The sequence below is a fragment of the Pelophylax lessonae genome (genome assembly GCF_965119305.1).
Source record: "Pelophylax lessonae genome assembly, chromosome: 6".
In the NCBI taxonomy this organism is placed as follows: domain Eukaryota; kingdom Metazoa; phylum Chordata; class Amphibia; order Anura; family Ranidae; genus Pelophylax; species Pelophylax lessonae.
This window is the reverse complement of record NC_138773.1, coordinates 619,621-734,327: the sequence shown is the minus strand read 5'-3', so window position 1 is coordinate 734,327 and position 114,707 is coordinate 619,621. Positions and strand designations below refer to the sequence as shown.

General features: G+C 46.7%; 2 protein-coding genes across 2 annotated transcripts in view; one reads left to right on the top strand and one right to left on the bottom strand.

Moving 5' to 3' along the window:
* Positions 1–1,786, top strand: part of RNF25 (ring finger protein 25) — a 31,515-nt gene extending 29,729 nt beyond the window's left edge. Inside the window, exons 9-10 of the mRNA XM_082262443.1 lie at positions 897–1,031; positions 1,235–1,786. Coding sequence (XP_082118569.1) covers positions 897–1,031; positions 1,235–1,633 — 534 coding nt within the window. The 3' untranslated portion in view covers positions 1,634–1,786. The remainder of the gene's footprint in view (positions 1–896; positions 1,032–1,234) is intronic.
* Positions 1,787–29,688: 27,902 nt separating this feature from the next.
* Positions 29,689–81,636, bottom strand: LOC309557754 (carbonic anhydrase 4-like; the record flags this gene model as incomplete). The annotated part of the gene is made up of 7 exons (XM_082260521.1): positions 29,689–29,928; positions 31,788–31,951; positions 50,814–50,883; positions 52,247–52,336; positions 64,862–65,004; positions 78,423–78,587; positions 81,579–81,636. 7 exons carry the CDS (start codon positions 81,634–81,636, stop codon positions 29,689–29,691), a joined length of 930 nt encoding a protein of 309 aa, XP_082116647.1.
* Positions 81,637–114,707: the final 33,071 nt, after the last annotated feature.

Here is a 114,707-nt window from a genome sequence, read left to right as displayed (position 1 = left end):
TACATCCCAGGACACAATGACCTATTAATAGGGGTAGGTACCCCCCATATAACGTACCATCTGGTATTGTCTCCACCCCCCCCCCCCCCAGGAGCGGTACGTCCTGAACACATGACATATTAGTAGGGGTAGGTACCCCCCATATAACTTACTATCCGGTGTTGTCCCCCCCCCCCCCAGGAGTGGTACGTTCTGGACACATGACATAGTAGGGGTAGGTACCCCCCATATAACGTACCATCTGGTATTGTCTCCACCCCCCCCCCCCAGGAGCGGTACGTCCCGGGACACATGACATATTAGTAGGGGTAGGTGCCCCCCATATAACATACTATCCGGTATTGTCCCCCCCCCCCCCCCAGGAGTGGTACGTTTTGGACACATGACATATTAGTAGGGGTAGGTACCCCCCATATAACGTACTATCCGGTGTTGTCTCCCCCCCCCCCCCCCCCCCCAGGAGTGGTACGTCCCAGACACATGACATAGTAGAGGTAGGTACCCCCCATATAACGTACTATCCTCCGGTGTTGTCTCCCCCACAGGAATGGTACGTCCCGGACACATGACATATTAGTAGGGGTAGGTGCCCCCCATATAACATACTATCCGGTATTGTCCCCCCCCCCCAGGAGTGGTATGTTTTGGACACATGACATATTAGTAGGGGTAGGTACCCCCCATATAACGTACTATCCGGTGTTGTCCCCCCCAGGAGTGGTACGTCCCAGACACATGACATAGTAGAGGTAGGTACCCCCCATATAACGTACTATCCTCCGGTGTTGTCTCCCCCACAGGAATGGTACGTCCCGGACACATGACATATTAGTAGGGGTAGGTACCCTCCATATAACGTACTATCTGGTGTTGTCTCCCCCCCCCCCCCCCCCCAGGAGCGGTACATCCCGGACACATGCACCGTGCAGCGGGAGAAGGATCTGCGGCGGATCTACAATCGGCAGTTGGCGAATGGGGGAATCATTGACGTGGAGGCGGAGAGGAATCGTTTCTTCATCAGTATTCAGGAGGTGAGAGGCCGTTTCACTCAGACAAACTGTGACATCTGCTGGGGGAGGAGCCTCTCAGTGGTGGGTGTATAATAAAGGCATTTGATTGGCTGACTAGAGGTTTGGGGTGCATGATACCAATGGGGGGGTCTCTAGGAAGCGGGTCTGTGGTGGGGGCGTCTGCAGGAAGTGTGGTCTCTTTTTACCAGTCTGTGTCTTTCCAGGCTCCTCCCTCTGATGGCGCCATCACTGTGCCGGATGAAACGCAAGACTCCGCCCAGCAGGCTGGCCCCACCTCATGCCAAGAACAGGCCCCACCCCCGGTTACTTCCAAGCAGCAAGTTGTCGCCGGTGCTCACAGGGGGGTGGGACTCCAAGCCAAAGCCCAGCCAATGCAGAGGGAGCACCGAGAGGGCCAGCACTGGAGGGGGGGTGGGAGAGGCTGGACTGGCCGACCACGTTTGGATAACCGAAGAGTATGGAGGTACGAGGAGGGACACAGAGACTTTCAACCACAGACTAGGGGGCGGGGCAAGACCCGAGGTTTCCATAGCAACAGGACAGAGCGGCCACCTCCGCGGGGAGCCAGTGACAGTGCGCTGGAAGAGAAAGGCGCCCTCTAGTGGCTGCAAGCAAGAGGACAGCGGCTTTACACTCAAATGTTTACATGTGACTGTGTGTGGAGGGATCACATGACATGGGACGGTGTCTCCTGATTGGACAGACTTCTGATCCATGTCTGTAGAGGAGTCCATAATAAAATTATTATACTTGTGTGAGTGAGTGAGTGAGTGGAATTCTGGGTAGAAAAATGAGGAGCTGTCACAGTGCAGAAATGAACCGTCCAATCATTTCTTCAAATGAAATCACAAATCCTCATGGTCTCAAAGGAGGAATCGGACTGGATATCAGCTGTAGTCCAGTCATCACTACAACTCCCAGCAAGCATTGCTCCACTGAGATAGAAGATAAACTCTGGATTTCTTCCATCAGGCACCCGATTTCCCGTCTCTGGGTGGTCTCCCCATCCCCCATCTGTACCCCCCAGGGCTGCCTATCTTCTGTGCAATGCCATTTCCTATCCGACACCCCAACTCCCGTCTCTGGGTGGTCTCCCCCCCCCCCCCCCCATCTGTCCCCCCCAGGGCTGCGTATCTTCTGTGCATTGCTATTTCCCATCCGACACCCCAACTCCCATCTCTGGGTGGTCTCCCCATCCCCCTTCTGTCTCCCCCCGGCTGCGTATCTTATATTACAAATGATTTATTAAAAATACAAACATAGAAGGCCGGAGCTGATCTTTGTCATGATAATGTAGAAGTTCTGAGGATATCCCTGGACCAGCCGTTCTATGATAGAAATATAATTCTTCTTATATAGATATCCCGTATTGGGATCAGATTAGTTGTCATGATAACAATGTATCACTATTATATAGATATCCCGTATTGGGATCAGATTAGTTGTGTCATGATAACAATGTATCACTATTATAGAAGTCCTGAAGTGAGTCCTGATCGGATTAGTTATCCTGTGATCATAGATCGTGACCATTTTTATTAATACTTGTATAATATATTCTATTTATATATATATTCTGAATTCTTAGAAGTTCTGAAGTGATCCTGTGTCATGATTAGACCAGTGTTATCAGGATAGTCCTGGATTGAATCAGTCCTATCATGATAGAGACAGCCTAAAGCTATCCTGTGTCATGATCAGATGAGCCGTCCTGTAATTGAAATGTGATGATTAGGGATGAGCTTTGAGTGCGACTCATCCATCCGCATGCAGTACATTATGTGATTGGCCGAAGCATGCACCCTGACCTCCATGCTTTGGCCAATGGAATCATCTCTGCCATGACTGGACAAATGCAGTCTGCCTTTAGCCAATCATGGCTCAGGGGATAAGTACACGCCCCACACTATAAATAAGGCTGCTCTCACAGCAGCGGCGTGTAAAGTGTGAGGGTGAGATAGGAAGTGATTGAGGCAGGGAAAGGAAAGTGATTGAGGCAGGGAGAGGAACGGGATTGAGGCAGGGAAAGGAAAGTGATTGAGGCAGGGAAAGGAACGTGATTGAGGCAGGGAAAGGAAAGTGATTGAGGCAGGGAGAGGAACGTGATTGAGGCAGGGAGAGGAACGTGATTGAGGCAGGGAGAGGAAAGTGATTGAGGCAGGGAGAGGAAAGTGATTGAGGCAGTGAGAGGAACGTGATTGAGGCAGGGAGAGGAAAGTGATTGAGGCAGGGAGAGGAACGTGATTGAGGCAGGGAAAGGAAAGTGATTGAGGCAGGGAGAGGAACGGGATTGAGGCAGGGAAAGGAACGTGATTGAGGCAGGGAAAGGAAAGTGATTGAGGCAGGGAAAGGAACGTGATTGAGGCAGGGAGAGGAACGGGATTGAGGCAGGGAGAGGAACGGGATTGAGGCAGGGAGAGGAACGGGATTGAGGCAGGGAGAGGAAAGTGATTGAGGCAGGGAGAGGAAAGTGATTGAGGCAGGGAGAGGAAAGTGATTGAGGCAGTGAGAGGAACATGATTGAGGCAGGGAGAGGAAAGTGATTGAGGCAGGGAGAGGAACGTGATTGAGGCAGGGAGAGGAAAGTGATTGAGGCAGTGAGAGGAACGGGATTGAGGCAGGGAGAGGAACGGGATTGAGGCAGGGAAAGGAACGTGATTGAGGCAGGGAGAGGAAAGTGATTGAGGCAGGGAGAGGAAAGTGATTGAGGCAGGGAGAGGGAAGTGATTGAGGCAGGGAGAGGGAAGTGATTGAGGCAGGGAGAAGAACGTGATTTCCAGGTATCAGACAGTGCAGTGTAGCCTAGGTAAGACATTTCTAGCAGTTAGGCAGGGAGAGAGATTTGTACTTTTTACAATTTAAGAGATCAGATAGTGAAGTGTATCCAGCAGTGCAGTATATACCACAACATACTATATACAGTATCTCACAAAAGTCAGTACACCCCTCACATTTTTGTAAATATTTTATTCTATCTTTTCATGTGACAACACTGAAGAAATGACACTTTGTTACAATGTAAAGTAGTGAGTGTACAGCTTGTATAACTATAGCTTTAGAGGGGACTACACACTCACAGAAGGCCCGTCTCTTCATGGAAACCTTACAGGATAATTACATGTCTCAATTGGTGGATTCTCCTACTAGAGAAAATGCAGTCCTGGATCTATTGATCACTAATGACCCAGACCTAATCTCGGAGGTAGGAGTCCAGGACAACCTGGGCTCTAGCGATCACAGGATGATCACATTTAGTGTAAATAACAATATAACAAGGCAAGTGGGGAACATAAGAACCCTAAACTTCCACAGGGCAAACTTTCCAAAATTGTACTCATTGATGGAAAGGGTAAACTGGGACCAAACCCTGGGAACACTGACCACGGAGGAAAAATGGGAATGCTTTAGGAACATATTAAACAAATGCATCTTGCAGTGCATTCCTATGGGAAATAAATTTAGAAGAGACAAAGCCAAACCTGGCTGGCTAAACCGTAATGTTAAAAAAGGGGAAAAAATGGCCTTCAAGAAATATAAATCAGAGGGCACAGTATCGGCTTTCCAGCAGTACAAGGAGGCAAATAATAAAAGTAAACACAAAATCAAAATGGCTAAAATCAACTTTAAGAGACAAATAGCGGAGGATAGTAAAAAGAACCCAAAGAAATTTTTTTATATATATCAACAGCAAAAAAACTAGGGCAGAGCATATTGCACACATAATTAACGATGAGGGGAGGATGGTTACAGAGGACAATGAAAAGGCAACTGTGCTGAATGCTTTGTTCTCCTCAGTCTTTACACAGGAAAAGGAGGGGTACACTGACCATGACTGTATGGGGTACACTGACCATGACTGTATGGGGTACACTCACCATGACTGTATGGTTAGTAGTAATACACTGGACTTGCCACTATGGCTAACAGAGGGTGAAATCAGGGAAAGGCTGGATAAAACTAACACAAACAAATCACCAGGCCCGGATGGCGTACATCCGAGAGTACTCAAATAACTCAGTAAGGTTATATCTAAACCACTGTTCCTGATCTTTGCTGACAGTGTTATGACAGGAAATGTACCGGGGGATTGGAGGAAAGCTAACGTGATACCGATATTCAAAAAAGGGCAGAGGCATGTCCCGGGAAATTATAGGCCAGTCAGTCTGACATCTATAGTATGTAAACTGCTGGAGGGGATGATAAGGGACTATATCGTAGAGTTTGCTAAAGACAACAACATCATCAGCAGTAATCAGCACGGGTTTACAAATGGGTGTTCTTGTCAAACCAATCTCTTAACATTCTACGAGGAGGTGAGCTGTGAACTAGATAGGGGCAGACCAGTGGATGTGGTGTACATGGATTTCGGAAGGCGTTTGATACAGTTCCCCACAAGCGCTTAATTTATAAAATGAGGTCTGCCGGCATCGACCGCAAGGTTTTTTGGATACGGAACTCGCTAAAAGGGCGTGTCCAAAGGGTGGTAATAAATAGCGCATACTCAGACTGGTCTGAGGTGGTAAGTGGGGTCCCCCAAGGCTCAGTCCTGGGACCAACCTTGTTAAAATTATTCATAAACAGCATTGAGGACGGGATCAGTAGTTCTATATCAGTTTTTGCAGATGACACAAAATTGGGCAGTGCAATAACTGCACAGCATGAAGCAGATATCCTACAGAGTGTAAGGTTTTGCACTTGGGGATTAAAAACATAAAAGCACAATACACTTTAGGGGGGGAACCTTTGGGGGAATCAAAAATGGAGAAAGATCTGGGAGTCTTGGTAGAGGATAGACTAAGCAATAGCATGCAATGTCAAGCAGCAGCTGCCAAAGCCGGCAGAATATTAGCATGCATAAAGAAAGGGAGTCTCCATCTGGAGTATTCTGTCCAGTTCTGGTCACCAGTCCTTAGGAGGGATGTGTTGGAGCTGGAGAGAGTCCAGAGAAGGGCAACTAAACTAATTAGGGGATTGGAGGACCATAATTATGAAGAGAGTCTGCAATCGCTTGATTTATTTTCCCTGGAGAAGAGACGCCTGAGAGGGGACATGATAGCAATTTATAAATACCTCAATGGTGATCTCAGCATAGCAAAAAAGATATTAAGTCAAAAGGATTGCATGAGGACTCGAGGGCATACAATGCGATTAGAGGAGAAGCGTTTTAACCTCAGGCAACGTGGGGGGTTCTTTACTGTTAGGGCTACAAGATTGTGGAATTCTCTACCACAAGAGGTGGTTTCTGTGGGAAGTATGGTGGCTTTCAAAAGACTTTAAGAGGGTGACACCAAGCCAGCCACCCACCACAGTGTTCCTGCAAGCCAGCCACCCATAACAGGGTGACACCAAGCCAGCCACCCACCACAGTGTTCCTGCAAGCCAGCCACCCATAACAGGGTGACACCAAACCATTCAACCAGCCACCACAGACTGTTCCTGCAAACCAGCCACCAATAACAAGGTGACACCAGTCACCAAGCCAGCCAGCCACCCATAACAGGGTGACACCAAGCCAGCCAGCCACCACAGTGTTCCTGCAAGCCAGCCACCCAGAACAGGGTGACACCAAGCCAGCCAGCCAGTGCCAACACAGTGTTCCTGCAAGCCAGCCACCCAAAACAGGGTGACCACAGCCAGCCACCACAGTGTTCCGGCAAGCAAGCCACCCACAACAGGGTGACACCAAGCCAGCCACACTGCCAGGCGTCAGCCACCAACCCACAACAGAGTGCCAGTGCCAGCATCAGCAGCAACTTCAGCTTCAGCAAGCCATTTCTTTAATCTATTTTGTGTCTTTCAAGTTTAAATGGAGATGAATGAGGAGAGAAAGAGTAAAAGCGTGGTCTGGGACTATTTCTAGTCTCAATCATTTACAGGAAAAGCAGCAGTGTGCAACACATGTACAAACAACATAAGCATGGGATCAGTAACTGCAAAAAAACAAAAATACCTCAAAACTTTGAGCCCATCTAAGAGTTCATCATATTGAATTGTATCATGCAGCACAGAAAAAACAAATATCAATGTGATTTTGATTCAATACCTCCTCCACTATCCCAGGCAACAATAACAGATATGTTTGTGAAAAAAAACAGATGTCACTGTCTAGATTCAGATGGAAGATCCCAACTCCTGGACAGAGTAATCACAGAGATGATTGTCACTGATAACCAGCCATTTACAATGGTGTCTGCTACACACTGAAGAGTGAGAAGTATTATCGAACCAAAATGCTGGCAAAGCTACACCAAAAGGTAGTTGACAAAGTAAAGGCTATGCTGCAACCAGAGAATGCTGGGAACTCACTCTCATTCATGACGGACTGCTGGTCACAAACAGAGTCGGAGTCACTACTCATTCTTACATGCCACTTCATTGACAGCGGATGGACAAAAAGGCAATTGGTGTTGAATACAAAAGTGATGCAAGGATCCCACACTGAGTACAGTAGAGAAATGTTTCTAGGCATGCTTGAAGAATGGGGAATCAACAAAGACAGAGTGATGCTTGCGCAACTTAGAGACAGTGGAGCAAACATGCGGAAAGTAATGAGGCTTGATGATATGTTATACCTCTGTGTCATGGCACACAACACCCTCCAACTTTCAAATGATGGTCTGTCAAGCCAAAGAGCTTTGATTGATATATGTTTTGAGAAGCATGAAGAGATTAAAAATGTTGTGCTTGCAAGTCTTTTGAATCCTCGATACAAGAACCATGTGTAGCGGAGTAGCAGTATGATCCACGATATCTCCACTGGTAGTCAGGCACAGCATACAATAACCCTGGTAGCGTATAATATTCCCAACCCTCCAATAACCAGACGATACATGGCTTGAACATCAACTAACTCTTTTATTCACAGGACTTGTATTTAAAACAAGATACTTATACGGGGTCTCCACAGAGGGGCAGCAGGGGTTTCCAATACACATTCATGAGCCAGCAGCTAACAAAAGCAAGATACTTATACAGGGTCTCCACAGAGGGGCAGCAGGGGTTTCCAATACACATTCATGAGCCAGCAGCTAACACAATACAAAATCCTACAGGTACTGCACGGGTTACGTTTACACATACAATACACACATAATACAGTTGGACAATCATTCCTGACAGAATACTCTGAAGTGGCGGTGCTTGCCACAATGCTCCCCCAGAACCAAGCCGGCATACACAGTCTGATCCCAACGGATCGGCTTGGGGATGTCCGGAGGAGCGCTCACAGGTCACTTTTCAAGGTCCATTTGTCGGGATAACCCGTCAGCGTTGCCATTCCGTTTCCCAGGGCGGTTGTGGATAGTAAAGTCAAACGGCTGCAGCGCCAAACTCCAGCGCAACAGCCGGGCATTGTCTCCAGACACCCTGTTTAGCCAAACCAACAGGTTGTGATCTGTGAGCAAGGAAAATGATTGTCCATATAAATACGGCTGCAACTTTTTGAGGGCCCACACCACGGCTAGGCACTCCTTTTCAATGGCGGCGTAGCTCACCTCCCGGGGTAAAAGTTTTCTGCTTAGGTAAGCTACTGGGTGCTCGCCACCATCCGCTCCCATTTGGCTCAATACTGCTCCCAATCCAAACATAGAAGCGTCTGTATGGACGAGAAAGCGTTTAGTGGGATCAGGAGCAGATAATACAGGTGCATTGACAAGAGCGGTTTTCAGTTGCTGGAATGCCTGTTCACACTCTGGGGCCCATACCACTAGCTTAGGGAGGTTCTTGCGGGTCAGATCCGTGAGAGGTTTGGCCAGGGTGCTATAGTCTGGTACAAACTTTCGATAATACCCTGCAGTACCTAAAAACGCTAAAACCTGGGTTTTAGTACGGGGAGTGGGCCATTTGGCTACGGCCTCTATCTTGGCCGGTTCTGGTTTCTGTTGTCCACTTCCTACCCGATGTCCTAGATATTGGACTTCTGCCATTCCGATATGGCACTTACTGGGTTTTAAGGTTAAGCCTGCCTCTCGGATACGGTCTAGTACAGCCTCTATGTGGACCAGGTGTTCAGCCCAGGAGGAGCTAAAGATGGCTATATCATCCAGATAAGCGCACGCATACTCCTGGAATCCATCTAACAGCAGGTCCACCATTCGCTGAAATGTAGCCGGAGCGTTTTTCATCCCGAAGGGCATGACCTTGTGATGGAACAAGCCAAACGGGGTGACAAACGCCGACTTCAGGATGGCGTCTTCGGCTAGAGGGATTTGCCAGTACCCTTTGCACAAATCTATAGTGGTAAGGTACTGGCCCGGGCCATTTTGTCTAGAAGCTCATCTATCCGGGGCATAGGATAAGCATCTGAGATGGTTTTGATGGTTCAGTCTCCTATAATCTACGCTGAACCGGGTGGTTCCGTCCTTCTTGGTTACTAGAACTACTGGGGAGGCCCAAGGGCTGTCTGAGCGCTCTATTACGTCTAGTTGCAACATCTCTCCAATCTCCTTACGCATATTTTCTTTAACCGACTCGGGAATACAGTAAGGAGTTTGGCGGAGAGGTGCTTTCCCTGGGGTTTCTACCCGATGGGTAGCCAACCGGGTATAACCGGGTCGGTTAGAAAATGTGGCTCCCTTTTTCCTGATTAATTGTCGCGCCTGAGTCCTCTCTTGGGAGCTCAGACGCTCTCCTAACTGTACTGCCTCTAACTCTTCACCCTGGCCCTCCCGTTCTAAGAGATCTGGGAGGGGTAGATCATCCACATCCTCTGCGGCAGACGCGCATATGGCAGTCACCTCTTCAATACGTTGGTGGTATGGTTTTAGCATGTTCACATGGAGCATGCGGCTGCCCCCTGCTCCGGTGCATGGGCCGATTATATAAGTGGTATCACAGATTTGTTCTATCACTTTGAATGGGCCCTGCCAAGAGGCCTGCAGCTTGTCACCGTGTACAGGTCGAAGGATAAGCACCTTCTGCCCGACGTGAAAGCTGCGGTCCCTGGCTCCCTTCTCATACCACCTGCGCTGTCTTTCCTGAGCGGCTTGGAGGTTCGTGCGCATGGCCTGGGTTAACGTCTCCAACCGATCCCTGAATTCCAGCACATATGGTACAACAGGGGTACCGTCAGTAGTCACTTCTCCCTCCCAATGTTCTCTAATCAAATCAAGGGGCCCCCTCACCCTCCTTCCGAATAATAATTCGAAAGGAGAGAACCCAGTGGACTCTTGGGGAACTTCCCTGTAGGCAAACATTAAATGGGGTAAAAATCTCTCCCAGTCCTTCTTTTTATCTATGAATGTCCTAATCATCTGCTTCAGCGTCCCATTGAAACGTTCACAGAGTCCATTGGACTGGGGGTGATATGGGGAGTTAAGGATAGTTTTTACCCCACACAGTTTCCAGAGTTGGTGAGTGACTTCGGCCGTGAATTGGGTGCCCCTATCAGAGATAATCTCTTGTGGGAATCCCATGCGAGAGAATATTCCCATTAGGGCATTGGCTACAGTCTCAGCCTCAATATTCGAGAGGGCTATGGCCTCGGGATATCGGGTGGCGTAGTCTACTACCGTCAAGATATATTTCTTGCCGGAGGGACTAGGCTTTGCAAGCGGCCAAATAATGTCGACTGCAACCCTACTAAAGGGTTCTTCAATGATGGGCAGGGGGTGGAGCTTATCTTTGTAACGATCCCCCCTTTTTCCTATACGCTGACAGGTATCACATGTATTACAATACTGTTTAATGTCTCGTGAGATACCCGGCCAGAAGAAGTTTTGGGTCAAGCGATTATTAGTGCGGCTAATGCCTAAGTGTCCTGATAACGGTATGTCATGCGCTATGCGTAATAATTCTGACCGGTATTTCCGAGGCACAATTAACTGTCTAACGGGAATAGGTATAGATCCCTTCACTACTTTCTCGGCATGCCGGTACAACAATCCTTTTTCCCATATATACCGCTCCCCCTCTATACCTGCCTGGTTTTTAGTTAGCCGGTCTTTGTACACCTGCAGGGAGGGATCCAGGGCTACTTCACTACTAAATTCTACTGGGGCATCCCAGTGGAGAACAGGGGGACCAAGGGCTTCTCTGCTTACCGGAGCCTCAGAGTGTGTGGCTGATGCCGTGGTGCGAGCCTGTTGCCTTGCGATGACTGGATACGCTTCTTGAGTAGTGGGTTGGGGAGCAAAAGCAGAAGTGAGCTCCCCCAAGTCGTTCCCCAAAATCACATCTGCAGGCAAATCTTGCATCATGCCCACCTCCACGTTCCCTGACCCAGCTCCCCAATTCAGGTGTACTTTCGCAGTGGGAACTTTGAAAATGGCTCCCCCCGCTACTCGCACAGCTACAGAATCCCCAGTGAGTTGTCTGGATGCAATAAGGTGATTCCGGACCAACGTGATGGTAGCCCCAGAGTCACGTAACCCTTCTAGTTGTCTCCCCTCCATGTGCACAGCTTGTCGGTGGTTTTGTCAATTGTCTGATGCCGCTTGGATGGGGTTAACCTCGTGTAGGGTGCCCAGGGGTTCCTCCATTTGGATTGCTGTGGAGGGTTGTAATGCAGGGGCTGCTTGGTAACAGTGTACAGCGGCTCGAGGTGCTGGTGTGTAGCCCTGATTCGACCAGGGCTGACGAGGCAGATTTCAGGGACAGTCTTTCTGTATGTGCCCCATTTGGTTGCAGAGATGGCACCGGGTATGGGCTCGTGGTTGGTACCTGGGGTACTGACTGTTACCTCCTCCTGAACGTGGGTGTGCTGGTTCGGTGACTGCTGGTCGGTGATAGGGTTGCTGGGCAACTACCCTAGGCGGTGGTCGTTGTTCCCGTCTAGTGTCTTGGTGCTCATCTGCTAATTTAGCAGCCTCTGGAAGGGTGCGAGGTTTCCGGTCCCTTACCCAGAGCTGCATTTCTTGAGGTAGTCTCCGGAAAAACTGCTCCAACATTAATAATTGCAAAACATCCTCTCATGAAGTGGCTTGTGCTGCATCTAACCATCCGGTGGCCGCCCTGTGCAAACGATGGGCAAACTCAGTGTGGGAATCTTGGTCCTGCTTTTTAAGATCCCGGAATTGGAGTCGGTATGCCTCGGAGGTGATGGCATACCTGGTTAAAATCGCCTGCTTAACTTTCTGGTAGTCTCGGATGTCGGCATTAGGGACTGCCCGATACGCATCGGCCGCCTGGCCAGACAATTTCCCAGCCAATATCTGTACCTGATCCTCTGGGTCAATTTTATGTAACTGGCACAGCCTCTCGAAGTCTTGCAAATACCCATCTATTTCTCCCTCCATGTCCGTGAAGTTTTTAAATGCCTGGTACGGTATTTTGGGTTTACCTTGCGGCATGCTGAGTGGAGTTGGGTGTACTTGGAGAGGTTGTGGCCCCCTTTTGGCCATGATGTATTCATTTACGTCTGCTGCGACCCATTCACGGGTTTCCATTGATGGGGTACTTGGATACAACGCTATCCTGCTGCGAAATTCCAGTTCAAATGCTCGGTCTGTTTCTGGCCTTGCATCCATTGCTGCTCTGTCTTCTTCCATGAGTTCTTCGATCAGTGTCGCCTTGTTTTTGTTGTTGGCTATCTTGCCTCCAGCAATGCTTTCAATGTCTGCCGCTTTAGCCGTGTATAATCCGTTCCCATTCACCAGCCTTTCGTGTAGTTTTACGTACTGCCGAACTCCGGTTTCATCTGAATGGTTTGGATCATACGTTGCTGTTTCTTTTCTCTTTGTTCGTGTGAATACTGCCGAACGCTGCTTTGCTGTGTGGATAATGATCCCATCGCTTGCCACCAATTGTAGCGGAGTAGCAGTATGATCCACGATATCTCCCCTGGTAGTCAGGCACAGCATACAATAACCCTGGTAGCGTATAATATTCCCAACCCTCCAATAACCAGACGACACATGGCTTGAAGGTCAACTAACTCTTTTATTCACAGGACTTAAATTTAAAACAAGATACTTATACGGGGTCTCCACAGAGGGACAGCAGGGGTTTCCAATACACATTCATGAGCCAGCAGCTAACAAAAGCAAGATACTTATACGGGGTCTCCACAGAGGGGCAGCAGGGGTTTCCAATACACATTCACGAGCCAGCAGCTAACACAAGCAAGATACTTATACGGGGTCTCCACAGAGGGGCAGCAGGGGTTTCCAATACACATTCATGAGCCAGCAACTAACACAATACAAAATCCTACAGGTACTGCACGGGTTACGTTTACACATACAATACACACATAATACAGTTGGACAATCATTCCTGACAGAATACTCTGAAGTGGCGATGCTTGCCACACCATGCTTTCTCTTCTGATGATGTATTGGCTAAGGCGAAACAATGGCTGACAGAACATATTCAACAGGAGGTGCAGGAGGTTCCTGCCGAATAGAAAATTCCAGAACACTACCATTATGAAGAGCAGCATGCTGAAAAACCAGACAAATGTCCAAAATACGAACAGAAGAGAATCTGCTTCATCATCGTCAAATTGATCAGGACATTTTCAGTGTTTTATTGGGGCCTCATGCAGAGGATTCAATTTCTTCTGAATCTGCAACGATGAGCCTGGATGATGAACTTCATCTCTATTTGAAAGAAGCCGTAATTGACAGAAGTCATCCTCTTCAGTGGTGGAGAGAAAATGAGGCATGCTACAAAATACTTGTTTTCCATGCGAGAAGATACCTCTCTCTCTGCTCCTCTGTCCTCCTCTCCTCCTGAGCATGTTTATGAAGTGGCAGCATTGTATGAGCAAAACAGAAGACCTTTAACAGGTGACCATGGACATGCTGAAATGTTCCGCTTTCTGCATTATAATATTGTTCTACTAACTGGCAGCATTGAAAAGAGAAGTGTCCACTCCACTCCACTCCAATCCACTGTCTAGCTGTTGCCTAGCTTTTTTTCCTAGCAGTTTTGCACTGACTGCTGTAGTTGCAGTGAGTGCCCTACTGCTAATGCCCCATACACACGTGCAGATTATCTGCAGACTTTTGTCTGCAGACTTACCAAAACCATATAATATGAGGTCAAACCTAAACATTTTCAATTTGTATGCAATCCGGCAGGCCCTTGCACTACATAGAAAAGGTAAGTCTGCAGACAAAAGTCTGCAGATAATCTGCACGTGTGTATGGGGCATAAGAGTCCAATCCAATCCACTGTCTAGCTGTTGTCTAGCTTTTTTTCTAGCAGTTTTGCACTGACTGAACTGCATTAGTTGCAGTCAGTGCCTTACTGCAGAGGTAGTCCTCTTCCACTGACTCCAGTCCATCCAATCCACTGTATGTGTATTTTGTGTAGCTGTTGTTGTTGCCTAGTTTTTTTTCTAGCTGTTTTGCACTGACTGCACTGCAGTAACATATCGAAGTGTGTGAGTTCTTTTTATCATAAAAGTGCTGCAGTAGTGAACTCACACACTGCAATATGCTACTACAGTACAGTCAGTTTTATGCATAAATGCACAATCAGGATGTGAAATGCAAAGCAAATGTCCCTGGAATTGAAGTTTTCCTATTAGTTTTCATGCAGTTAAGGTGTGAAGAACGAGCCCTTAATGTTAAAAATGTTAATAAATAAAGATTAACATGTTTATTAAGAGATTTCTGTTGATTTTTGTGGTTTTTTTGGGTAATTTTTACATGTGTTAAAATATCGTCCGATACCGATATGCGATCGGCAAAATGTCGGTATCGGTATCGGCAACGAAAAAACGATATTGGTCGATCACCAATATATATATATATATATATATATATATATATATATATATATATATACACACAGGGTACTTGAGTATATATTAGGCCATTCAGTATCTATCGGTCGTTTTTAGTATAGACCATATATTGATATCTACATATATATAGGCCACTTCAGTATATATTAGGCCATTCAGTATATATCAATCAGTTCAGTATAGACCATACATTGATATCTCTAAAGATATATAGGCCACTTCAGTATATATCAGGCCATTCAGTATCTATTGGTCAGTTTATTACATATCAGCAGTGTAGTATATATATATATATATATATTTATCAACAAGTACTAAAAACCTCCCAAAATCCAAATCATGTCCGAAAGGCCGACAAGGAGAGGCAGACGCTCACAGGCCATGAAAAGAGGGCAAGCAGCCTCTGTGTCCACAGTGAAAAGTGGTGGTCACAGACATGGTGCATCCTCTGCAGGCGGGGCATGCCCGTCTTTTTTCCGGTGCTGGCCGTGTTATTCAGCCACAACATGCAGAAGAGTTGGTGGAGTGGATAACTAAGCCATCCTCGTCCTCTGTCGCCCATGCTCATGCTAGTTTGCCTTCTACCACAGCTGTCAAAGCGCCTGTTCCACAGGCTCCTTCTCCACAGCTACTCCTTCTGTCGCTCCACCAGCATGCCATCATGCATGGAGGAGTCACCTGAACTATTCAATCATAGTGTCAGTTAAATGCTGCTAGAGGATGCACAGCAATTTGAATGCTGTGATGTTGGTTCCCAGGTTGATGAAGGGAATAACGTGAGCCTAGAGAGAGGGGGTGACAATGACGAACAAGAAACTAGCGGTCATGTTGCCACAGGTGCAGCATACTGCCAAGTTTACTCCAATAATGAGGAGGGAGGGGGTGATGAGGTCACTGACTGTACTTGGGTGCCTGAGAGAATAGAGGAGGAAAGTGAGGGGCAGGATGTGCTCCAGGGGCCGCCATAGGAGTAGCCAACCTATTGCATCACACCATATAGCTCCACAGGTGCAGGGTGCTGCAAACTCCCCGCGGACTTCCATAAGTTCATCAGTGTGGGCTTTTTTCAACACGTGCAGTAGATGGCAGCATTGCTGTTTGCAATATCTGTCTGAAGCGGATCAAGCGGGGCCAGAACACCAGCCGCTTGGGCACCAAATGCTCGATAAGACATATGATGACCTGCCATGTAGTCCATTGGCAACAGCACCTGAAAGAGCCACAAGATAAAAAACAAGCATACTTCACCTTGCTCCTCATATGGGATCTCTAACCCTACTATACCTCATCTCTTCTCAAAAACCTGCATTGAGAGGGATGATGGTATAGCAATGAGTGCCACAGATACTTGCACCCAATCTGCTAGCAGTACACCACCACTTGATTTCACCAGCAGGCAAAGTTCACTACCCCAGTTGCTGACCGTAGAAAAAAATACTGTCCCAGCCATCCACATGCTCAGCGTCTTAATGCTAGCTTGGCCAAATTGCTAGCATTACAATTGCTGCCTTTTCATCTGGTAGACTCTGCTCCCTTTCGTGAATTTGTGGAATGTGCTGTACCACAGTGGCAGGTCCCAAAAAGACATTTATTTTCGCGTAAGGCCATTCCGGCTCTCAACCATCATGTGGAAGGTAGGGTTTTGACCTCATTGGGCAGAGCAGTCAGCAGGAAGGTTCACATTACTGCTGACTCTTGGTCCAGCAGGCATAGACAAGGACGTTACATTTCATTCACGGCGCACTGGGTAAATCTGCTGGCAGCTGGGAAGGATGCAGGACAGGGTTCAGTAGTGGAGCTTGTTTTGCCACCACGTCTCCAAAAAGCTGTTGCTGATTCTGCCACATCTGGCTACTCCTCCTCTTCTTCTTTCTCTATGTCCTCTTCTGCTGAATTGTCCTCTGAAGCAGCAGTGCTCCCTAAGCGTTCAAGGGGCTACGCAAGCAGTCAGGCTAAAAGATGCCGTGCTTCAGTTGGTCTGTCTAGGGGATAGGAGTCACACCGGGGCAGAGATTCTGTCAGCTTTGCAGGGGCAGGCTCAGAGACGGTTGACGCCACAACAGCTTGAGTCAGGAATGGTTGTATGCGACAATGGCACCAACCTTCTCTCTGACAGGGACACTTGACCCATGTTCCATGCTTGGCACATGTCCTGAATTTGGTGGTGCAGCGTTTCTTGAACAGATATCCAGGCTTACAAAATCTCCTGAGGCAGGCCACCAACCGCCTCATTTGTGACATGCCTACCAGGTGTAACTCAACATTGGCAATGCTGCAGCGGCTGCACACGCAGCAGAGGGCCATCAATGGGTACCTGTGTGAGTATGGCACAAGGACAGGGTCAGGGGCGCTTGGCTTTTTTTCGCAAAGCCAGTGGCTTTTGATAAAGGATGCATGCACCGTCCTGTCACAATTTGAGGAGGCCACAAGGATGGTGAGCCGGGACGATGCATGCATCAGTGACACTATCCCTCTAGCCTACCTGCTGGAGCACACACTTCATGGAATCATGGACAGGGCACTTGAGGCAGAACAGCGGGAGGAAGAGGAGGACTTCCTTTCCTCACAAGGTAAAAGACACACATATAATGTTGGCGCTTTAAGGTGTATATACAAGATATGAAATAGCCAAGAAATGCAATTAAGGACATAAGTGATGGTCATGTATAAAAATAAATAAACAAGAGGGCAATGTTAATGTCCATCAGCGTTAAAAGGGGGGCATAAATGGGGGAAAAAGGTAAAGGACTGTGTCAAATAGTCCATATATATGGTCCATAAGCTTCCCAGGGGGATGATCTGCTGCAAAGGGCAAGCTCTCCAGGAGAGTGAAGCCAACTCTGTATAATAGATAAAAGAGGAGAGGAGAGCGCCTCTGAGCAGGGCCATCTTACCAAATGGGCACGCTGGGCAGTTGCCCGTGGGCCCCACTTGCCCAGGGGGCCCTACCTGCCCAGTGACCCTGCCCTAGCCAAGCATTAGTCCCGATTCCTGTGTGCATCCCGCCGCCGAACTTAGCAGGTGGCAAGCGCCTGTCAGCCTTGCGCTGCTGTCAGGCCACTTGGGTCATGGAGGGGGAGCCCACAACAGCATGAATGCCTGTTCGCCTCCACAGGAACAGGCACACACAGCACAGTCGAGTCTGTCTCCCGTCTGTGTGTGTGTTCACCGGACCCAGCCGCCAAACTCAGAAGCTGTCATTAGCCTGGCACTGCTGTACCAATAAATATCGCCCTATCGATAATTTGTATTTTTATTCTCGTGGGTGATTGTGTAGGCGGGGCCCCAGTGCACTGCATTGCCCGGGGCCCTATAATGCTCTTAAGATGGCACTGCCTCTGAGTGCAATGATATTTAATAGGAACAGATAAAAACAGTAGTAACTCACATTAAAGTAAGGAACAAGGCATGTCTAATGACGCCTAATGTGGCGGTGTACATCCACGCCGAGACCGCGGAGCCCAGGATGGTCACAGCAGACAGTGATGGATCCGGCATTCAGCAGTCTAACGGGCTGGCTGGCGGCGGAGGCCGCGAGGTGATCTTGAAAAAGGAGTGCGCACACCCGCTGTGGCCGTCGCGCATGCTCCGAAACTCGTGTGTATCCCTCCGCCCCTCTCCTGACGTCACACGCCATCACCTCACGGCCTCCGCCGTCTGCCAGCCCGCCCGGAAGACTGCTGAATGCCAGATCCATCACTGTCTGCTGTGACCATCCTGGGCTCTGCGTTCTCAGTGTGGATGTACATCGCCACATTGGACGTCATTACACATGCCTTGTTCCTTACTTTAATGTGAGTTACTACTGTTTTTATCTGTTCCTACTAAATATCATTGCACTCAGAGGTGCTCTCCTCTCCTCTTTTATCCTTCCCTCACAAGGCACCCTTTATGCAGATATCATTCCTGCAGGGACACAAAACACACAAGAGGTGGAGGATTGTGGCAGCATGGATGTAGAGGAAGAGGATAGCATACAGCAGTCTTCAAGGGATGGTTTTGATTCCTCAGAAACCCCAGGAGTTGTACGTGGTTGGGGAGAGGTTGCTCCTGACAATGTTATCCTTAGTGACTCATAGGACTCAAAAGCTCATGCGTCCTCAAACTTACGTTGCATGGGCTCCTTGATTCTGCAAAGCCTGTGAAGGGACCCGAGGATTTGTGCTATCAAGGAGAGGGATAATTACTGGTTGGCAACCCTTCTTGATCCACATTACAAGGGTAACGTTGCAGAGCTCATCCTGCCTTCGCAGAGGGAGCAGAGGATGAAACATCTTGAGGACGCCGTAAAGAAAAAATTGTGTAACACCTTTCCAGACACTGGGAAGTTAACATTCTCTGGACGTGTTTCTGAGGCATCGTTCAGCCAAAGGAGTAGTGGTGGAGAAGGTGGCTGGCTGACCGATGCCTTTAAACAGTTCTTTAGTCCTCAGCACCCAGGGCTGTTAGGTTTAAGCAACCATTGACAGCGTCTCCATCATATGGTGCAGGATTATCTAGGGGCAAGAGCAGACTTGGAGACCTTTCCAACTGAGCATCTACTGGGTTACTGGGTCTTAAGGATGAACCACTGGCCAGAACTTGCTCAATATGCAATGGAGCTACTGGCCTGTCCTGTTTCCAGCGTACTTTCCGAACAGACATTCAGTGCTGCTGGAGGTTTTGTGACAGACAAAAGAATGCGCCTGTCCACAGACTCAGTTGACCAGCTGACTTTTCTCAAAATGAATCAGTCCTGGATCAACAGCAGCTATCAAGCCCCTGATGCTGATGTAACAGATTGAATTTGCTAGGGGTCTGCCATCTCTTGAAGACTCAATATGCTGCCTATCCTATTCCTCTACCTTGATTCTGCTAGCTTCCAACAATGTTTTTGGTTTAGGTCACTACCAACCCCCAAGGCCTATTTTTTCTGCACTTGTATGACAGGTGCATACAATTTAAATGTTGTATGTCATTTTTAACAGCAGGCCCTGCACCCAGCAAGAGTAACTGTGAGGGGTAATGGTGTTCAGGCACCACCAACAACCTAGGCCCAATTTGTCTGCACCTGCATGACAAGTACATGCAATTTCAAATTTGTATGGAATTCTTAACAGCGGGTCCTGTTCCTATGCAGAGCAAGAGTAACTGCGAGGGGTTAGTGTTCAGGCACCATCAACACCAAAGGCCCAATTTTTCTGCACCTCTATGACAAGAATATGCGATTTCAAATTTGTATGGAATTTTTACCAGCAGGGCCCGTTCCTGCGCCTGGCAAGAGTAACTGCAAGGGGTTGTGGTGTTCAGGCACCACCAACAACCAAGGCCCAATTTTTCTGCACCTGTATGTCAAGTTCATGCGATTTCAATTTCATATCTATTTTTTAACGGCAGGGCCTGTCCCTGTGCCCAGCAAGAGTAAATGTAAGAGGTTACGGTGTTCAGGCATCACCAACACCAAAGGCCCAATTTTTCTGCACCTGTTTTTTTTGTTTTTTTTTTTAATTCACGTGGGTGCAAAAACTACAACAAAAAAACCCATAAGTGAACAAAAAAAAGTGCATGTAAACACACACTAAACTGTGCACTTAAGGGTATGCTTTTAGTCCACACCCCGAAGGGGTAGGACTTCCACCCTGATCCCCCGGGGGCGCAAGGCACCTGACAGGGAGAAAGGGTTTACATGGTCCACCTAGACAGAAGGCCTGGTGGACCCCGTTCTTCTGGGCAGCCAAAGCCGCCACCGAATACTTGGTCGAGGGGCTCTCTCGAAGAGAGACCCCCCCAGGGGCAAAGGAGGAAGGAACAAGAAGGCCACACATCCTCCCCCTAGACATCAGGGCAACCCTGAGGACTCACACCTTTCATTCGTGAGAAAAACACACAAAAAAGTGAAAGGTGACAAATGTGGGAGAAAATTAAATTAACCACTTGCCGACCGCCCGCTGTAATATTACAGCAGCAGGGCGGCTCGGCTGCGCTCAGTCACATAGTACTACGTGATTTAGTCCCACAGTGTATATCTCTGTGCCTGTGTTTGAATAAACAGTTTTATTCTGGCTAACTCCAAAACTTGTACTGTCGAGTTATTGGGGTAACTATAGCCAGATTCACGGATCTCGTGTTCCAGAGCTTAGAAAACAGGTTCTTGGCGGAGATACCCAGTCGGGGTGTCCAGATTCCGTCACACCTGGGACCTCTGGTGAAATGTTGTGATGTCCTGTGACCTCTAGTGAGGTATTGTGATGTCCTGTGACCTCTGGTGAGGTGTTTTGATGCCCTGTGATCTCTGGTGAGGTGTTGTGATGTTCTGTGACCTCTGGTGCAGTGTGCCAATGTCCTGTGACCCCTGGTGAGATGTTGTGATATCCTGTGGCCTCTGGTGAAATGTTTTGATGTCCTGTGACCTCTGGTGAGAGGTTGTGATATCCTGTGGCCTCTGGTGAGATGTTTTGATATCCTGTGGCCTCTGGTGAGATGTTTTGATGTCCTGTAACCCAGGGCTCGAAAAACCCCTGGCGCCAGCTCGCATTGGCGACTAGAATTAGCGGCCTGGTGCCTGGGTTACACTGTGGCAGGTGTCTTGTTGCCAGACATCCCAAGCCTCCTGTGAGATGCGGGCTGCGGCTGCCTGACATCCGCAAGTGCTACGCCCTCATGCGGGAGACTCCTGCACCTCGCAGGAGACTTTGGATGCCTGGCGACAGAACGGTGTCTGTCACCTGTGACAGAACAAAGCCAATGCTTCCTGTATAGTTCCGGCTTTATCCTGTCACAGGCCAGGCAATGTGATATCAAATGCACTCCACCTGTGAGAGGAGAGAAACAGGAAGCATCGGCTCTGTGTGCTTCCTCCAGTGCCGCTCCTCACACTCTCTCCCAGCATTTCCCACCAGCAGTACCCACAGCAGTACCTGCCAGCAGGGCCGCTGATAGAAATCATGGGGCCCCGTACAGCCTACCTGATGGGGCCCCTTAAGCCCCACCCCTGGCCCCTCCCCAGATCCCGCCCCTGGCCCCTCCCTAGACCCCGCCTGGAAACAAAGTGCAGTTTTGTCTTTAAGTGATATTTATCTTCCTCCAGCCAGTTATAGGTTTGATTATCCAAAAGGCATACTGATTTCAGAGGGGAACAGACCTCTTTTATCTCAGGATAGCTCTATGAAATAAATACCGCATATTTCAATGGAATAACGCAGGCCATAGTTTACAAGCATTTTTTGCTGAATGGCAAAACATTTTTAGAAAAATGCTATGAGCTTTTTTAACACTGCTCTTAAAGCGGTAGATAGGTTTCAGGGATGGAGCCCAGTGTCTTAAGATACTATCAGCTCAAAAACACTCATGGTTGCTCAAAAATAAAAATCATAGATATCCACTGCTTACTGGCCCTATAATCTATTTTTTCCTGAAATAGTGGTTTTCTGCCTCCTTGTAATGTCCTCTGTGAGCTCCAGAAGCTCTCCTTTCCACTTTCCCTGTATCAGGAAGACGGAGCACTGCAGAAGAAAGTTCGAGATTTGGAGTAGGCTGAGTGCAATAGAAGGGACTTTAAAGTGATTGTAAAGTCTTGTTCCCCATTCACACCTGAGACCTTGTAACGAGTCACATGACACCAGGGAGGGAAAATGGCTAATTGGGCCCAATTTGGGCATTTTCACTTAGGGGTGTACTCACTGTTGTTGCCAGCGGTTTAGACATTAATGGCTGTTTGTTGAGTTATTTTGAGGGGACAGCAAATTTACACTGTTATACAAGCTGTACACTCACTACTTTACATTGTAGCAAAGTGTCATTTCTTCAGTGTTGTCACATGAAAAGATAGAATAAAATATTTACAAAAATGTGAGGGGTGTACTCACTTCTGTGAGATACTGTATATTTAAAGCAGTCCTAAACCCAAAAGCAGACATTTAGTATATTGCATTGCATTAGTTTTCTTTTTTAGGCTCTCTTTCCTTAATTTTTATATGGTGATCTAGCTAGTAAGTCTTTTGTCTTTCAAAAGAACAAGCTCTCCTGGAGATGTATCAGTTTACAGAGATGAGAGAAACCATTTACCACTGAGAGGGGGCTTACAATGATCAGCTTCTTATGAGCTTTTAGTTATTCATGTAAAATCTTCACAGATCCCAGGAGGCTACGGAAGCTGGGAGTGACACACAGTGGTCTGCTACAGGCACTCCTATGGAATGCTGTGTATCACAGGAAAACATTTTTCCAGCTTCTGGGTTTAGTGTTAAGTGCCGGTTCACATAAATGCAATGCGGGAACCGTGTGAATCCACTGCAGGTTCCCGCATCGCTTTCAAATCACAAGCAGTTCACACTGCCATATGCGAATCGTTGGGGGTGTCAATACAGGGTTAACAACACCTCCAGATCAGTTTGCATATCGCAGTGCGAACTGTCAGTTCGAACATGAATCCCATAGGTGTGAACCACCATGCGATCCAATTCTGCTGCGGACCAAAAAAGAAGGGTCCTGTGCGAGTTGTGTCCGAATGCGATGCAAATTCAGCCATACAATCTGTATGGCTGAATTTGCATCGCACAGACATCGCATGTGATTTGCAGAGCAGTGCGCTCCAAATCATATGCGATGTCTGATATCGTACTAATGTGAACCAGGACTAAATCCTGGCTTTCACAGACAGTCGGTGATTCTAGTACTAAATTCAAAGGGGGGCACACAGAAAATGCTGGGGCTAAGCTAACTGTTTTAAAAAAGAACTGTGGTGGCTCTGAAATAAATTTCCGCCACTGCTATCCCTACCCCGGTGGTGATGGGAACTCAGGCCCTTATATACATGGAGGCTAAAAATAAGCTGGGCATAAAATTTCTGCACCTGAGGAGCTGCAGGTGCCATCGTATACAGCCTTCTATACAAGTTCCTGTTCTCTTGATAAAAGCTGATGCTTCAAATACTGTATATAGATCTTCCAGTTCATCTCACTGCTCCTCTCTGCACTCTCTTCTGTTCTCTGTCTCTCTCTTCCCTCCCTCAGTCGTTCACTCTGTTCCTTTCTTTTTTTTTGGTATCTCATCCTTTCCTCTCTCTCCATATATCTTTCTGCTCTCTCTTTTTCCCTCTCTGCCCATTTCTCTTTCTGTATCTATGATATATATTCATTCTATCTCTCTCTCTGCTGTATCTCTATCATTTCAGTCTCTCTCCCTCTCTATCTATCTTTATTTTGTGATATATAATCTTTAACTCTCTGTCTCTTTCTCTCTTCTTCTCTTTCTTTCTCTCTCTCTCTCTCTCTTTATTTCTCACTCTCTCCGCCCCTCTCCCTTTCTGCTTACCTCTCTGCTTCTTTCTCCATTTCTCTTTTTCTCTCTCCCTCTATCTCTCTCCATCTTTATCTTATATTATATAATATTTATCAATCTGCCTCTTTCTGTCTGCCCCTCCATCTGTAATTCTCTCTATATCTCGTTTTCTCTATCTCTCTCTTTCAGTCTCTTTCCCCTTTCATCTCTCTCTCTCTTTATCCCTCTCTTTCTCTATTGCTCTCTCCATCTCCCTCTCTTTCTCCATCTCTCTCTCTCTCTGTCCACCGCTCTCTCTATAATATTTATCTGTCTCTTTCTCTCGGTCTCTCTCTTTCTGTCTGCCCCTCCATCTCTAATTCTCTCTATATCTTGTTTTCTCCATCTCTTTCCCCTTTCATCTCTCTTTTTCTCTCCCTCTCTTTCTCTTTCTGTCTCTCTCTCCATCTCTTTTCTCCTCTCAGTCTCTCTCTCTCCCATCTATATATCTCTCTTTTCGCCTCTCAGTCTCTCTCTCTCCCATCTATATATCTTTCTCTTCTCCTCTCAGTCTCTCTCTCTCCCATCTATATATCTCTCTTTTCGCCTCTCAGTCTCTCTCTCTCCCATCTATATATCTTTCTCTTCTCCTCTCAGTCTCTCTCTCTCTCCCATCTATATATCTTTCTTTTCTCCTCTCAGTCTCTCTCTCTCTCATCTATATATCTCTCTCTTCTCCTCTCAGTCTCTCTCTCTCTCTCATCTATATATCTTTCTCTTCTCCTCTCAGTCTCTCTCTCTCTCCCATCTATATATCTCTCTCTTCTCCTCTCAGTCTCTCTCTCTCTCCCATCTATATATCTCTCTCTCTTCTCCTCTCAGTCTCTCTCTCTCTCCCATCTATATATCTCTCTCTTCTCCTCTCAGTCTCTCTCTCTCTCCCATCTATATATCTCTCTCTCTTCTCCTCTCAGTCTCTCTCTCTCTCCCATCTATATATCTCTCTCTTCTCCTCTCAGTCTCTCTCTCTCTCCCATCTATATATCTCTCTCTCTTCTCCTCTCAGTCTCTCTCTCTCTCCCATCTATATATCTCTCTCTTCTCCTCTCAGTCTCTCTCTCTCTCCCATCTATATATCTCTCTCTTCTCCTCTCAGTCTCTCTCTCTCTCCCATCTATATATCTCTCTTTTCTCCTCTCAGTCTCTCTCTCTCTCCCATCTATATATCTCTCTCTTCTCCTCTCAGTCTCTCTCTCTCCCATCTATATATCTCTCTTTTCTCCTCTCAGTCTCTCTCTCTCCCATCTATATATCTCTCTTTTCTCCTCTCAGTCTCTCTCTCTCCCATCTATATATCTCTCTTTTCTCCTATCAGTCTCTCTCTCTCTCCCATCTATATATCTCTCTTTTCTCCTCTCAGTCTCTCTCTCTCCCATCTATATATCTCTCTTTTCTCCTCTCAGTCTCTCTCTCTCCCATCTATATATCTCTCTTTTCTCCTCTCAGTCTCTCTCTCTCCCATCTATATATCTCTCTTTTCTCCTCTCAGTCTCTCTCTCTCATCTATATATCTCTCTCTCTTCTCCTCTCAGTCTCTCTCTCTCCCATCTATATATCTGTCTCTTCTCCTCTCAGTCTCTCTCTCTCTCTCCCATCTATATATCTCTCTCTTCTCCTCTCAGTCTCTCTCTCTCCCATCTATATATCTGTCTCTTCTCCTCTCAGTCTCTCTCTCTCCCATCTATATATCTGTCTCTTCTCCTCTCAGTCTCTCTCTCTCTCCCATCTATATATCTGTCTCTTCTCCTCCTAGTCTCTCTCTCTCCCATCTATATCTCTCTCTCTTCTCCTCTCAGTCTCTCTCTCCCATCTATATATCTCTCTCTTCTCCTCTCAGTCTCTCTCTCCCATCTATATATCTCTCTCTTCTCCTCTCAGTCTGTCTCTCCCCATCTCTCTGTATGGGATTAGAGTTTTTAGATAAAGTGAAAGCAGAGATTTGTAGGGCAGAGTCACAATACTTCCCACCTCTGGCAGAGAGAATCCTCTGTTCATTACATAGTGAACTCCTGTAACTTTCCCTTGTGACAGAAGTGACAGGATGCCTTCAATGACACACACTGCTATGGTTATTGATCATTTTATTTCCAACCTGAAAAAAAAAGCTTTTCTGTTCTCAGATAGTTTGATTAAAAAGCACAAATTTGAAAGCATAACTTTTTTTTCTACTATAGAAGTCTTTAGGCTGACTTGGGAAATAATACCAGTGAGGCAAGCACATTTAGCTACATCAATCCTGTAAACGTTTACAAAGTCAAATACATAAAGAAACAATGTGGATTTTCTGGGCTTTCCTTCAATCTTTAGCCCTGCCTGACTTTGTGTGAAATAAAATGTGTCTCCAGTGTTCAGACACACCTGAATGTTCTGCTGTGTTAGGCACTGCACTGTGACAGTCTGGCAGCCTCACGATCATGAATCTCTTCTTCTCCTCACTAACTTACCTCTTCTTCTCCTCAGTTCCTTCCTGCAGTGCTGTTACCTGCTTTCTGGGGAGAAATGTCGGCTGCCTGTGGCTGAGATGTTTCCTCTCTGCCTCCTCACAGACAGACACAGCTTCCTGGCCGAGTGGGGAGCAGAGCTGAGCACCATAAGCAGGGGAAGAGAGATCACTCCGCCAGGGCAGGGGAAGGCATTACACAGGCTGCAGGCAGGAATCCTATGCAGAGCGGGCACTGAATAGACATGCGCCCGAAACAGAAGAAGTAGTCCCTCCCACACATACCAGCACATTATTACAGAGGGGCCCAGAAAAAGGAAAAACACCAGTTTAGTAAGTAGGAGAGGGGATTCTGTGAATTCAAAAAGGCTTTTTTTTTTTTTATTATTCTGCACTGTGTTTTAGATTTTAGATTGCCCGGGCCCCCCTGCAGAGCGGAGGACTCCGGGCCCGGTACAACAGGGCCAGTTGTACTGGCCTATCAGCGGCCCTGCCTGCCAGCAGTACCAGTCAGCAGTACCCACAGCAGTACACACCAACAGTACCCAGAGCAGTACCAGCCAGCAGTTCCCACCAGCAGTACCCACCAGCAGTACCAGCTAGCAGTACTCGCCTGCAGTACCCACAGCAGTAACCACCAGCAGTACCCGCCAACAGTACCCACAGCAGTACCGCCAACAGTACCCACAGCAGTACCCGCCAACAGTACCCACAGCAGTACCGCCAACAGTACCCACAGCAGTACCAGCCAGCAGTACCCACCAGAAGTACCCGCCAGCAGTAAGTCACATGTGCTAGGGGTACAACTAGCCCCCAGCACATAATTGTAAATATTCCAGCATGTGCAGTGTTTGTGACTCCTGCCACCATGACCATTTCAAATCACTGAAGTGGTTATGGTGGTTGGTGTGTTTCTTTAACTACATGACGCCTTTGCTATAGCCGAAAGGCGGCCACAGCGCAGACCTAAATTTCCTGGGAGGGCGTACATTGACATCCTTCCATGCACTAGCAGTCTGCTCGTTCCCTGCAGAGCGGCCCGGCTCACTCTGTGATCAGCGAGTCCATGAGACTTGTCTGATCACAGATCAGAGTAAGGGGGCGGTCCTGCCCCCTTACCACTTGATCAGCTGTCAGCCAATGACAGCTGATCATGTGAAGTAAACAGCATCCGGCGATCAGCGTTTTTTTTCTCCTCACACTGTGATGGGCACCTATTAGTGCCCATTAGTGCCCATGAGTGGTGCCTATTAGTGCCCTTTCACGTCACCTACCAGTGCCCTTTAGTGCCGCCCATCAGTGCCACCTATCAGTGCCGCCTTATGAGTGCCACCTTATCAGTGCCCATCAGTGCCGCCTTATCAGTGCCCAACAGTGCTGCCTATCAGCGCCCATAAGTGCAGCCTATAAGTGCCTATTAGGGCCCATCAGTGCCGCCTCATCAGCGCACATCAATGAAGGGGAAAAATTACCTGTTTGCAAAATTTTATAACACACTATAAAAACTGGCGGCCATTGGGCCCGTGTGTATGGCAGCTGGTCTGACAGAAACCGGACATTCGACATGTGCGCAAAAAAAACCTGGCTCCTAACTTTTTATGATGGCTCCTAGATTTCAAGCAAATTTGTTAAGCCCTGCTGTAACCTCCGGTGAGGTGCTGTAATGTTCTGTGACCTCTAGCGAGGTGTTGTGATGACCTGTGACCTTTGGTGAGGTGTTGTGATGACCTGTGACCTCTGGGGAGATGTTATGATTCCCTGTGGCCTCAAGTGAGGCATAATGATGCCCTGTGACCTCTGATAAGATGTGATATCCTGTGACCTCTGATAAGATGTGATATCCTGTGACCTCTGGTAGGTGTTATGATGTTGTGTGATCTCTGGTGTGGTATTGTGACGTGATCTATGATGGCAGATTGTTTATGCTGCAGTGGTACCCCCAAATCTCACACAATTGCTCATAATGTGTTGATTGCCAGATTTAAATAATTTATTAAAAGCTTAAATAACTGTATTTGGCTCCCAAATACAAAGGACATGACACCATCATACATTGTGTTAAATTTGTCTTCAGCCATGGGACAATATTGAAGGGGTCAACATTCATTAACACATATCTGTTCCATTAAAGGGCAGATCTAACAAAACATTATAATATAATATAATATAATATAATATAATATAGTTCTAGGTGGAAACTGGGATTGAGTTATTTTTTTCCTTCTTTTAATGTCTGCGGATTTTAGTGATCTTCACCCCAAGGAATCTCATGTCTCTGCTCCACAACAGCAGCTGCCACAGTAAAACCTTCTGATCCGGATTTGACAGGTGGGGGAAGTTTTACATCCCAGGATTTAGGAGCTGTCCTCCCATAGATGAAATACCCCAACTTCCTGGGCAGAATCTTGGAGCTGCCCACCCATAGCTGAAGCACTAAAGACCCCTGGGCAGACATTAGAGGTGCCCACCCATAGCTGAAGCACTAAAGACCCCTGGGCAGACATTAGAGGTGCCCACCCATAGCTGAAGCACTAAAGACCCCTGGGCAGACATTAGAGGTGCCCACCCATAGCTGAAGCACTAAAGACCCCTGGGCAGACATTAGAGGTGTCCACCCATAGCTGAAGCACTAAAGACCCCTGGGCAGACATTAGAGGTGCCCACCCATAGCTGAAGCACAAGAGCCCCCTGTGCAGAATTTAGGAGGTGCCCACCCATATTTGAAGCACTAGAGCCCCCTGGGCAGACATTAGAGGTGTCCACCCATAGCTGAAGCACTAGAGCCCCCTGTGCAGAATTTAGGAGGTGTCCACCCATATTTGAAGCACTAGAGCCCCCTGGGCAGACATTAGAGGTGCCCACCCATAGCTAAAGCACTAGAGCCCCCTGGGCAGACATTAGAGGTGTCCACCCATAGATGAAGCCCTAGAGCCCCCTGGGCAGACATTAGAGGTGCCCACCCATAACTGAAGCACTAGAGCCCCCTGGGCAGACATTAGAGGTGTCCACCCATAACTGAAGCACTAGAGCCCCCTGGGCAGACATTAGAGGTGCCCACCCATAGCTGAAGCACTAGAGCCCCCTGGGCAGACATTAGAGGTGCCCACCCATAACCGAAGCACTAAAGTCCCCTGGGCAGATATTAGAGGATTAGAGGTGTCCATTCCTATTTGAAGTACCAGTTTTAGACATGCAGACCTTTCCTAATACAACTATGTTAGAAGATCTCAGCAGATGACATTGTTAGCCATCCCCTGGTAGAGGAGCAGCAGTGACACACATAGGATGCTGCTGGACTGGACGGTGCTCCCGGCACTGGGAGTCGCTGTGCTGTTGGCGGATGATGACATGTTGAAAGATGTTTGGACCTGCCGGCCATTGAGAGGCTGAAGTGGACGGAAATTGTTCACCATTGGCTCCAGGTTACCGGACTCATTGTAGTTGAGAGAAGTTGTGAAAGCTTGTACCTGCGGAGGAACAACAAGCAATCTCGTCATTTCTTACATAAAAGGGGAATGATGCTCAGGGCCAGGACAAGGGGTGGGCAGGAGGATAAGTTTCCCTGGGCACTAATTGTTTCGGCATCGACCCTGGGCACTAATTGTTTCGGCATCGATGGTGCTGCTCTGGCTATGCCTAGAAAAATGAATAATTACCGCTTACCTGGTCCTTGTCATGGGGCCCTTATACCGAATAATCCTCCACAAATATCATTTCTACATCAATTACACAGAGAAGGATTCTCACTTCTAAATAAACTGACCATGAAAAAGGATTAAAGGGCTCCAAAACCTCCAGTCTGACCCCAGACTGACCCCAGTCTGACCCCAGTCTGACCCCAGTCTGACCCCATTTGATCGAGAAGAAAGTGACCGCACTCTGAGATGAAAATCAAACAGGAGTGTATTTATTCCACATCAAAAATAGGCTTTAAACTTCAAACTGTGAGACATAGGACAATAGGTAGACGCGTTTCACGACTACTTGGTAATGAGTATGCGACATTCTTAGTCGTGAAACGCGTCTACCTATTGTCCTATGTCTCACAGTTTGAAGTTTGATGCCTATTTTTGATGTGGAATAAATACACTCCTGTTTGATTTTCATCTCGGAGTGTGGTCACTTTCTTCTCGATCAAATAGTTCTTGGATTACGGATCCGACCAGCACCTGATACCATCTCACCTGGAGCGGTCTCTTTTCAGTTTGGATTCAATATACCAGTCTGACCCCAGTCTGACCAAACTGTGGCTTTCATAGATGAGGACAATGTAGGAGGAATCTCTACAAGGAGAGAGCAGAAATTGGATTGTACAGGAGAGACAGAACGCCTGTCATCAGCACAGATCACCATACAGCGACCTCTGACCCCCTGCGGGAAACCTGAGATCTAAAATGTGAACTCTTCTAAGGTGACACCAGAAAATGGAAACGTTTGGACATTAGGCCTGGTTCACACCTATGCGTTTTTCCTGCTTTCTGCAGAAACGCACTATAGTCCATTTAACATGGTTTTCTATGGGACACATTTACATAAATGCTTTTTTCAGCCACTGCATTTTTGCCATGTTTTTGCAGTTTTTAATCTGCTCAACAACAAATTGGCCAAATAAAGCATAAAAAACCCCAAAATGCACCAAAAACGCAAACCACAACATAAAAAGCACAGCAGAAACGGGTGAAAAGCAAACGGTATAGGTGTGAACCCGGCCTTGGAACTGGTCGGCTCTAGAGCGCTCAGTGTCTCATGGGCTGAGGAAAGAAGTATCAGTCAGCATGAGGAAAGGGAAAGCCATAAGGAGGAACCTGGGGAATAGGACCTGTGATATCAGAAGTCATCGGAATTCCCAGAGCATCAATGAGATTCATAAAGAAAAGAGAGATTACCAATCAGAGGGGACCATGCTGGTCCTACGTCCAGGGAAGAATCCCTCTAGAGGGGCTGCCATCTTATCCATTAAACAAGGTGATGTTCCTCACAGCTCGGGCCCCTCTCCTTTATTCTTTTTTAAACATTATTTAGTTGAGGGTTTCATCAGAACAAGAAAAAGCAGTTCAGGACCCAAAAAAATACCCCAAATTTCCAAACAAGTTATGAAAATGCAGAAGGCAGCCGCCCTCCCATGCTGTAATCCAGGCGTGGACAAGGCAGTGACAGAGAATACAGGAAGGAGTGGCTGTATATTGGGGAGTGCAGAGTTCAGTGACACCACTCTGGGAAAAGCCAAAGGAATACAGAGTCTGGCAATGGAGGAAGCGGGTGGGGGAGCCATGAGTTGACATGTCACTAATGGAGGAGGAAGAGTCAGAGGAAGAAGACGACTTACCACAATGCGAGGAACATAAATGGGATTTTTGAAGACGGTCCACACTACGGCCTCATCACATGTTGGAGTGGTCAGAGAGCCCATATAGCGATAGTACGCAGAGCGATTAACATTGGCCAACAATCCGTCCAGAGAGAGAGTGGAATTCAGAGACAGCTTTGTTCCTGGCACCATGGAAGGACAGAGAAGGGGAAACGGATGATCAGGAGTCATTGTATCTTCATATCACCTATCACCCCAAATATCTGTACCCCAACTATCAGCACTCCAACTACCAGCACCCCAACTATCAGCACTCCAACTACCTGCACACTAACAGCACCCCAACTATCAAGAACCTATCAGCACTCCAACTATCATCAACCTATCAGCACCCCAACTATCAGCACCGTGACTATCAACACTCCAACTATTAGCACCCCAACTACCATCACCCCCAACTATCAGCACCCCAACTATCCTCAACCTAACTATTAGCAACGCAACTACCATCCCCCCAACTATCAGCACTCCATCTATCAGCACCCAACTATTATCACCCCAACTATCAGCACCGTGACTATCAACACTCCAACTATTAGCACCCCAACTACCATCACCCCCAACTATCAGCACCCCAACTATCCTCAACCTAACTATTAGCAACGCAACTACCATCCCCCCAACTATCAGCACTCCCTACTATCATCACCCCAACTATTAGCACTCCCAACTATCATCACTCCCAACGATCATTACCCCAACTATAAGCACTCCCAACTATAATCACCCCAACTATCAGCATCCCAAATATCATCACCCTAGCTATCATCACCCCAACTATCAGAAGTCCCAACTATCAGCACTCCCAACCATCAGCACCTCAACTATTAGCACTCCCAACTACCAACACCCCAACTATCAGCCCCCCAACTATCAGCACTCCCAACTATCATCACCCCAACTATCAGCACTCCCAACTACCAACACCAGAACTATCATCCCCCCAACTATCAGCACTCCAACTATCAGCACCCCAACTATCCTCAACCTAACTATTAGCAACGCAACTACCATCCCCCCAACTATCAGCACTCCCTACTATCATCACCCCAACTATTAGCACTCTCAACTATAAGCACTCCCAACTATAATCACCCCAACTATCAGCATCCCAAATATCATCACCCTAGCTATCATCACCCCAACTATCAGAAGTCCCAACTATCAGCACTCCCAACCATCAGCACCTCAACTATCATCACTCCAACTATCAGCACTCCCAACTACCAACACCCCAACTATCAGCCCCCCAACTATCAGCACTCCCAACTATCATCACCCCAACTATCAGCACTCCCAACTACAAACACCAGAACTATCATCCCCCCAACTATCAGCACTCCAACTATCAGCACTCCCAACTACCAACACCCCAACTATCAGCCCCCAACTATCAGCACTCCCAACTATCAGTACCCCAACTATCAGCACTCCCAACTACCAATACCCCAACTATCATCACCCCCAACTATCAGCACTCCAACTATCATCACTCCCAACTACCAGTACCCCAACTATCATCACCCCAACTATCAGTACCCCAACTATCAGCACTCCCAACTACCAATACCCCAACTATCATCACCCCCAACTATCAGCACTCCAACTATCATCACTCCCAACTATCATCACTCCAACTACCAGTACCCCAACTATCATCACTCCAACTATCATCACTCCAACTATCAGTACCCCAACTATCATCACCCCAACTATCAGTACCCCAACTATCATCACTCCAACTATCAGCACTCCCAACTACCAACACCCCAACTATCAGCCCCCAAACTATCAGCACTCCCAACTATCAGCACCCCAACTATCAGCCCCCAAACTATCATCACCCCATCTATCATCACCCCAACTGTCATAACCTCAAGAATCAGCACTCCCAACTATCAGCACCTCAACTGTTAGCAACACTCCCAACTATCATTATCCCAACAATTAGCACTCCAACTGTTCTGTTCTCACTACATGTATGCCCCAGGCGTGTATGCAGCTCAACATACAGCTAAACCTTCAATCCTATAATAACCAGTCTTTTTGTAACTTTAGGCTTTATTCCGGTGAAAGAATGGTGTTCACATGAAACAGGATACATATGCGAATAGATAGGATTGATCAGATAGGATTGAGAATATGTAGGATTGTATAAGGTCAAACTGGAAATGAACAGATAAAAACATACAATCAGTATATAAACATAAACAAGATATGCACTGAGTATACAGTCAACAGTTCTGAGGCATACCAGCGATGCTTCCTAGAAGGATTCAAGAATCTTCCACAAGAACATGAGGGACAGTCTCACTCCTCTAAGATGGAGATTGCAAAAGGAAGTTTTCTCAGTAAGAGGTGGAGTTAATACCCAGTGATAGAGAGCAAGAAATACCATTGAGTACTGTCCATCAATAGTCTTTGTCACAGTGGCATCTTGTGGACAATGTCGGTATTGCAAGTTTTAATAATATTAATTCTTTTCTTAGGCTGGAGGCATGACACCAACTATCCCCACCCTATCAGCACTCCAATTGTCAGCACCCCAACTCTCATCGCCTCAACTATCATCCCCCCAACTATCAGCACTCCCAACTATCATCCCCCCAACTATCAGCACTCCCAACTATCATCACCCCAACTATCAGCACTCTCAACTATTGGCACTCCGAAATATCATCACCCCAACTATCAGCACTCCCAACTATCAGCACTCTCAACTATCAGCACTCCCAACTATCATCACCCCAACTATCAGCACTCTCAACTATCATCCCCCCAACTATCAGCACTCCCAACTATCAGCACTCTCAACTATCAGCACTCCCAACTATCAGCACTCCCAACTATCAGCACTCCCAACTATCATCCCCCCAACTATCAGCACTCCCAACTATCATCACCCCAACTATCAGCACCCCAAATATCAGTGCTCTCAACTATCGGCACTCTCAACTATCATCACCCCAACTACCAGCACTCCCAACTATCATCCCCCCAACCAGGGCCGGTGCTTCCACTAGGCAAACTAGGCAGCTGCCTAGGGCGCATTGCCACCTAGGGGCGCAGCCAGGAGTCGGCACTCTCTCTCCATCATGAATGATTATTGTGAGCTAAGGGGAGAGGTGGCGGTAGGGGAGGAAGAAGGGACAGAGAAAGATGCCAGGTGTCTTGGGCAGTGGCGGAACTATCAGGCCCTGGCTTTCCACCACTGTTGGAGGGGCCCCAAGAGGCAGGAATGGAGTGCTGCCTGCATGATGATCCTCTTCAGCTGGAGCTGAACGGCTTTAACCCTAGGCAGGAAGTGACTCTCTGCACTGAGCTGGTGGGCAGCCATTCATTTCCCTGGGTTAGTATTAAGCAGGGAGCGGAGGAGAGCTGAACCTGAGCTGGAGCTCGGCACTGGAGGGTGGAACCTTTACTGGGGCAGAAGCGACGAGGCACCGGAATGGTCTGAGGAGGTTGGGGATGAAGGACATGCGGAGCTCTGACTGCTGCTTTTCCCTCCACCAGGAGCCGGTTGGAGCTGTGGTGAGCACTGTGGTCCAGGAGAGGAGCATCCTGGGAGAAGGAATCAGCAGGATCACTGTGAAGGAGGGCAGAGTGGGGGCCACTCTCTTCATACTGCCCAGTTAGTGTCCCCAGAACAGGGGATCGGGGTCCCTGAGTGTTACATGGAGCATCACTGGTATGAAAGGGAATCGGGGTCACCAGGTGTGACATGGAGGATAGGGTTCACCGGGTGTAACAGGAGTTCGGGGTCACCAGGTGTGCCATGAGGAATTGGGGTCCCTGGGTGTGCCATGGGGGATTGGGGTCCCCAAGTGTGACACGGATGAACATCAGGTTCCCCAGGTGTGACATGGAGGAACATCAGGGTCCCCAACTGTGACATGGAAAAACATCAGGGTCTGACATAGAGGAACATTGGGGTCGCTGAGTATGACAGCATGACATGGAGGAACACGGGGGTCCCTGGGTGTGACATGGAGGAACATCAGGGTCAGTGGGTATGACAGCATGACATGGAGGAATATTGGGGTCCAAGGGTGTGCAATGGAAAAACATCAAAGTCCCTGGGTGTGACACGGAGGGACATTAGGGTCCCCGAGTGTGACATGGAGGAATATGGGGGGTCACTGGGTATGAAAGCATAACATGGAGGAACCATCGGATCAGGGTCACTGGGTATGACAGAGGAGTTTTTAACCCCTTCCCTCTTTTTTTTGGGGGGGGGGCGCAAGTAGCTGGTCTGGCCAAGGGCATAAAATAGTCTAGCACTGGCCCTGCCCCCAACTATCAGCACTCCCAACTATCATCCCCCCAACTATCAGCACTCCCAACTATCATCACCCCAACTATCAGCACTCCCAACTATCATCACCCCAACTATCAGCACTCTCAACTATCAGCACTCTCAACTATCAGCACCCCAACTATCAGCACTCCCAACTATCAGCACCCCAACTATCAGCACTCCCAACTATCATCACCCCAACTATCAGCACTCCCAACTATCATCACCCCAACTATCAGCACTCTCAACTATCAGCACTCTCAACTATCAGCACCCCAACTATCAGCACTCCCAACTATCAGCACTCCCAACTATCATCACCCCAACTATCAGCACTCTCAACTATCAGCACTCTCAACTATCAGCACCCCAACTATCATCACTTCAACTATTAGCAGGACAACTATCATCACCCCAACTATCATCACTCCCAACTGTCACCACCCCAACTATCATCACCTCAACTATCAGCAACCCAACTATCAGCACTTCCTACCATCAGCAGCTCAACTATCAGCACTTTCAACTATCATCATCCCTACTATCATCACTCCAACTCTCAGCACCCCAACTATCATCACCCCAACTATCAGCACTCCCAACTACCATCACCCCAACTATCAGCACTCCCAACTACCATCACCCCAACTATCAGCACTCCCAACTACCATCACCCAAACTCTTATCGCTCCAACTATCATTATCCCAACTACAGCACTCCAACTATAATCACCCCAACTATCATCATCCCAACTATCAGCACTCCAACTATCACCCCAACAATCAGCACCCCAACTATCTTCACCACAACTATTATCACCCCATCTACCATCACTCCAACTATCACCACCCAAACTATCAGCACCCCAACTATCATCACCACAACTATTATCACCCCAACGATCATCATTCAAACTATCAGCACCTCAACTATCAGCACCCCAACTCTCATCGCCCCAACTATCATCATAGTTACATAGTAGGTGAGGTTGAATAAAGACAATAGTCCATCCAGTTCTCCCTGTGTAGGCGCACGTGGCCGTAATCATCTCTCATACCCCTTAATGTTCTGATCCTTGAGATGTGCGTCTAAGAGTCTTTTTAAAGCCCCCATACTTCCTGCAGAAACCACCTCTTGTGGTAGAGAATTCCACAATCTTGTAGCCCTAACAGTAAAGAACCCCCTGCGTTGCCTGAGGTTAAAACGCTTCTCCTCCAATCGCATTGTATGCCCTCGCGTCCTCATGCAATCCCTTCGACTGAACAGCTTTTTTCTATGCTGAGATCACCATTGAGATATTTATAAATTGCTATCATGTCCCCTCTCAGGTGTCTCTTCTCCAGGGAGAATAAATCAAGCAATTGCAGACGCTCTTCATAATTAAGGTCCTCCAATCCCCTAAATAGTTTAGTTGCCCTTCTCTGGACTCTCTCCAGCTCCAACACATCCCTCCTGAGGACTGGTGACCAGAACTGGACAGAATACTCCAGATGCAGTCGGACCAGAGTTTTATAAAGTGGAAGGATTATAGTCTTATCTCTGGAATACATCCCTTTCTTTATGCATGCTAATATTCTGCTGGCTTTGGCAGCTGCCGCTTGACATTGCATACTGTTGCCTAATCTATCATCAACCAGGACTCCCAGATCCTTCTCCATTTTTGATTCCCCCAAAGGTTCCCCCCCCTAAAGTGTATTGTGATTTTATGTTTTTAGTCCCCAAATGCAAAACCTTACACTTCTCCACATTAAACCTCATTTGCCATGTCGTTGCCCACACCGTTATTTTGTCCAGGTCATTCTGTAGGATATCTGCTTCATGCTGTGCAGTTATTGCCCTGCCCAATTTTTTGTCATCTGCAAAAACTGATATCGAACTCCTGATCCCGTCCTCAATGCTGTTTATGAATAAATTGAACAAGGTTGGCCCCAGGACTGAGCCTTGGGGGACCCCGCTTACCACCTCAGACCAGTCTGAGTATGCGCTGTTTATTACCACCCTTTGGACACGCCCTTTTAGCCAGTTCCGTATCCAAGAGCAAACCTTGTGGTCAATGCCTGCAGACCTTATTTTATAATTAAACGCTTGTGGGGAACTGTATCAAACGCCATAGCAAAATCCAAGTACACCACATCCACTGGTCTGCCCCTATCTAGGTACACCACATCCACTGGTCTGCCCCTATCTAGGCACACCACATCCACTGGTCTGCCCCTATCTAGCTCACAGCTCACCTCCTCGTAGAATGTTAAGAGATTGGTTTGACAAGAACGCCCATTTGTAAACCCGTGCTGATTACTGCTGATGATGCTGTTGTCTTTAGCAAACTCTACGATATAGTTCCTTATCATCCCCTCCAGAAGTTTACATACTATCGATGTCAGACTGACTGGCCTATAATTTCCCGGGACATGCCTCTGACCTTTTTTGAATATCGGTATCAGGTTAGCTTTCCTCCAATCCCCTGGTACATTTCCTGTCATAATAATGTCAGCAAAGATCAGGAACAGTGGTCTAGATATAGTCTTACTAAGTTCTTTGAGTACTCTCGGATGTACGCCATCCGGGCCTGGTGATTTATTTGTGTTCATTTTTAATTTTATTCACTCCAACTATAATCATCCCAACTATCATTAACCCAACTATCATCACTCCAACTATCATCAGCCCAACTCTCAGCACCCCAACTATCATCACCCCAATTATCAGCACCCCAAATACCAGCACTCCAACTATCATCACCCCAACTACCAGCACTCCCAACTTTCATCACCCCAACTAATATCTCCCCAACTATTAGCACTCCCAACTATCATCACCACAACTATCAGCATTCCCAACTATCATCACCCCAGCTATCATCATCCCAACTATCACCACTCTCAACTATCATCACCCCAACTATCATCCCCCCAACTATCACCACTCCCAACTATCCCCACTCCCAACTATTATCACCCCAACTATTATCAGCTCCACTATCAACACCCTAACTATTATCACCCCAACTATCACCACTCCCAACTATCCCCACTCCCAACTATTATCACCCCAACTATTATCAGCTCCATTATCAACACCCTAACTATTATCACCCCAACTATCAGCACTCTCAACTATCAGCACTTCCAACTATCAGCACCCCAACTATCAGCACCCTAACTATCAGCACTTCCAAATATCATCACCCCACCCAACTATTATCAGCAAGACTATCATTACCCCAGCTATCATCACCCCAATTATCAGCACCCCAACTATCAACATTCCAACTATCATCACTCCCAACTATCAGCAATCCAACTATCATCACTCTATTTATCAGCACCCCAACTATCAACACCCCAACTATCAGCACTCCAACTATCATCACCCAAACTATCAGCCCTCCCAGCTATCATCACCCCAACTGTCATCACCCCAACTATAAGCACCCCAACTATCAGCACTCCCATTAATGATCCATCCATCTATCAGCCCCTCAACTACCATCACCCCAACTATGAGCACTGCCAACTATCAGCACCCCTACTATCAGCACCCCAACTATCATCAACCCAAGTGGCTGCCCTGCATTGTGGACACAGGAGGTTGGCCGCTGGGCATGGGACCTGGAAGCCATGGGAGATTGCTGTAGTAAGAGTGTGGTAGCAGTGTCTATATCACTATTTCCAGCTTCTAGAGGGATCCCACTGGTATGATACACTGCTTAAAAAAACGAAAGGAACACTTTTTAATCAGAGTATCAAGTCAAGTAAACTCCTGGGATATTGATCTTGTCAGGTAAGTAGCAGAGGGGGGAGAGGTGTACACAGAGCGGGTGTACACAGAGGGGGTTTGTAACGGAACCGCAGACCCACACTCTGGGCTTCCGTCAGTATACGGCTTCCCCCAGTCTGGACATATATAGAGATTTCAGCCGCCCCACATACAAAAACTAGCCTGAACTTAGCTTGTATGTGTCTGAAAGCAACTAACTCTTTATTGAAACACAGGCACAAAGAAATATACAGTGTGGGACAAATCCCCCCTCCCCCTTAGCAGCCAATCCACATACACATATACATCCCATAATAAGTTGATCTTTAAGGCAGACGTAACAACAATAGAACAAAGGAAGCTGGACAAGGAGTTTCCCAACCTCTCCAAAGTAATCTGGTTTCCATGAGCCCCCCAACCAAAGTGACTCCCGTCACAGGGTTGTTAACCACTTAAGCCCCGGAAGATTTTACCCCCTTCCTGACCAGGGGGTTTTTTGCGATTTTTTACTGCGTGACTTTAACGGACAATTCCGCGGTCGTGCGACGCTGTACCTAAAATAATTTCATGTCCTTTTTTCCCCACAAACAGAGCTTTCTTTTGGTGGTATTTGATCTCCTGTGCGATTTTTTGATCATGCACTATAAACAAAAAAAGAGTGACAATTTTTGCAAAAATAACAATATTTTTCACATTTTTTTATATGAAATTCCCCCCCAAAAAAAAATGTAAAAATCAAATTTTTTTAACATTTTCGGCCAATTTGTTTTATGCTACCTATGTTTGGTAAAAAAAAATCGCAAAAAGCGTATTTTGATTGGTTTGCGCAAAAGTTATCGCAGCTACTAACAAAGGGAAAGATTTCTGTCATTTTTGGTGTTTTTTTTTTAACGAGTAATGGCGGCGATCTGCAATTTTTTTTGCGGTACTGCGACATTGCGGGGGACAGATCGGACCCTTGACTGACATTTTTGACACTTTTGGGGGTACCAGTGACATTACTGCAGTAATCAGTGTATATATGCACTGTTACTGCAAAATGTCACTGGCAGGGAAGGGGTTAACTGTATTGGACAGGGAGGGGTTAAGTGTGTCCTAGGGGCGTGATTCTAACTGTGATGGGACATGGCTATTGGTGTAAAAACAAAGATCAACTGTTCTACATAGTAGAACCGTCTGATCTCCATTTTTACACAGGGAGAACTGACAGGCGGCTTGTTTACATAAGCCGCTCCGCCTTTCTCCTGCTGTACCCACGATCGCAGTGTGACCGGCGGACATCGGGTCCACCGGTCACACGCCAGCACTCCTCTGTGAACGAGCCGAGGTGGGCGCGCGATTGCCCGCTATTGGCTCCAATCCCAGTGACAGGCGAGCGACGTAGATCTACGTCACTCTGCCTGGCCGGGGCTGACTGCCGCAGTAAATATACTGTGCGCAGTCGGCAAGCGGTTAATCAGTTTCTGCTGCTTTGGTGTTAATGAAATTAATAACAGGGGCACTAAATGGGCAAAAATGAGGCGACCTCCAAAACAGAAATGGTTTTACAGGTGGAGGCCACTGACTTTTTTTCCCCCACTCATCTCTTCTGACTGTTTGTCACTAGTTTTGCATTTGGCTAGGGTCAGTGTCACTACTGGTAGCATGAGGCCGTACCTGGACCCTATAGAGGGGGTCAGTGTCACTACTGGTAGTATGAGGAGATACCAGGACCCTATAGAGGGGGTCAGTGTCACTACTGGTAGCATGAGGCCGTACCTGGACCCTATAGAGGGGGTCAGTGTCACTACTGGTAGTATGAGGCGATACCTGGACCCTATAGAGGGGGTTAGTGTCACTACTGGTAGTATGAGGCCATACCTGGACCCTATAGAGGGGGTTAGTGTCACTACTGGTAGTATGAGGAGATACCAGGACCCTATAGAGGGGGTCAGTGTCACTACTGGTAGTATGAGGCCATACCTGGACCCTATAGAGGGAGTCAGTGTCACTACTGGTAGTATGAGGAGATACCAGGACCCTATAGAGGGGGTCAGTGTCACTACTGGTAGTATGAGGAGATACCTGGACCCTATAGAGGGGTTCAGTGTCACTACTGGTAGTATGAGGAGATACCTGGACCCTATAGAGGGGTTCAGTGTCACTACTGGTAGTATGAGGCCATACCTGGACCCTATAGAGGGGGTTAGTGTCACTACTGGTAGTATGAGGCCATACCTGGACCCTATAGAGGGGGTCAGTGTCACTACTGGTAGTATGAGGCCATACCTGGGCCCTATAGAGGGGGTCAGTGTCACTACTGGTAGTATGAGGAGATACCTGGACCCTATAGAGGGGGTCAGTGTCACTACTGGTAGTATGAGGCCATACCTGGACCCTATAGAGGGGGTCAGTGTCACTACTGGTAGTATGAGGCCATACCTGGGCCCTATAGAGGGAGTCAGTGCCACTACTGGTAGTATGAGGCCATACCTGGACCCTATAGAGGGGATCAGTGTCACTACTGGTAGTATGAGGCCATACCTGGACCCTATAGAGGGGGTCAGTGTCACTACTGGTAGTATGAGGATATACCTGGACCCTATAGAGGGGGTCAGTGTCACTACTGGTAGTATGAGGCCATACCTGGACCCTATAGAGGGAGTCAGTGTCACTACTGGTAGTATGAGGCCATACCTGGACCCTATAGAGGGAGTCAGTGTCACTACTGGTAGTATGAGGAGATACCTGGACCCTATAGAGGGGGGTTAGTGTCACTACTGGTAGTATGAGGATATACCTGGACCCTATAGAGGAGGTCAGTGTCACTGCTGGTAGTATGAGGAGATACCTGGATCCTATAGAGGGGGTCAGTGTCACTACTGGTAGTATGAGGCCATACCTGGACCCTATAGAAGGGGTTAGTGTCACTACTCGTAGTATGAGGCCATACCTGGACCATATAGAGGGGGTTAGTGTCACTACTGGTAGTATGAGGAGATACCTGGACCCTATAGAGGGGGTCAGTGTCACTACTGGTAGTATGAGGCCATACCTGGACCCTATAGAGGGGGTCAGTGTCACTACTGGTAGTATGAGGATATACCTGGACCCTATAGAGGGGGGTCAGTGTCACTACTGGTAGTATGAGGAGATACCTGGACCCTATAGAGGGGGGTCAGTGTCACTAATGGTAGTATGAGGATATACCTGGACCCTATAGAGGGGGTCAGTGTCACTACTGGTAGTATGAGGCCATACCTGGACCCTATAGAGGAGGTCAGTGTCACTACTGGTTGTATGAGGAGATACCTGGACCCTATAGAGGGGGTCAGTGTCACTACTGGTAGCATGAGGTCATACCTGGACCCTATAGAGGGGGGTCAGTGTCACTACTGGTAGTATGAGGCCATACCTGGATCCTATAGAGGGAGTCAGTGTCACTACTGGTAGTATGAGGCCATACCTGGACCCTATAGAGGGGGTCAGTGTCACTACTGGTAGTATGAGGCCATACCTGGACCCTATAGAGGGGGTCAGTGTCACTACTGGTAGTATGAGGTCATACCTGGACCCTATAGAGGGGGGTCAGTGTCACTACTGGTAGTATGAGGCCATACCTGGACCCTATAGAGGGAGTCAGTGTCACTACTGGTAGTATGAGGCCATACCTGGACCCTATAGAGGGGGTCAGTGTCACTACTGGTAGTATGAGGTCATACCTGGACCCTATAGAGGGGGGTCAGTGTCACTACTGGTAGCATGAGGCCATACCTGGACCCTATAGAGGGGGGTTAGTGTCACTACTGGTAGTATGAGGCCATACCTGGACCCTATAGAGGGGGTCAGTGTCACTACTGGTAGTATGAGGCCATACCTGGACCCTATAGAGGGGGTCAGTGTCACTACTGGTAGTATGAGGCCATACCCGGACCCCATAGAGGGGGTTAGTGTCACTACTCGTAGTATGAGGCCATACCTGGACCCTATAGAGGGGGTTCAGTGTCACTACTGGTAGTATGAGGTCATATCTGGACCCTATAGAGGGGGTCAGTGTCACTACTGGTAGTATGAGGATATACCTGGACCCTATAGAGGGGAGTCAGTGTCACTACTGGTAGTATGAGGCCATACCTGGACCCTATAGAGGGGGTTCAGTGTCACTACTGGTAGTATGAGGCCATACCTGGACCCTATAGAGGGAGTCAGTGTCACTACTGGTAGTATGAGGCCATACCTGGACCCTATAGAGGGGGTCAGTGTCACTACTGGTAGTATCAGGCCATACCTGGACCCTATAGAGGAGGTCAGTGTCACTACTCGTAGTATGAGGAGATACCTGGACCCTATAGAGGGGGTCAGTGTCACTACTGGTAGGATGAGGAGATACCTGGACCCTATAGAGGGGGGTCAGTGTCACTACTGGTAGTATGAGGCCATACCTGGACCCTATAGAGGGAGTCAGTGTCACTACTGGTAGTATGAGGCCATACCTGGACCCTATAGAGGGGGTCAGTGTCACTACTGGTAGTATGAGGAGATACCTGGACCCTATAGAGGGGGTCAGTGTCACTACTGGTAGGATGAGGAGATACCTGGACCCTATAGAGGGGGTTAGTGTCACTACTGGTAGTATGAGGCCATACCTGGACCCTATAGAGGAGGTCAGTGTCACTACTGGTAGTATGAGGAGATACCTGGACCCTACGGAGGGGGTCAGTGTCACTACTGGTAGGATGAGGAGATACCTGGACCCTATAGAGGGGGTTAGTGTCACTATTGGTAGTATGAGTATATACCTGGACCCTATAGAGGGGGGGTCAGTGTCCCTACTGGTAGTATGAGGTCATACCTGGACCCTATAGAGGGGGTCAGTGTCACTACTGGTAGTATGAGGCCATACCTGGACCCTATAGAGGGGGGTCGGTGTCACTACTGGTAGTATGAGGCCATACCTGGACCCTATAGAGGGGGTCAGTGTCACTACTGGTAGTATGAGGCCATACCTGGACCCTATAGAGGGGGTCAGTGTCACTACTGGTAGTATGAGGCCATACCTGGACCCTATAGAGGGGGGTCAGGGTCACTACTGGTAGTATGAGGCCATACCTGGACCCTATAGAGGGGGTCAGTGTCACTACTGGTAGCATGAGGCCATACCTGGACCCTATAGAGGGGGTCAGTGTCATTACTAGTAGTATGAGGCCATACCTGGACCCTATAGAGGGGGTCAGTGTCACTACTGGTAGTATGAGGCCATACCTGGACCCTATAGAGGGGGTCAGTGTCACTACTGGTAGCATGAGGCCATACCTGGACCCTATAGAGGGGGTCAGTGTCATTACTGGTAGTATGAGGCCATACCTGGACCCTATAGAGGGGGTCAGGGTCACTACTGGTAGTATGAGGCCATACCTGGACCCTATAGAGGGGGTCAGTGTCACTACTGGTAGCATGAGGCCATACCTGGACCCTATAGAGGGGGTCAGTGTCATTACTAGTAGTATGAGGCCATACCTGGACCCTATAGAAGGGGTCAGTGTCACTACTGGTAGTATGAGGCCATACCTGGATCCTATAGAGGGGGTCAGTGTCACTACTGGTAGTATGAGGCCATACCTGGACCCTATAGAGGGGGTTAGTGTCACTACTGGTAGTATGAGGCCATACCTGGATCCTATAGAGGGGGGTCAGTGTCACTACTGGTAGTATGAGGCCATACCTGGACCCCATAGAGGGGGTCAGTGTCACTACTCGTAGTATGAGGCCATACCTGGACCCTATAGAGGGGGTCAGTGTCACTACTGGTAGTATGAGGAGATACCTGGACCCTATAGAGGGGGTCAGTGTCACTACTGGTAGTATGAGGATATACCTGGACCCTATAGAGGGGGTCAGTGTCACTACTGGTAGTATGAGGAGATACCTGGACCCTATAGAGGAGGTCAGTGTCACTACTGGTAGTATGAGGAGATACCTGGACCCTATAGAGGGGGGTCAGTGTCACTACTGGAAGTAGGAGGCGATACCTGGACCCTATAGAGGTTGCACAGGCAGTCCAACTCCTCCAGGATTGCACATCAATACCTCCCATTGCCAGAAGGTTTGCTGTGTCTCCCAGCACAGTCTCAGGACCATGGAGGAGATTCCAGGAGACAGGCAGTTACTCTAGGAGAGCTGGACAGGGCCATAGAAGGTCCTTAACCCATCAGCAGGACCGGTATCTGCTCCTTTGTGGAAGGAGGAACAGGATGAGAACTGCCAGAGCCCTACAAAATGACCTCCAGCAGCCACTGGTGGGAATGTCTCTAACCAACCAATCAGAAACAGACTTCATGAGGGTGGCCTGAGAGCCCGAAGTCCTCTAGTGGGCGCTGTGCTCACTGCCCGGCACCGTGGAGCTGGATTGGCATTTACCATTGAACACCAGAATTGGGAGCTCCACCACTGGCACCCTGTGCTTTTCACAGATGAGAGCAGAGTTCACCCTGAGCACATGTGACAGACATGAAAGGGTCTGGAGAAGCCGTGGAGAACGTTATGCTGCCTGTAACATCGTTCAGTATGACCGGTTTGGTGGTGGTCAGTGATGGTCTGGGGAGGCATATCCATGGAGGGACGCACAGATCTCTACAGGCTGGACAATGGCACCCTGACTGCCATTAGGATTCAGGATGAAATCCTTGAACCCATTGTCAAACCCTACACTGGTGCAGTGGGTCCTGGGTTCCTCCTGGTGCACAACAATGCCCGGCCTCATGTGGTGAGAGTATGCAGCCAGTTTCTGGAGGATGAAGGAATTGATACCATTGAATGACCCCCACACTCTCCTGACCTGAATCCAATAGAACACCTCTGGGACTTTCTGTTTCGGCCCATCTCACGCCACCAGGTTGCCCCTCAGTCTGTTCAGGAGCTCAGTGATGCCCTGGTCCAGATCTGGGAGGAAATACCCCAGGACACCATCCGTCCTCTCATTAGGAGCATGCCCCAACGTTGTCATTCATGCATACAAGCACGTGGGGGGGGGGGGGGGTCCATACACACTACTGAGGACCATTCTGAGATCCTGCAATGGAATTTCAACACATGGACTAGCCTGCTGCATCGTTTTTTCACTTTGATTTTTGAATTCAGCTCTCTGTAGGGTGATCATTTTCATTTCCATCAAATGATGTGGCATCCATTCCTTCCTAACCCATTACCCAGTCCATACCAGTATAGATCCTAACACATTACCCAGTCCATACCAGTATAGATCCTAACACATTACCCAGTCCATACCAGTATAGATCCTAACACATTACCCAATCCATACCAGTATAGATCCTAACACATTACCCAGTCCATACCAGTATAGATCCTAACACATTACCTAATCCATACCAGTATAGATCCTAACACATCACCCAGTCCATACCAGTATAGATCCTAACACATTACCCAGTCCATACCAGTATAGATCCTAACATGTTACCCAGTCCATACCAGTATAGATCCTAACACATTACCCAATCCATACCAGTATAGATCCTAACACATTACCCAGTCCATACCAGTATAGATCCTAACACATTACCCAATCCATACCAGTATAGATCCTAACACATTACCCAGTCCATACCAGTATAGATCCTAACACATTACCCAATCCATACCAGTATAGATCCTAACACATTACCCAGTCCATACCAGTATAGATCCTAACACATTACCCAGTCCATACCAGTATAGATCCTAACACATTACCCAGTCCATACCAGTATAGATCCTAACACATTACCCAGTCCATACCAGTATAGATCCTAACACATTACCCAGTCCATACCAGTATAGATCCTAACCCATTACCCAGTCTATACCAGTATAGATCCTAACACATTACCCAGTCCATACCAGTATAGATCCTAACACATTACCCAGTCCATACCAGTATAGATCCTAACACATTACCCAGTCCATACCAGTATAGATCCTAACACATTACCCAGTCCATACCAGTATAGATCCTAACACATTACCCAGTCCATACCAGTATAGATCCTAACACATTACCCAGTCCATACCAGTATAGATCCTAACCCATTACCCAGTCTATACCAGTATAGATCCTAACCCATTACCCAGTCCATACCAGTATAGATCCTAACACATTACCCAGTCCATACCAGTATAGATCCTAACACATTACCCAGTCCATACCAGTATAGATCCTAACACATTACCCAGTCCATACCAGTATAGATCCTAACACATTACCCAATCCATACCAGTATAGATCCTAACACATTACCCAGTCCATACCAGTATAGATCCTAACACATTACCTAATCCATACCAGTATAGATCCTAACACATCACCCAGTCCATACCAGTATAGATCCTAACACATTACCCAGTCCATACCAGTATAGATCCTAACATGTTACCCAGTCCATACCAGTATAGATCCTAACACATTACCCAATCCATACCAGTATAGATCCTAACACATTACCCAGTCCATACCAGTATAGATCCTAACACATTACCCAATCCATACCAGTATAGATCCTAACACATTACCCAGTCCATACCAGTATAGATCCTAACACATTACCCAATCCATACCAGTATAGATCCTAACACATTACCCAGTCCATACCAGTATAGATCCTAACACATTACCCAGTCCATACCAGTATAGATCCTAACACATTACCCAGTCCATACCAGTATAGATCCTAACACATTACCCAGTCCATACCAGTATAGATCCTAACACATTACCCAGTCCATACCAGTATAGATCCTAACCCATTACCCAGTCTATACCAGTATAGATCCTAACACATTACCCAGTCCATACCAGTATAGATCCTAACACATTACCCAGTCCATACCAGTATAGATCCTAACACATTACCCAGTCCATACCAGTATAGATCCTAACACATTACCCAGTCCATACCAGTATAGATCCTAACACATTACCCAGTCCATACCAGTATAGATCCTAACACATTACCCAGTCCATACCAGTATAGATCCTAACCCATTACCCAGTCTATACCAGTATAGATCCTAACACATTACCCAGTCCATACCAGTATAGATCCTAACACATTACCCAGTCCATACCAGTATAGATCCTAACACATTACCCAGTCCATACCAGTATAGATCCTAACACATTACCCAGTCCATACCAGTATAGATCCTAACACATTACCCAGTCCATACCAGTATAGATCCTAACACATTACCCAGTCCATACCAGTATAGATCCTAACACATTACCCAGTCCATACCAGTATAGATCCTAACACATTACCCAGTCCATACCAGTATAGATCCTAACACATTACCCAGTCCATACCAGTATAGATCCTAACACATTACCCAGTCCATACCAGTATAGATCCTAACACATTACCCAGTCCATACCAGTATAGATCCTAACACATTACCCAGTCCATACCAGTATAGATCCTAACACATTACCCAGTCCATACCAGTATAGATCCTAACACATTACCCAGTCCATACCAGTATAGATCCTAACACATTTCCCAGTCTATACCAGTGTAGAGCCTAACACATTACCCAGTCCATACCAGTATAGATCCTAACACATTACCCAGTCCATACCAGTATAGATCCTAACACATTACCCAGTCCATACCAGTATAGATCCTAACACATTACCCAGTCCATACCAGTATAGATCCTAACACATTACCCAGTCCATACCAGTATAGATCCTAACACATTACCCAGTCCATACCAGTATAGATCCTAACACATTACCCAGTCCATACCAGTATAGATCCTAACACATTACCAGTCCATACCAGTATAGATCCTAACACATTACCCAGTCCATACCAGTATAGATCCTAACACATTATCCAGTCCATACCAGTATAGATCCTAACACACTACCCAGTCCATACCAGTATAGATCCTAACACATTACCCAGTCCATACCAGTATAGATCCTAACACATTATCCAGTCCATACCAGTATAGATCCTAACACACTACCCAGTCCATACCAGTATAGATCCTAACACATTATCCAGTCCATACCAGTATAGATCCTAACACACTACCCAGTCCATACCAGTATAGATCCTAACACATTACCCAGTCCATACCAGTATAGATCCTAACACATTACCCAGTCCATACCAGTATAGATCCTAACCCATTACCCAGTCTATACCAGTATAGATCCTAACACATTATCCAGTCCATACCAGTATAGATCCTAACACATTACCCAGTCCATACCAGTATAGATCCTAACACATTACCCAGTCCATACCAGTATAGATCCTAACACATTACCCAGTCCATACCAGTATAGATCCTAACACATTACCCAGTCCATACCAGTATAGATCCTAACACATTACCCAGTCCATACCAGTATAGATCCTAACACATTACCCAGTCGATACCAGTATAGATCCTAACACATTACCCAGTCCATACCAGTATAGATCCTAACACATTATCCAGTCCATACCAGTATAGATCCTAACACACTTACCAGTCAATACCATTATAGAAATCCAGCATGAGATCCCATTCACATACCATGTGTTTTCTAAGTGTTCCTAGAATTGTTCTGAGCAGTGTACAAAGTTACAACATTGGTCCAAGCTGGATGAATGAAATATAAATTATCTATTCCAGGAATTCCTCCATAGCTCCTCCATCATCACTATCTCCAGAACATCCCTCACTTATTTTTCTTCTCCCCATCATCCTCCATCCTCCATAAGAATGAGGGATGTGGGGTGTCATATGAGTTTGAGGAAAAAAGACCCCCCCACCCTTTACATAACCAACACCCTCTTCTGTCTTCATCCATACATGATGTCATGGGTGTCAGCGTCTCGGAACTCCCATAGGGGGAACAGTGAGAATGGACGAAACTTGTACGAGGAGTTCTGCTTACCAGGAACAGAGACTTGTGGTAAAAGCTTGGAGAGGGACGTCATCTGGGAGATGTTCACCGAATCTAAGATCTGTGAAGAGAGCAGAACTCACAATCATCTCCATGGGGAGACCAGAATCCGGGGGTGACAGCTAAGTGACATTCATTACCTGGAGATCAGAAAATACTGACCAAACTTTCTAAAGGACCCCAGGGGGTATTATCAGAAATGAATAAAAAATAAACAAGGTACTATCCCACTTCTAGCTGCAGCTTTGTTCCCCTTTATTAGCGTGGTTCTAATTATACATATTATCAGAAATGGCCACCAGACACACCACAGGGAGCTCAGAGTATGGGACCAATGGGGGGGGGGGGGATGGTGGGTTCCTGGAGAACTGGACTGGTTTTTGGTTGGCTACTGGCCTACCATGAGGATGGACTGCATCTAAATGAAGTGGGGGGGGGGGACTCTGTTGGTGGAGAAAATGGTTAGAAGTTTGGAAGAGCTTTTAAACCAGGATCTGGGGGGACTCAGAGGACATAGAGGTGGGGGGAACAGAGAGAGAACGGGACACTAGATTGTGTGACTGGAACCTGTCCAATGTTTCCAGCTTCTTTATGTGAACATTTCCCATCCTACACTGATGCACCTCGCTGCTACTAGTGTAAACCAAGCTATGCCAGGATTTTCTGGTCACATGACCTGCAAGAAGCAAGCAGTGCCATATTTTCTGGTCACATGACCCACAGAGAGCGAGAAGAGCCAGGATTTCTGGTCATATGACCCGCATATAGCTAGCAGGGCTGTATTTTCTGGTCACATGTTCCTCTCTGAGTGTACAATTCCCATAGAACTGAATGTGTCCTTCAGAGATGTGTAGTCCATCCTGAGGGTGAGCAGGAATGGGGTACATGGAGAAGGAACGTAGTCACTCTAGAACAGGAAGTCTGAGAAGAGCAGGAAAAAGCTTCCATCTGAGAGATGCCCACTTCCCTGGAACCAGCATAGATTGGGCCCTACACCGACATTGGTCCTTCAATAAGGGCCCTGGAACCAGCATCGATTGGGCCCTACATCAACATTGATCCTTTAATGAGGGCCCTGGAACCAGCATACATGGGGCCCTACAGGGACATTGGTCCTTTATTGATGGCCCTTGAACCAGCATAGATGGGGCCCTACATCGACATTGATCCTTTAATGAGGGCCCTGGAACCAGCATCGATTGGGCCCTACACCAACATTGGTCCTTTAATGAGGGCCCTGGAACCAGCATCGATTGGGCCCTACGCCGACAGTGGTCCTTCAATGAAGGCCCTGGAACCAGCATCGATAAGGCCCTACACCAACGTTAGTCCTTAAATGAGGGCCCTGGAACCAGCATAGATGGGGCCCTACACTGACATTGGTCCTTTAATAATGGAAGCTCTGGATTTAGAGTTGGACTCACATCAATGAAGAATCCCAACACTGCGATCCCATTGGACACTTTCTTCGCCTCTGTCAGGTTCATTCCATTCTTGGTGTGTACGATGTGCATCTGGAGGGAAAAGATCATTGTGAGTCTTTGTCTGTCCTCATCCTATACCGATCCTTAATACGTAATCCAGACCTACCATTGGGGAGACACGTCACCCAAGTCCACAAGGGGAAATTTCCTAAAACTAAGGTCACTGCAATAGATAGAACCCATATACCCCTAAGAAAAGGGGATTGGAACAAGTCTCTGTTTCCATTAGATCAGAGATGGATCTATAGTTACATAGTTAGTGAAGTTGAAAAAAAGACACCAGTCCATCCAGTTCAACCTATGATGTGTGTGTGTGTTTATGTCAATAGTACATTGTATACCCCTGTATGTTGTACATTGTATACCCCTGTATGTTGTACATTGTATACCCCTGTATGTTGTACATTGTATACCCCTGTATGTTGTACATTGTATACCCCTGTATGTTGTACATTGTATACCCCTGTATGTTGTGTATGTTGTACATTGTATACCCCCTGTATGTTGTACATTGTATACCCCTGTATGTTGTACATTGTATACCCCTGTATGTTGTACATTGTATACCCCTGTATGTTGTACATTGTATACCCCTGTATGTTGTGTATGTTGTACATTGTATACCCCCTGTATGTTGTACATTGTATACCCCTGTATGTTGTACATTGTATACCCCTGTATGTTGTGTATGTTGTACATTGTATACCCCCTGTATGTTGTACATTGTATACCCCCTGTATGTTGTACATTGTATACCCCCTGTATGTTATACATTGTATACCCCTGTATGTTGTACATTGTATATCCCCTGTATGTTGTACATTGTATACCCCTGTATGTTGTACATTGTATACCCCTGTATGTTGTACATTGTATACTCCTGTATGTTGTACATTGTATACCCCTGTATGTTGTACATTGTATACCCCTGTATGTTGTACATTGTATACCCCTGTATGTTGTACATTGTATACCCCTGTATGTTGTGTACGTTGTACATTGTATACCCCTGTATGTTGTACATTGTATACCCCCTGTATGTTGTACATTGTATACCCCTGTATGTTGTACATTGTATACCCCTGTATGTTGTACATTGTATATCCCTGTATGTTGTACATTGTATACCCCTGTATGTTGTACATTGTATATCCCTGTATGTTGTACATTGTATATCCCCTGTATGTTGTACATTGTATAGCCCCTGTATGTTGTACATTGTATACCCCTGTATGTTGTACATTGTATATCCCTGTATGTTGTACATTGTATACCCCCTGTATGTTGTACATTGTATACCCCTGTATGTTGTACATTGTATACCCCTGTATGTTGTACATTGTATACCCCTGTATGTCGTACATTGTATACCCCCTGTATGTTGTTGTCTTTAAGGTGCCCATCTAATAGTTTTTTGAAACTATCAATGCTCCCCGCGGACACCACTGCTTGTGGAAGAGAATTCCACATCCTTACTGCTCTCACAGTAAAGAACCCTTTATGCAGTTTAAGGTTAAACCGCTTCTCTTCTAATTTTAGTGAGTGGCCACGTGTCCTTTTATTTTCCCTTTCTCTGAATAGTTTGTTCCTTATGCTAGGTTCACCAGTATGGTATTTGTACATTGATATCATATCCCCTCTCCAGCTTAGAAAAAAAGCTATTCAGTCGGAAGGAATGCATGAGGACTCGAGGGCATACAATGCGATTAGAGGAGAAGAGATTTAACCTCAGGCAACGTGGGGGGTTCTTTACTGTTAGGGCTACAAGATTGTGGAATTCTCTATCACAAGAGGTGGTTTCTGCGGGAAGTATGGTGGCTTTCAAAAGACTCTTAGACGTACATCTCAAGGATCAGAACATTCAGGGGTATGAGAGATGATTACAGCCACACACACCTACACAGGGGGAACTGGATGGACTATTGTCTTTATTCAACCTCAACTACTATGTAGCTATGTAACTATTATTTTCATTACTAAAGTCTTGTATGGGGTCCCTTAACATCCCCTCCAATATCTTACAGACTATTGATGTTAGGCTGACCGGCCTGTAGTTACCCGGGATATATCTCGGTCTTTTTTAAATACTGGTACCACGTTGGCTTTTTTCCAATCAGCTGGCACCATACCCGTCTGTAGACCATCCAAAAAATTAGGAATAATGGTTGTCGTGGAAAATAAATAGGCTTGTACTGAAAAGTACAAATGGTCTGGCTATCATCTGGCTGAGTTCTTTAGGGACCCTCGGGTGTAAGCCATCTGGTCTCGCTGACCTATATATGTTAAGTTTTTCAAGTCTAGTTCTGAGTCTGTCTTTTGTTACCCATGAGGGTGCTTCCTGTGACGTGTTATTAACTTTAACATTACAAGCTGGGTTAGTGTAGCCCCCCAATTCTTTTGTGAAGACTGAGGAGAACTTTTTATTTAGCACTTTCACCTTCTCTCTGTCCTTTGTAGCCAGATTCCCTTTGTCGTCCTATATGGGGCCAATGTGTTCTGGCATCACTTTCTTACTATTTAACCAATTTATTCTTTCTTTTTTTTTTTTTTTACTCTCTTCTACTATGTGCCTTTCGTGTTCTACAGTCAGGTCCATAAATATTGGGACATCAACAATTCTAATCTTTTTGGCTCTATACACCACCATGATGTATTTGAAATGAAACAAACAAGATGTGCTTTAACTGCAGACTTTCAGCTTTAATTTGAGGGTATTTACATCCAAATCAGGTGAACGGTGTAGGAATTACAACAGTTTGTATATGTGCCTCCCACTTTTTAAGGGACCAAAAGTAATGGGACAATTGGCTGGTCAGCTGTTCCATGGCCAGGTGTGTGTTATTCCCTCATTATCCCATTTACAAGGAGCAGATAAAAGGTCCAGAGTTAATTTCAAGCGTGCTATTTGCATTTGGAATCTGTTGCTGTCAACTCTCAATATGAGATCCAAAGAGCTGTCACTATCAGTGAAGCAAGCCATCATTAGGCTGAAAAAACAAAACAAACCCATCAGAGAGATGGCAAAAACATTAGGTGTGGCCAAATTAATTGTTTGGAACATCCTTAAAAAGAAAGAACGCACCGGTGAGCATAGCAACACCAAAAGACCCGGAAGACCACGGAAAACAACTGTGGTGGATGACCGAAGAATTCTTTCCCTGGTGAAGAAAACACCCTTCACAACAGTTGGTCAGATCAAGAACACTCTCCAGGAGGTAGGTGTATGTGTGTCAGATCAAGAACACTCTCCAGGAGGTAGGTGTATGTGTGTCAGATCAGGATCACTCTCCAGGAGGTAGGTGTATGTGTGTCAGATCAGGAACACTCTCCAGGAGGTAGGTGTATGTGTGTCAGATCAGGAACACTCTCCAGGAGGTAGGTGTATGTGTGTCAGATCAGGAACACTCTCCAGGAGGTAGGTGTATGTGTGTCAGATCAAGAACACTCTCTAGGAGGTAGGTGTATGTGTGTCAGATCAAGAACACTCTCCAGGAGGTAGGTGTATGTGTGTCAGATCAAGAACGCTCTCCAGGAGGTAGGTGTACGTGTGTCAGATCAGGAACACTCTCCAGGAGGTAGGTGTATGTGTGTCAGATCAAGAACGCTCTCCAGGAGGTAGGTGTATGTGTGTCAGATCAGGAACACTCTCCAGGAGGTAGGTGTATGTGTGTCAGATCAAGATCACTCTCCAGGAGGTAGGTGTATGTGTGTCAGATCAGGAACGCTCTCCAGGAGGTAGGTGTATGTGTGTCAGATCAGGAACACTCTCCAGGAGGTAGGTGTATGTGTGTCAGATCAAGAACACTCTCCAGGAGGTAGGTGTATGTGTGTCAGATCAAGATCACTCTCCAGGAGGTAGGTGTATGTGTGTCAGATCAAGAGCACTCTTCAGGAGGTAGGTGTATGTGTGTCAGATAAAGATCACTCTCCAGGAGGTAGGTGTATGTGTGTCAGATCAGGAACACTCTCCAGGAGGTAGGTGTATGTGTCTCAGATAAAGATCACTCTCCAGGAGGTAGGTGTATGTGTGTCAGATCAAGAACACTCTCCAGGAGGTAGGTGTATGTGTGTCAGATGAAGAGCACTCTCCAGGAGGTAGGTGTATGTGTGTCAGATGAAGAGCACTCTCCAGGAGGTAGGTGTATGTGTGCCAGATCAAGAACGCAGTCCAGGAGGTAGGTGTATGTGTCTCAGATAAAGATCACTCTCCAGGAGGTAGGTGTATGTGTGTCAGATCAAGAGCACTCTTCAGGAGGTAGGTGTATGTGTGTCAGATCAGGAACACTCTCCAGGAGGTAGGTGTATGTGTGTCAGATCAGGAACACTCTCCAGGAGGTAGGTGTATGTGTGTCAGATCAAGAACACTCTCCAGGAGGTAGGTGTATGTGTGTCAAAGTCAACAATCAAGAGAAGACTTCACCAGAGTGAATACAGAGGGTTCACCACAAGATGTAAACCATTGGTGAGCCTCAAAAACAGGAAGGCCAGATTAGAGTTTGCCAAACAACATCTAAAAAAGCCTTCACAGTTCTGGAACATCCTATGGACAGATGAGACCAAGATCAACTTGTAGCAGAGTGATGGGAAGAGAAGAGTATGGAGAAGGAAAGGAACTGCTCATGATACAAAGCATACCACCTCATCAGTGAAGCATGGTGGTGGTAGTGTCATGGCGTGGGCATGTATGGCTGCCAATGGAACTGGTTCTCTTGTATTTATTGATGATGTGACTGCTGACAGAAGCAGCAGGATGAATTCTGAAGTGTTTCGGGAATATTATCGGCTCATATTCAGCCAAATGCTTCAGAACTCATTGGACGGCGCTTCACAGTACAGATGGACAATGACCCGAAGCATACTGCGAAAGCAACCAAAGAGTTTTTTAAGGGAAAGAATTGGAATGTTATGCAATGGCCAAGTCAATCACCTGACCTGAATCGGATTGAGCATGCATTTCACTTGCTGAAGACAACACTGAAGGGAAAATGCCCCAAGAACAAGCAGGAACTGAAGACAGTTGCAGTAGAGGCCTGGCAGAGCATCACCAGGGATGAAACCCAGCGTCTGGTGATGTCTATGCGTTCCACACTTCAGGCTGTAATTGACTGCAAAGGATTTGCAACCAAGTATTAAAAAGTGAAAGTTTGATTTATGATTGTTAATCTGTCCCATTACTTTTGGTCTCTTAAAAAGTGTGAGGCACATATACAAACTGTTGTAATTCCTACACCGTTCACCTGATTTGGATGTAAATACCCTCAAATTAAAGCTGAAAGTCTGCAGTTAAGGCACATCTTAATTAGGACACATTGTTTGTTTCATTTCAAATCCATTGTGGTGGTGTATAGAGCCAAAAAGATTAGAATTGTGTCAATGTCCCAATATTTATGGACCTGACTGTATTTTAGCCACCCTGATTTTGCTCTTACATTTCTTATTGCATTCTTTGTAATGTGGGAATTCTGCCAATGACTCTTCAGCCTTGTAGTTTTTTAAGGCCTTTTCTTTAGTTTTTATATGAATTTTTACCTTGGAGTTTAGCTACCCAGGGTTTATTTTAGCTCTTTTAAACGTATTTCCCGTTGAAATGCACTGGCCAATACCTTTATTTAGTATGTTCTTAAAGCACTCCCATTTTTCCTCCGTGTTCTTTGTTCCTAGGATTTTATCCCATTTAATATAGTTTAGCATAGAGCGCAGTTTAGGGAATTTGGCTCTTTTGAAATTCAGTATCCTTATATTACCCTAGTGTTTCCTATTTCTATGATTTATACTGAAACAAATTGACCTATGGTCCCTCTTTCCTAAGTTGTCCCATATTTCTACATCCGCAGTCAGGTCGGTATTATTCGTAATCAGTAGGTCTAGTAATGCATTGTTTTTTGTTTATAAACGAAAGGCTACATCACTTCCTGGGTTGAAGGACATTATATCTTGTTTGCATTTGGCAAAACAGATTAATCACACCATGTGTAACGAAACCACGACCCACACTGTGCTTGTGTACTTCCTTCAGTATACCACTTCTTCCCAGTCTTGAACATAGATATTAAATCCTAGCCGCCCCCATACTAAGCTAGCCGACAACTTAGCTTGTACAAGTTCTGGAACCTTCTCTTTTATTGAAAAACTCACACAGAATATATACAGCATGCGCATCCCCCTCCTGATCAGATTACCCCACCAGGTCAATTGCCTGATTACATTACCATATGCAGAAGAAATTGTATACAGAAATAGAATTAACCTGAACTAATTATCTAGCCATCTGGACAGAAACAATATGTGAGTTCATTAACAATTAACAATGGGGCAGACAAACTTAACAGAATCCACATCACACCTCAATACACAGACAATAGGAAGAGACCACCAGTGACAGACTGTCCATCTCTGACATTGAAGTACAATACACATTGTCATAAGTGTAAACACAGAACCCATTGTAGATAACAGGTGAGTATATCAGCATATTCAAACGAGGTGTGGAAGACAGGTATTTGAGCTGATGATATTTGCATCTGCTATGAATCTTACTGTCTTGGGGAGACATGGATTTGAATCCAAAGTAACATTGCTCCAAGGGCCCCACATATATTGTCCGTCTTTCATACCCAGTGACGGTGAGTACCGTCACACCATGGTCCCTCCTATTCTTTTTCTTTTTTTATATATATATTATATAAACAGCACATTTATACTAAAATTGTGTCCACATTTCTAGGTTTTATGTAATTTTTTGATAAATATATTCTTGTTTTTTGCAGGGCCCTTATGGGCAATTTATGTTGCTGCCCTCTTGTGGTTGGCCCCCAGATGGATGCTGGATTGTTACTGCATCCCCCTGTGTGGACGTGGGGGAGTTTCCCCATTGACCTCGGGTGTGCCGCCTTTTTGCCACTCCGTGGGCTTGCTACCCTCCTGGGTTGCCTGGCTGTGGATTCTCGGCTCACGTCCACGCTGCCCAATGTCCCCACTCCATACTCGCCAGCTCTCCAGGGTTCTCACGTGTGCAATGGGCCTCCACCAGTGCAATGGGTTTGCACACACGTGATCAAAGATCCTTATACCCTGTCTGGACTGTGTAGGTGCGTGATGTATTTAATGATGGCCGTGCGCCTCTCTGGGGCAACGGTGTCCGTTGGCAGCTTCCTGCCCAGAACACTCGGGGGAGATTGTTTGACAGGCTCCAGCTGGATCAATCATGCGGCACCACCCAGCACACTCACTCTTATAAATAGGGTAGTTTAGTCTCCCATGCCAGATGTCAGGGTCACTCATGCTATGGTCCTCCCCACTACCAGTTCCACCTATATTGGATGGCCCCAAAGTTACTCAGATCCTGGTAAGGCTGCTTTACGTTCCAATATTCACTTTCCTTCTGTCCCATGGGTCCACCTCTCCTCGGCTGGGCATGTTATCTCTCAGAAGTTTTTATTGCTCTTTGCATTTAGCAATTACCAATTACTACGTACATCTTTAATTACATATTAGAATATTTTTTGTCCTCGTATCCTCATCCATCTTTGGTATAATATCTCATTATCTCTAAAAGATGCAGGACCCTTTAAATACTACATTATATATACGTCTATTGTCATTTATAATCTCTAGATCCTTAGTGGGTGGCCGGCCTGCTGTCATCCCTGGTGGGCTGAATGACCTCACCTTCCACACAGGGGACCCCCATAACACTTTTTATTCATTATCCGGTCTATTCATTTCTGAAGCGTTCGTACTATTGGACTAATATCACTCTTTTGTATTGTATTTTGTTTTTTGTACTTGTTCATATTTATTTATTTGGATATCTTCCACCTACACCCCCTGAGGAAGACTGTCTTACAGTTGAAACACGTTGGGAACTATCACTGGTTATATAACTAATAAAGTTCATAAATGCTATGACATTTCTACTTCTGGTTAGGAGACACAAGCAACACACTGGTCATGGTGTCCAGACCAGAGGAACTTTACCTTGTCGTCCAATAAACGTGTTTGACTTTTATACCACAAAATCTATGTGTTTGTGTGAGTTTTGGCTGCAAAAAAAGTCCCACTGGAGATGTAAATGTTCTATTAGGTACAGGGAGGAGGCAGCTGCTAACCCATCATATACTTTTTCAGAATACCGATCTTTATATACCAATCCTTATATACATATATGTCTGTCCTCATCCTACACGGATATACCGGTCCTTATATACCAATCCTTATATACCATATATGTCTGTCCTCATCCTACACGGATATACCGGTCCTTATATACCAATCCTTATATACCATATATGTCTGTCCTCATCCTACACGGATATACCGGTCCTTATATACCAATCCTTATATACCATATATGTCTATCCTTATCCTACACGGATATACCGGTACTTATATACCAATCCTTATATACCATATATGTCTGTCCTCATCCTACACAGATATACCAGTCCTTATATACCAATCCTTATATACCGATCTTTAAAAACCATCTACTATAATGGTAATCAAATATCTGGTGTTATTATTGTAAAATTTATCTAAATGCCTCTCTGGTGAAGCGCCTGCAGGCCTGCGAGTGACGGAGGTGAGTATAGGCCCTGAGAAAATGGCGGCTGAAAGCCTCAGAAGTGGATGTGAGAGGCAGCTCCCGCGGGTGTCAGAGGGGAAGGAGATCGTGTCTGTCGGGGCACAGGGAGCGGATGGCAGGTCTCCATACGGGGCGGTGATTGCCAAGGCCCTCAGATGCACAGAACATGACCTGGCGGCGGTACCGCGAGTAGGCCGCAGGGTCCGTAGCGTGGCAATCCGGTCACCCAGAGACGAACTGAGGGTAGCGGTGGGTAGCCCACAAAGTGTACCATCGATGGGTGCAGAAATCTCCTTGGCACTGAGCACAGCTATGCGGATGGCACTGGATTGAATGGTAGACGCGGCGGAGCTCTGGGACTACACGTCCAACGCAGCTCATGTCCGGACACGCCCCCCTTTATTAAAGATTTGTCTGCAAGCCAGATGCAGGCATAAAAAGAGCCACGTCTGGCTCGTGAGCCATAGGTTCCCTACCCCTGTTCTAAAGGATCCTCTCATCGAACATCAGCCTTGAAAGTGTCGCCTTTACATCGCTGGGTCATCCCTTTGACAAGTCACCGGATTCTGCTGAACAAGGCCATGGTGTTGGCATGCATTAATCATGATGGAGTAACAGGAGATCTTGCTGTGACAAGAGAGGTCATTCCAATCCGGACTCCGGCAGATCACCATATTCTAGCCCTGTTCAATATGCACATTTTAGGTGCAAATATGTGGTGGGCAGGGTTCCCCAACTGGTTATATCTTTTGGGTTATGGTTCATACACCCAAGTTTTTCCCAGTACCTGTATTGCTGGTAATGGATGCTGAAAGTGAACCCTCCCCCCCGATATCTTGGTTTAATGTGTTCATCTCCAGCTGCAGGACCCCTCTAGCGTTAGTGGTGGACACACGGCTGACTAAGGGGGATCTATTCAGCTGAATCTAGGCTCTTTCTCCTCAACGTTGCTTCCTTGTGTATTTCACAGACGGCAAATGGAAGATTTTCTGGCAATCTTCCTTGGCCTGGATTGACCCAGGAGAGTATCTAAGAAGACTCCTGACTGTGGCTCTCCGGAATCTCTGGATGTGGGGAGTCCGGAATATTTTACGTTATGCTGTTCTGATGATGGGAAAGATTTCCAGCTTTCCTCCCCAGGGGTGTTTTCCATTTCTTGGACATTTCTTGGTTCTTAGCTCCGTCAGGTCTGGGCCTGGGATGGCATTTGCACAGAAATACTGTTTCAGTCTCTCAATCCAGGAACTCCACGTTGTCTGTTCTCCATCAAATTCACTTAATGTCCCGATCATTGACATTTTCCTGCTGGGCTCTGTGGGTGTTTGTATCCACCTGACAATCCAGAGTTTATTTTTCTTCTTTTCACATGGATAGTAACCTTGTAAATCCCATCCTCATCGCCACTGTTATATTCTCTGTGTTGTGAGAGACACAGGACTCTGATCTGGAACAACGGTTGTTTATTCAGGACTCTCTGTACACTCCGGCATGCATTACAGGACAGCTCTGTATATCAATGCATCTCTTACATGTCTCTAAGATGGCCACTCTGCCCCTTGACCCTTGTCATCACTCCTGGGTGGAGCCAGCCTTAAAGTAGCAGTACATGTGAAACCATTCAGGTATAACAAGGTGAACCAACACCTAAGTCTTCTTCTGACCTAAAGCGGTTTCTGACTTTCCTTCAATGAGGACCACGTTCTTTGCTACATCCGTCCAACGGGAGCTGCTCTCCCTTGTTTAACCATTTCTCAGCTGATTCCTCTGCTGATCCTGGATGGACCCCATGGGCAGTTCAGAGTCTGGTTACACCTCTTCCAGGTTTTTGGGTTTGAAGATCAGCTTTCCTTCCTTCATTAGCTAGATGAATATGTTTGATCTTCCAGTATTAGGCATTCGATTTTCCAAGTACTAGGCTCCACCTGGTCTTCTATTTCTATGGTTTTTTAGTATCAGGTGGGGATTGTGGCCTTGTTGGATGCCAGCTCTGGGAATTCAGTTCTTCACACGGCTCTTAAGCTGCAGTCAGTCCCGCACTTGTTTTCTGATGTCCTCCTTGAACCGGTGTTGCCCATCCCTCAGTTGGACGGCTTTTGAACATCTTAAAGGTGAAATACTCCGCGTCCCTCAATGGAATCCAAGAAAATTTATTTCATGGAAAGCACAAAAATCCTCTTTGACTGGAAAAGGTAAAAGTGTCAGTTGAGAAAAGGGGTAAAAAACTGCGCAAATGGTGTGAAAAATTAATTAATATAAATAAATTTTGAATATACAGTGGTGAAGTGGGATTTCTCCCACACTGTCAGCTGCTACACAAACGTGGAATCGTAATAAATAGTGAACAAAGGGGATGTAGCGCTCGACAGAAATATATAAAATAAATACAAACATGTGAACCATATAAACCATATAGAATGATTCGTGCAATAAAGTCTCTGGTGTCCAAAGCAATTAGATAATTGACAGCCAATATGGAAGACACAGACTTGATAGGGTGGTTTCCTTAGCAAAGCCTTCACCTTCACACGATCACCCAGTGGAATAACTATATGAGCCGCTTACCAGATTTAATGGACCCCTTGATTATAGGGGGTCAAATGCGCTGTGTACTCCAGTAAGGAACTCTAATGCATCTTGCTCCCATAGGTATAGATCATCACAGCCAGAGTCAGTGCCATAATCAGAAAGCCAAGCCATATGCAGGGATGAAAAAATAGTCTCATGGTGCAGTATCTCTTATCAATCAAGCATTTATTTAAGATAAAATGCACTTACTAGACAAAAAGCAGATAAAAGCCTTCAATAAAATCGTTTGCTGGGGATGGGAGACGCCGCTCCACGCTTTGCTCCTCAGACCTCAGACCCGGATGTGTATGGTCTCACGTTCCCGACATTTCGTCAGTCAAGGCTGACATCATCAGGGGATCATGTGACCATACCTTGCTACGCATACTTTATGCAGATCAAGTCCGCACCTGCACCAATCACTTCCTTGATGTGTATTCCTGAACCGCCCATGCCACATGGCTTGTAAGTTCAGCCCCTACATTGTATTAGTCTCTATGGACATGCTGGTTTACTATGCTCCCTTACGGCTGCATATTCGATCTCTCAAACCAATCGATGCTGCATACTTATGGCCGATATGACAAAATGCAACATAGAAAGTGCTATATATTATAATCAGATTCTGGAAGTGGATGCAGGATTGGCTTTTAAAACAGAATTAAATTACAATGGCATAGTGCATATTACACGCAAAATAAATAAATATACATCTTTATTATCCTAAAGGTTAAAAAAGACTAAAATTTGACTAAAATTGATTAAAATTTTGTTAAAATTACCTGGAATAAATCGGATAGTAAATAGGACTGGGAAAATTAAATTGAGTGAATGAGATTAAAAATTTGATATGTAACAATTTAAATCAATGTCAAGGTTCATACCTGCCGGATGCAAAGTATTCATTTTATAGATCCATTCGGTTTCATTCATGGAAACCTTCTTTGTCATATTATCTCCTCTCCAATGTTTGTTCACTTTATCTATGCCACAAAAAGACATCAAGGTGGGATCCTCATTGTGGTACAGGCGAAAGTGGTTGGAGAGGCTATGTTTGGGGAACCCGTTTCTCACGTTTGTTATGTGCTCATTGGTTCTAACGGATAATTGTCTGGTCGTTCTCCCAATGTATTGTAACCCACATGGACAAGTTATCATGTAGGTTACATGGGTGGATCTGCAGGTTATGAACTTTTTTATAGTAAAGTTTTGTCCTGTGTCTTTAGATTGAAAATTGGTTATTTTTCTCGGATTTTTCTTTGCAATTTTGCATGCGTTGCATCTTTTGCATGGGAAAAAACCTTTTAAATCTAGAAAGTGTCAATTGGGTAACATTGGCTGTAAAGGACTTTATGGTCCCGGCCCTGTCCATTATTCATGGTGATAGTCAGAATAAAGCGACTTACCTCCATAGGATACTGCTTCCCAGTCAGCCGGTGCTCGGAGCCCCCACTGCCATTATCCCAGTGAAAATGGAGGGCTATGGTGGTGTAGAGAGACGGAAGACCCCCCCCAGACACCGAGACTCCATCACCAACCGCGATCTCCACTGTGGAGACAATTCAGAACCTCTGTCAGTGTAACAAGAAGGGCGCTCAGTATATCTATGGTGTAACAAGCACTGTGTAAAGGAGGGGTGCTCAGTATATCTATGGTGTAACAGGCACTGTGTAACGGAGGGGTGCTCAGTATATCTATGGTGTAACAGGCACTGTGTAAAGGAGGGGTGCTCGGTATATCTATGGTGTAACAAGCACTGTGTAAAGGAGGGGTGCTCAGTATATCTATGGTGTAACAGGCACTGTGTAAAGGAGGGGTGCTCAGTATATCTATGGTGTAATAGGCACTGTGTAACGGAGGGGCGCTCAGTATATCTATGGTGTAATAGGCACTGTGTAAAGGAGGGGCGCTCAGTATATCTATGGTGTAACAAGCACTGTGTAAAGGAGGGGTGCTCGGTATATCTATGGTGTAACAAGCACTGTGTAAAGGAGGGGTGCTCAGTATATCTATGGTGTAATAGGCACTGTGTAAAGGAGGGGTGCTCAGTATATCTATGGTGTAACAAGCACTGTGTAAAGGAGGGGCGCTCGGTATATCTATGGTGTAATAGGCACTGTGTAAAGGAGGGGTGCTCAGTATATCTATGGTGTAATAAGCACTGTGTAAAGGAGGGGTGCTCAGTATATCTATGGTGTAACAGGCACTGTGTAAAGGAGGGGTGCTCAGTATATCTATGGTGTAATAAGCACTGTGTAAAGGAGGGGTGCTCGGTATATCTATGGTGTAACAGGCACTGTGTAAAGGAGGGGTGCTCAGTATATCTATGGTGTAACAAGCACTGTGTAAAGGAGGGGTGCTCGGTATATCTATGGTGTAATAAGCACTGTGTAAAGGAGGGGTGCTCAGTATATCTATGGTGTAACAAGCACTGTGTAAAGGAGGGGTGCTCAGTATATCTATGGTGTAACAAGCACTGTGTAAAGGAGGGGTGCTCAGTATATCTATGGTGTAACAGGCACTGTGTAAAGGAGGGGTGCTCGGTATATCTATGGTGTAACAAGCACTGTGTAAAGGAGGGGCGCTCGGTATATCTATGGTGTAACAAGCACTGTGTAAAGGAGGGGTGCTCAGTATATCTATGGTGTAATAAGCACTGTGTAAAGGAGGGGTGCTCGGTATATCTATGGTGTAACAGGCACTGTGTAAAGGAGGGGTGCTCAGTATATCTATGGTGTAATAGGCACTGTGTAAAGGAGGGGTGCTCGGTATATCTATGGTGTAACAGGCACTGTGTAAAGGAGGGGCGCTCAGTATATCTATGGTGTAATAGGCACTGTGTAAAGGAGGGGTGCTCAGTATATCTATGGTGTAATAGGCACTGTGTAAAGGAGGGGCGCTCAGTATATCTATGGTGTAACAGGCACTGTGTAAAGGAGGGGCGCTCGGTATATCTATGGTGTAATAGGCACTGTGTAAAGGAGGGGTGCTCGGTATATCTATGGTGTAACAAGCACTGTGTAAAGGAGGGGTGCTCAGTATATCTATGGTGTAATAGGCACTGTGTAAAGGAGGGGTGCTCAGTATATCTATGGTGTAACAAGCACTGTGTAAAGGAGGGGTGCTCAGTATATCTATGGTGTAACAGGCACTGTGTAACGGAGGGGTGCTCAGTATATCTATGGTGTAACAGGCACTGTGTAACGGAGGGGTGCTCAGTATATCTATGGTGTAACAGGCACTGTGTAAAGGAGGGGTGCTCAGTATATCTATGGTGTAACAGGCACTGTGTAACGGAGGGGTGCTCAGTATATCTATGGTGTAACAGGCACTGTGTAAAGGAGGGGTGCTCGGTATATCTATGGTGTAACAAGCACTGTGTAAAGGAGGGGTGCTCAGTATATCTATGGTGTAACAAGCACTGTGTAAAGGAGGGGCGCTCGGTATATCTATGGTGTAATAGGCACTGTGTAAAGGAGGGGTGCTCAGTATATCTATGGTGTAATAAGCACTGTGTAAAGGAGGGGTGCTCAGTATATCTATGGTGTAACAGGCACTGTGTAAAGGAGGGGTGCTCAGTATATCTATGGTGTAATAAGCACTGTGTAAAGGAGGGGTGCTCGGTATATCTATGGTGTAACAGGCACTGTGTAAAGGAGGGGTGCTCAGTATATCTATGGTGTAACAGGCACTGTGTAAAGGAGGGGTGCTCGGTATATCTATGGTGTAACAAGCACTGTGTAAAGGAGGGGCGCTCGGTATATCTATGGTGTAACAAGCACTGTGTAAAGGAGGGGTGCTCAGTATATCTATGGTGTAATAAGCACTGTGTAACGGAGGGGTGCTCAGTATATCTATGGTGTAACAAGCACTGTGTAAAGGAGGGGTGCTCGGTATATCTATGGTGTAATAGGCACTGTGTAAAGGAGGGGCGCTCAGTATATCTATGGTGTAACAGGCACTGTGTAAAGGAGGGGTGCTCAGTATATCTATGGTGTAATAGGCACTGTGTAACGGAGGGGCGCTCAGTATATCTATGGTGTAATAAGCACTGTGTAACGGAGGGGTGCTCAGTATATCTATGGTGTAACAAGCACTGTGTAAAGGAGGGGTGCTCGGTATATCTATGGTGTAATAGGCACTGTGTAAAGGAGGGGTGCTCGGTATATCTATGGTGTAACAGGCACTGTGTAACGGAGGGGTGCTCAGTATATCTATGGTGTAACAGGCACTGTGTAAAGGAGGGGTGCTCAGTATATCTATGGTGTAATAAGCACTGTGTAAAGGAGGGGTGCTCAGTATATCTATGGTGTAATAAGCACTGTGTAAAGGAGGGGTGCTCAGTATATCTATGGTGTAATAGGCACTGTGTAAAGGAGGGGTGCTCAGTATATCTATGGTGTAACAGGCACTGTGTAAAGGAGGGGTGCTCAGTATATCTATGGTGTAATAAGCACTGTGTAAAGGAGGGGTGCTCGGTATATCTATGGTGTAACAGGCACTGTGTAAAGGAGGGGTGCTCAGTATATCTATGGTGTAACAGGCACTGTGTAAAGGAGGGGCGCTCGGTATATCTATGGTGTAATAGGCACTGTGTAAAGGAGGGGTGCTCAGTATATCTATGGTGTAATAGGCACTGTGTAAAGGAGGGGTGCTCAGTATATCTATGGTGTAACAGGCACTGTGTAAAGGAGGGGTGCTCGGTATATCTATGGTGTAACAGGCACTGTGTAAAGGAGGGGTGCTCAGTATATCTATGGTGTAACAGGCACTGTGTAAAGGAGGGGTGCTCAGTATATCTATGGTGTAACAGGCACTGTGTAAAGGAGGGGTGCTCGGTATATCTATGGTGTAACAGGCACTGTTTAAAGGAGGGGTGCTCAGTATATCTATGGTGTAATAGGCACTGTGTAAAGGAGGGGCGCTCGGTATATCTATGGTGTAACAGGCACTGTGTAAAGGAGGGGTGCTCGGTATATCTATGGTGTAACAGGCACTGTGTAAAGGAGGGGTGCTCAGTATATCTATGGTGTAATAAGCACTGTGTAACGGAGGGGCGCTCAGTATATCTATGGTGTAATAAGCACTGTGTAACGGAGGGGTGCTCAGTATATCTATGGTGTAATAAGCACTGTGTAAAGGAGGGGTGCTCAGTATATCTATGGTGTAACAGGCACTGTGTAAAGGAGGGGTGCTCAGTATATCTATGGTGTAATAGGCACTGTGTAACGGAGGGGCGCTCAGTATATCTATGGTGTAATAGGCACTGTGTAAAGGAGGGGTGCTCAGTATATCTATGGTGTAATAGGCACTGTGTAAAGGAGGGGAGCTCAGTATATCTATGGTGTAATAGGCACTGTGTAAAGGAGGGGTGCTCGGTATATCTATGGTGTAACAGGCACTGCGTAAAGGAGGGGCGCTCAGTATGTCTATGGTGTAACAGGCACTGTGTAAAGGAGGGGTGCTCAGTATATCTATGGTGTAATAGGCACTGTGTAAAGGAGGGGTGCTCAGTATATCTATGGTGTAACAAGCACTGTGTAAAGGAGGGGCGCTCAGTATATCTATGGTGTAATAGGCACTGTGTAAAGGAGGGGTGCTCGGTATATCTATGGTGTAACAAGCACTGTGTAAAGGAGGGGTGCTCGGTATATCTATGGTGTAACAGGCACTGTGTAAAGGAGGGGTGCTCGGTATATCTATGGTGTAACAGGCACTGTGTAAAGGAGGGGTGCTCGGTATATCTATGGTGTAACAGGCACTGTGTAAAGGAGGGGTGCTCGGTATATCTATGGTGTAACAGGCACTGTGTAAAGGAGGGGTGCTCAGTATATCTATGGTGTAATAGGCACTGTGTAAAGGAGGGGTGCTCAGTATATCTATGGTGTAATAGGCACTGTGTAAAGGAGGGGTGCTCGGTATATCTATGGTGTAATAGGCACTGTGTAAAGGAGGGGTGCTCAGTATATCTATGGTGTAATAGGCACTGTGTAAAGGAGGGGTGCTCAGTATATCTATGGTGTAATAGGCACTGTGTAAAGAAGGGGTGCTCAGTATATCTATGGTGTAACTGTAGGGGGTCAGCCCCTTGAATGACTAACTTCAGTACACTGTAGTTCTATTGAGAAATTCCCACAGACTGTCATGCATCTTCCAGCCACAAGAGGTCACTGTTGTTGCTTTAGGTGAAGGGAGGAAGCAGGAAGTTCCAGGAAGTGTGTGGTGTTCGGCTCTCTATGGCTGTGCTGAGCTGAGGAAAGGTACTGCATGCTGTGGCCTTGAGAGGGATATAGACTGTATAATCCTGGGACAGAACAACAGGATCTTGCCAGAGGAGACAGAACTGAACTGTGATACAACGGACAGTAGCTGAGAACCAGAGGAAGAGAGGAGAGAACATCCCAGAGCACCTCAAGCAAATTACAGAGCAAGGGGCCAGACTGCAGTGACCTCCAAGTGACAGAACAAGATAAACTACTTGCAAAGAAACCCAGACCAGTGCATAAGAGACTGCAGCTACAGACAGCAAGGGACAGATCCAGAGACCTGACTGCATCCACCATCACAGAGACTGAGATAAAGCAGCTGTACCTACAGAGCTGTGAGTGTGCACCGGTGCTAACCTGTGGCAGGGCATAGAACAGGTTTCTGTAGACAGAGCTTTGCAGCAACGTGTCCCGGTTAGCGGGAATCAGATAGGATCATATAGCAGAGTAGCCTGTATCTCTGTGTGTGCATTGGCGGGAACGCCATTTTAAGTATCACGTTGCAGTTAACTTTGCTGTAAACCTATGTAATCTGTTTTTACTGTTAACATCATTCTCCGGCCATTATACTCTGTTGGTTAATAAAGCCGGTATCTGCTTCAGCCTCTCTGTCTGCTGTACCGTACTTGAATTCTGCATTGCGGTCCCCTACTCCTCTGACCGCTACAAGTGGCGCTGCGAGCAGGGTACGGTTACAGAGATGGAGGCGGCTGAAGGAAATGTGCATGATGCTAATGTGAGTACCTCAGGCAATGGTGGAACCCCTGCAAGGGCCCTCCCTATGGGCATGCTGTTTAACTTGCTGCCAAAATTTGATGGCAAGAACATGTCATTGTCAGACTGGGTGACAAGATTACAGAGCGCTGCAAGAATTTACAATGTCAGCCCAGAGTTACAGGTAGAAATCGCTTTGGCTGCCCTGGAGGGTGAGGCCCGAAAGAATGTGTTTCTACAATCAGAAGCCACACGCAGCACCTTGCAAGAGATTGTGCGATTTCTGGAAGAAATATACGGTGAAACAGCTAGTGCAGGCCACCTCCGGCGAAATTCTTCTACCGGGTTCAGCAAGAAAATGAAGGGGTCTCACAATATGCGATGGCTCTACAAGAAGTATTGGCTGAGGTACAGAAAAAGGAGGCAGACGGAGTATCTGGCATGGGATCTGCCGACCGAATATTGCGGGAACAGTTTATTCTGGGACTCTTCAGCTCTCCCCTGAGACAGGTTCTGCGGGAGCGAGTCAGGGTGGACCTTACTCTGAACTTTCGGCAAATATTGGCGGAGGCTGTGGCACGCAGTAAAGAAGAAAGTTATGCCTCCGGAGTGATACGGACCCAGACCGCCACACCCTTTGGGGTTGTGGGGAAGGAAGAGGTCCTAGTTAAAGTGGTACAAGACCTGCAAAGCTCCCTGAGTGCTATGCACGAAAAATTGACACAAATGGAAAGGCGAATGGAGTTGAGCTATTCCCCTGGGGCTGCCTATCCGGCCCAACAACCGCCCTATCAGATTGCCCCACTGGTTCCTACACCACAGCATCCTTACCCGAGTTCACCGTCACACCAAGTTCCTCAATATCTTCCAACAAGGCCAGCCAGGGCGCCTCCCGCGCGCAGGCGGAGAGACTATCGTCCAGGGACACAGTCCTGGCGGTGCGGAGAAGGAGGACACTTCGCCAGAGAGTGTCAGAGTGATCTATCTAGACGCTCAGAGCCGGCGTTAAACTACCGGCCCCCGCAGTAGTGGGGCGTACTGCGGGGAAGGTGGAGAGTCAAGACACCCAACACAGCTCTGAACACCTGGTCGCAGGGTGCCCCGTCATACAAGCTGAATTTGAAGGAATTCCAGTCAACTGCTTAGTAGATACCGGATCACAGGTGACGACCATGCCTGAGTCATACTTCAATCGTTACTTCCAAGCACTGGCTAAGCCAGAACGAGAGACATTGGTCCGAGTTACAGCTGCGAACCATCAGCAAATTCCAGTCACGGGAGTCGTGTGGATGAACGTACGGCTGTGTGGACAGGAAGTGGGAAGAAAAGGCATTCTGCTGGTCCCCGAGACGTTCAAGGAGGATGTACCGGTGATAATGGGCATGAATATTCTACGAGAATTGGATCAGATCATGTTCACTAAACGGGGACCTGGCTATTGGAAGCAAGCCACCCCACACAAACCCACGCAAAAAGCTTTCCAACGGTTGATCCGGTTCTGTGGGACACAGAAGAGTGTCCCAGTACACCAGTCCGTGGGAACTATCCGAGTGCCGGGAAAGGCGACCCTCAGTCTTCCTCCGGGTCGGGAGACTATACTGACCCTGCCTGTGGGAACCTTCCGCAACCTTGAAGGTATGGAGGTGATCATCGAACCAGGGGGTCTAGGAGAACTAGGTCAGGATGCCCTAGTGGCCCGGACACTGGCAGTGGTCCAGAATGGACGAGTACCCATAAGAGCTGTGAATGTGGGACATCTGGAAGTTGCTTTGGCACCTGGAGTAGAACTGGCCCGTGTGTACTTACATCGGGGAGAAGTGCTAAGTCGGGAAGAAGTGACTTTAGCTCCAACAGGCAATGCTGCATGGACACTGGCAGTTACTGCCCGACCCGAAGAGGCTCCGACCCCAGAATGGAATGGGAGAACCATTGTGGACCAAATGGAGATAAATGTGAAGAATCTCGGTCCAGACCGTTTGCGGGCGGTTGAAGCCATGCTGTGGGAGAATCAGGCTGCGTTTGCCCGCCATGCCGATGACTTTGGCTGCACAGATGCTATCACACATGAGATACCGACCGGGGACGCTGCCCCAATCCGGGAGAGATATCGACAGATCCCGCCCAAGTTGTACCAGGAAGTGAAGACATTGTTGAAACAGATGATAGATTCAGGAGTGGTACGAGGTAGTCAAAGTCCTTGGGCAGCCCCAGTGGTGCTTGTCAAAAAGAAGGACGGCACTATTCGATTTTGTGTGGATTATCGGCGGTTGAATGCATGCACCACACGAGACTCATACCCTCTGCCACGCATCGAGGAGTCCCTGACAGCCCTAGGGCGGGCTAAATACTTCTCCACCCTGGATCTAGCAAGCGGGTACTGGCAAGTACCGGTGGCCGAGAAGGACCGGGCCAAGACTGCATTCATACTCCCCATGGGACTATTCGAATTTAACAGAATGCCATTCGGGCTATCCAATGCCCCGAGCACCTTCCAGTGGCTGATGGAGAAGTGTCTGGGAGACCTGAATTTTGAAGCAACCTTGATATTCTTGGATGGTATCATTGTATACTCCGCTACTTTTCAAGAACACCTAGACCGACTAGGACAGGTACTCAAGCGGTTGCGATCCCATGGCCTGAAGATAAAGCCAAAGAAGTGTCATCTCTTCAAGAGGAAGATAGAGTACCTAGGCCATACGGTGTCCCAAGATGGGGTGCTGCTATCTCAAGACAAAATGGCTGCCATACAACAATGGCCAGCGCCCAGAACACTGCGGGAGTTGAAGGCTTTCCTCGGTCTGACCGGATATTACCGGCGATTCATCAAAGATTACGCAAAGATAGCGGGCCCTCTGAATGAGCTGCAGAGAGGAACAGCTGGGAGGCCCAAGGGTCAAAGTGTCCCCTGGGGACAGAAGCAGGAAGAGGCATTCCAGGCCCTGAAAGAAAACCTGACATCGGCCCCCATCTTGGCTTATGCTGACTTTGACAAACCATTCCTCTTATCGACTGATGGCAGCCTCTATGGACTTGGGGCGGTACTGTCACAGGTACAAGAAGGACGTGAAAGAGTTATCGCTTATGCCAGTCGGTCGTTGCGGGATACAGAGCGAAACCCTCATAACTATAGTTCCTTCCGGCTGGAGCTCCTTGCCCTGGTGTGGGCCATGACAGAAAAATTTGCGGGCTACCTGACAGGGGCTAAGATCTTTGTACAGACCGATAACAACCCCCTGGCCCATCTGGATACTGCCAAGCTGGGAGCCCTGGAGCAGCGTTGGGCAGCTCGCCTTGCCAAGTATGACTTCTCAATCCGCTACCGCTCTGCTACAGAGAACACTAATGCCGATGGTCTGTCGAGGGTTACTTTTGAGACTCCAGTAGGGGATCTGGATGAACAAAAAGAAGAGGATGAAACTCCAGACTTCCGCAGGTTCACACCTCCAGCAGTTGCAGCACAGACAAGTGGGGAGGCCCGAGTGCTACCCAAGGCATTAGGAAGAACCAATGAAGAATGGGGCCGAATACAGGATGAAGATGTCGGACTGCGGCAGATGAAAGGTTGGGTGTCCCAGCAAAGAAAACCTGACAGAGATGAAAGGACTGAGCTTGATGCCGAGATGAAGTCCATTCTACACCAATGGGATAGACTGGAAATTCATGGAGCTGTTTTGTACCGCAAGTGGCAGCAGACTGCTGATATAGAGGCAAGGTGGCAGGTAGTAATACCCAGAAGCACGGCACGAGAAGTAGCCAAACAGGCTCATGAATTTGGAGCTCACTTCGGGCCAGTTAAAACCTTCCAGTGGCTGCAACGCTATGTATATTGTCCACGACTGGAGGCCACGGTTGAGGAAGTCTGCCGGCAGTGTCGAATGTGTGAACTCACCAAAAGCACCGAACAGAGGGCACCCATGCAGCCCATACAGACCAAAGAACCGCTGGAAGTATTGATGATAGATTATCTTCTCGTGGGACAATCCGCCAGAGGTCCACAATACTGCCTGGTCATGATTGACCACTTCTCTAAATTTGCAGTGGTCACCCCAACTCGAGACCAGACGGCTGAGTCTGCAGCTCGGGCCATCTGTCAAGATTTCATCCGAGTCTACGGGTGTCCGAAGCGGATCCATTCAGATCAAGGAGCGTGCTTTCAAGGGAAAGTGATGGAGGAGCTACATCGACTGTATGGCATTGAAAAATCCAGGACAACTCCATATCATCCCCAAGGGAATGGGGCCTGTGAGCGCTTCAACCGGACCCTGCTTCAGATGTTGAGGACATTAGAGGAAGACAAAAGGATGCACTGGCCAGACTACCTCCATGAATTAGTCTGGGCTTACAATAATCGGGTTCACAACACAACCGGGTATACTCCGTACATGCTATTGTTCGGCAGAGCTGGCCGGGAAATTGTTGAACTGAATTTAGAACAACCACAGGACTTAATAGAATGATCGACCACCTCATGGGTGAAAGAACACCGTCAGCGGCTCCAGACCATCCGCCGGTTAGCAGGCCAGCGTTTGCAAGAGAGAACTCATACTGACCGTCCTCCCCTCCAGGAGGTTCCGCTGCAACCTGGAGACCGGGTATTGGTGCGGGAGAAACGTCCCAAAGGCAAGTTGAGTGAGCGTTGGGAGGTACAACCTTACAAAGTGATCAGGAGAGTGTACCCCAATGGCCCGGTCTACGAAGTACGGGTGGAAAATGAGGAGTTTGCCTCAAGGATCCTACATAGGAATATGTTACGGCCATGTCGGTCTGAAGATCCCAAACCTGCTGAAGAGACAACACTTCCTGTCCCGTCCTCAGAACTCATTATCTCCAATGAAAACAATGACGAAGACTGGTGGATTGTTCCTGACACTACGGAAGGTCCCCAGGCCACAGGGGATGAAGCTTATGCTACAGAACCACCACCGGCTCGCAATGAGGAGGAACCCAGGTTGGCAGCTCCCAATGAGGAAAGTCAGTCCCTCACAGATAGTCAAGACCTCCGGAGATCCAATAGGTCTACTGCAGGGGTTCCACCAAACAGGTACAATGCTGATCAGTTCGTTTGGTCCACCTGTATGTGTTGTGGACAATGTTGTGCTGCTGTTAGAGATTGTAATAATCACTTTCTTCCCCATGGACTATATAGGATGACCGAGGACGACCATCGTTAAGTGGGGAGGCATGTAGGGGGTCAGCCCCTTGAATGACTAACTTCAGTACACTGTAGTTCTATTGAGAAATTCCCACAGACTGTCATGCATCTTCCAGCCACAAGAGGTCACTGTTGTTGCTTTAGGTGAAGGGAGGAAGCAGGAAGTTCCAGGAAGTGTGTGGTGTTCGGCTCTCTATGGCTGTGCTGAGCTGAGGAAAGGTACTGCATGCTGTGGCCTTGAGAGGGATATAGACTGTATAATCCTGGGACAGAACAACAGGATCTTGCCAGAGGAGACAGAACTGAACTGTGATACAACGGACAGTAGCTGAGAACCAGAGGAAGAGAGGAGAGAACATCCCAGAGCACCTCAAGCAAATTACAGAGCAAGGGGCCAGACTGCAGTGACCTCCAAGTGACAGAACAAGATAAACTACTTGCAAAGAAACCCAGACCAGTGCATAAGAGACTGCAGCTACAGACAGCAAGGGACAGATCCAGAGACCTGACTGCATCCACCATCACAGAGACTGAGATAAAGCAGCTGTACCTACAGAACTGTGAGTTGCACCGGTGCTAACCTGTGGTAGGGCATAGAACAGGTTTCTGTAGACAGAGCGTTGCAGCAATGTGTCCCGGTTAGCGGGAATCAGATAGGATCATATAACAGAGTAGCCTGTATCTCTGTGTGTGCATTGGCGGGAACGCCATTTTAAGTATCACGTTGCAGTTAACTTTGCTGTAAACCTATGTAATCTGTTTTTACTGTTAACATCATTCTCCGGCCATTATACTCTGTTGGTTAATAAAGCCGGTATCTGCTTCAGCCTCTCTGTCTGCTGTACCGTACTTGAATTCTGCATTGCGGTCCCCTACTCCTCTGACCGCTACATAACAGGCAATGTGTAAAGGAGGGGTGCTCAGTATATCTATGGTGTAATAAGCAATGTGTAAAGGAGGGGTGCTCAGTATATCTATGGTGTAATAGGCACTGTGTAACGGAGGGGCGCTCAGTATATCTATGGTGTAATAAGCACTGTGTAACGGAGGGGCGCTCAGTATATCTATGGTGTAATAGGCACTGTGTAACGGAGGGGCGCTCAGTATATCTATGGTGTAATAAGCACTGTGTAACGGAGGGGCGCTCAGTATATCTATGGTGTAATAAGCACTGTGTAAAGGAGGGGTGCTCAGTATATCTATGGTGTAATAGGCACTGTGTAAAGGAGGGGTGCTCAGTATATCTATGGTGTAATAGGCACTGTGTAAAGGAGGGGTGCTCAGTATATCTATGGTGTAACAGGCACTGTGTAACGGAGGGGTGCTCAGTATATCTATGGTGTAATAGGCACTGTGTAAAGGAGGGGTGCTCAGTATATCTATGGTGTAATAAGCACTGTGTAAAGGAGGGGCGCTCAGTATATCTATGGTGTAATAGGCACTGTGTAACGGAGAGGCGCTCAGTATATCTATGGTGTAACAGGCACTGTGTAAAGGAGGGGCGCTCGGTATATCTATGGTGTAATAGGCACTGTGTAAAGGAGGGGTGCTCAGTATATCTATGGTGTAATAGGCACTGTGTAAAGGAGGGGTGCTCAGTATATCTATGGTGTAATAGGCACTGTGTAAAGGAGGGGTGCTCAGTATATCTATGGTGTAACAGGCACTGTGTAAAGGAGGGGTGCTCAGTATATCTATGGTGTAATAAGCACTGTGTAACGGAGGGGCGCTCAGTATATCTATGGTGTAATAGGCACTGTGTAAAGGAGGGGTGCTCAGTATATCTATGGTGTAATAAGCACTGTGTAAAGGAGGGGTGCTCGGTATATCTATGGTGTAATAGGCACTGTGTAACGGAGGGGCGCTCAGTATATCTATGGTGTAATAAGCACTGTGTAAAGGAGGGGTGCTCGGTATATCTATGGTGTAACAAGCACTGTGTAACGGAGGGGCGCTCAGTATATCTATGGTGTAATAGGCACTGTGTAAAGGAGGGGTGCTCAGTATATCTATGGTGTAATAGGCACTGTGTAAAGGAGGGGTGCTCAGTATATCTATGGTGTAATAGGCACTGTGTAAAGGAGGGGTGCTCAGTATATCTATGGTGTAATAGGCACTGTGTAACGGAGGGGCGCTCAGTATATCTATGGTGTAATAAGCACTGTGTAACGGAGGGGTGCTCAGTATATCTATGGTGTAACAGGCACTGTGTAAAGGAGGGGTGCTCAGTATATCTATGGTGTAATAAGCACTGTGTAAAGGAGGGGTGCTCAGTATATCTATGGTGTAATAGGCACTGTGTAAAGGAGGGGTGCTCAGTATATCTATGGTGTAATAGGCACTGTGTAACGGAGGGGCGCTCAGTATATCTATGGTGTAACAAGCACTGTGTAACGGAGGGGCGCTCAGTATATCTATGGTGTAACAAGCACTGTGTAACGGAGGGGCGCTCAGTATATCTATGGTGTAATAGGCACTGTGTAAAGGAGGGGTGCTCGGTATATCTATGGTGTAACAGGCACTGTGTAAAGGAGGGGTGCTCAGTATAAGGATAATCAGAATAAGTATAAGGATGGAACTGGGGTCCAATAGTGTGTATAACACCAAAGAACTCCCCTATCATGAGGAGAAACTGGCTCAGAGCTGCAGCAGGACCATGGTATAGCTGGCACTGTGTATCAGCAGAAAGCCCAGCAGGACCATGGTATAGCTGGCACTGTGTATCAGCAGAAAGCCCAGCAGGACCATGGTATAGCTGGCAGTTGGTATCAGCAGAAAGCCCAGCAGGACCATGGTATAGCTGGCACTGTGTAGCACAGTGTGGGAGGAGGGTACCTGTGTGCCCGATGTTACTGATGGTTTGGAGTTTGGTGAAGTCACTGTAGTTTGTGAACTGGAACGGTCCCAGGCTGCCATTGTACTGGGCGGAGCTTTCTAGAATGTCTATAGGTGATTGGTGGGATCCATTACAGAAATTCTCTGATGTCCAAGTACTGGGACCTGCGAATGAGACGCCCATTATATACATCTCCATATACCTCCTATAGAATATATATCTCCATATACCTCCTATAGAATATACATCTTCATATACCTCCTATAGAATATACATCTCTATATACCTCCTATAGAATATACATCTCTATATACCTCCTATAGAATATACATCTTCATATACCTCCTATAGATTATACATCTCCATATACCTCCTATAGAATATACATCTCCATATACCTCCTATAGAATATACATCTCTACCCATATACCTCCTATAGAATATACATCTCCATATACCTCCTATAGAATATACATCTCTACCCATATACCTCCTATAGAATATACATCTCCATATACCTCCTATAGAATATACATCTCTACCCATATACCTCCTATAGAATATACATCTTCATATACCTCCTATAGAATATACATCTCCATATACCTCCTATAGAATATATATCTCCATATACCTCCTATAGAATATACATCTTCATATACCTCCTATAGAATATACATCTCCATATACCTCCTATAGAATATACATCTCTATATACCTCCTATAGAATATACATCTTCATATACCTCCTATAGATTATACATCTCCATATACCTCCTATAGAATATACATCTCCATATACCTCCTATAGAATATACATCTCTACCCATATACCTCCTATAGAATATACATCTCCATATACCTCCTATAGAATATACATCTCCATATACCTCCTATAGAATATACATCTCTATATACCTCCTATAGAATATACATCTTCATATACCTCCTATAGATTATACATCTCCATATACCTCCTATAGAATATACATCTCCATATACCTCCTATAGAATATACATCTCTACCCATATACCTCCTATAGAATATACATCTCCATATACCTCCTATAGATTATACATCTCCATATACCTCCTATAGATTATACATCTCCATATACCTCCTATAGAATATATATCTCCATATACCTCCTATAGAATATACATCTCCATATACCTCCTATAGAATATATATCTCCATATACCTCCTATATAATATACATCTTCATCCATATACCTCCCATAGAATATACATATCCATCCATATACCTCCTATAGAATATACATCTTCATATACCTCCTATAGAATATACATCTCTACCCATATACCTCCTATAGAATATACATCTCCATTCATATACCTCCTATAGAATATACATCTTCATATACCTCCTATAGAATATCCATCTCTATTCATATACCTCCTATAGAATATCCATCTCTACCATATACCTCCTATAGAATATACATCTCCATATACCTCCTATAGAATATACATCTCCATATACCTCCTATAGAATATACATCTCCATATACCTCCTATAGAATATACATCTCTACCATATACCTCCTATAGAATATACATCTCTACCATATACCTCCTATAGAATATCCATCTCTACCATATACCTCCTATAGAATATACAGCTCCATATACCTCCTATAGAATATACATCTCCATATACCTCCTATAGAATATACATCTCCATATACCTCCTATAGAATATCCATCTCCATTCATATACCTCCTATAGAATATCCATCTCTATTCATAGAAGTCCTATAGAATATACATCTCCATTCATATACCTCCTATAGAATATACATCTTCATCCATATACCTCCTATAGAATATACATCTCCATATACCTTCTATAGAATATACATCTCTACCCATATACCTCCTACAGAATATACATATCCATCCATATACCTCCTATAGAATATACATCTCTACCCATATACCTCCTATAGAATATACATATCCATCCATATACCTCCTATAGAATATACATCTCTACCCATATACCTCCTATAGAATATACATCTCCATATACCTCCTATAGAATATACATCTCTACCCATATACCTCCTATAGAATATACATCTCCATTCATATACCTCCTATAGAATATACATCTCTACCCATATACCTCCTATAGAATATACATCTCCATTCATATACCTCCTATAGAATATACATCTCCATCCATATACCTCCTATAGAATATACATCTCTACCCATATACCTCCTATAGAATATACATATCCATCCATATACCTCCTATAGAATATACATCTCTACCCATATACCTCCTATAGAATATACATCTCCATTCATATACCTCCTATAGAATATACATCTCTACCCATATACCTCCTATAGAATATACATCTCTACCCATATACCTCCTATAGAATATACATCTCCATTCATATACCTCCTATAGAATATACATCTCCATCCATATACCTCCTATAGAATATACATCTCTACCCATATACCTCCTATAGAATATACATATCCATCCATATACCTCCTATAGAATATACATCTCTACCCATATACCTCCTATAGAATATACATCTCCATTCATATACCTCCTATAGAATATACATCTCTACCCATATACCTCCTATAGAATATACATCTCTACCCATATACCTCCTATAGAATATACATCTCTACCCATATACCTCCTATAGAATATACATCTCTACCCATATACCTCCTATAGAATATACATCTCCATTCATATACCTCCTATAGAATATACATCTCTACCATATACCTCCTATAGAATATACATCTCTACCATATACCTCCTATAGAATATACATCTCTACCATATACCTCCTATAGAATATACATCTCTATTCATATACCTCCTATAGATCATGTATATAGACTGTATTTTATGGTATATATTATATTTTAGGTGGACGCAGAGACTCACCGCAGGACGGCTCGGTGTAACACCAATCTGAGGAGAAGAATGAAGATGATGAGAAGAAGGAAGTCTCACATGTTATGTAAGGTCATTCAGATCAATAGACAAAGTCATATCTCAGGGACAAGGACTAATCTTCTACATGAGGTATTGATGAGGGAAGAGATGGGAGTATTGATTACCAGGAATTGGGTATTGCAGTATTACCTTCTCTGGATGGAGAAAGACAAAAAGCCAGCAGGAACATCTGGAAATGTGACGCCATAGTCCTCCAGCCTGGAAGAAAGGAGCTATTACACACAATTCCGATCACACTGGAACCTTCTTCCATGTCTGCTGAACCCTTCCTTACCATAAAGATGAGTGTCAGCTACATGTGCCATGGAATATACCCACCAGAACCTTCTTCACCCTCTAATAGACCCTTCCTTACCATAAAGAGGAATGCCGACTGCAGGAACCATGGAATATACCCACCAGAACCTTCTTCATCCTCTAATAGACCCTTCCTTACCATAAAGAGGAATGCTGACTGCAGGAACCATGGAATATACTCACCAGAACCTTCTTCCTTGTCTGCTGAACCCTTCCTTAGCATAAAGAGGAATGCCGACTGCAGGTACCATGGAATATACCCACCAGAACCTTCTTCACCATCCACTGAGCCCTTCCTTACTATAAAGATGAGCGCCAGCTACATGTGCCATGGAATATACCCACCAGAACCTTCTCACCCTCTAATGAACCCTTCCTTACCATAAAGATGAGTGTCAGCTACATGTGCCATGGAATATACTCACCAGAACCTTCTTCACCCTCTAATGACCCCTTCCTTATCATAAAGATAAGTGCCAGCTATGTGTACCATAGAATGTATCCAACAGAACCTTCTTCACCATGCAGTGACCCCTTCCTTACCATAAAGATGAGTGTCAACCATGGAATATACTCACCAGAACCTTCTTCAACCTCTAGATGAGTGTCAACTACATGTACCATGGAATACACTCACCAGAATCTTCTTCACCCTCAAATGAGCCTTTCCTTACCATAAAGATGAGTACTAGCTATATGTACAATGGAATGTAACTATCCAGTAGAACCTTCTTCACCATCCACTGAGCCCTTCCTTACCATAAAGATGAGTGCTAACTATGTGTACCATGCAATTTACCCACCAGAACCTTCTTTACCTTCCAACGAGCCATTCCATACCATAAAGATGAGTGCCAGCTATGTGTACCATGGAATATACCTACCAGAACCTTCTTCACCTTTCACTGAGCCCTTCCTTACCATAAAAAAGAGTGCCGACTATGTTTACCATGGAATGTATCCACCAAATCCTTCTTCACCCTCCAGTGAGCCCTTTTTTACCATAAAGATAAGTGCCAGCTACATGTACCATGGAATATACCTACCAGAACCTTCTTCACCATCCACTGAGCCCTTTCTTACCATAAAGATGAGTGCCAACTAGATGTACCATGGAATATGCCCACAAGATCCTTCTTCACGCTCCAATGAGCCCTTCCTTGCCTTAAAAATGAATGCCAGCTGCATGTACCATGGAATGTATCCAACAAAACCTTCTTCACCATCCAATGAGCCCTTCCATACCAGAAAGATGGCTATGTGTACCATGGTATATACTTACCAGAACCTTCTTCACCATCCACTGAGCCCTTCCTTACTATAAAGAAACTATGTGCACCATGGAATATACCCACCAGAACCTTCTTTACCATCCAGTGAGCCCTTTTTTACCATAAAGATGAGTGCCAGCTACGTGTACCATGGAATATACCCACCAGAACCTTCTTCACCATCCACTGAGCCCTTCCTTACTATAAAGAAACTATGTGCACCATGGAATATACCCACCAGAACCTTCTTTACCATCCAGTGAGCCCTTTTTTACCATAAAGATGAGTGCCAGCTACGTGTACCATGGAATATACCCACCAGAACCTTCTTCACCATCCTCTGAACGCTTCCTTTCCATTGTAGCACCCTCCTAGTCAGCTGCTGGATTGCAGACATAGTTTTGGCTTTCTCTGCTTAACAGAAAAGCAGCAGGTAAAGTATTTGTTCTCTCTGCTTATCAGAGAGCTGGATCTGCTAGTTAGGCCTGCTCAGTGTGTCCATTGTGTATTCATGTGGGCTGAAGGAGTGTCCCCACTGTATCCAATGAAGAGGTACATTGGACAGTGGAGGAAACCCAGCCAATGATGCACAGGCGTTTGTAACTGTCCCAGTGGGTTGGCACAGACAAGAGGTGCATCCTGGGATAGTGGATAAAAGTCAAGGGCACATGAGGCAGAGGGACTTTGGGCAGGAAGCCAGGAATATACCCACCAAAACCTTCCTCACCATCCAATGAGTACTTCTTTACCATGAAGATGAGTGCCAGCTACATGTACCATGGAATAAACCCACCAGAACCTTCTTCACCATCCAATGAGCCCTTCCTTACCATAAAGAGGAGTGCCAGCTTAATGCACCATGGAATATACCCACCAGAACCTTCTTCACCATCCAATGAGCCCTTCCTTGCCATAAAGAGGAGTGCCAGCTTAATGCACCATGGAATAAACCCACCAGAACCTTCTTCACCATCCAATGAGCCTTTCCTTGCCATAAAGATGAGTGCCAGCTTAATGCACCATGGAATAAACCCACCAGAACCTTCTTCACCATCCAATGAGCCCTTCCTTACCATAAAGCGGAGTGACAGCTACATGTACCATGGAATAAACCCACCAGAACCTTCTTCACCATCCAATGAGCCCTTCCTTACCATAAAGAGGAGTGCCAGCTTAATGCACCATGGAATAAACCCACCAGAACCTTCTTCACCATCCAATGAGCCTTTCCTTGCCATAAAGATGAGTGCCAGCTTAATGCACCATGGAATAAACCCACCAGAACCTTCTTCACCATCCAATGAGCCCTTCCTTACCATAAAGCGGAGTGACAGCTACATGTACCATGGAATAAACCCACCAGAACCTTCTTCACCATCCAATGAGCCCTTCCTTACCATAAAGAGGAGTGCCAGCTTAATGCACCATGGAATATACCCACCAGAACCTTCTTCACCATCCAATGAGCCCTTCCTTGCCATAAAGCGGAGTGCCAGCTTAATGCACCATGGAATTTACCATGAAGTGTCAGCTAAGCCCAGGAGATTAATGACCAAGAAGCTAATATATGCCAATCCCCAGCTTAGCAGAAATATTGGCAGCTGCTGGCTAGTGATGGGCCAATCAGCCCAGGTCCAACTTCCACACAGTTACATAGTTGGTCCAGTTCAATCCCCCACCCCTCCTCCTCTCTCCCCTCCCCCTCTTCCCCCAAGAGTTTTGTAAAGTGGTAGAATTATACTTTTATCTCCAGAGCAAACCCCCTCTTTAATATACAGTAGGATAATAGTCTTCCTTGGTTGCTGCAGCTTGGCATTGCATGCTGTTGCTGAGTTTGTCATCTCCTCAGACCCTCAGATCCTTCTCCATTCTCAGTTACCCCGAGGATCTGCCCCCTAGGGTGTAACCTACATTAATTTACATTTTCCTACATTAAACCTCATTTGTCATAAAGCTTCCACCTCTCTGTTCTATCGAGGTCTTCCTGTAAAGTTGCTAAGCTGGGCACTGCCATGGGTGACATAACAGTGTACAGAGGGGGAGCAACTTTTCATGGGAAACCAATCACTCGCATGGGTGACATGTACCAATGGGAGGGTCTAATTATGGGAAGGCAGGCATTGCCATGGGGGGACATGTACCAATGTACAGCAGGGGAGGGTCTAGTCATGGGAAAGCAGGCACTGCCATGGAGGACATGTACCAATGTACAGCGGGGGAGGGTCTATTCATAGGAAGGTGGGCACTGCCATGGGGGGACATGTACCAATATACAGCGGGAGGGGGTCTATTCATGGGAAGATAGGCACTGCCATGGAGGACATGTACCAATGTACAATGAGGAGAGTCTATTCATGGGAAAGCCTGCACTGCCATGGAGGATATTTACCAATGTAAAGTGGAGGAGAGCCTATTCATGGGAAGGTGGGCACTGCCATGTGGGACATGTACCAATATACAGCAGGGGGAGGGTCTATTCATGGGAAAGCAGGCACTGCCATGGGGGACATGTACCAAAGTACAGCAGGGGAGGGTCTATTCATGGGAAGGCTGGCACTGCCATGGAGGACATGTACCAATATACAGCAGAGGGAGGGTCTATTCATGAGAAGGCAGGCACTGCCATGGGGGACATGTACCAAAGTACAGCAGGGGAGGGTCTATTCATGGGAAGGCAGGCACTGCCATGGGGGACATGTACCAAAGTACAGCAGGGGGAGGGTCTATTCATGAGAAGGCAGGCACTGCCATGGGGGACATGTACCAAAGTACAGCAGGGGAGGGTCTATTCATGTGAAGGTAGGCAATGCCATGGGGGACATGTACCAATGTACAATGAGGAGAGTCTATTCATGGGAAAGACTGCACTGCCATGGAGGACATTTACCAATGTAAAGTGGAGGAGGGTCTATTCATGGGAAGGTGGGCACTGCCATGGAGGACATGTACCAATATACAGCAGGGGGAGGGTCTATTCATGGGAAGGCAGGTATTGCCATGGAGGACATGTACCAATGTACAACAAGGAGGGTCTATTCATGGGAAGGCAGGCACTGCTATGGAGGACATGTACCAATGTACAATGAGGAGAGTCTATTCATGGGGAGGCAGGTATTGCCATGGAGGACATGTACCAATGTACAACAAGGAGGGTCTATTCATGGGAAGGCAGGCACTGCTATGGAGGACATGTACCAATGTACAATGAGGAGGGTCTATTCATGGGGAGGCAGGCACTGCTATGGAGGACATATACCAATGTACAATGAGGAGGGTCTATTCATGGGGAGGCAGGCACTGCTATGGAGGACATGTACCAATGTACAATGAGGAGGGTCTATTCATGGGAAGGCTGGCACTGCCATGGGGACATGTACCAAAGTACAGCAGGGGATGGTCTATTCATGGGAAGGCAGGAACTGCCATGGGGGACATGTACCAATATACAGCGGGGGGGGGGGTCTATTCATGGGAAGGCAGGCACTGCCATTGGGGACATGTACCAATGTACAGTGGGGAGGGTCTATTCATGGGAAGGCAGGCACTGCCATGGGGGACAATTAGCAATGTTCCACTATTCTTTCTCTTTTACTCTCTATTTCCCATGATGTCTCCCTTCTCATACAAAGCATATTATTACTACCTGTGCTTTCCCCCCTCCCCCCACTTCTCTTATAGACAAGATAATAATACTCTCTATTATCTTTGATGACCAAAGGTCTGCACTTGAGGGCTAAGAATATGCATCATACATACTAGGGGGAGTACAAGGATCTGGAGAAGGATCTGGGGGGAGTCAATGGCGGAGAAGGATCTGGGGAAATCAATGGTGGAGAAGAACCTGGGGGAGTCAATGAGAAGGATCTGGGGGGAGTCAATAGGGGAGAAGGATCTGGGGGAGTTAATGGTGGAGAAGTATCTAGGGGGAATCAATGATTGAGAACAATTTGGGGGAGTCAATGGTGGAGAAGGATCTGGGAGAATCAATGGTGGAGAAGGATCTGGGGGAGTCAATGGTGGAGAAGGATCTGGGGGAATCAATGGTGAAGGATCTTAGGGAACCAATGGTGAAGAATCTAAGGGTGTCAATGATGGAAAAGGATCTTGGGTAATCAATGGTGGAGAAGGATCTGGGAGAGTCAATGGTGGAGAAGGATCTGGGGATGACAATGGTGGAGAAGGATCTGGGGAAATCAATGGTGAAGAAGGATCTGGGGGAAACAATGGTGGAGAAGGGTCTGGGGGGAAACAATGGTGGAGAAGGATCTGGGGGAAACAATGGTGGAGAAGGATCTGGGGGAGTCAATGATGTAGGATCTGGGGAGTCAATGGTGGAGAAGGATATGGGGGAAGACAATGGCGGAGAAGGATCCGGTGGAGACAATGGTGCAGAAGGACCTGGGGAAGTCAATGGTGGAGAAGGATCTGGGGGAGTCAATCGGGGTTATATCATCTGTGGGAATCAATGGGGGAGAAGGATCTGGGGGAGTCAATGGTTGAGAAGGATCTGGGGGAGTTAATGGTGGAGAAGGATCTGGTGGAGTCAATGGTTGAGAAGGATCTGGGGGAGTTAATGGTGGAGAAGGATCTGGGGGAATCAATGGTGGAGAAGAATTTGGGGGAGTCAATAGTGGAGAAGGATCTGGGGGAATCAATGGTGGAGAAGGATCTGGGAGAGTAAATGGTGTAGAAGGATCTGGGGATGACAATGGTGAAAAAGGATCTGGGGGAATCAATGGTGGAGAAGGATCTGGGTGAAACAATGGTGGAGAAGAATCTGGGGGAGTCAATGGGGGAGAAGGATCTGGGGGAGCCAATGATGGAGGATCCGAGGAGTCAATGGTGGAGAATGATCTGGGGGAAGACAATGGTGGAGAAGGATTCGGTGGAGACAATGGTGGAAAAGGACCCGGGGGAGTCAATGGTGGAGAAGGATCTGGGGGAGTCAATGAGGGTCAAGGATCTGGGGGAGTCAATGGGGGGAGAAGGATCTGGGTGTTCTGGTAGATCATAAGCTTAATAATAGTATGAAATGGCAAGGTGCGGTATCCTTTCTTGTATAATAGAGGTATGGACTCCAGAGAGAGAGAGATATCTGTAGAAATCATTAGTAAGACCTGATCTGGAATATGCAGTTCAGTTTTGGGCTCCAGTTCTCAGAAAGGATATCAGGGAACTGGAGAAAGTGCACAGAAGGGCAACCAAACTGATAAGAGGCATGGAGGAGCTCAGCTATGAGGAAAGATTAGAGGAACTTAATGTATTCTCTCTGGAGAAGAGGAGATTAAGGGGGCATATGATAACCATGTATCAATACATAAGAGGGGATATGATAACCATGTATCAATACATAAGAGGGGATTTGATCACCATGTATAAATACATAAGGGGGGATATTACCTCTATGTATAAACACATAAGGGGGGATATGATCACCATGTATAAATACATAAGGGGGGATATGATCACCATGTATAAATACATAAGGGGGGATATGATCACCATGTATGTATACATAACGGGGGATATGATCTCCATGTATAAATACATAAGGGGGGATATGATCTCCATGTATAAATACATAAGGGGGGATATGATCACCATGTATCAATACATAAGGGGGGATATGATCTCCATGTATAAATACATAAGGGGGGATATGATCACCATGTATACAGTATCTGACAAAAGTAAGTACACCCCTCACATTTTTGTAAATATTTTATTCTATCTTTTCATGTGACAACTGAAGAAATGACACCGTGCTACAATGTAAAGTAGTGAGTGTACAGCTTGTATAACAGTGTAAATTTACTGTCCCCTCAAAATAACTCAACACACAGCCATTAATGTCTAAACTGCTTGTGATGTAAGTCACTTTGGTTGGGGGGCTTGTGGAACCCAGATTACTTTAGAGAGGTCAGGAAACTCCTTGTCCAGCTTCCCTGGCCCCTCTTAAGTGTAAGTCAAGTCACGCTATGTCTATTAGGGGCACAAGGTGACCAAGAACCCCAGTTGGGTCTGCACTAATCAGACTCGCTGTACAACCACACTGGACTCAGCCTTTCATGTTTTCCCGGTTATCCTGGGTTCTATATATGTGTGGTTTGTGTTGAAATAATAATATTTCTGAACTATATCACTCGGAAAATATATGAAGATAAACAATTTGACTTTTCAGATTGCTAGAATATTGTAGGAGTGTCTCCTAGACCCTTGCTAGATAGTGAGGTGGGGTTTGTTATTGGTAAGTGCCTGTATCCCATTGTTCTATTGTTTCTGTCAGCCTTAAGATCAACCTATTATGGGATGTATATGTGTATGTGGATTGGCTGCTAAGGGGGAGGGGGGGGGTTGTCCCACAGTGTATATCTCTTTGTGCCTGTGTTTGAATAAACAGTTTTATTCTGGTTGACTCCAAAACTGGTACTGTTGAGTTCTTAGGGTAACAATAGCCAGATTCACGGATCTCGTGTTCCAGAGCTTAGGAAGCAGCTTCTTGGCGGAGATACCCAGTCGGGGTGTCCAGAGTCCGTCACATTGGTGGCAAGCGGTGGAATGCTTCCTGCAGTCTGGGACATCCATACCTCCACAGGGGATCCAAGATCAGGACAGCAGACTTTGGTCACCCCAACGGAGATATGGACCTGGCATCAGAGTTTGCGGATCACCCTTACAGTATACCTCAGGACGGTGTCTGCGGATCAATACGTGGAGCTCAGGCAGCATATTCAGATGGACCTTTGGATTTTGGATCTCCAGCTTGCTGGTATATACCAGGGCAAGTGCTTTCCCACCCCAGGGCCATGGATCAGTGACAAACGGGAGTTGTGGATGGCATTCCTGGGACAGTGGCCCCGGGAGCAATAGGTATCTGAGCTGAACAGGCTGGTCCAGCAGGAGATAGAGCTGGACAATCAATATCGGGCTCTGCAATGGCACGCAGAGCAGTAATATTTAGGAGAGACATCAGAATGCTCTCCGGAGGGATATGACTTTGGTCGAGCCTTACAGATGCATTTGTGTTTGGTGATGAAGGGGAACCTACCCTTGAGGACTTGCGAGAATACAGAGAGGCTATGCTCCGTCTCACAGGGGTCTCAGAGCTTAAACCCAATCTAAAACACTTGCTAACAAAAGAACAGCATCTGGAAAGGGCATACAGGAAACTGCTAGAACACGTTCAGCAGCATGCCTATGAGCTGGCAGTGGAAAAACCGGAGATTGCGGTTCCCAAAGCTGAAGTGCTGACAACAGGGCAGAGCTCTGCTAGCCTCTGCCCAGCACCAGTAACATCTTCTGGATTCCACAGACAGAAGATGGTGAATCTCGAACCCCAGACACCACCAGAGACCGGGGATTTAATATACTTTTCTGTTGAGGAGGAACAGCCCGGTGAGCCTCCAGCAGAAGAGCGGACTTCAGAGCATAGCGCTGTTGACCTCTGCCCACAACAATCAACTCCGCAGGAGCTCCAGGAAGAGAATGCAATCGGCACCTCACAATTGCAGTTTGAACTGATATTGGTGGATGGGACTGTGGTATTCACTGACAGAAACCCAGCAGAGGAGCTTGCAATAGGACAGAGTGCTGCTGGCCTCTGCCCTCAACTAACAGAAGATGGATTTCCTGTGGTAGTGGATGGGACTTCAGTTTCCACTAACACAACCCCAGAAAAAGGTCTGGCATTGGGACAGGAGGATGTCAGCCTTTGGTGGGGGGGGGGGGGGCTTGTGGAACCCAGATTGCTTTAGAGAGGTTGGGAAGCTCCTTGTCAAGCTTCTGCGGCCCCTCTTATATGTAAGTCACCCTGTGTCTATTAGGGGCACAGGGTGACCAAGAACCCCAGTTGGGTCTGCACTAATCAGACTCGCTGTACAACCACACCGGACTCAGTCCTTCCTGTTTCCCCGGTTATCTTGGGTTCTATATGTGTGGTTTGTGTTGAAAGAGTGAAGGGCCTCTTTCACTTGGGACAATAATATTTCTGGACAATATCGCTTGGGAAATATATGAAGAGGAACAATTTGGCTTTTCAGATTGTTAGAATATTGTAGGAGTGTCTCATAGACCCTTGCTAGATAGTGAGGTGGGGTAGGGTTTGTTATTGGTAATTACCTGTATCCCATTGTTCTATTGTTTCGGTCTGCATTAAGGTCAACCTATTATGGGATTTATATGTGTATGTGGATTAGCTGCTAAGGGGGAGGGGGGGTTGTCCCACAGTGTATATCTCTTTGTGCCTGTGTTTGAATAAACAGTTTTATTCTGGTTGACTTCAAAACTGGTACTGTTGAGTTCTTGGGGTAACTATAGCCAGATTCACTGATCTCGTGTTCCAGAGCTTAGGAAGCAGCTTCTTGGCGGAGATACCCAGTCGGGGTGTCCGGAGTCTGTCACACCGCTGGCAACTAAAGTGAGTACACCCCTAAGTGAAAATGTCCCAATTGGGCCCAATTAGGCATTTTACCTCCCCGGTGTCATGTGACTCGTTAGTGTTACAAGGTCTCAGGTGTTAATGGGGAGCAGGTGTGTTAAATTTGGTGTTATCGCTCTCACTCTCTCATACTGGTCACAGGAAGTTCAACATGGCACCTCATGTCACTCCCTGAGGATCTGAAAAGAAGAATTGTTGCTCCACATAAAGATGGCCTGGGCTATAAGAAGATTGCCAAGGCCCTAAAACTGAGCTGCAGCACGGTTGGCAAGACCATACAGCTGTATAACAGGACAGGTTCCGCTCAGAACAGGCCTTGCCATGGTCCACCAAAGAAGTTGAGGGCACGTGCTCAGCATCATATCCAGAGGTTGTCTTTGGGAAATAGATGTATGAGTGCTGCCAGCATTGCTGCAGAGGTTGAAGGGGTGGGGGGTCAGCCTGTCAGTGCTCAGACCATACACCGCACACTGCATCAAGTGTGTCTTGCCTACAGTCAAGCATGGTGGTGGGAGTGTCATGGTCTGGGGCTGCATGAGTGCTGCCGGCACTGGGGAGCTACAGTTCATTGAGGGAACCATGAATGCCAACATGTACTGTGACATACTGAAGCAGAGCATGATCCCCTCCCTTCGGAGACTGGGCTGCAGGGCAGAAATCCAACATTTATACTGACCCCAAACACCTCCAAGTCGACCACTGCCTTGCTAAAGAAGCTGAGGGTAAAGGTGATGGACTGGCCAGCATGTCTCCAGATCTAAACCCTATTGACCATCTGTGCGGCATCCTCAAATGGATGGTGGAGGAGTGCAAGGTCTCTAAGATCCACCAGCTCTGTGATGTCGTCATGGAGGAGTGGAAGAGGACTCCAGTGACAACCTGTGAAGCTCTGGTGAACTCCATGCACAAGAGGGTTAAGGCAGTGCTGGAAAATAATGGCGGCCACACAAAATTTTGACACTTTGGGCCCAATTTGGACATTGTCACTTACGGGTGTACTGACTTTTGTTGCCAGCGGTTTAGACATTAATGGCTGTGTGTTGAGTTATTTTGAGGGGACAGTAAATTTACACTGTTATACAAGCTGTACACTCACTACTTTACATTGTAGCAAAGTCTCATTTCTTCAGTGTTGTCACATGAAAAGATAGAATAAAATGTGAGGGGTGTATTTACTTTTGTCAGATACTGTAAATACTTAAAGGGGGGATATGATCACCATGTATCAATACATAAGGGGGGGATATGATCTCCATGTATAAATACATAAGGGGGGGATATGATCACCATGTATAAATACATAAGGGGGATATGATCTCCATGTATAAATACATATGGGGGGGATATGATCTCCATGTATAAATACATAAGGGGGATATGATCTCCATGTATAAATACATAAGGGGGGATATGATCTCCATGTAAAAATACATAAGGGGGATATGATCTCCATGTATAAATACATAAGGGGGGATATGATCTCCATGTAGAAATACATAGGGGGGGGGATATGATCTCCATGTATAAATACATAAGGGGGGGATATGATCTCCATATGTACAGTGCCTTGTGAAAGTATTCGGCCCCCTTGAACTTTGCGACCTTTTGCCACATTTCAGGCTTCAAACATAAAGATATAAAACTGTAATTTTTTGTGAAGAATCAGCAAGTGGGACACAATCATGAAGTGGAATGAAATTTATTGGATATTTCAAACTTTAACAAATAAAAAACTAAAAAATTGGGCGTGCAAAATTATTCAGCCCCTTTACTTTCAGTGCAGCAAACTCTCTCCAGAAGTTCAGTGAGGATCTCTGAATGATCCAATGTTGACCTAAATGACTAATGATGATAAATAGAATCCACCTGTGTATAATCAAGTCTCCGTATAAATGCACCTGCACTGTGATAGTCTCAGAGGTCCGTTTAAAGCGCAGAGAGCATCATGAAGAACAAGGAACACACCAGGCAGGTCCGAGATACTGTTGTGGAGAAGTTTAAAGCCGGATTTGGATACAAAAAGATTTCCCAAGCTTTAAACATCCCAAGGAGCTCTGTGCAAGCGATAATATTGAAATGGAAGGAGTATCAGACCACTGCAAATCTACGAAGACCTGGCCGTCCCTCTAAACTTTCAGCTCATACAAGGAGAAGACTGATCAGAGATGCAGCCAAGAGGCCCATGATCACTCTGGATGAACTGCAGAGATCTACAGCTGAGGTGGGAGACTCTGTCCATAGGACAACAATCAGTCTTATACTGCACAAATCTGCCCTTTATGGAAGAGTGGCAAGAAGAAAGCCATTTCTTAAAGATATCCATAAAAAGTGTCGTTTAAAGTTTGCCACAAGCCACCTGGGAGACACCAAACATGTGGAAGAAGGAGCTCTGCTCAGATGAAACCAAAATCAAACATTTTGGCAACAATGTAAAACGTTATGTTTGGCGTAAAAGCAACACAGCTCATCACCCTGAACACACCATCCCCACTGTGAAACATGGTGGTGGCAGCATCATGGTTTGGGCCTGCTTTTCTTCAGCAGGGACAGGGAAGATGGTTAAAATTGATGGGAAGATGGATGGAGCCAAATACAGGACCATTCTGGAAGAAAACCTGATGGAGTCTGCAAAAGACCTGAGACTGGGATGGAGATTTGTCTTCCAACAAGACAATGATCCAAAACATAAAGCAAAATCTACAATGGAATGGTTCACAAATAAACATATCCAGGTGTTAGAATGGCCAAGTCAAAGTCCAGACCTGAATCCAATCGAGAATCTGTGCAAAGAACTGAAAACTGCTGTTCAAAAACGCTCTCCATCCAACCTCACTGAGCTCCAGCTGTTTTGCAAGGAGGAATGGGCAAAAATTTCAGTCTCTCGATGTGCAAAACTGATAGAGACTAGGGATGATCGAACTTTTGAAAAGTTCGGTTCGACCAGAACACCCGAACTTCACGAAAGTTCGGCCCGGATTTCAGAACCCCATTGAAATCAATGGGACCCGAACTTCTGTAATCAAAAAACACCATTTTTAAGCCCTAAAACCCAATAAATGCCCCTAAAAAGTGCCTAGGGTTCTGGGTCATGCCCCATTAACTATTAATCACACAAAAAAAAGTTCTTAAAAATTGTCATTTTTGATAAAAAAGCCAATTATTGAAAAATTAAAAAAAAAAAAAAAAAAAGAGATTTTTTTGATTGTAGCATGTCCAGAACCATGAAAAAAAAAAAGATAATTTTTCAGTAGAACAGGGATGTGGTTCGGGAGCCTCCTTTAACTTTAACACCTATATGATCTTTTTTTCTGGTTCTGGACATGCTACAGAGCTGAAACTTCACAGGTACACCTTTTAGACCCCCCAGACACAAAATCACACAAAAAAAAGTTCTTAAAAATTGTCATTTTTGATAAAAAAGCCAATGATTGAGAAATTAAAAAAAAAGAGATTTTTTGATTTTTACTTTGGATTTAGTATCTGGGGGGTCTAAAAAGTGTACATGTGAAGTTTCAGCTCTGTAGCATGTCCAGAACCATAAAAAAAAAGATTGTTTGTATTAGAAAACTTTAAGCACAGGAATATGGCTTCTCTGCTGTAACACCTTGCCGGTTTAATAGAAGGCATTTTTTTGGGTTCTTTGCAGTCAGGAAAAACATCTGAACTTGTGTATAGTGTTACTGTGCACAAGTTCTGATGTTTTGCCTGCCTCCAAAACCCTCCAAAAAATGCCAGCAAAAACACACCTGGGCATTTTTTTTTTTGACGCTAGCGTTTTTTTGGCATTTTTTGGGGTTCTTTTGAGGCAGGCAAAACATCTGAACATGTGTATAGGGGGTATATATAGGCATATATGTCTGAATATATACCCCTAGACATATATAGGTGTGATAGTAGCAGAAATATATTACTGTAAATGATTTCATTAGCGCAAGCATTTATTTCTGCTACTATCACACCTATATATGTCTAGGGGTATATATTCAGACATATATGTCTATATATACCCCCTATACACATGTTCAGATGTCATGTCTGACATCAAACATGTCCTCAAAAAAACACTGGCAGTGGCAGCCCCTGCAGCATAAAAAATGCTTGCTGGTGAGAAGCCACATACCTGTCCCGAAGCTATTCAGAGAAATGATCATTTCTCTATAGCGGTCACCCTGCTATGGAAGGGTTTTGTCACCCTGCCATAGCAGTCACTGTCAGTTAACCCTACACTACACTACGGTCCCCTGACACTTAACACTTTCCCTACAGAAACTAAATTTTTGAAGCTAACTTAAGTGTAAAGGAGCACTCTAACTACACTAGATATCCCTTTCCTCACACTAAAAATAGCTAAATGACACTTTTAAAGTAAAATTAACAGAACTGCTTCCACTCTCTTCCATGTCCAGTATAACAATGCTGGGAATATGGCGGGGGCGATCTTATATACTGGGGGGCGTATTCACTAATGATTGGTCTAGGGACCCCCTAGTCACTCCAATCACATTCCTAGCATTCTCCTGCCCCCTCAATTGGCTTTTGCTAATGGTTCTGGTCCAATCACAGGCTTTTAAAGCCCATTTCCTGAAGCATTGCATTTTGGGCGGTTCTGGTTGCCGAATTCCGAACTTTTTGGGCAAAAAGTTCTAAATTCGGCCGAACCTCGAACACCCAATGTTCGGGCCGAACCGATGGTGGACCCGAACCGTTCGATCATCCCTAATAGAGACATACCCCAAGCGACTTACAGCTGTAATCGCAGCAAAAGGTAGCGCTACAAAGTATTAACTTAAGGGGTCTGAATAATTTTGCACGCCCAATTTTTCATTTTTTTATTTGTTAACAAAGTTTGAAATATCCAATAAATTTTGTTCCACTTCATGATTGTGTCCCACTTGTTGTTGATTCTTCGCAAAAAATTTAAGTTTTATATCTTTATGTTTGAATCCTGAAATGTGGCAAAAGGTTGCAAAGTTCAAGGGGGCCGAATACTTTCACAATGCACTGTAAATACATAAGGGGGGGATATAATCTCCATATATAAATACATAAGGGGGGATATGATCTCCATGTATAAATACATAAGGGGGGGATATGATCTCCATGTATAAATACATAAGGGGGGATATGATCTCCATGTATAAATACATAAGGGGGGATATGATCACCATGTATAAATACATAAGGGGGGGGGGTATAATCACCATGTATAAATACATAAGGGGGGGATATGATCTCCATGTATAAATACATAAGGGGGGATATAATCTCCATATATAAATACATAAGGGGGGGATATGATCTCCATGTATAAATACATAAGGGGGGGATATGATCTCCATGTATAAATACATAAGGGGGGGGGGTATGATCACCATGTATAAATACATAAGGGGGGGGGTATGATCACCATGTATAAATACATAAGGGGGGGATATGATCACCATGTATAAATACATAAGGGGGGATATGATCTCCATGTATAAATACATAAGGGGGATATGATCTCCATGTATAAATACATAAGGGGGGGGATATGATCTCCATATATAAATACATAAGGGGGGGATATGATCTCCATGTATAAATACATAGAGGGGGATATGATCACCATGTATAAATACATAAGGGGGGATATGATCTCCATGTATAAATACATAAGGGGGGGATATGATCACCATGTATGAATAAACTCTTCTTGCAGTGATGTCCCCTGACTCTTCTCTGATAAATATAAAGTATTATTCCAGCTATAGAACTCACCGCGCTCCTCTGAGATGCTCTGCGAGGTCACTTTAGCAGTCTGGACGGTGTTTGTATTTATAGGAAGGGATCCGCTTGCCTTGTGAACATATACACACCGCCGGGGGCAAGGACGGCACTGAGAGAATTACTGCCCCAGGCCAGGAAAGTCAGAGACATTCCTCAGTCATTGTATGTCAGCCGTTCCAATGACTTCAATCGTCACTGAAGGTGAAAGAAATTCCATGCAGAGGAGAAGTCATTATAATCACCCAAACTCCATCCATATACTATAGATAGGAGGTACTGGCCTCCCTCATCAGAGACTATAGATAGGAGGTATTGGCCTCCCTCATCAGAGACTGTAGAGGAGGTATTGGCCTCCCTCATCAGAGACTATAGATAGGAGGTATTGGCCTCCCTCATCAGAGACTGTAGATAGGAGGTATTGGCCTCCCTCATCAGAGACTGTAGATAGGAGGTATTGGCCTCCCTCATCAGAGGCTGTAGAGGAGGTATTGGCCTCCCTCATCAGAGACTGTAGAGGAGGTATTGGCCTCCCTCATCAGAGACTGTAGATAGGAGGTATTATCCTCCCTCATCAGAGACTGTAGATAGGAGGTATTGGCCTCCCTCATCAGAGACTGTAGATAGGAGGTATTGGCCTCCCTCATCAGAGGCTGTAGAGGAGGTATTGGCCTCCCTCATCAGAGACTGTAGATAGGAGGTATTGGCCTCCCTCATCAGAGACTGTAGATAGGAGGTATTGGCCTCCCTCATCAGAGGCTGTAGAGGAGGTATTGGCCTCCCTCATCAGAGACTATAGATAGGAGGTATTGGCCTCCCTCATCAGAGACTGTAGATAGGAGGTATTGGCCTCCCTCATCAGAGACTATAGATAGGAGGTATTGGCCTCCCTCATCAGAGGCTGTAGATAGGAGGTATTGGCCTCCCTCATCAGAGACTGTAGATAGGAGGTATTGGCCTCCCTCATCAGAGGCTGTAGATAGGAGGTATTGGCCTCCCTCATCAGAGACTGTAGATAGGAGGTATTGGCCTCCCTCATCAGAGGCTGTAGATATGAGGTATTGGCCTCCCTCATCATAGACTGTAGATAGGAGGTATTGGCCTCCCTCATCAGAGACTGTAGAGGAGGTATTGGCCTCCCTCATCAGAGACTGTAGATAGGAGGTATTGGCCTCCCTCATCAGAGACTGTAGATAGGAGGTATTGGCCTCCCTCATCAGAGGCTGTAGATATGAGGTATTGGCCTCCCTCATCATAGACTGTAGATAGGAGGTATTGGCCTCCCTCATCAGAGACTGTAGATAGGAGGTATTGGCCTCCCTCATCAGAGACTGTAGATAGGAGGTATTGGCCTCCCTCATCAGAGACTGTAGATAGGAGGTATTGGCCTCCCTCATCAGAGACTATACATGGGAGGTATTGGCCTCCCTCATCAGAGACTGTAGATAGGAGGTATTGGCCTCCCTCATCAGAGACTATACATGGGAGGTATTGGCCTCCCTCATCAGAGGCTGTAGAGGAGGTATTGGCCTCCCTCATCAGAGACTATAGATAGGAGGTATTGGCCTCCCTCATCAGAGACTATAGATAGGAGGTATTGGCCTCCCTCATCAGAGACTGTAGATAGGAGGTATTGGCCTCCCTCATCAGAGACTATAGATAGGAGGTATTGGCCTCCCTCATCAGAGACTGTAGATAGGAGGTTTTGGCCTCCCTCACTAGAAACTGTAGATGTGAGGTATTGGCCTCCTTCACTAGAAACTGTAGATAGGAGGTATTGGCCTCCGTCATCAGAGACTGTAGAGGAGGTATTGGCCTCCCTCGTCAGAGACTGTAGATAGGAGGTATTGGCCTCCCTCATCAGAGACTATAGATAGGAGGTATTGGCCTCCCTCATCAGAGACTGTAGATAGGAGGTATTGGCCTCCCTCATCAGAGACTGTAGATAGGAGGTACTGGCCTCCCTCATCAGAGACTGTAGATAGGAGGTACTGGCCTCCCTCATCAGAGACTGTAGATAGGAGGTACTGGCCTCCCTCATCAGAGACTATAGATAGGAGGTATTGGCCTCCCTCATCAGAGGCTGTAGAGGAGGTATTGGCCCCCCTCATCAGAGACTATAGATAGGAGGTACTGGCCTCCCTCATCAGAGACTATAGATAGGAGGTATTGGCCTCCCTCATCAGAGGCTGTAGAGGAGGTATTGGCCTCCCTCATCAGAGACTGTAGATAGGAGGTATTGGCCTCCCTCATCAGAGACTATAGATAGGAGGTATTGGCCTCCCTCATCAGAGACTGTAGATAGGAGGTATTGGCCTCCCTCATCAGAGACTGTAGATAGGAGGTACTGGCCTCCCTCATCAGAGACTGTAGATAGGAGGTACTGGCCTCCCTCATCAGAGACTGTAGATAGGAGGTATTGGCCCCCCTCATCAGAGACTATAGATAGGAGGTACTGGCCTCCCTCATCAGAGACTGTAGATAGGAGGTATTGGCCTCCCTCATCAGAGACTGTAGATAGGAGGTATTGGCCTCCCTCATCAGAGACTGTAGATAGGAGGTATTGGCCTCCCTCATCAGAGACTGTAGATAGGAGGTATTGGCCTCCCTCATCAGAGACTGTAGATAGGAGGTATTGGCCTCCCTCATCAGAGACTATACATGGGAGGTATTGGCCTCCCTCATCAGAGACTGTAGATAGGAGGTATTGGCCTCCCTCATCAGAGGCTGTAGAGGAGGTATTGGCCTCCCTCATCAGAGACTATAGATAGGAGGTATTGGCCTCCCTCATCAGAGACTATAGATAGGAGGTATTGGCCTCCCTCATCAGAGACTGTAGATAGGAGGTATTGGCCTCCCTCATCAGAGACTATACATGGGAGGTATTGGCCTCCCTCATCAGAGACTGTAGATAGGAGGTATTGGCCTCCCTCATCAGAGGCTGTAGAGGAGGTATTGGCCTCCCTCATCAGAGACTATAGATAGGAGGTATTGGCCTCCCTCATCAGAGACTATAGATAGGAGGTATTGGCCTCCCTCATCAGAGACTGTAGATAGGAGGTATTGGCCTCCCTCATCAGAGACTATAGATAGGAGGTATTGGCCTCCCTCATCAGAGACTGTAGATAGGAGGTTTTGGCCTCCCTCACTAGAAACTGTAGATGTGAGGTATTGGCCTCCTTCACTAGAAACTGTAGATAGGAGGTATTGGCCTCCGTCATCAGAGACTGTAGAGGAGGTATTGGCCTCCCTCGTCAGAGACTGTAGATAGGAGGTATTGGCCTCCCTCATCAGAGACTATAGATAGGAGGTATTGGCCTCCCTCATCAGAGACTGTAGATAGGAGGTATTGGCCTCCCTCATCAGAGACTGTAGATAGGAGGTACTGGCCTCCCTCATCAGAGACTGTAGATAGGAGGTATTGGCCTCCCTCATCAGAGACTATAGATAGGAGGTATTGGCCTCCCTCATCAGAGACTATAGATAGGAGGTATTGGCCTCCCTCATCAGAGGCTGTAGATAGGAGGTATTGGCCTCCCTCATCAGAGACTGTAGATAGGAGGTATTGGCCTCCCTCATCAGAGGCTGTAGATATGAGGTATTGGCCTCCCTCATCATAGACTGTAGATAGGAGGTATTGGCCTCCCTCATCAGAGACTGTAGAGGAGGTATTGGCCTCCCTCATCAGAGACTGTAGATAGGAGGTATTGGCCTCCCTCATCAGAGACTGTAGATAGGAGGTATTGGCCTCCCTCATCAGAGGCTGTAGATATGAGGTATTGGCCTCCCTCATCATAGACTGTAGATAGGAGGTATTGGCCTCCCTCATCAGAGACTATACATGGGAGGTATTGGCCTCCCTCATCAGAGACTGTAGATAGGAGGTATTGGCCTCCCTCATCAGAGACTATACATGGGAGGTATTGGCCTCCCTCATCAGAGACTGTAGATAGGAGGTATTGGCCTCCCTCATCAGAGACTATACATGGGAGGTATTGGCCTCCCTCATCAGAGGCTGTAGAGGAGGTATTGGCCTCCCTCATCAGAGACTATAGATAGGAGGTATTGGCCTCCCTCATCAGAGACTATAGATAGGAGGTATTGGCCTCCCTCATCAGAGACTGTAGATAGGAGGTATTGGCCTCCCTCATCAGAGACTATAGATAGGAGGTATTGGCCTCCCTCATCAGAGACTGTAGATAGGAGGTTTTGGCCTCCCTCACTAGAAACTGTAGATGTGAGGTATTGGCCTCCTTCACTAGAAACTGTAGATAGGAGGTATTGGCCTCCATCATCAGAGACTGTAGAGGAGGTATTGGCCTCCCTCGTCAGAGACTGTAGATAGGAGGTATTGGCCTCCCTCATCAGAGACTATAGATAGGAGGTATTGGCCTCCCTCATCAGAGACTGTAGATAGGAGGTATTGGCCTCCCTCATCAGAGACTGTAGATAGGAGGTACTGGCCTCCCTCATCAGAGACTGTAGATAGGAGGTACTGGCCTCCCTCATCAGAGACTGTAGATAGGAGGTACTGGCCTCCCTCATCAGAGACTATAGATAGGAGGTATTGGCCTCCCTCATCAGAGGCTGTAGAGGAGGTATTGGCCCCCCTCATCAGAGACTATAGATAGGAGGTACTGGCCTCCCTCATCAGAGACTATAGATAGGAGGTATTGGCCTCCCTCATCAGAGGCTGTAGAGGAGGTATTGGCCTCCCTCATCAGAGACTGTAGATAGGAGGTATTGGCCTCCCTCATCAGAGACTATAGATAGGAGGTATTGGCCTCCCTCATCAGAGACTGTAGATAGGAGGTATTGGCCTCCCTCATCAGAGACTGTAGATAGGAGGTATTGGCCTCCCTCATCAGAGACTGTAGATAGGAGGTATTGGCCTCCCTCATCAGAGACTGTAGATAGGAGGTATTGGCCTCCCTCATCAGAGACTGTAGATAGGAGGTATTGGCCTCCCTCATCAGAGACTGTAGATAGGAGGTATTGGCCTCCCTCATCAGAGACTATACATGGGAGGTATTGGCCTCCCTCATCAGAGACTGTAGATAGGAGGTATTGGCCTCCCTCATCAGAGGCTGTAGAGGAGGTATTGGCCTCCCTCATCAGAGACTATAGATAGGAGGTATTGGCCTCCCTCATCAGAGACTATAGATAGGAGGTATTGGCCTCCCTCATCAGAGACTGTAGATAGGAGGTATTGGCCTCCCTCATCAGAGACTATACATGGGAGGTACTGGCCTCCCTCATCAGAGACTATAGATAGGAGGTATTGGCCTCCCTCATCAGAGACTATAGATAGGAGGTATTGGCCTCCCTCATCAGAGACTGTAGATAGGAGGTATTGGCCTCCCTCATCAGAGACTATAGATAGGAGGTATTGGCCTCCCTCATCAGAGACTGTAGATAGGAGGTTTTGGCCTCCCTCACTAGAAACTGTAGATGTGAGGTATTGGCCTCCTTCACTAGAAACTGTAGATAGGAGGTATTGGCCTCCGTCATCAGAGACTGTAGAGGAGGTATTGGCCTCCCTCGTCAGAGACTGTAGATAGGAGGTATTGGCCTCCCTCATCAGAGACTATAGATAGGAGGTATTGGCCTCCCTCATCAGAGACTGTAGATAGGAGGTATTGGCCTCCCTCATCAGAGACTGTAGATAGGAGGTACTGGCCTCCCTCATCAGAGACTGTAGATAGGAGGTATTGGCCTCCCTCATCAGAGACTGTAGATAGGAGGTACTGGCCTCCCTCATCAGAGACTATAGATAGGAGGTATTGGCCTCCCTCATCAGAGACTATAGATAGGAGGTATTGGCCTCCCTCATCAGAGACTGTAGATAGGAGGTATTGGCCTCCCTCATCAGAGACTGTAGATAGGAGGTATTGGCCTCCCTCATCAGAGACTGTAGATAGGAGGTATTGGCCCCCCTCATCAGAGACTATAGATAGGAGGTACTGGCCTCCCTCATCAGAGACTGTAGATAGGAGGTATTGGCCTCCCTCATAAGAGACTGTAGATAGGAGGTATTGGCCTCCCTCATCAGAGACTGTATATAGGAGGTATTGGCCTCCCTCATCAGAGACTGTAGATAGGAGGTATTGGCCTCCCTCATCAGAGACTGTAGATAGGAGGTATTGGCCTCCCTCATCAGAGACTGTAGATAGGAGGTACTGGCCTCCCTCATCAGAGACTGTAGATAGGAGGTATTGGCCTCCCTCGTCAGAGACTGTAGATAGGAGGTATTGGCCTCCCTCATCAGAGACTGTATATAGGAGGTATTGGCCTCCCTCATCAGAGACTGTAGATAGGAGGTATTGGCCTCCCTCATCAGAGACTGTAGAGGAGGTATTGGCCTCCCTCATCAGAGACTGTAGATAGGAGGTATTGGCCTCCCTCATCAGAGACTGTAGATAGGAGGTATTGGCCTCCCTCATCATAGACTGTAGATAGGAGGTATTGGCCTCCCTCATCAGAGACTGTAGACAGGAGGTATTGGCCTCCCTCATCAGAGACTGTAGAGGAGGTATTGGCCTCCCTCATCAGAGACTGTAGATAGGAGGTATTGGCCTCCCTCATCAGAGACTGTAGATAGGAGGTATTGGCCTCCCTCATCAGAGACTGTAGATAGGAGGTATTGGCCTCCCTCATCAGAGACTGTAGATAGGAGGTATTGGCCTCCCTCATCAGAGGCTGTAGAGGAGGTATTGGCCTCCCTCATCAGAGACTATAGATAGGAGGTATTGGCCTCCCTCATCAGAGACTATAGATAGGAGGTATTGGCCTCCCTCATCAGAGACTGTAGATAGGAGGTATTGGCCTCCCTCATCAGAGGCTGTAGAGGAGGTATTGGCCTCCCTCATCAGAGACTATAGATAGGAGGTATTGGCCTCCCTCATCAGAGACTATAGATAGGAGGTATTGGCCTCCCTCATCAGAGACTGTAGATAGGAGGTATTGGCCTCCCTCATCAGAGACTATAGATAGGAGGTATTGGCCTCCCTCATCAGAGACTGTATATAGGAGGTATTGGCCTCCCTCATCAGAGACTGTAGATAGGAGGTATTGGCCTCCCTCATCAGAGACTGTAGATAGGAGGTATTGGCCTCCCTCATCAGAGACTGTAGAGGAGGTATTGGCCTCCCTCATCAGAGACTGTAGATAGGAGGTATTGGCCTCCCTCATCAGAGACTGTATATAGGAGGTATTGGCCTCCCTCATCAGAGACTGTAGATAGGAGGTATTGGCCTCCCTCATCAGAGACTGTAGAGGAGGTATTGGCCTCCCTCATCAGAGACTGTAGATAGGAGGTATTGGCCTCCCTCATCATAGACTGTAGATAGGAGGTATTGGCCTCCCTCATCAGAGACTGTAGACAGGAGGTATTGGCCTCCCTCATCAGAGACTGTAGAGGAGGTATTGGCCTCCCTCATCAGAGACTGTAGATAGGAGGTATTGGCCTCCCTCATCAGAGACTGTAGATAGGAGGTATTGGCCTCCCTCATCAGAGACTGTAGATAGGAGGTATTGGCCTCCCTCATCAGAGGCTGTAGAGGAGGTATTGGCCTCCCTCATCAGAGACTATAGATAGGAGGTATTGGCCTCCCTCATCAGAGACTGTAGATAGGAGGTATTGGCCTCCCTCATCAGAGACTGTAGATAGGAGGTATTGGCCTCCCTCATCAGAGGCTGTAGAGGAGGTATTGGCCTCCCTCATCAGAGACTATAGATAGGAGGTATTGGCCTCCCTCATCAGAGACTGTAGATAGGAGGTATTGGCCTCCCTCATCAGAGACTGTAGATAGGAGGTACTGGCCTCCCTCACTAGAAACTGTAGATATGAGGTATTGGCCTCCTTCACTAGAAACTGTAGATAGGAGGTATTGGCCTCCCTCATCAGAGACTGTAGATAGGAGGTATTGGCCTCCCTCATCAGAGGCTGTAGAGGAGGTATTGGCCTCCCTCATCAGAGACTATAGATAGGAGGTATTGGCCTCCCTCATCAGAGACTATAGATAGGAGGTATTGGCCTCCCTCATCAGAGACTGTAGATAGGAGGTATTGGCCTCCCTCATCAGAGACTATAGATAGGAGGTATTGGCCTCCCTCATCAGAGACTGTAGATAGGAGGTATTGGCCTCCCTCATCAGAGACTGTAGATAGGAGGTACTGGCCTCCCTCATCAGAGACTTTAGATAGGAGGTACTGGCCTCCCTCATGAGAGACTGTAGATAGGAGGTATTGGCCTCCCTCATCAGAGACTGTAGATAGGAGGTATTGGCCTCCCTCATCAGAGACTGTATATAGGAGGTATTGGCCTCCCTCATCAGAGACTGTAGATAGGAGGTATTGGCCTCCCTCATCAGAGACTGTAGATAGGAGGTATTGGCCTCCCTCATCAGAGACTGTAGATAGGAGGTACTGGCCTCCCTCATCAGAGACTGTAGATAGGAGGTATTGGCCTCCCTCGTCAGAGACTGTAGATAGGAGGTATTGGCCTCCCTCATCAGAGACTGTATATAGGAGGTATTGGCCTCCCTCATCAGAGACTGTAGATAGGAGGTATTGGCCTCCCTCATCAGAGACTGTAGATAGGAGGTATTGGCCTCCCTCATCAGAGACTGTAGATAGGAGGTATTGGCCTCCCTCATCAGAGACTGTAGATAGGAGGTATTGGCCTCCCTCATCATAGACTGTAGATAGGAGGTATTGGCCTCCCTCATCAGAGACTGTAGACAGGAGGTATTGGCCTCCCTCATCAGAGACTGTAGATAGGAGGTATTGGCCTCCCTCATCAGAGACTGTAGATAGGAGGTATTGGCCTCCCTCATCAGAGACTGTAGATAGGAGGTATTGGCCTCCCTCATCAGAGACTGTATATAGGAGGTATTGGCCTCCCTCATCAGAGACTGTAGAGGAGGTATTGGCCTCCCTCATCAGAGACTGTAGATAGGAGGTATTGGCCTCCCTCATCAGAGACTGTAGATAGGAGGTATTGGCCTCCCTCATCAGAGACTGTAGATAGGAGGTATTGGCCTCCCTCATCAGAGACTGTAGATAGGAGGTATTGGCCTCCCTCATCATAGACTGTAGATAGGAGGTATTGGCCTCCCTCATCAGAGACTGTAGACAGGAGGTATTGGCCTCCCTCATCAGAGACTGTAGAGGAGGTATTGGCCTCCCTCATCAGAGACTGTAGATAGGAGGTATTGGCCTCCCTCATCAGAGACTGTAGATAGGAGGTATTGGCCTCCCTCATCAGAGACTGTAGATAGGAGGTATTGGCCTCCCTCACTAGAGACTGTAGAGGAGGTATTGGTCTCCCTCACTAGAGACTGTAGATAGGAGGTATTGGCCTCCCTCACCAGAGACTGTAGATAGGAGGTATTGGCCTCCCTCATCAGAGACTGTAGAGGAGGTATTGGCCTCCCTCACCAGAGACTGTAGATAGGAGGTATTGTCCTCCCTCACCAGAGACTGTAGATAGGAGGTATTGGCCTCCCTCACCAGAGACTGTAGATAGGAGGTATTGGCCTCCCTAATCAGAGACTGTAGATAGGAGGTATTGGCCTCCCTCGTCAGAGACTATAGATAGGAGGTATTGTCCTCCCTCACCAGAGACTGTAGATAGGAGGTATTGGCCTCCCTCATCAGAGACTGTAGATAGGAGGTATTGGCCTCCCTCATCAGAGACTGTAGATAGATGGTATTGGCCTCCCTCATCAGAGACTGTAGATAGGAGGTATCGGCCTCCCTCATCAGAGACTGCAGATAGGAGGTATTGGCCTCCCTCATCAGAGACTGCAGATGGGAGGTATTGGCCTCCCTAATCAGAGACTGCAGATAGGAGGTATTGGCCTCCCTCATCAGAGACTGTAGATAGGAGGTATTGGCCTCACTCACTAGAGACTGTAGATAGGAGGTATTGGCCTCCCTCATCATAGACTGTAGAGGAGGTATTGGCCTCCCTCATCAGAGACTGTAGATAGGAGGTATTGGCCTCCCTCATCAGAGACTGTAGACAGGAGGTATTGGTCTCCCTCATCAGAGACTGCAGATAGGAGGTATTGGCCTCCCTCATCATAGACTGTAGAGGAGGTATTGGCCTCCCTCATCAGAGACTGTAGATAGGAGGTATTGGCCTCCCTCACCAGAGGCTATAGATAGGAGGTATTGGTCTCCCTCATCAGAGACTGCAGATAGGAGGTATTGGCCTCCCTCATCAGAGACTGTAGATAGGAGGTATTGGCCTCCATTGTCAGACATTTTAGATAGGAGATATTTGCCCCCCCTCATTAGGGACTGTAGATAGGAGGTATTGGCCTCCCTCACCAGAGACTATAGATAGGAGGTATTGGCCTCCCTCATTAGAGACTGTAGAGAAGGTATTGGCCTCCCTCATCAGAGACTATAGACAGGAGGTATTGGCCTCCCTCCCTAGAGACTGTAGATAGGAGGTATTGGCCCCCCTCATCAGAGACTATAGATAGGAGGTATTGGCCTCCCTAATCAGAGACTGTAGATAGGAGGTATTGGCCTCCCTCATCAGAGACTGTAGATAGGAGGTATTGGCCTCCCTCATCAGAGACTGTAGATAGGAGGTATTGGCCTTCCTCATCAGAGACTGTAGATAGGAGGTATTGGCCTCCCTCATCAGAAACTGTAGATAGGAGGTATTGGCCTCCCTCATCAGAGACTGTAGATAGGAGGTATTGGCCTCCCTCATCAGAGACTGTAGATAGGAGGTATTGGCTTCCCTCATCAGAAACTGTAGATAGGAGGTATTGGCCTCCCTCACTAGAAAATGTAGATAGGAGGTATTGGCCTCCCTCACCAGAGACTGTAGATAGGAGGTATTGGCCTCCCTCACTAGAAACTGTAGATATGAGGTATTGGCCTCCCTCACTAGAAACTGTAGATATGAGGTATTGGCCTCCCTCACTAGAAAATGTAGATAGGAGGTATTGGCCTCCCTCATCAGAAACTGTAGATAGGAGGTATTGGCCTCCCTCATCAGAAACTGTAGATAGGAGGTATTGGCCTCCCTCATCAGAAACTGTAGATAGGAGGTTTTGGCCTCCCTCACTAGAAACTGTAGATATGAGGTATTGGCCTCCTTCACTAGAAACTGTAGATAGGAGGTATTGGCCTCCGTCATCAGAGACTGTAGATAGGAGGTATTGGCCTCCCTCATCAGAGACTGTAGAGGAGGTATTGGCCTCCCTCGTCAGAGACTGTAGATAGGAGGTATTGGCCTCCCTCATCAGAAACTGTAGATAGGAGATATTGGCCTCCCTCATCATAGACTGTAGATAGGAGGTATTGGTCTCCCTCACTAGAGACTATAGATAGGAGGTATTGGCCTCCCTCATCAGAGACTGTAGATAGGAGGTATTGGCCTCCCTCATCAGAAACTGTAGATAGGAGATATTGGCCTCCCTCATCATAGACTGTAGATAGGAGGTATTGGTCTCCCTCACTAGAGACTATAGATAGGAGGTATTGGCTTCCCTCATCATAGACTGTAGATAGGAGGTATTGGCCTCCCTCATCAGAGACTGTAGATAGGAGGTATTGGCTTCCCTCATCATAGACTGTAGATAGGAGGTATTGGCCTCCCTCATCAGAGACTATAGATAGGAGGTATTGTCCTCCCTCACCAGAGACTGTAGATAGGAGGTATTGGTCTCCCTCACTAGAGACTGTAGAGGAGGTTTTGGACTCCCTCATCAGAGACTATACATGGGAGGTATTGGCCTCCCTCGTCAGAGACTGTAGATAGGAGGTATTGGCCTCCCTCATCAGAGACTATACATGGGAGGTATTGGCCTCCCTCATCAGAGACTGTAGATAGGAGGTATTGGCCTCCCTCATCAGAGACTATACATGGGAGGTATTGGCCTCCCTCATCAGAGGCTGTAGAGGAGGTATTGGCCTCCCTCATCAGAGACTATAGATAGGAGGTATTGGCCTCCCTCATCAGAGACTATAGATAGGAGGTATTGGCCTCCCTCATCAGAGACTGTAGATAGGAGGTATTGGCCTCCCTCATCAGAGACTATAGATAGGAGGTATTGGCCTCCCTCATCAGAGACTGTAGATAGGAGGTTTTGGCCTCCCTCACTAGAAACTGTAGATGTGAGGTATTGGCCTCCTTCACTAGAAACTGTAGATAGGAGGTATTGGCCTCCGTCATCAGAGACTGTAGAGGAGGTATTGGCCTCCCTCGTCAGAGACTGTAGATAGGAGGTATTGGCCTCCCTCATCAGAGACTATAGATAGGAGGTATTGGCCTCCCTCATCAGAGACTGTAGATAGGAGGTATTGGCCTCCCTCATCAGAGACTGTAGATAGGAGGTACTGGCCTCCCTCATCAGAGACTGTAGATAGGAGGTACTGGCCTCCCTCATCAGAGACTGTAGATAGGAGGTACTGGCCTCCCTCATCAGAGACTATAGATAGGAGGTATTGGCCTCCCTCATCAGAGGCTGTAGAGGAGGTATTGGCCCCCCTCATCAGAGACTATAGATAGGAGGTACTGGCCTCCCTCATCAGAGACTATAGATAGGAGGTATTGGCCTCCCTCATCAGAGGCTGTAGAGGAGGTATTGGCCTCCCTCATCAGAGACTGTAGATAGGAGGTATTGGCCTCCCTCATCAGAGACTATAGATAGGAGGTATTGGCCTCCCTCATCAGAGACTGTAGATAGGAGGTATTGGCCTCCCTCATCAGAGACTGTAGATAGGAGGTACTGGCCTCCCTCATCAGAGACTGTAGATAGGAGGTACTGGCCTCCCTCATCAGAGACTGTAGATAGGAGGTATTGGCCTCCCTCATCAGAGACTGTATATAGGAGGTATTGGCCTCCCTCATCAGAGACTGTAGATAGGAGGTATTGGCCTCCCTCATCAGAGACTGTAGAGGAGGTATTGGCCTCCCTCGTCAGAGACTGTAGATAGGAGGTATTGGCCTCCCTCATCAGAAACTGTAGATAGGAGATATTGGCCTCCCTCATCATAGACTGTAGATAGGAGGTATTGGTCTCCCTCACTAGAGACTATAGATAGGAGGTATTGGCCTCCCTCATCAGAGACTGTAGATAGGAGGTATTGGCCTCCCTCATCAGAAACTGTAGATAGGAGATATTGGCCTCCCTCATCATAGACTGTAGATAGGAGGTATTGGTCTCCCTCACTAGAGACTATAGATAGGAGGTATTGGCTTCCCTCATCATAGACTGTAGATAGGAGGTATTGGCCTCCCTCATCAGAGACTGTAGATAGGAGGTATTGGCTTCCCTCATCATAGACTGTAGATAGGAGGTATTGGCCTCCCTCATCAGAGACTATAGATAGGAGGTATTGGCCTCCCTCATCAGAGACTGTAGATAGGAGGTATTGGCCTCCCTCATCAGAGACTATAGATAGGAGGTATTGGCTTCCCTCATCATAGACTGTAGATAGGAGGTATTGGCCTCCCTCATCAGAGACTGTAGATAGGAGGTATTGGCTTCCCTCATCATAGACTGTAGATAGGAGGTATTGGCCTCCCTCATCAGAGACTATAGATAGGAGGTATTGTCCTCCCTCACCAGAGACTGTAGATAGGAGGTATTGGTCTCCCTCACTAGAGACTGTAGAGGAGGTTTTGGACTCCCTCATCAGAGACTATACATGGGAGGTATTGGCCTCCCTCGTCAGAGACTGTAGATAGGAGGTATTGGCCTCCCTCATCAGAGACTATACATGGGAGGTATTGGCCTCCCTCATCAGAGACTGTAGATAGGAGGTATTGGCCTCCCTCATCAGAGACTATACATGGGAGGTATTGGCCTCCCTCATCAGAGGCTGTAGAGGAGGTATTGGCCTCCCTCATCAGAGACTATAGATAGGAGGTATTGGCCTCCCTCATCAGAGACTATAGATAGGAGGTATTGGCCTCCCTCATCAGAGACTGTAGATAGGAGGTATTGGCCTCCCTCATCAGAGACTATAGATAGGAGGTATTGGCCTCCCTCATCAGAGACTGTAGATAGGAGGTTTTGGCCTCCCTCACTAGAAACTGTAGATGTGAGGTATTGGCCTCCTTCACTAGAAACTGTAGATAGGAGGTATTGGCCTCCGTCATCAGAGACTGTAGAGGAGGTATTGGCCTCCCTCGTCAGAGACTGTAGATAGGAGGTATTGGCCTCCCTCATCAGAGACTATAGATAGGAGGTATTGGCCTCCCTCATCAGAGACTGTAGATAGGAGGTATTGGCCTCCCTCATCAGAGACTGTAGATAGGAGGTACTGGCCTCCCTCATCAGAGACTGTAGATAGGAGGTACTGGCCTCCCTCATCAGAGACTGTAGATAGGAGGTACTGGCCTCCCTCATCAGAGACTATAGATAGGAGGTATTGGCCTCCCTCATCAGAGGCTGTAGAGGAGGTATTGGCCCCCCTCATCAGAGACTATAGATAGGAGGTACTGGCCTCCCTCATCAGAGACTATAGATAGGAGGTATTGGCCTCCCTCATCAGAGGCTGTAGAGGAGGTATTGGCCTCCCTCATCAGAGACTGTAGATAGGAGGTATTGGCCTCCCTCATCAGAGACTATAGATAGGAGGTATTGGCCTCCCTCATCAGAGACTGTAGATAGGAGGTATTGGCCTCCCTCATCAGAGACTGTAGATAGGAGGTACTGGCCTCCCTCATCAGAGACTGTAGATAGGAGGTACTGGCCTCCCTCATCAGAGACTGTAGATAGGAGGTATTGGCCTCCCTCATCAGAGACTGTATATAGGAGGTATTGGCCTCCCTCATCAGAGACTGTAGATAGGAGGTATTGGCCTCCCTCATCAGAGACTGTAGATAGGAGGTATTGGCCTCCCTCATCAGAGACTGTATATAGGAGGTATTGGCCTCCCTCATCAGAGACTATACATGGGAGGTATTGGCCTCCCTCATCAGAGACTGTAGATAGGAGGTATTGGCCTCCCTCATCAGAGGCTGTAGAGGAGGTATTGGCCTCCCTCATCAGAGACTATAGATAGGAGGTATTGGCCTCCCTCATCAGAGACTGTAGATAGGAGGTATTGGCCTCCCTCATCAGAGACTATACATGGGAGGTATTGGCCTCCCTCATCAGAGACTGTAGATAGGAGGTATTGGCCTCCCTCATCAGAGGCTGTAGAGGAGGTATTGGCCTCCCTCATCAGAGACTATAGATAGGAGGTATTGGCCTCCCTCATCAGAGACTATAGATAGGAGGTATTGGCCTCCCTCATCAGAGACTGTAGATAGGAGGTATTGGCCTCCCTCATCAGAGACTATAGATAGGAGGTATTGGCCTCCCTCATCAGAGACTGTAGATAGGAGGTTTTGGCCTCCCTCACTAGAAACTGTAGATGTGAGGTATTGGCCTCCTTCACTAGAAACTGTAGATAGGAGGTATTGGCCTCCGTCATCAGAGACTGTAGAGGAGGTATTGGCCTCCCTCGTCAGAGACTGTAGATAGGAGGTATTGGCCTCCCTCATCAGAGACTATAGATAGGAGGTATTGGCCTCCCTCATCAGAGACTGTAGATAGGAGGTACTGGCCTCCCTCATCAGAGACTGTAGATAGGAGGTACTGGCCTCCCTCATCAGAGACTATAGATAGGAGGTACTGGCCTCCCTCATCAGAGACTGTAGATAGGAGGTATTGGCCTCCCTCATAAGAGACTGTAGATAGGAGGTATTGGCCTCCCTCATCAGAGACTGTATATAGGAGGTATTGGCCTCCCTCATCAGAGACTGTAGATAGGAGGTATTGGCCTCCCTCATCAGAGACTGTAGATAGGAGGTACTGGCCTCCCTCATCAGAGACTGTAGATAGGAGGTATTGGCCTCCCTCGTCAGAGACTGTAGATAGGAGGTATTGGCCTCCCTCATCAGAGACTGTATATAGGAGGTATTGGCCTCCCTCATCAGAGACTGTAGATAGGAGGTATTGGCCTCCCTCATCAGAGACTGTAGAGGAGGTATTGGCCTCCCTCATCAGAGACTGTAGATAGGAGGTATTGGCCTCCCTCATCAGAGACTGTAGATAGGAGGTATTGGCCTCCCTCATCATAGACTGTAGATAGGAGGTATTGGCCTCCCTCATCAGAGACTGTAGACAGGAGGTATTGGCCTCCCTCATCAGAGACTGTAGAGGAGGTATTGGCCTCCCTCATCAGAGACTGTAGATAGGAGGTATTGGCCTCCCTCATCAGAGACTGTAGATAGGAGGTATTGGCCTCCCTCATCAGAGACTGTAGATAGGAGGTATTGGCCTCCCTCATCAGAGGCTGTAGAGGAGGTATTGGCCTCCCTCATCAGAGACTATAGATAGGAGGTATTGGCCTCCCTCATCAGAGACTATAGATAGGAGGTATTGGCCTCCCTCATCAGAGACTGTAGATAGGAGGTATTGGCCTCCCTCATCAGAGGCTGTAGAGGAGGTATTGGCCTCCCTCATCAGAGACTATAGATAGGAGGTATTGGCCTCCCTCATCAGAGACTGTAGATAGGAGGTATTGGCCTCCCTCATCAGAGACTATAGATAGGAGGTATTGGCCTCCCTCATCAGAGACTGTAGATAGGAGGTTTTGGCCTCCCTCACTAGAAACTGTAGATGTGAGGTATTGGCCTCCTTCACTAGAAACTGTAGATAGGAGGTATTGGCCTCCGTCATCAGAGACTGTAGAGGAGGTATTGGCCTCCCTCGTCAGAGACTGTAGATAGGAGGTATTGGCCTCCCTCATCAGAGACTATAGATAGGAGGTATTGGCCTCCCTCATCAGAGACTGTAGATAGGAGGTACTGGCCTCCCTCATCAGAGACTATAGATAGGAGGTATTGGCCTCCCTCATCAGAGACTGTAGATAGGAGGTACTGGCCTCCCTCATCAGAGACTTTAGATAGGAGGTACTGGCCTCCCTCATCAGAGACTGTAGATAGGAGGTATTGGCCTCCCTCATCAGAGACTGTAGATAGGAGGTATTGGCCTCCCTCATCAGAGACTGTAGATAGGAGGTATTGGCCTCCCTCATCAGAGACTGTATATAGGAGGTATTGGCCTCCCTCATCAGAGACTGTAGATAGGAGGTATTGGCCTCCCTCATCAGAGACTGTAGATAGGAGGTACTGGCCTCCCTCATCAGAGACTGTAGATAGGAGGTATTGGCCTCCCTCGTCAGAGACTGTAGATAGGAGGTATTGGCCTCCCTCATCAGAGACTGTATATAGGAGGTATTGGCCTCCCTCATCAGAGACTGTAGATAGGAGGTATTGGCCTCCCTCATCAGAGACTGTAGAGGAGGTATTGGCCTCCCTCATCAGAGACTGTAGATAGGAGGTATTGGCCTCCCTCATCAGAGACTGTAGATAGGAGGTATTGGCCTCCCTCATCATAGACTGTAGATAGGAGGTATTGGCCTCCCTCATCAGAGACTGTAGACAGGAGGTATTGGCCT